We start from the raw sequence: 121,896 nt of genomic DNA on the forward strand, positions 1-121,896 counted from the left end.
TGTGTGAGGGGGGTACACACAGGTGCGTAGTGAGTCTTTGTATTGAGTTGGATCCGAGCAGGACCCTCTGAAGATTTGAGGCGTTTAATGATAGCACTGGGACCGAGATAAAGCCAGTCAAAGCGCTTTGCTGCCAGTCGTTAATTACTCCGGATCGCGCTGACCTTGACGAGACCAGGGTCACGCAGCCCATTAGGAGGAGCGACTCGCCTCCACCCAGGCGACTTTCCCATGACACCCCCATAAATCTCCCTAACAGAATCCCAGAGAGCATAAACCCAGGCTCCGCTGCACCGAAGACGCTTCTAACTGTCTGCTAAACATAACTCGGCAACTGGTGTCAGTCAGCTTGATTTCCTTTCTCTGCCCACTCTCACACAACTGCATCACAAAACTATTATGGTTTTGGTTACTTTTAAATTCAGGGAGATAATCCGACACCTTGGAATGTTTCAGGAATGAGTCCCTTTGGGGCAAATTCTTAAGCGTATGAAAGAGGAGCCGCTCCACCATTAGCCAGAGTGACATCCATCATCAAATAGCCTTAGGAGTTCAACTGGGCCTGAGGGTGCTATATGCAAAAAATCAGCGCACAATGCATGGCGATCAAATGCACCCCTGCTGTTTGATCATCTCCTTGTGACATGTGCTTATCGCTGCAGGCGTCTAGAGGCCAAAATCCAACCGTGACATCAATCAAATTATGAGCTTTTTTCTATCTTTATCTCACTCTGTAGGTATACATATATAAAGGTGTCAATCATTTTTATTGTGTTCAAGCAGATTATATCTCTGACAGTCCCGAGTGATGCCCGATTTGCTTATATGTTGGGTTACACAGCGCCTGATGGTGCAGTTGGTGCCCTTGGCCCAAATACCACACCTGCTGTCACCCCTGTCTCTCCTGATGCTAAGAGCTTTATTGTGGACAGACGCTCAGGGTCTTCTAAATGCTTAACCATTGATCTCCACTCCCAGCTCATCACTGACCAATAATAACCTAGTTAGCAAGCCCCAGAGGGACATCACACAAAGACAGGATCTCCCTCTGGGGGAGTCAAATGCTCTTTTCTTCCCTCTGCTGTTGTTGAAGCAGGTGTCTTTCATATTGCGCTTGTCATAAGAAGATATACTTACACCATTTTGTTTTTTATGTCTCTTTCTGACAGGATGGTATCTCAGCCTCTGACAGTGAGCGAATGTATGAGAGAATAATACGGGCAGTAACAGTAAATCTTACTCAGCCTTTCGCTCATTTTCCAATGATACCCAAACTTAAATAATGACCCACTGCACCTACTCTCGTACCTCACTACACCTTCCTCCCTGTCCCCTCTTTCGACCAATCAATCCCCGATCAATCACGTGCAATCGCTGTCACGGGATGAGCAAAGAGTTACGGGCTAACCAGGCTGTCAGACTGTTAATGCAGACTCAACTGGGCAGTTTGGTCAAGCTAGCACAGATCAATGCTACCTGCCTCAGCAGGCCAGTGCAGATGAGATCAGCACGCACAGCCAGGCGGCTCTGGATTAATTCACGAGCCGAGGGGGGAGAGGTGCGCTGGTATAGCAGGAGCTAATGCAACTGGGTCTGATGATAGAGCTGTGAAGGCTGGCTTGAGGTCAAAGCAAAAAGGCAGGGTGAGATTTTGACAAGTGGCAGCCGTTGTCTTTGTAGCCTCGGAGTCGTTAATCTAATTAGGAGAGGGAGCCGTACACTGTTACATCCTTCAAGCTGGAGACTTCTAACCTCATTTACACAACTCACATCTGAGGTCTTAAGAGGAATCGCTCAAACCTACAGATAGACCAGACATTTAAACTTGTTTTAATGTAATCATCTTCAGCTCCATATTTCTATTCTTGGGCTCCATTAGAGATTGTTCTCTGGCTTACGCTGAGCCTTGGTGTCAGTTCATTCAGTCTGTTTTAGAAGCTGGCACACTGAAGCAGCCATTAGAACAACATCAAACTGTAGGAGGTGTATGTTCAGATCTTAGCTGGCAGAAGCTTCCTATGTTTGATTTCAGAAGCACATAACAATAGACGATAAAAGGCATCATCACTCTAGTTTCTGTTTGAGTGGAATAATTCAAACGCACGTGTACGTACCAGGAAAAAGTCATATGCTCAGAATAAACTAAGACCGAAATGTGAAAAACCCAGACTCAACAATTCACTTCTTCTCCTGAATTATTTAATAGCTCACAAGGACTTTCGCGGTTCACAGGGATGTGCTTTTACGTAACCGTGTTTTGATAAACTGGACGGGGACAAGAGAGGGAATTGGGGGCAAGAGATAAAGGGGGCGGGTTATAAATAGGTCACTCACAAATACGCCGCGATGATGCTCCATGACAACCCAGCTGCAATGGCAGATGGATAAAATGGAAAAGTGGAGCAAAATGACAACCAAATAATGAACCGTGCCAAAGTGGAACAAGCAAGCAAAAGAGGAGGAAAGCATGCCGCCAAGTCAACGTAACTCAACCCACACTTCGATGTCTGCGATGGGTGGGCAGACGGGACATTTTTACATAAAAATGTTACAAATGTTGGCTTATAAAAGTTAACGGTGGTAATAATCCTCAATTGGCAAACCTCCTCTTACGGGTTAAGAGCGTAGTTGATTGCGATCAAACGGCGAATGAGGAGTCAACAACACAAGTGAGCTCCTTTTATTTTAAGAGGTGCAAAGTCAATGAATCCGACCACACGCGGCTCATTAAAGCACAATGGCCCAGGGTCGACTCTAGACATCTATTTATTTTTGCTGCAGGCCTTTTTCTGCACTCTGCATCTCTACCGTGTGTGTCTGTGTGTGTGTGTGTGTGTGTGTGTGTGTGTGTAGGTGGGTGTGTGTGTGTGTGTGTGGTAAGAAGGGTGGGGTATATTGTTAGAAGTGGGCAGGGCACGATTTGACTTTTTGCCCCTGTGCTCTGAGACAGGATTGCACTGCGTGGCCATAGTTGAACCTGCAGTAACAGCAGCTACACACACACACACACACACACACACTTGGCAAACCTGCAGAAAAACATAGCAGACTCTGCACTACAGTTTTTGTGGGGACATTGATGAGCTTGATGTTTTACGGCTTCCACACGGATTAATAAAGAGCCATTTGCAAACAACGATCACTATTAATTTTCCAGTTAGTTTGACATGGTATTAGTCCATGACACAGAGAACAACAACATGACCTCAGTGACATTAAGCTCATTATGTCTAGACAGAACTAAACGCCGCTGAACATCCTATTCTTCTCTGGATGAGATTAGTGTCGCATGGAGATGCGAGGAGGGGCGTGTCGGCCGTCTTTTATTTCAAAATGATGATATCTAATGTCGGAGTCATGCGTAGAGGCTGAGGGGGAAACCCTCGAAGTTCTTTCTTCATCTCTTTTCTCTCTCTTCTCTCGGGCTCCCCTCCCCCCCAGCCCACGCCGGGCAGCCCGCTGAGGCCCAGCGGGCTGCCAGGTCATACTTAACACTAACCACAGCTTCTCCACAAACCTCCTCTCTCACCATCCCCCACCCGATTCTTAAATCTGCATTACAATGAAGACGGTAGAGAGGAAAGGAGGAGGTGGGGGGTGGTTTGAGCAGCTGGCGAAGAGAAAAAAAACTGATGGTGGGCTCAGAGAGAGTGATGATCTCACAGATTGGTTGAAAAAAAAAAGCCCCACGTAGCGGTTAACCCAAAACTGAGCTAATGAGTGTATCTGTGTGCGTGTTGGGTGTCTAGCAGTTGGGGGTAGATTCATTTGCATGTGGCTGCACGCAAGTGGTTGTTGTCATATATGTTTCTTTGTGTACAGCAAACAAGTTGCACTTGTGCTGTCAGCTATTCCTGAGCAGCAGGGAAGATGTCTGTTTGATTTTGTATCAAAAACAGCCCTTTTTTATGATATGCGCGGAAGCTGTCATGTAATATAGCTTATCATGTTTTATTTATCCACTTTCAGCAGTGTGTCAGCATGTCTATGCTTGTGCTCGTGGGATTTCTGAGTGTCATAGGTCAGCTGACATTTTGCAGTTTTGACAGGAGGAGGTGTGGATTTGACTTTTCAAAAGCTTCATCGAGCTGCCTTCTGCCTGTTTTTCACTGACAGCTTTTTTGAGACACACGAGGGCCATTACGGGAATAAAAAAAACACAATAGCCCAATTTTTTAACATCTAACGCACAAGCCTAGACATCACAGGAAGTTATATGTAATGCCTACACTGCGAAAGATCACATGTAATGCTGTCAAAGCTTTAATACATAATAATTTTGCATGCCTGTCACTAGAACTTCATTCATTCTAAATTGTTTAGTGTTTAAAGTGATAAATTGCTGTTAGTAGGTGAGATCTTCTAATAAGATCTGCACTGTGACATTTATAGAGCAGGGTGTTTATTCACACTTGAGGCTGACACATTAAATGGTTGTCAGCTCAGCTGAAATGGTTTTCATGTCTGAACTTTATTTCCTATTTTCATGCTGATTACTGCTTGAAAGGGGTTTCAACTTTCCAAGAAAGCCCACGTTTAAGTTTAAGTATGTAAGTCGCTGGTACAGGGTAAATATAAATGTTGCTGAAGTCATAACAAAAGGTCAGATTGCATTAAAATAATTGCAAGAAAGCCAAAGGAGACATGAGTATGGTACTGGGTCCAACTTGGGGACTAAAACAATGATTAGATTATGTGACAAACAAGCCATAATCAGTCACAGAAGTGCTGATTATGCACATATCCACAGCATCAAATAGGGCCGCTGGCATGGATAATTTATCCAAAAGGAGTTGTTTGGAGTGTGTGACGTGATGCACTGGATTATGGCACAAATTAAAGTGATCAGTCACTCCGAGGGAAACCCACATCACAAAGGTTCACGGGGAAAAAAGCCAAAAGAAAAACAACTAAGACCCAAAGGCTGTCTCAAAAAGTCTGGAAAGGTTTTCACGACCATCCGTCCAAGCTCCTTATGGGGACTTCGTGTAGCTGACACAGGGTTAGCTGACGTATTATCTGCTACACAGTGATAAGCTACAGGTCTATGGTTAGGCTAATATAAACATATTAACACAGGGACAGTAATGCAGGATGAGGGTTAAACTGCTCTCAGCTAACATCCATGGTACGGACAAACACCATCATATGGAAAGAATAAAACAATGAAGATGGAAGAAACTATTATGTCCCTGCATTGTTTGGGTTACTTCAGATCCCAAACTTAAAGAAATCTTTTGAAAGTTTTAAACAGCATATACATGTATCGTTACAAGAATGATCACTGAGTAGAGGTGCTTTTGTCTAATCAGTTCAGAATCAGGAGTTATACAAACACAGCATTTACCAATATACTCTAAAATATGACGCTAGCATGCTCATATGTTCAAGTTTGCAGTGATAGCCCTGCTAAGATTTATTTCTTATCACAACACAGTAGCATACAAACTGACAAGTTTTAGCCCACCAAGAGATTGCAGACCTGTCCAGAGTGAACCCTGCTGCTCGCCCTATGACAGCTGGGATCGGTCCCAGCCCACCTGCATGGATGGATCCGGTTAAGTTGACTGCAAAGATTTAACGGTAAACCATCCAGGTGTTGGTGTAATATTTAGAGACCATCAAATGTCAATGACATTCAGCATCTTAATGAATAAACAGTTAACTCCGCGCTTCCTGAGCAGTTTAAGCAACTACCAATAAGCAGTGTTGGGGAGTAACGGAATACATGTACCGCCGTTACGTATTTAAAATACAAAATATGAGTAACTGTATTCCGTTACAGTTACCGTTTAAAAAGGTGGTATTTAGAATACAGTTACTTTGTTGAAATAAATGGATTACACGGCGGTACTTCCCTGTTTCATATTGTGGCGGGTCAGGACTGTTTGGGTTTTGTTTGACAGCTACGTTCTGTTCAAGCGGCAGCGTTACGGTTGCCATGGTTACAGGGTGACCCTCTCTTTCTGCGTGTTTCCTGGGTGAGAGAGCGCCTGTTGTTGTTGTGCTAAGCTAATAGGCAGAATGCTACAGGTATAGCTCTAAAGAATGTAGCCTCATGGGCAGTGTAGTCCGTGCTGCAGGGAGAATGGACTGCCATACACGTTATGTGTCTGTGAGCGAGGGAGGGAGAAAAAGGAAAAGTACGAGCTGTCATCGAGCAAAAACGGGAGCTGGAAGCATTTAAATATAATAATAACCACTGCAGCCAAGAAGAGTGCCTGACGAGCCCAGTTGTAAGTAAGCTATTAAGACTCGACTGTACACCGTGTTCGTGTTTTCCTCCAAAAACAATAAGTTCCATTGGAGCAGCCTTTCAATGCCTCTCTCTGTCTCTGCTAGCAAAGTTGACCCAGATAACAAAGTAAAGCTAGTTTTTGGCTACGAGCCCGACACGAACCCACCGTATTAGCCAGAGGTCCCTTTACTACGGTTCGGAGCCGCGGACCTTCAGTAACAGTAATAAATCACAGCAATAGTACATTCATGTAGTTGTAAACAGCATGATAATATATTAAGTAATCCAAAGTATTCAGAATACGTTACTCTCATTGAGTAACGTAACGGAATACGTTACAGAATACATTTTGGGGGCATGTATTCTGTATTCTGTAATGGAATACATTTTAAAAGTAACCTTCCCAACACTACCAATAAGAGCTCATGCTGATTGACACATGACAGGGAGGCAAAAACACCAGAGGGTAAACTTGGCAACCGGAGCCTGGATTATTCGCTAGCAACCAACTGTCAGTGACGAAGCAATGCACATGCTTCCTATGTGGACATCTCTTTGAAGTTAGCCAGCTTCAGCATAAATGTGAATATCTGCTATCTTATAAACCAAAACGTATTCTTTATGGAGAATCAATTGTACGTCCTGCTTTTGTAAATTACTTATTAATAAAAAAATTAATTACAGACTCTGAAATGATCAACCTGTTTAGGCTGATTTTCCTTTTGTCTCTGAAGCTTGGACGAGGAGAACAATCGAACCATAATGTGGGAGGGATGAAGAGGCAGAGCGGAGGAGGAAGAGCAGGTTGTGATAATGATGAATGAGATGATGGCACACTGACCTAGTAATGCAGCAGCTTCATTGCCAGTGGGGGTAAGCTGCCCTACTACTACTGTACGCCCCTGTCTGATACACACACACAGTCATTTTTCCCTCTGCCTCACTCATCAAGCCTTTCTGCTCTCCTTAACCTCTCACCCTTTCCTCTTACTTATCCTACCATCTGTTTTATCTCTCGCTCCCGTCGTACCTGCCCTGCGTGTTATGACAACAGACAGAAACAAGGCACCGTTGGTGGAATTTGCCCAGAACTGTTCAAGCCTCGAGATCAGAGACAAACACGGGGAGACAATGAACAGGAGTCAACAAAGACAGAAAGAATTTATGATGAGGAAAACCAAAATAAAGCCTGATGGGGAGGTGGGGAGGGTAGAGGTTAAAAGGGAACCACGCTTAATTTCCCTGTAGTCACAGAGAGGCTGAGAGTCTCGCCTGCTTAAATTGTGGGAGTCATCTCAGATAAGCAAACCTCGGCAAAATGATAAGGCAAACAAACAAACAGAACGCCAAGGCCTTCCCTTCTCCTGCCTTTCCACTGAACCGCGTACCTCTGTAGCATCGGCCAGAAATGTTGATAGAAGCAGCAGTTGCCATGGTAACCGACTCTGGCCCCCTGTCTGCACGCATGCAGAAATGTAGGGTGGATTGGGAAGGGGGGGGAGTTTGTCACGTCATGTCTTCCACCTTAGGCAGGGAGGTGTGTGTGTGTGTGTGTGTGTGTGTGTGTGTGTGTGTGTGTGTGTGAAGGGAAATCTACAGTAAACACATTCGCTGTTTCTTTCCCTCCATTTTCAGAGCTTGTGTTGTTCTCCAGGCTCCCCCTGCGATGTGAACGACTGTTTTATCAATGAGGCGAGTCAAACATGCAGGCCTGGCTCAGCACTGGACATCCCTCCTGCATCCCTTCCTCCTCCTCCTCCTCCGTCTCCTCTGAGAGCCACTGCCAGACCCTGCACAAGCCCCTGGCCAAGATGGCTGCCATGTGCAGCTTTGTGGTTGCCTGCTGGTGAGGGCCTTTTTGCAGTCAATAAGCCAGTTGATCGAAATAATTAGCATCACAATGGGCTTTCTTTTAAGTCGACACGCTCGTATTCATGGCGGTGAAGAGGGCTGTGCACCTGATTGTCCTTGTAATTAGGTGCTTGGCAATGCAAACGCTGTGTTTAGGAGAGACATAAAATCGCATTTACAACTATAAACAAAGCCGCTTGGACGCCACTTTTGAGCAAAATTCAGCGTTGCATTAGCATTTTCGATGCTTTAAATAATATTATTTTCTACCCTGAAAGGTGCTGTCCGATTGCATCAGTTATTTAGGTACTCGAGCTCTCAGCTGTGAGACAAACGTGAAGTAAAACCAAAGGAAAGCACACAGGAAACAGCCTGCACTCTTGTTTTTGTGATTTTGTATGCATGGATTGCTGACAAGCTGAGGAACCTTGGGAAATTACATATTCATCGTGCTGATCTGCTCAAGTAATCTGTTCAAGGTGACTGTCATAAAGATAACTTTTTCTCCTCCCAGAAGCAAAAGAAACTCCAGAGACGTGTTTCCGATGCTGCTCCCTCGCTCCAGCCCTCCTCTCGCTTTTATTTTTCTATCCCTCTCTCTTTCTAATTGTAATGCGCAGTTGGCTCGCAGGGAGCGAGGGAGACAATGGGGGCTTTTTGGTGAGAACTCATCCCATGTCAGGGCATGAAAAACGGCCAGCAGCACAAACAGGGGCATTGACCGGCTCATGGGGGGGGCAGCACGTTAAACGTGACAGAAATAAGCAGACGGACTTCTTCAGCCACATTCTCGTTTTTCTCAAGGAAATCAGGACTTGTTATCATCACAGTGTGCATCCTACAAGTGTGCGTGTGTGCTCTGCATAGTAAATAAATAGTAAGGCCTCCATGTCAGTGCCTTGGCTTGTATTTGTGCTTATTGCACTCTTAACGGCACCATTTCTCATTTTTAAATGGGTGGTTGGGGAATGCCATTGCACCTCATTACCTGTGGGAGTTGTATCTCTTTTCCGTTTGCTGAGAATGAGATGAGACGATTGATTCCACATTCAAACCTGCGAACCAATATAGAGCGACGAGCACTTTAAAAAGTGGGGAGACAGCCAGCGCAGCTCTCTTCACCCTGAAAACACTCCAACGTCACTTTTAAATTTGCCTAATAACTTATGTCCTGTTTTACCTCTGCACAAGTGGTTTCATAAGGACCCACATCCTTAAACTCTCATCATGCAACCGCAGCTATTGTTTCTTTCTTTTGTGAGTGGGTGCAGGGACCTTTACCTTTGGACAAAGGTATAGATGTAGGCTAAGCAAAGGTGCTTAAGTGCTAAGGGGGCAATGAGGCCAAGTAGGTGTAAAAGAAAGCATGAGGGAGAAAACTATTTCTTTTAAAGCTGAACCCTGGTGTTATAAGACCCGCTAACACTGAGTCTTTTCAAAGCAATAATGCTCATGTTTCGTTCCTGACTAGGAACCAAAATATTACACCTACTCTCAAGAACCTTTAGTGATTTCAGCCGTTTTGTGTGGGTCCTTCTTTCTCATTGTCAAGGCTTTCTCTGGTAATCAATTACACTCCCAGCACAGCTCTAAGATGTCACTTTGCAGTCTTTGAAAAGCCTCCCAGTCAGCACAGAGCGCCTTATAATCTTATGTCACTTTTAAAGTGCTAATCAACAGTCTGCATGTCCAGTGTACATCTACATACAAGTAGAAAGATCCCTGTATTAACGCAATATTAAACTTTTGTATATGCTTTCTTCTAATACCCAGGTCATAATGGTTTGTCATGTGATACCAAAAAGAGGAGGGCCAGAGTAATATGCAAAGTCTGCTGGGAAACGCTTCAAGGGATCAGAAAACCACCTCAAAAGCATCGGATTGAAACACAAGTTGGTTTGTGATTATATTTCTGTTTAACAAGCAACACTGAAAGCATTCAACCTCTATTAAGCTTTGTTTTGTTTTCCTGTAACAGTTTGCAATTACACAATCTTATTAGCTACAGAAATGCAGAAAAAACATTCAGATATTGGATATTGATTCTATAAATAGTGAACGAGATTACATCGTGTACTACATACAAGTAAGAGTAACGTCTCATACTTGGAAAGAAAATACTCATTAAGGGGCATGCGCCCTCTGTAAGAGAAAAGATGGTTAAATATATGTTAATTAAAATAATCATTACAATAATGGGAGTAGCTGTAACTATAGTTGTTGCTTCCACTGCTGATAAGACACTGTTATCAATCTGATGTAGGCAAGACTGCGAGGGGGTGTGAGAGCAGGAGACCCAAAGGGGCAATTAACCTGCCTTTATACCCCCGCCATCTTTAAAGTTTACAGATCAAAGTATCCCCAAAGTTTAAAGCATTCCTGCGTACTCAGAAAACCCACATGCAAAAATCAGGCCAGAGTAATATGGAAATTTGAGGTTTGTTTGGGTTTTTTCAAATTAAAGTTGACCTTTTAAGTTTGTCACCCAGTAAAACACTTTTTTTCTCCAGACAGGGACTTTTTGACCTTCACTGCTTTTGAAATAAATCTGGGCTGACCTCGCCCCGCTAAGCTGCCTGACAGGGACTTGTTTGGATATCGTTCCTGGGCCTCTTCCCAGTGTCTTTCTCATTTTTAATATTCTTATCTAAGAAATTTCTTATTGTTAATGTAATTTTCACTCCCTCTGGTTCCAAATGCTCGATGCCAGACTGAACATAATTCCCACACCTATCCTAGTGTTCCATATCAGAGCACTGAAAGGAACCACACAACCATAATTGAGCCATGAATCCACTGAAAGGTGAGAGAGAGGGGGGGTTAAAAAAATCATGTGTTTCTCTTTCTTGACTCAGTTTGGGAGAATGTATGGAGGTCGGTTAGGAGGGGTGGGGAGGTGTAGATGTTGAACCCCTCGGAGTGTGTTCCACTCTGGGAAGCTTGGCCCACAAATGGCTGGGGATCATTCTCTGGGTGGTGTATGCATGCCTTGCATACCACAGCTGTGACATGTGTGTGTGTTTGTGTGGAGGGGGGTTGTTCTAGTGGGTGAACAGGGGGAAAGAGACGGACCCACGTAGGGATGCTCTAAAAGAAGGAGGAAATCATAAATTGCACTTAATGAAGCAGGAGAAGGGGGCTCGGCGCCGTGTTTTTGTTAACGTGGGGTCACACGAGGGATAAATGATGGGAAAGGAAATTTGACAATTAGGTTTAAAAGGAAGAAGCTGGTATACAAAAGCATGTATGCAGGATATAGAAGCTTTCCACTGGCTTTCATAACTCTTAAAACACATGACCCCTGACCTCTCTGTGAAAAAAAACGCAGTGTCACTGCGGCGACCGTGGGATGCATGGTTCTAGCCAACGAGACCTCATTAATAGCCGACAGTCTGATTCACTGTCTCGCTGTCTGTGTTGGTGACAAAGCGGCCCCAGTGCCATCTCAAAGTCTCTTCTGAGTGCGCTGCATGTTATGTAACAGGTTTTCTCTTGGAAAGCCGGGCCCTGTCACTCAAATTCCAGAGGAGGCCATTAAAATTCCTCACTTCTCATTGATGTGCTGTTGTTCTGCGATCATCGAGTTCTGCAGAGGGCCTCTTTGAGAGAAAGGAAGTTGCCGGGAGGCTGAACAGCAGATTAACGTGGGACACCTCAGAGAGCTGGAAGTCCTGGGCTTGGAATAATCGAACTTTTTTAGAGGGATTCAAAATGTTTATCCACAACTGATGGCTTACTACTTCAACCATTCGGCTACTACTCTGTTTACCAGATATTCAGTATGCTAGAGCAGCGGTCTCCAACCTTTTTTGCGCCACGGACCGGTTTATGCCCGACAATATTTTCATGGACCGGCCTTTAAGGTGTCGCGGATAAATACAACAAAATAAAACTAGTACCGGTACCGAAAAAAAGAAAATTTATTCATAACACGCGTGAAAAGACCCAGGAAACAACAACAACAGCGACAATCTTTATTTATAGAGCACATTTAAAAACCAGCGGTATACCAAAGTGCTTAACATAAGAGACAGAGAAGTAACACGAGTATTATAATGCCTTAGCAAAGTATCAAATATCCTCACAGGTCAATGCCACTAATACACAGGGGTAATATAAAATGCATATCAAAATAAAACATAATAAAAGCACAAGCCATAAAAATATGTATAAGAAAAAATAGAATATGTCTAAAAGTCAGGTGCGAGCATTAACAAGCAGGAAAGGCAAGATTAAACAAATAGGTTTTTAACCGTGATTTAAAAGATTGGAAAACAGAGTTAACGATAAAAACGATAACAAAATAACGCTGAAAACTATACATTTCACACCTGAGCCTCAACTCTCGCGGCCCGGTACCAAACGACTCACGGACCGGTACTGGTCCGAGGCCCGGGGGTTGAGGACCGCTGTGCTAGTGAACACAACTGCTTCAACTCCATCTTTATATCCTTAACTGACAACATCCACTGTTAGCCATGACTTTGCTTAAACATCTGCATTTTAGCTACAAATGTAACGATTCATCACCGCTACAGATGAAAAGGAAGTTTTACTTGCTTGTGATGGAATAAAATGACTGATATACAGAGTGTTTACATGTTCGTGCTTATATATTTGCTCGTTTCTTCTTTCATCTAACTGTTAAAGCTGAATCTGTTTTTCATGTGTTTTGTCTTAAGACATATTTTATGTTCATTTTTCATCTTCAGGCACACAAACACTGATAAAAATGCTTTTAGTGTTGACTTTTATGCTACCTCTATTTTTTCTCACGGTTTATTGAATGGTTATGATTTACTGATCACGTCTTACACATTATTTATTTGAGGAGAATATAATTTTCTATCCAATGGGTGTCGTATATTAGACTTTTAATCAAAACAAGAGACACATTCACATTTAGATTTTAATTTCAAATAAAAGATAAAATGCTTTGCTGCACTTCTTTAAACTCCTTCATGTACAGCAGTGATGCTCTGCACGTACTCAGGACTTTTATTAGAAGTATATTTCCACTGCTTGTTCTTACCTTCACTTTTCTGCTCACCTGTTCGGGTCAAACCTCTAAAACTTGTCTTGTTTTCCAGAACAGGTGGATTAATTTTTCAATTTGTGCCAAATTATAAACAATTGACAAGAGAACAAAGTTTAAATGTGTTCACAATCTTCCAGACATCTGAAGCAGCTGGAAAATAAAGTCTTGCTGATGCTCCAGCTGAGTGGCAGACTGTGGCAGTGACAGCCCGGAGAAGGAGGCCCATCCCCCCGCTGCAGATTGGACAAAGCCCGGCCGCCACGCCCAGGGGAGGGGTCTCCGGTCGATTTTGAGGCGCGGTTGAAATACTCACAGCCGTCTCCCTGACATCCTTTAATTTGAGCTCAGCCTCCGTGGGGTTCACACACGCTTAAGGGGGGGTCTTCTCGTTGACAAACCTTTGTAAGGGAGAAGGAGATCCTGTCGGATTTTCACCTGTTTTTTAGGCGGAAAGCTCTCACCTATCCCAGAGCTGGATTTTTAAATCTCAAAAACTCGAGGGTTTTCTTTTTCGATTTTATTTTTTGTTCATAAAACTAAAGGAAAGAAAAAAATGGGAGCCCAGTTGTCCAAGGGTGGAGTAGCTGTTGAGGGCAAAGCCGCCGCCGACCCTGCTGCTGCTAAAGCCAACGGCCAGGTGAGTAAAGCGGGCCCGGTGCGCCCGAGCATCAGCGGGGAGCCACATGGCACCCGACGCCCCCACATGGGTGCCGCGGTGGGGGGCTGGCGGTCGCTCCTTCGCGTCAGGGTTCGTTCATAGCTGTGGGGGGAAAACACTTAAAACTGAATTTAGCCTAAAATGAGGGCATCGGGAGACCTCCGGCTGGGCAGCCGTCGAGCAGCGCGCAGTTGCCCGCCTGCCTTTGTTAATTCCGTCTGCTGTCCCACTGGGGAGATTTACGCGCACATTTCACCCGAGAGTGTCGGATTTGGGTCCCCGTGTGAGTTTTGAGCGTGTTTTCTGTCATGAGTTGGGCGGATAGTCGCTCTGGGCGTCGAACAAAAGATGCGAGGCGAGCGGCGCAAAGGATGCAAATGCGCTCTGCTGGAGGCGCATTTTGCGGAGTTGCAAACAAAGCGCGTGCAGGCGCCAGTTCTGACCCCATTTCCCCCCCGGCTGTTACCCACACACAGTCTCTCTCTCACACACACACTGTGGAGTGGGTTTCCGCGTAAACTTTGAACAATTTAAATATGTTAGAAGTTAATTGTGCGTTTCGATTACTCGTGTGTGACTGATCCGGTCAGCATACGCGTTATTACAGAGATGCCCAGATGAACTCTTGTGACCCACTTCGAGACATGTAAAAACGCCCCTGTTGCTGGTGTTGGTGAGTGCGTGGACTGATTGTGGCTTTGTCTGAGCTGAAGCTGATGTGAGCTGTCTGCGCTCCTGCGTGGAGCTGGTAGATGTAGGATGAGAGCGCAGAGCAGGTTTCACGGGGATTCCTTTGTTCCCCAACTTGCTGGTAGTGTTGATGTTTTTGATGTAGCACTACTGCCCCCGTGTGCCAGCTCAGGGTAATACAGACAGCTGTTAAATCCCCCCCCCCTCCCACCACAGTGAGAGCTGCTCTCCTGAAGAATAACATGGATTAACTGTTAATGTTAATGTGTTTACAGTGCGCTCATCTCATTATGCATAAATAATTCTTCGTTTCCACAGGCAGTGTGTTTGCGTTGACCCACCTCCAGTGTTTTAATCCATGACTCTCTCTCTCTCTCTGCAGGAGAACGGCCATGTCAAAACCAACGGCGATGTTTCAGCCAAACCCGACGGGGAAGCAGCGGCCGCGGATGGAAATGGAACCGCGGAGCCAGCCAAGGAGGGCGAGACCAGCACCGGAGACGCTATCGAGCCCGCTCCTGCGGCCGAGGGCGAGGCGGCCAAAGCGGAGGGCGAGGCTGCCAAGGAGGGCAAGAAGAAGAAGAAGTTCTCCCTGAAGAACTCCTTCAAGTTCAAGGGCATCTCGCTGAAGAAGAACAAGAAGGGCAGCGAGGAGGGCAAGGAGGAGGCCACCTCCCCTACGACCGAGGACAAGCCCGAGGAGAACGGCCACGCAGCCAAGGAAACCAAAGAGGAGACGCCGGCCACCGAGGCCAAAGAGGGCGAGGCCGCAGAGGCCGCTCCTGCACCCGAGGAAGAGGCCAAGGCCGCCGAGGAGGCCCCACCGACAGAGGCCGCACCCGCCGAGGAGGCCCCCGCCGAGGACACGACACCCGCAGCCTCCGAGGGCGAGGCCAAGGCAGAGTGACTGCACTCCAGCACGGCACCTGAACTGATTTTCCAAGATTAAAGTATATAAAAATATATATGAGAGACTCGTGCCACGCTCTTAAAGTTATAAACAAAACTACAAAAGAAGACAAAGGATATATCACGTTTGCTGATTCAACCACCAGTTCACTGCCTTTTATTAGTTCTTCGACAGACGGAAACTCACCGGGCCCTCTCATGATGAAAGCGTTGGCTGGCGTCGCCCCCTCATGGTACACACAGGGACTGGCGTGCGGCGAAGGTAATGGATTGGATGTGGAGCGAATCAGGAATACTGACTTATTTTCCCAATTCATGGAGAAGCATCCTTTTAAACAGCGTGGCAGCCCTATAACATCTTATTTTTCTTTCTCATCTTTTTTTGGGATCTAAAAATTGTCACCGTCGGCAGAGCGGGGCAGACCATCTCCTTCACTCGAAATGACTGATATATGGACACATAAACCTTTCAGATCATCTTATTAATTTTTAGAATTCTACATTCCTATGTTTTACCCCCAAATTTCAAGTATTTTGTCATGTATAGGGAGGAGAACATCAAGGAGGGGAGGTGGAAAAAGATGTCTTTGTTCGTGCATTTTGGTTCTTTTTCTGGCTAAAACCACATTCGAGCTTCTTGAGTGTTGCAGTGTTCACATTTCAGAATTTATGGCGCAGGGGTTGGGATTGTGTACAAAAAAATGTGAGCTTTTTATCTGCAAACTGTCTCTGTAAATATGTTTTGGCCAATATTTTTGGTTCTCTTTATTTTGCTATCGTTTGAAGATGTTAATGGTTTTACTGTAACTTTTAATAAGGGTAAATAAATGTTTGATCCCCTCTGTCTGTCTTCTGCCTTGTGATTCGCCAAGACTGGAAAATCTGGCTGCTTAAACCTGCAATCTGGACTGATTGCAGTACCACATATAGATGGGATACTATAAACTGGATTCAAACACATGATGGCATATTGACACCACATGAATAAATATCAGGTGTGCATGTACAGGTCATGACAGCAGTAGACACCCTGAGGAAATTAAATTATTAACAAAAGTAAAGATTTAAAGCATCAGTGTCATGCAAACATAACCTTAATGCAAGAGCTGCATGACCTCATGAGTTTGTGGTCATAAAGCATGCGGAGTCACGTGCAGCAAAGCATATATATATATCCTTACATAATTAATTAAGGACGCAACATATGGGATACGCAGGCACTAGATGCCATTTATTTAGCGACCCTTTAGTTGTAATTGGTGGTCTTTATCTCCCTCTGCTGGACAGACGGCTGTACTGCAAGTGCCTGTGCCGCCTGTTGCCTTCCGGTTAATCATGAACGTTTCGTTTACACGTTGTTGGTGTTTGACGATAAGTCGCAGCTGCAGCCTCCTTTTCCTCACAGCTTTGGTAAGCCTTTAACCACACACACACACACACACACACACACAGATTTAAACCGATCAGCTCGTCGAACATCGACGAGTCCACACAGTGGCTGCCACCCACTCATATGTCAATCAAGATTATCCTTCGCTCCTATTGGTAGTTGCTAAGTTGAGATAAGTTTAACTCAGCCCACTTTGTTACGTTTACTTTTTGGGGGTTTTTTTTGCAGAGTTTTTACAGTGAAAGCCGTATTTACTGTTAGAGTGGCGCAGAAACAAACGCAAACATCGCGTCAAACGCTTTAGCTGCTATATATATCATGTTCGCACACTGGTCCCGCTGATGTGCAGACTCGGTAATCTTCGTGCGGGGTCACGGACGAGGTGGCCGAGTGGTTAAGGCGATGGACTGCTAATCCATTGTGCTCTGCACGCGTGGGTTCGAATCCCATCCTCGTCGCATTGAATGTTTTGTAGGTAAAACCTGAAATGGGTATTATTCCGTGTGACAGTTCGACTCGGATCCTTTTTTAACAACACGTCCCGTCTTGAAGTAAAGAGACATTTTAATTTTTTAAAAGATCCGTCGCTCTTTTTGGCTTTTTTGTTAAACTGCTTTGAAAAATTGGATGAAAACCGCATTACTCTGGTCTTTTAAATTCCTTGTGCAACATGGGTGTCAAACATCAGGGTTGAGGGTCAGAACTGGCCCACCAAAGGGTCTAATTTGGCCATCTGGATGTCTTAGCAATGTGCTAAAACTATAGTGAAGTCATGTCTTTTTTTTTTTTTTTAATGCATTGCTTACCTTTCATTGGGTCTGGCAACATTAAAGATGAATAAAAACATAATAAATGTAATTAATTTATAAATCCTGACAGGTTTTTAGTTACAAAACATGTAATGTGTCTATTTTCATGTGGATGCAATGATATCAAATACTGAAAGTAAACAGTTTAAAATATGTTAAAATTTATTGTAGTTTTTAACTTCATGTGTTTCATGAAATAGAATTAAAAGTCTCACAATCATCATGAAATACCGCTGGTCACTTATTCGGGCAATTATATTGAAGCATTGCCTGACATACAAATAAAACTGTATGTAGTTCAAACAAATTTGAAGCATTATTGATATTAACTTTAACTTAAATGGTCATAAAGTGTGCATATATGCAAATAAATGTCACATTTGTTCAATTTTGAGAATGCTGCTATCTAGTGGTAACATGTTTAAACTATTATTTTTCCACATTTTGACTTTTTTTGCTCCGGTTTCAGTCAGATAAATATGACAAATTAAAATCTCTGCCTCAACTATGGTGTATTTGTGAAGTATTTGCTGTTTAAGCAACAACGCAGCAGCATTGTAGGATAATACTGCACATATACAGCTTCATTCCTGCAAAGAAAAGACAGTCTACACAAACAGTTTATAATCAGTTTTCTTTTTTATTACAAGCAGATAAATATATCACTGTAATGTCAACAACAGCCTGTTATTTATATAAAAAATAATCTTGGACCACAGCATGTCATTCCAGCTGACTCATAGTCAGAGCAGAAGTGAGTGCGAAGATTAAACGAGAGATTAAAGTAGACACGTCTCGTAAAAATCACACAAAGACTGTAGCTTAAGGTTCACACTCTCCACTAATAACCGTAATTAAAGGTAAATTTTAAAACCTGATGATGAAAGCTCATCTTAACAGGCCACACAGCAAAAACGTGTCTAAAACAGCAGATCACTTGTGTTTGCTTTCTAACCATTCCCAAACTTCAGCTCTGATAACGCTTAGTGAGAATCAGATATTTTCTTCTTTACTGTAAAACTTTGCTTCCACCACCTGACAGCTACTCCGACTGACTTCTTTCCAAAATTGGGATAAAAAAAAAAATGACTTAAGGATCATATTTCAAATTCTGTGGCTTTAACTTAACTCTTGGACTCAACTGCAGTACCTGTAGAGTCCAGCAGGGGGACCACTGACCACAATTTGGATATCGCAGCCCGGCATTTTTGCCTGAAGGTCAAAGGGCCCAAGGCACAGTTTTTACACCCATCTGTTACCATTTAGGTACCACCAGATTTGATAATAAAGAGCAAGCACAGGAAAAAAATCCATCCATCCATCTGCTGCTCCAAGCTAACCAGAGGAGCCCATCCTGTCCCTGCCCTTGTTCTAATCTCACCAGTGTGCCCCAAGATCTTATCTCATGCTCCTCACTTAGAAAGCACCTACTTGGCACTTTAGTCTAATGAGACCAGACGCCTTATCCACAATCTAATTTTTGGGGCATAGATGAGACCATAGATGATGGTGGGAGTGTAGATCGATCAGTAAATCAACAGCTTTGGTTACATTTGACATATTTTCCTGTTTAAGTATCAGAAAAGTCAGAAATAAAAACCACACCTGATGTTTTTAACTGGGGACAGACCTCCTGCCTCCATGGCTGCCCCGTGACATTACGGTGGCCTTATTAAAGCACAAGAATAGACGTGTCTATAATTAACACACATTTCATTGAATATTATTTTAATCTTTAAAATTGTATACAAAATTGTTAGATCTTTGTCAGGGTTGCAGTTTTACTGCAAAAACTGTGCATTAAATGCACCGTAGACCTCAGACCAGAACAAGCCGGGCTGTATCTTAGTGTAAAGCAGGAATCTCAAACTTATTTCACATCCTGTGACACATCTTAAGTGTCCGAAGCAGCCAAACACCCCTTTCTGTCAGTGTAAAGATGTTAAACTACACAGTGCAGGTTTAGATAGCAAGTGTTGTAATCTGCAATATTTACAATGGTGTGAGACACTTAATTAAATCGTCGTTTGCTGCAGATTCTTAAATCAATAACCTAAAATTAAATTCCATTTAATTTATCTTGTCGATACGGAATAACCTGAATGTTTGTCCTCGCATCTTTGTGACATAAACGGTGAAAAAATGCGATGTCGGACCGCTGACAGTCCTCTTCTTCAGCAGTGTTTTCCGGTCAGCAACTCTAGGTGCCATTTCTTTAACCCAGCTGACATCATGAACGTTTCATATGCAGCTGGATGAGAGGATCATAATCCACAGGAACAACCCTTTTTGATCAGTTTCAGTAGTCTTATTGAGTATTTTCTGTTCCTGTTGGCGAGCCATGATTGCAGCGTGCAGAATGCTAGAGTACTGTAGTTTTAGCATCCTTCCTCTTGCTTAGCTCCAGCTCGCTGTCGGTCAGTGTCGGATCTCTCCTGCTTCTGCACTGAGAGCGGGACGGAGTAATGGTAGTGAGCTCGTGCTGCTCAGCGAAGACGAGCCTCTCGTTCTCACGTCGGATCTTTAATATTTTCATGATGCGCTTGCTGATGAGGTAAATCATTTCGAGGATACACATGAGGATGCAAACCGCGCTGGAGATGACCATGAAGAGCATGAAGATCTTTTTTTCCGTCGGACGGCTGATAAAGCAGTCAACGGTGTTGGGGCACGGCGACAGCTGACACTTGGACAACCTGACAGAAAAGAGTACAGCAGGTTTTAACGAGTTCAGAACAACTCTGGTTCATTTTAATAACAGTAAGTTACCAGCGTTACCTGGGCAGGTCGTATCCATCATATAACCGAAACAGGATATAGAGAAAAGCTGAGTCAAATCCAGCTTTGAAGATCAAACTCAGCAGATACGTCCACCACAGGCCTCCTCTCTTCTTGCCAGGGTTGGCGTAGAGGTGCGAGCCCTGGTGCAGCTCGACGTATTTCTTGTCCTTTCCTTCACGGAGTTTCACGTGAGCCATCACCATCAGAGACGGGCAGGTGACAAAGATGAGCTGCAGCGCCCACAGGCGGATGTGGGAGATGGGGAAGATGTGGTCGTAGCAGACGTTGGTACAGCCGGGCTGCAAAACAAAGTCGGGGTCGTAACTCGCTTAAGTTGCTCGTCTCACGTCTCAGATGCAGAAAATCAGCAAGAGCAAAGGATTTTTGCATTGAAGAGAGACTTGGAGAAAAGAAAGTGGCTGTATTTTTATTTTAGAGTACAGCTAATGCAGATGTCATATGATGATAAATGCAAACAGAGGGACTGTTGTGGTGTCAGAATGAGAAGCTGATGCAGAAGGTTTTAATGCGACGCTAAAAACTGACGATGCTTTGAAACCAGTTTCTGCTTTTAGGGCATAAATATAAAACAAAAACAAAGTTAAGACAAAAGATACAAAAATAACCAGGTTAGTGAGACATGAAGTATTTTGCTTTTCTTTACTTTTTGCTTGCTTTTATTTATTTGAGAAGATATCCTATAATTCTAATATGCTGTACACAATATGCTTTTAATGTAACACCAACACTAATTCAGTCTTACAATCTAATTTGGTAAATGCATGACAAATTAAAGGAAAAGCTCAAATAAACGAGTGGCTGCAGAGGCTTTCACTTAAGTGCACAACTGAATTAACATTCGGTCGAGGTTTAAAGCATGCATTGGAAATGCTGGGTAGGTCCGTATCGATCGTGAGAGGAGAAGATCCCACCGATTAAATGGAAGACAAATAAATCGCAGCGCACAAAAGCTGCAAAACTGCTCCTGTTTTAATAGGAACAGTGAGCAAAGGAAGGTTTGCCTTTATGATGTGTGGAAAAGTCATCAATAATCGTTTTGTGGTCACGTTCGGTGGCTGTGATGCTCGTGCATTAGTGTGAACAGTAAGGATCAACAGACCTCGAGGTGAAGGTTCATAAACCCGTCCTATTGGTGGCATTTTTCGGCGCACCTGTACTCTGACAGGGAAGGATCAAATCACTACATTAGTGGCGTCCGGTGATTCTTGGAACACACGAGATGGATTAACAGTATGAAAATGATGTGAGTCATATTTATGAAGTTACATTTGTTTTGTTCACGACCGCCGTTCATGTCGACTGAAACTTTTTACGATCACTTTGTTAGTGTCTTCCTGATGTTCGGTTCGACCGTGTTGTCTCGATGTGATATCGCAGTGTTCGACTGTGTCGTGCTGCACATCACACACAGAGCAACACAGTCAAATGACATAAAGACTACATGCAAAACAGAGCGCTCACAACACGAGACCGCAGAGGTAAAGCTGCACTGACAGACCGAAGTCACTGCTGGGCAGTTTTTCATCTTTTAGTTCATATGACAAAGTTTCAGCGTTCTTCATTATATAACAATTTCAAATTTAGAATAAAAAGTTCTGTATAGAGAAGACGGAAACATTATATCAGACAGCTGCACTGAATTTATGCAGATCCCAGCCTGCCAACATATTGTGTCTAAGAGGGAATTTCGTCTTTTGCAGTTACCTTTGTTATCACTCAAATCACTTGAATGTCTCCAGAGCCAAACATATTTAATTACTTAACATTATAGGGCACCAAAAGTTAGCTGCATTCACTGAGTCATAGTGCTTTAACAGCATTATGAAAGACTTAAAAGTTCAACTTATGGGATAATATATTTACATAAAATTTTGTATCCTTTTAAAAATATGCAGGATTACAGATTTCCTGCTACCGAGAAGGTCAAATACAAGGTCAGTGTAGAGGTGAAATAGAGGCTTCATTAGATTTATGATGATGCTTAATATATTCTACATTTCATTAAACTTGGATGAAGAGCAGAGAGGCCGTCTGAAAATGAGGAAGGTTTCTTCAGTCCATTCAGGCGACGGGGTAATTAACCCTGGATGTGCTCCCGATATGCAAGGGCACGTCAGCGTATGTTTGTCCCGAAGACGAAACAGCTAAGAGCGATGCAGTCACAGCTCGATTTCTGTGACCTTAACGTCTCATATGACGGTAAGGTGGGGCCATGACTCACAGACATGTGAGATGTGTTGGCTACGTTGGTTTCAGAAACGCTTTGGCTGAACATCAGGATGCTTTGACAGGTAAGTAACTGTCAGGCACGATGTTTATGTGGGTGGGAAACAACCTTGTACGTGGAAGACTTGGTGAATCAAACCTGAGGAGGAGTGAAGCTGTTCTGAGCTAACATCTTTGTTTTCAGTTAAATTTCTTCACTGAGGCTTTATTATAATCCAAAACGACCCAATTAGACCATCCAAAGGCACTGTATGTGTGAGTCATTTGGTACCTGAATCTTTTTCTTTAATCAACCGCTGGTTGGTGATAGTTTCTGCATCATTAACCAACACAAATTCAACTTTTGAGGACATCTGACATTATTTTTCAGCCCATTTTCTTTTCATTTATCTATGCTTTGGACTGTAAAGCAGATTCTTTCAAACCAAGACCACAACCACCATCACCACCTCTGAAGTGACTCGGGCAGGTTAACTTTCCAGTTTTAAAAGCGTCTCTATATTGAGTGTAAATGTGGAAAGTCAGTGGACCAGATTTCCCTGAAGGGCTTATGAACCGGTGCTGTAACATTCTCAACAACTCTTATTTCTCCCTGTCACTGAAAAACATTGGAAGGTGGAGTTAGTGACAGCCTTACCTGTCGGGTGTTACACACAAAGTCTTTGTTTTCGTCACCCCACACCCTCTGAGCTGCCACCACGAACACCAACACCCGGAACACGAACACCATGGACAGCCAAATCCGCCCAAACGACGTGGAGTACTTATTGACTCCGCTCAGCAGATTCTCCAATCCTGACCAGTTCATCGCTGTCGCTGCTGGACTGGCTTTGGAGATAAATGCCCTGTGAAGAAAAACAAAAATACAAGTTACCTTCCCTTAGATTTAGATTGCTAGCTTGCTAGCTTGCTATCGTTAAGGATCAGCTGCAATGTGGGTCACATAAATACATGTCTGGGCTTGCATGAATTCATTCGTATCAGCCAAACAGTAGAGAGTACACATTTAGAAACACTGTAGGTTTGCACAACAGTACAACTGCTGATTCCCTTTAATGCCCAATAAATCATTATTTAGGCTTATCTTATCTGGATCCTCACTAATGAAACTGCATGCTTCAGTAACTGTAACAAAATGTAAACAGTTAAAATAAGATGAAATAAGGGCCATAAAATGAACAGCTGATGAATAAAACAAATCTACCGTTTGTTTACATTTGTCTACAAAATGTGACCACCACAATTTTATGTTAGTTTAAATTAGCTGTGACAGCTGACATCCTCTGAGATTGAAGCATTAAATCTGGACAAACGTGCCAAAAACCAGCCCCAGAAACAAGTCAGGCCCTGTGGACTTAGTTTAAAAACCCAAATTTAGAGCAGAAACAAGCACATTTAAGACCAGCTCATTTTTTTCTTTTCATAACAAATACTTTTGTTTAACGCACCCATTTACAGTGTATACAAGGCTTAAAGTTATGTATTATTGTGGGCGTGGTTCCCTTGGTTGACAGATGGGTGCCTGCACAAGTGGCTAACGCTCTTTATCTCATAATGGCGTTTGTCATATTGGTGCCTTTTGAAGCTGACAAGTCTGTGCTCCAGTTTTATTGGTTCTAGTTAGAGCTGGGCGATAGAACGATAACGATATGTATTGCGAAATAACTTTTTCTCGATAGAAAAGTTAAACTATTGCGATAGGCCTCGTCTCTCTTGGCCTCTCAAAAAAAAAAAAAACAGCCAATCCAAATTAAGTAGCACAGAGCCGAACCAATCACAGCCGCAGCGTCACGTCACGTGACTTGTTACGTGCAGCACAAGTGCCAAGGCGCGCATGTGTATTTGTTTAGGAAGCCGCCAGCCGCCGTGTCGCCCGGGTAGAGAAAAATCAACCGAGAGCGTGACCGAAGAGAAAACAGATGATGGTTCCAACGCCGGAGAGATTGTCGACCGGAAGAGCCAAAGAAGTTCCGTAGTGTGAAGGTATTTCGGCTATTTCAAGTCTGACAAAAAACAGAGTAGCGCGCACCTTAAATTGTGCCGAAAGCAAGTCTGGAAATACAATAAAGCGGTGCATGCTCAATCTCTGACTGGAAGCGCTAATTCGTCATTCGGCTTTTGTCAGACTAAAGTAACTGTTAAAACTGTTTGAAAAGCTCAGCTATACAACAAGGAGAGATCGAGAATTTCCTTTTAGTTCTCAGTTTATTTGATATTGACAAAAGTTGGTCAATTTTGTCTGTTCTTCTGTAAAACTAAGATTTATTTTTAGAATTAATATTTTGTTTCTAAGTGGAATTGACAATTTAGTCTGTTTCGTTTGTTCTATTTTGAAACTTAAACGCTTTAGCAGCTGCCTTTTGTGTAGTTTGCAATATTTGCCTTTATTTATCTGAAACTGAAGTCTCATGTTCCTTAAGTACATCTACACTGTTGAACTTATCATGGGAAATAAATATTTAAATCAAAACAAGCTGCTGATTATTTCACATTTTTCTTGTGAGCAACGGCACATTTAAATCCTACAAATATAGTTATTTGGCTTATATCGTGATATATATCGTTATCGCCAGAAATAAAAAAAAAAACATATCGTGATATGAAAAAATCTTATATCGCCCAGCTCTAGTTCTAGTATTAGAACAAGTGTGTGATTCTGAATGCATGCAGTTGACAGAAGCAGCTTGCTAATGAAGCAAGTGTTAAAGCAATATGGTCACATGTCCTTCAGCAATGTTTTTGGGCTGGTTAGAGCATCTAACCACTTGTTTACCTTACAAAATGTAAATGGAGCACTCAAAGTGATTTATATAACATGCCTCATTCACAAAAGCATTATTTTTGCTTTCTAGGTAACATTCACACACATTCAAATTCCAATCGATGCATTGGAGAGCGACTTGGGGTTTGTATCTTGCCCAAGGACGTTTTGCATGCAGACTGGAGGAGCGAGGGATCAAACCACTAACCATCCAGTAAATCTTTGACCTGCTCTACCTCCTGAAATGCAACCAACACATTTCTTTCTTGCAAAATGGATTATTACATCTTTCTTAAGGACAAAACCAAGCATCACACACAAATGTGCAGGGAAGCTTGTGAAAATCTTGAATTTTATTAGAGTTATTGTGCTAATGCTTTTTATTATAGACATTTGAGCTTCTCATATTAGAAAAAGACTCACGCTCTTCTCAGTTTGACTCTGTATGATGTCGGTGGCAGTGGATATACCCAATGCAATCAGCACAGACACACTGCTCTGGCATTAAAACCTTAAAGGCAGATGAAATGGCTTGTTTCAGATAGAGGATAAATTCAGAGGCTGCCTTAAGGCTTGGGATAAGCCGAATAAGACTTATTTTGAGCAATGACTCCTCCAAAGTTACTCTACTACGGTCCATGAATAGAAATATGAAGCTGTAAATGTGTTTCTTAAATATGTACACATATAATCTGAGCACAACATGACTGTATGTCTGTGTGATTTTAACACCTAGAGAGTCTTTTATGAACACTGTGCTCTTGGATCCTATGTGCTCACAGGTTATCTGTCAGTATCGACTGTCTGCATGTTTGCTGCTGCTGAATGACATTTATCAGTGAACACCCTAATGACATGCACCCCAGCTTATCTACGAGGCTATGGTTTCTCAACACTGTGCAGTGTGTGCAATCAAAGTGAAGTTTTCTGAACTCTCAGAGTTTCCAAAGCTTGCAAAGACAAAAACATGCTTTTGATGCCTTTTGCTACATTTCTGCTTAGATTTTTATGTGCTTCAGGCAAATGTTAAATGCAGAAATATAGAAGAAGAAGCTTAAATGGAAGGTGTGGGTGTATTCTTTCAAAGAGAAAAGGATGAACTTTCAAAGTACTGCAGTCGTTTAGACTGTTGTAGACTCCCCTCTACAACAGTGGAAGAAAGAAGGAAATAAAATCCATATGGTTTCTGTAACACGCACAGGCCTCTGTGGTTTCTGGCGCAGTAGAAGGTCAGTCAGTGTTTAGAAAAGACTTAAATATTTGGAATTTACGAAAGAGCATTGGCTCAGTTTGGAGGAGTTTTCTCTGTTAACACTTTAAACTCCAGATTAACTCCTGCTGCACAGGCTAAATAACATACTGTAGGTTTCAGCAGGGGGGCTTATTGTTCAGAGACTGTGCCTTCAATCAGCATGTGGCTTGGATAGCTGCTTTGACCCTCAGAACGAAAAAAAAGGAAAAACTGGAAAATAAAGGACAATTATGTAGAAATACAAAGATTCAGGGAATTATTATTTAATGCTTCTTTCCCTTTTAAATAACTGTCAATGTTAAATTGTCTCTATAAGGTTCATTTATAGGCTCATTTTATGTTTATGTTGGGGTCAGTATTTTTGAATTGAAGGCAGTATTCCAGGATGAATTTCCTTTTTTTTTTTTTTTTTTAAGACAAATTAAATATTGTTTTAAAAAAGAGAAAGAAACTGTTAAATCTTTGTAGAAACAGGCAAAAAGTCTTTTAAGATTCAAACTAAGCAACAAAAAGGTCGATAATACAATGCATGTGTAGATCGTATTGTCATTGGGAGTGTATGTTACGGTCGACCTCTGACAAGCAAAACGGTGACCCAACTGAGACCATGAACTCAGGTATGGCCATTATTTTGGATGCTCAACATTGCTTACAATCAAACCTTTGACAGGTAAAATGCCACTAAGACACCTTCACCAAAACTTCCAGTTCAGCCACTTTGACACCAACGGTTTACTCCTGGTGGATGGGAGTGGCATGCGTGGGAATGCAGGGAATGCAGATGTTGAGAGCAGCAAAGTGGACAGAAACAGGAAATGGTGGGAAAAACAGCACGAAAAGCACAGACAGTTCTTCAGTGGAAAGTTTCCACTTGAGCTACTTGTATGTTATTATTTCTGTGGTCTGCACAGTTAGCTGACCGATCAACCACAACATAAGAGAGCAGCCGACGTGCAGCTGTTTGTGACGCTGCCCCCTGGTGACATTAATCAGTTATAACATGTAGGTGACAATCCGCAAAGCTGTCCACAGGCTCTACGTAAGACCAACACAGCCATTATTAGCTGAACCATTGCTCTGACTTTTTGGGGGTCCAGTAGGTTTACGACATGTAGAGTAGCCGAATTTCATTCCCAGAGTGAAAACTTTTTTAACTTTTTATAAAATTCTGTTGCTTCTTTTTTCTCCAAAAGGATCATTTCACATTTAATTGTAGCTAAAATGACACAATTTATTTTACAATTGTAAAAAAAAAAAATTGTATTTAAAAATTGTACAAATATTTTTGTTATACAAAATCACTGTTATCAGTATTTTAGCTGTGCGGAAGTGAAGAAAGGTTTGAAAGCTTTTTCGGACCTGTTGTGCTGTTGGACAACAGGAGAACAGCTTTGATGGGATTTCAGCTGTAAGTTTATATGAGCACAGAGGAGGACAGAAGCAAACAGCCTGTAATGTTAGCCGCGCTCTGTGCTAAGACTAAACTTAAAGGGATTTCCCAATTTTTGCTGGACAATTATCGTTTAATAAAAGCAATCAGTAGTGGTTTCTACTAATGCCACTGTGGACGTGCTTTCCTCATAGCTTGTACAGTTCAGTTTAACAGTATTGGACAGAGAAGCAGCTGATCATTGGTGGCGTTCATTCTGACAGTTTGTCAGTGATGCAGGAAAGAACCAAAAGAAATACAAACGAGCCATCCCAGGATCCTCAGCAGTGTTTTGTACCATAGACATATATTTGGTTACAGTCATGTAAGAGACTAAAGCAAAGAGAAAACCTAAAAGACATAAAGGAGGCACTTTAATAGAAACTTTATGTATCATCGCTACATGGAAAGTTTTTACTGTAATGTGAACCCCGCTCCACCACGCCTCGGTCTTTTTGATGAACCTAGAGTTGACCACCGTTTTTTTCCCTCATATTCTAACACTTAGTCATAACAAGGAAATGTTTGTTCCATAGCTGGTTATTATTTTAAATGAGTTTCCCTATTTTTCTAGCATAAAACAACTCGTGTTCACCTTTTGCATTACTTTTAAAAAGAACAAAAACATGCTTTAGCTTGGCCCTGGGGGAAAATGACAGACTCCTGCATACAGTTTCCATGTTTACTGCTCACTCCTGACTTTAGGATACAGTAAAATTATTGAAAACCAAACAGAGAAAGGAACTTACTTGGAAGTGAAACGCCACTTAAACACCCCGTGTGCCGACACCAGCAGGCGAAGACGAAGCACTGAAGGGAAAAGCTACTTTCAGCTTTTCAGCTCCCTTTCTCTCCCCTGCTGCCTGTGTCTACTCATTCTTTCCTCAGAACGCCTGCCAAACCAGATTCAGCAGCTGCGACGTCATGAAGGACAGACACACACATGAACATCGGCTGTGTAGACTCCACTCCCTAGAAAACATGTAACCTAACACGTTATAAATAAGTAAAGCAACAGACACAAATTCTTCATTGAGAAGGAAGACAGAACATCCAGCTATGTCAAACAGAAAGCCTGGTGTTTGTGTGTGTTTGTGTGTGTGTTTGGGGGTTGAAGAGAGTAACTAGAGAAAACGCCACACCCTGACTGCGGACAGCTTGTGGAAACTAATGCAAATATCCTCAGATGGCAAACAGCTCAGCAGAATCATAGTATATCAAACAGGGTTGAGAGCAGATTGCAGCAGTTTATCTCAACCTGTTTAATGATCGTGACACACTGTAGATTAACAGAAATGTGCGCTGACAGCCTGGATCTTTGATCTGGATAAACCTTTCAAGTTTGTGTAACCATGTGCGATAGGTGGCTAATCAAAACAGTTTACAGTACAGGAAAAGCCTGTTTTTGCCCATCTCATCCTCCAGTGTGGTTTTCCATAATAAATGTTAACTTTCTGTCTGTGAAGGTTCTCAGTCATCCAGGTCATTTTAATCTTAGCTTGGAAAGAAAAGCGTCTGGACTTCTTTAAGTTTCTTGAATTGGTGGAAAGACTCTCTCACAGGGCTTCAATATGAGACTCTTCACCAATTACTCTTAGGACTGACGAAGCTTCTCGGATGAGAGGTGAAATGTCTTCAAGAAACTTAACGCTTTTCTTTCCAAGCTCCTTAAATTTCTGGTGTGACACTGGCATTTGTAATTTCATTCCTATAGCACATTGCATTACATGCAAACTCAGTGTGCTTAATAGAAGACAAAAACATAAAAACAGTTTGCATTTTCTGTCTGCCTCTGTAATCAGATTACAAGCAACAGTGCCGGGAACCCATATTCACTGCAGGTTTTCTCCATGTTGAACAAACCAAACAAAGATTTGGACTAAGGGTAAAATAAATTTTCTCAGAGTTGAACAAAAATGTGTTTTTCAGCCCTGAAATTTCCATGTGGATATCCTCTTTATTTAAGACATTGTGAGGGCTGGAAAATGCTGGAAAAGGTACGCTTCTTGAAAAAGGTGCCAAATTTTAGTCCAACCCTGTGTAGGCAAATATAGTATATTGTATTAATTATGCTGAGATTACCAGAGTGAAATCGATTCTGAGGGGCTCGAGTCGAAACCTTTTTCCAATTTGACTGATTTTATATGAAATAACCTGCATACAAAACGAATAGCAGGACGTTTAGATTTGGAAAAAAAATGGATTTTTTTTTTAAACAGAGGAAGTTAAAATACATGTTTTTCTCTAATAAGTTATTTTAAAAGTAAAAAAAAAACCTGTGTGCATGATCACATGTTTATTTATGGTTTTGTCTGAATACTGGTTTTCTGTAGGCCAGTTGATAGGTGGAAGGCTTCATGATAGCATAGGTCAGCGGTCCCCAACCTTTTTTGCGCCAGGGACCGGTTTATGCCCGACAATATTTTCATGGACCGGCCTTTAAGGTGTCGCGGATAAATACAACAAAATAAAACCAGTACCGGTACCGAAAAAAAGAAAATTTATTCATAACACACCTGAAAAGACCCAGGAAAACCGAGTTAACGATAAAAACGATAACAAAATAACGCTGAAAACCGATAAAAACCCTGAAAACTATACATTTCACACCTGAGCCTCAACTCTCGCGGCCCGGTACCAAACGACTCACGGACCGGTACCGGTCCGAGGCCCGGGGGTTGGGGACCGCTGGCATAGGTGGCATAAAATCATATAAATTTGATGTTGTTGTTGTGAAATTAAAATAATGTGATGTTTCGATGCAAAGGGGGGGTGAGGTGGCACCAATGCTTCACAGCAAGGAGGTTTGAATTCAGTCTGGGGTTTTTCAACATGCAGTCCAGCTTCCTCCCATAGTTCAAAGGCCTGTTGTTATTGGGCTATTCTGAACTGGCCATAGATGTGAATGCTTGTTTGTTTCTATGTGTTAGCCCAGTGTCAGATTGGTGATCTGTCCACGGTGTACCCTGCCTTTTGCCCCATGTCAGCTGGATGCATGGAGGCTTTTGTACATGTGCAGACATGCTAAGGCTGGGTCATTTTAGCCTATTGTCAGTGATTGTTATGCAACAATGATTTCATAATACAGATAAGAACCCTCAGAGACCTGAGACCTGCCAAATTTACCTGTTTGGCAAGTTTGGCTGCTCAACTCTGGATCATGATCATGGTAACACTCGTGTATTATAATGAACTGTATTCCAGTTAAATCCAGAAGTGAATTTAAGTCCATACATACAGTCTTAAACACTCAAGCCCTATCATTTGTCAAAGACCACATAGTACTAAATTATCTTAATAGAGCATTTTGTTCTGAGACTACTGGCTTACTTTCTAAAAGGCAGAGCCTTCAGACTTTCTAAGCTTATAATTAGGGCTGATCAGGTGAGTCTGAACCAACCCTGGGGCTGCGGGATCGGCTTCCTGATGTACTTATATGCTATTACTGCATGCCATCACTCTGTCGATTGAGTTTTGTCCTCGTTGTGTTCATAGCCTACCTGCCATTAACTTTTTCCTTCTTTTTTTCTCCTGACCACCCAATCAGTTGACGCAGATGGCTGCGCCTCCCTGAGCATGGTTCTACTGAAGGTCATTTCTTCTTAGAAAGGTCTTCCTTCCCAGCATCGCCAAATGGGGACGTTTGATTGCTCTATGATCTGGTGTTTAGCCTTACAATATAAAGCACCAATTTACCTGAACTAAGTTAAAATTTGTTATGTATTGTTTTGACACAATGTTGAGGTAGAAAGGTGTCAGTTATGATGAAACACAGTGGAATGTGAACGGAAAAGGATGGATGGATGGATGGATGGATGGATGGAGGGAGAAGCATGCCTGCATACAGTATCACTAACAGAAGAAAAGCAGGATTTGCTTCTGAACAAAAATCCACTTTTTACCTTCAGTTTTCTTGGCAAATGTGAGTCTGTTATCCAACCATAGTCCTAAGGATTTACAAAAAAATCATCTGTTTCAGTTTTATAATCCCACTGTTAAGTCATCTGACTGTTGGGGCTAGATGCCCCGCAGATATGGAGAAGGGTGATTTATGAGAACTTTTCAGCATCTATTGGAGACCATAGACATACCCTAAGGAGTCAAAATCTCTAGAAAGGGACATATGATGATGATGATGACGATGGTGAAGTACTTGCTCAGAGTGGTCATCAGATTGTTGAAATTCTCTCTGTATTATTGTAGCATCTTCCGCCACATCCCCACGCACACCCACTAAAAACAGACCTGCAATAGAAACGTATTTATTGTCAGTGAATAATAAGTCTGACCATATTGAGGTCACACACACTGATAACACAACAGCGGTAGAAATGATGATGCTGGCACAGTTTAACGTGGAGCTGGAGTCTGTTTACACACCACGAAGAGCAAAGAGGTGGAGCTGTTACTGAGACAGTGAGCTCAGGTAGAGTGAAAAAAACAGCAGCTGTTCCTGTGATCACCATTAAAACCTTTACTGGGAAAAAGCTAGTGGAGTCCTATGTCAAAGCACCTGATCAACAAACTGACACGACCAAAAGCAAACTCTGTAGCTGCTCCATCCACCGCTGCTCCGTTTGTTTTACACAGTCAAAATCTGCAGTAAGAGTCCAGAAGTTGTATTAAAATATGCAGATGAAATGTTATTCATACAGCGTGTTGAATGCTGACAGTAGCCATCCTGGTTTATATGGAAGCGATACCTGCAGTAAACAGGGGTGAGTATAAAGGGGGGCATTGGGTGTACTAGACCTTATTAATTTCAAGGCTTTTGTAAGATTTTTAACACTGTAAGTGAAATAATATCAAATATTGTGTTAATTAAAATCCATTAATATTTAAAAATATAGAAATAAGCTTTTTTTCCACAAGCCAATAAAAATATAAATGGGCTATTAAACTCTGGTCCACTGACCTGATGGTTGTTAGGTTGGACACTGAATTATTAATTATTAATATCTACACTAACATAGCATCTGTTTTCAGCAGCACTTGCTTCCTATTAAAGCCAGAAAGCCTTCCAAGAAGGCAGAGTAAAGGTGCATTTCTATGCAGTTTAGTTTGCATATATATCTTATTTTATTTGTGACTTTTGACTGTACTTGAGATTATTTATACATGAAAATGTTTTCTTTTAAAAAAATATCTAATTTAATATGACATGTACATACAATCAAAGGGGTTTAGTTGTTTTTTGTGTTTTTTTTGTCAGATGTTATTTGTAGTTAAACGTGAAAACATTGCAATTTCTAAAATGAAAAACAACGAGCAGTTCATTTTGAAAGACCTGTGTTTTTTCTCCTTTGAATGTTTATGATTGCTCATTAATAAGACAAAAATATTTCTCATTCACTCAGTGAATTGATGGAATAATCTATAGATTCATCATTTACTAAAATAATTGCTAGCTACATCCCTAGTCTTTTCCCTACAATATAAAGCGACTTAAGGTGACTGTTGATGGCCTACGACAAAATACACCAAAAAAACAAAACACCAAAACAAAAAACATTCACTTATCCTTTGGCTTTTAAACTTTTTTGTATCAGTGGGTAGATGTAGTCTGTAATATTTGATCATCCCTTTGTGGATGATAAGCATAAGAAAACATACTGAAGAATCTACATTTGGTTATGTGGGATATTAAAGCTACAATTTGTTCATCTGAGCCATGAGCTAACTCAGCACAGGAGGAAACTTAAATTAAATATGCAAAAAGAGCAAGTTGTCAAATAAAATCAAACCAGTTAGCCATTATAATGATCTGTAATTAATGGTCTGCAATGTAATTGAGTTAGTGTTTCTTATGGATAAATATCCAAACCATAACATCAGGGTAAAGGAGGACGAGAAAATGGAAACTTGTTTCTAACAATTAAATTAATTAATAAAAAAATTGCGGAGAGAGGGAAGTTGAAATTTTGAGTTCTTTCAAATTTTTGACTTACTGACTATTTCTAAATTTCAAGATACATCAGATACATCACATTTTTTCCTAATTCACAAGGTGGTCAAATTGAAAATGAGAACATTTCTTCAAACACAGCAGGTGCTGTTCAGTTTTGAGTGAGTGATTATCATTAAATTAAGCAAAACTCATATAAAACAACATAGTGTCATTGAGCTTGCGAATAATGGTCTTTCTTTTCATTTTTTTTCTTTTTTTTTAAACAGGCTAACTTAAACCGGAACATGGGTCTTCAGCGGTTTTATTTTGGAAAGATGGTGACCGGTAGTCCTCATGTCCTACGTTGCTAACTTGACGGTTTTTTTCAACATGTCTCCCTCGCAGACTCTCGTCCATTATTAGAAGCTTCTGGATATTTTGTGAAACTGCTTCGTTTTGTAAGTGCTTTTGTTCACGCTGTGCGTTTCAAATCTACGCTATAGCCGCCGCTATTGTCCGGCTAATGTTTCGTGTGTTAGCAAGGTCACTGTACTCGCTGTTATTGAAAGCCGGTGAGCGTTTTAGCCTGGAAGTGTTAGCCTGCTCTTTATTCTGCTTGTTGACCTGCTTTCTAACTGACCTGTCTTGCGGAGCATTTAATGACAGAAGGTGCTGTTGTTTAGTCCAGTAAGACAGCTTGTAAATAATATGCTGACATTTTTTCTTAATCTGCGTGTGTCATAATCGCTCTATATGTGCCTTAAAAAAACAACAAAGCCAGCTGGCTTCTCGGTAATTTAACTGTAACTGCCGAGTAGATTAATGTTAAACATGGATGCTCTCGTACAGGTATTTAAGTGATTAGCCTAGTTAAGTGTCATGCTTCCCGGTTTATTTTTCGTTTTTCGTTTTTTTAAAGTCATATTGCGTTTGGTTATTGGAATATCAACATATAAGCTAAAACGCAGCAGCTGAAGTCATCGATAAATATCGACGTGTTTTCTTCTTATTCGCTGCAGGTTAGCACTAAGCTAACGGGCCGTTAGTCAGCCAGGACCCAGAAAAACAGCAGCAGCATCATCATCAATGGTGTGTCTACATCCCGGAGCCGTCACATTTTCCTGTGTCCGCTCAATGAACCATCTCCTCAGCTCTCATCACGGTGAGTATATCACCACGCTGCAGTTCGTGTTGGACTCGGGTGACCATATTTCCAGATAAATTACATCTGGGATCAGTTTAGGGCCGGCTAGAAACATTATGTGGGCAGCTTGGAGAAGGTAAGGACGGGAGATTAGCGCATCCAGCTGGTAACCTGTTTGTCTCTGTTCATGTGCTGGTATCAATGTCAGATTGATCTCTGACAGAGGTAAACAGAATAAACAACTTGGTTAGGCTAATTAGATACATGTCTGTGTTTTAGTTTTGCGGTTTTACAGGCTGAATCATTTGTTCTCTGTAAGAGTAACACAGATGTACCATGAAATTTTGGGTCAGGCAGGAAGGTCAGACCAAGACAGCTACACCACTGAGTATTTCATATGTCAAGTGTGCAATGCAATTTAGGACCGCTCTCAAGGAGATGTGGTTTTGGTTTGCAAAGCTACACAAACCAAGAACTCTACCCCAGATTATTTGTCATCCCAAACTATTATCCAGATATCAGCTATCATGCACAGGTAGCTTTATTAGGTAGTCAATAAGCTTTATTCATGTCATTAAGCTTCTTATAACTATGTTAAGACTATCTCTGACTATAATCCTTCAGTACTCACAGTGGCAGTTCACCTATCAGTCTGCTTGATCATATGAAGGATAAATATCCTGTATTTTCTTTCCCAGCCTTCTAAATAGAAAAGGAAGCTACATTTTTTTTCCTGTACTTTTATGAGGTTGAAAGAAAACTCCCAAAAGTGCCGTAGTTCTAGACTTTTCTCTACAGGAGCACAACAAAATTCTCTAAGGTTTTCACACAAATGAATTGATATATTTGACTATATTTGGTAGTTAAATACTCAGATATACTGGAATAGAATTTGCAAAAAGTTCAAAACATAACCAAGCTGAATAGGAGATGCTACGTGAACTCAGTGGGCTCGGGGTTTATCCACCTGCTTGTAAAACACAGCACGAATGTCTTGATGCACTAAGGAAATACCAAACTGTAAAAACACTCAAGACCGACCAGATTTCACTCTAGTGTTTGCATGGTTGTGTGTTCTCCCTTTGTTCTTTTTCAGTTGCTCCTCTGTCTCGTATCTTTGCTGGGTTTTAGTAGGGATGAGTCTATGTATCACTTTATTCTTTTATGAGCCCTGTGTTTTTTGTGTTCACTTTTATAAACCATTAAATGGTTTCAGGAAGGCAAAGGGTGAAAATGTTGTGCACTCTGGTCTCATGACTTCATCTCTTCTTCATGTCTCGCTCTCAGGCTGCACATGTATGGCGTTTGCGAGGCTTGGAGGGGAGTTTTGCCAAGCCCAGCACCTGCTGCTTATTGTGGACAAGTGAAAAGGAGACGTCAGCTAGGCACACTCACTGCCATTCACGCACACAGGTGAGTGAGAAAGGCAGGCGGTGCCTTCATTTGAAACTTTGAGGATAAAGTCTAGTCCTTGATGTGTTATCTCTACAGCATCAGAAGCTTTACTTCTGCAGCCTGGCACACATGGCTCCATTTTTGTACTTTTGTTAATCGTACCATATTAAAGCTTAAAGTCTTCACTTCAGTCTTAGAGTCCACTGTGGTGAAGATCGTCATGCAAATTCTTTATACAAATGACTACTAACCATGATTTAAGGAATGCTAATTTTTTCAAACCAGCAAGTTTCTCCTGAAGGTGAAAGGGAATCAGCTGCATGCACAGCCTGAATTCATACGCAATCCCTTCCTGAACTCGAGCATGAAAAATAACTTGGCTCAATGTCAATAAAATACATAATTATCACACAGTAAAACAGTTCAGAAGGGTAAAAAAAATGTCACTCAAACAGGGGCTCAGTTAAACAGGATACAATGAATAACCTGTTTGTGTTACAATAAGGAGCTTAACTATAAATGATGAGGTGGTAAAGATTTTCTGTATCCGTGTGTGGCAGTGGAGCTGAAACGACTCTTTAAGTGTTCAGCTGCATGTCCAGTAAAATGTGAACAGGACAGTCAAGCTAACTATCCACATCTGTTTACTACAGCCACAGTCCCATCAGCTGATGTAGGAATCCAATCAGTGTGTTGTTTCAGACTGATTCAGATAACAGTCGCAAATTTCTTCAATGAGCGATACGGACGCGTTCCATCAGCTGGCAGTTCAGTATTTGCAGTAACATGTCTGGGACTGCAGAGATTAACATCTCTGTTTGTTTCAAAATGGGACGATCGTGGCTCAAGAGTTGGGAGTTCGCCTAGTAATCGGAAGGTTGCTGGTTCGAGCCCCAGCTTGGACAGTCTCGGTCGTTGTGTTCTTGGGCGAGACACTTCACCTGTTGCCTACTGGTGGTGGTCAGAGGGCCCGGTGGCACCAGTGTCCGGCAGCCTCGCCTCTGTCAGTGCGCCCCAGGGTGGCTGTGGCTACAATGTAGCTGCCATCACCAGTGTGTGAATGGGTGGATGACTGCTTGTGTAAAGCGCTTAGGGACTAGTAAAGCGCTATACAAATACAGGCCATTTACCATTTACTATCTCTGTTTGTCTCAAAAGTCCTGAAATCACAGAAAATTCACTAGTAGACACATAAAAACTTGAATTTATAGAGACTTTATATATACATATATAAGCATCTTATTTAGATGAGAATTACATTTAAAGTTTACCAGTAAATAAAAAGTCACATAAAGCTTTTTTGTTTTAAAGTGACCTAAAGTGGCCGACCCTTCCTGTCCTCACAGGTCCCTACTGCCATCCCGTTCAACCCTTATGAAGAAGAGCCACTCTGCAGTCTGTGAGCTGTCTCGGAGAGAGGGGCAAGCATTGGTTTCAGCCTGGGAGTTTCCTCTCTGCTCTTCTTCTTTCCAGCTTTTCCTCTCCTCCTCTTCTTCTTCTGCTGTGATTTGTACGAGTCTTCTCTGAATGGGCTAATAGAGTTGAAAGAAAAGGAGGAGAGATCTGATCTTTTTCAGTCTTGATTCAATCCGCCAGAGTTTAACTCTTGCCAAGCCAATTTTACTTTTACTTTATTGCCAAGGCAATTTGTTTTTCTATTTCTCGACCAAAATTTTGTATTTTCGTGAGATTGATTTGGTAACATTCACTAAAAAACACAATTGTTTTTCTTTAAGTGGGAAGATTTTGTTTGTTTGTTTGTTTGCATTTTGTTTTTTAACAGAACGTTTTTTCCTCAGACTCTGTTACTCCACTCTTTGAAGCACAGTACTTTCCAGACTTTTATTCTTTATTAATAAGCTTCTCTGGGTATAAAAATGAACCGGCCGGCTCCAGTGGAGATCTCCTATGACTGTCTGAGATTCCTCATCACGCACAATCCCACCAATGCACAACTCGGAAGGTTTATAGAGGTAACACGTGTTTAAGATCTCTGCACGCTTTCTCCTTTGGAAGACACAGAAGCAGGGTGTTGTGTTAAAATGTGTGATTTGATGTGTAGGATCTGAAAGCATTTGGAGTAAACACCTTAGTGCGAGTGTGCGCTGCCACGTACGACAAGACACCGGTGGAACAAGAAGGCATCCAGGTTCTGGTAGGTGATCCGTAGCAAACAGTACTTAGGCGGCTGTAAATAATGACAAGGGCAATTTGTGAAGAGAGAGTCACACGTTGAGTTTAATGCAGCTGCTGTCATTAAAGGATTACGCCAGCTTCCAGTACCAAAGTCAAAAAACACACAGAACCTAAATCAAACAATAGAGTGGGCTGAACAGTGAACGCCACCCACAAAGGGAGGAGTAAGAACATGATCTGCAGGGTAGTTAAAGGATTAATGAGCTAAAGAAGAAAATTAACCTTCAGGTGACTGAGTTATGCATTTCACTGTCCTGCTGTGATATTTTCCGTGCATCCGTGAATCTGTTCTCCCTCTTATCTGGTTCAGGTCATGGTTTAGTTGGAGTCTATCCCAGCAGATTACGAGTTTTTCAGTCTATTTTTCTACAGCTTTTCATGGTTTTTCACATGTACTGGTGTGAAGAGAGTTATGGAAAGGTGTGGGTTTATATATATTTTTTAATATTATAGACTTTGATTTTATTATAATGTCCCACTTCTCATCACTACATCCTGATGTTTTCTGGGGAAATGTGGCCAGACCAGTATTGGAAGATATCCTGAAGAACCTGTTCTTTGACACCTAAGCAGCCAGAGCAGACGTACAAACTGCAGATTGTGCAAAGATGGATGTAGCCGTGCTCAACAGCTTTAAAAAAAATTACAGTTTCCTAAGTTGGTATAATGTTCTGTTCAGTATGATGTAAAATGTGTGACCGAGGGAATTAAATCATCAGGAAGGTTTTTATTGAGGTGTCAGTGAGTTCAGTCTGAAGTCTTTTTTTTTTTTTAAATTCTCCAACAACTACTGCCCCCTTCTGGCCATACAACAAAGAATGCAAGTGTTAGGCTCTTCTACCTTGGCTTCACTTTTCAGACCCTGTTTATGTTAGTTTACTTTAGTCTTACATCACAGCGTTTACAGCTTTAGCTGGTTTGCAAAGCTCATTCCTAGCTGGGTCTTTAAAGCACAAGAAAATCAATATGTTATAAGACATACCTGATGATTTCAGGTATATTTGTACAATGTTTGCAGTTCAGTTACCCAAATACTTAAAGTCTTGTGCTGAACACAGTTTCAGAATGTTTTTAAAAAACATAACTAATAGCATAACATTTTGGAATATCTGTAATAAATAATGATAAACAATTTAAATAGAATATTTACACACAAATTATTTTTAAAAGAGAAAAATCATTTGTGTGTAAATTAATCAAATACAAAAAAAACCCCACTTGGTCATTTTAGTCGCTAAAGCAGCTTGGTGTTCAGCAAAGTACTCGGTTTTCACACAGCACATTATCCTCACATACACTATAGAACTATAATTATAGAAACGTCTCGTGCATTAAGGATGGGCACTAAAATAATTTCGAGGTATTTTAAAAACCTGTGAACGCTGACTGCTCTGCAGTAAAACTGAGCTCAAGTTAATGCTTTACTTTTTCAGGATTGGCCATTTGATGATGGATCCGCCCCCCCAGACCAAGTGGTCGATGATTGGCTGAGCCTTCTGCAGACAAAGTTTCGAGACGAGCCTGGCTCCTGTGTGGCTGTGCACTGTGTAGCTGGATTGGGACGGTCAGTATGAAGCTGACACGTGATTTATTCTGATGTTTAGTACACAATAATTTTATATACAGTACAATGTGTTGTGTGTGCTTTCAGCTGCGTTTACTCTTCAGGTTTTGTTTGGTTAGTGTGTCTGCTTGATCTTTCCTACTTCTAAGCCTTATTAAACAGACAGCAGCCACTGTGCTCACACTTCACTCTTAAAAGTTATTGAGTTGAATTCTTTTGGAGGCAAATGATTAAACTAGGAAAATATCACCCCCAACAAATGCAACTGAGTCACCTATTATATTCTACCACCAGTCACATACAGGGGTTAAAGTTTAACTAAGGCTTCCTCTTGTTTGTCCTCAGAGCGCCCGTGTTGGTGGCTCTGGCGCTAATTGAATGTGGGATGGAATACGAGGATGCGGTGCACCTAATAAGACAGTAAGCTTTGATTCTGCTGCTCCTCCTTTTCTTGCGTTGTATTTCGTAAACTGAGCCTAACGTCTCCTCCATTTTGCCAGGAAGCGCCGTGGAGCTTTAAATGCCAAGCAGCTGCATTACCTGGAGAACTACAAGCCTAAACTGTGTCTGCGCTCCAAAGATGCCAACGGGCAAAGCTGCTGTGTACAGTAGGACTCTTTGCAAAAAGAAAGTGGAGGTTTTAAAGTTTTTATTTCCGTTTCTTTGGTTTCAAACCTCCCCTGAACATGTAGCAAAAACCCACAAATACTTAAACAGAGATTTAAAAGCTTGTTTGTCTGTAATGTAAAAATAAAAAAACCCCAATAAGATGTGATGAGTAATGCAGCCGGCAGTGTGTTTGACAGTGTTCTATAGTCTGCAGTTTGATATTTGCTCCAAGCTAAATGCTGAATAAATAGAGGCTTGTTGGTTTATTGCACATCAATCCACACAGTGACTGAGAGTGATTTATTTATGAGTCTGTGCTCACTGATCGAATCAATGTCCTGCAACCAGAATGCCAGAAGAATTCAGTTTGAAAACACACAATATTTAAGATGAAAACATATGATGACATGTGTTCTCAGTGTGATGCAAATGTTAGATTATCTACTTTCCTTTTATGTCCCAAATCAGTCATAAGCTTCTGTAGAACAAACTTGTGTTGGCTATAAATATTTGGCGCTGACCTCCATGGAAGTGGACTAACATGTGGAAGAACAGTTGTTGAATGTATTAACAAAGGAACACGTAAAGGCTTTGGTAGATTATCCTAGTAACTGACAAGCATTGAGAACATAATTAAAATCGTCCAAATATTCACGTTTCTTCCACTGCATCATACACGTTTGTGGGCCAGTAAACAGTATGGGGTATTAATCTGCCCGCTAACACTAAAGCGTGGATAATCTGCTCGATGAAAATCTGTGATTCACTCTCGGGTCCTTTCAGATGCATTAATGTTCACTATTAGACGTTAGGGAATAAGTTAGCAACACAATCATTCAGATGATTTTAGAGCCAAAGTTCTTCACATCTCTCTGATCAATAGGATAATCTCTCAAATACTTTGTGTTCCTGTTGCAACAACCATGTAACGGCACTGTGGAGCCACAATTGCTGCCACTGCAACATTACTGGCCATAATTCTCATCGATCTCTGGCTCCACTTAGCTCTTCGGTCAGTGTTTGTAAGATGTATCTGGTCTTTGTGCCATTATTTTCTTATAGATTTTATTTTATTTGTTCCTTCCTGTACCCTGTATCTGTTTGTATCTGTTATTTATTGTTTCTTTGTGAGATGTTTGTCTGATGGATGGGGAAAAAAAATCTTAGTCTTGGAAAATTAAAGTGTTTAGTAATCTTAACTGTTGGTTTTTGTATGTTTTGATGCAAAATGAGGCAATTTTGGTAGTCCCAGTGTTATTGTGATTTAAGAAAATACATTTTTTAAATTGTCTTTGGTGTCAATTGATAAATTTGACAAATATTTAGAGTGATAGCCACATCAAGGAAACTGTAATCAGACCAAATTATCCGGGGGGATGCTGTGGTCCTGATAATTTCAGCCACACGTATTTTTTGTTTGTTTGTTTTTGGCACAAATATATTTAAGTTTAATTAAATAAACCCTTAATCAAAATGATATGCAGAAAATCTCTGCATTGTACGGGTTTAAAAATTTCATTCGTATTAATAATTTATCCTCACAAAGCTCTGGCCATCTTCTGCATCAGCTCAGCGGTTGGACTGTTACCCACGCCTGATTTCTGTGAACTCGCCATTGCACAAAGCGAGCCGGCCTCCGGCTGTGGTGGTGCTTGTCTGAGTGGAATCGCAGCGTCACGTGGACCCTGTGGATGGCTGAAGGTTGATTGGTTTTATTGACTGACCTACAAAAAGAAAAACATGCACAGGAACTGACCTTGAACTGACGAGCTGCAGCTGATTGATGATAATCCACCAACCGCGAGGGCCGATTTATTAGGTACAGTTTACTAGTAACTAGTTGGACTGGACTTTGACCTTCAGGATTCTTCATGCTCCAAATATGCTCTGTGGGACTGAGATCTGGTGACAGTGGGAGCCACTAGAGTACAGTCTAAGAACTGTACTCTAGTGGCTCTGTACTCACAGATGGTATGAACACTCAAAGTGTGCTCATAAAGTGGGACGTGGGAGGGATCCATGCTTTCATGTTGTTTGTCTTAAACAACATGAAAGCATGGATCCTACCATTTGAACACTGGAGACGTGATGGTTCTCGCGTGGGACCCTCTGCTTGCACCGGGGTGGGCGGCCTTTACCAGGGTTGACTGCCTGTCTCCTCTGGGACTACCACTCCTTGGTGTGGGCGCCCCATCTGGGACCTCCCTCCTCCTGATGGGATGAGCGCGCAGAGACGTGTGGCCTTGCGTCTTTAGTACTCTTGGGGGCTGCGAACGGCCCGGTTCTCCCGGAACCATCTCTTCCTGCCTCTGGCTCCTGGGGGACGCTATTACAGCTTCCCACCTTCATTCCCAAGTATGTTTCATAACAAAGACACACTCACACTCTGTCTCTCACACACACGCACACACTCTGCCTGTCCTAGCTTAGACATTGTCATACTGTGTACCACATATAATGTGGTACAAGAGGAGCCTATAGAGAATTTATAGATTTAATCTTGGAAAAGCAAAATATGTTTGGCTCAGATCATAATTCTGATTGCAAAAGCTGCCAGACAGGATTTAAAAAACATAAATAAAGAAAAATAATTAAGTAATTTTCTCTCAGATTTAAAAGAAAAACCACAAGCTGCACTTTGTAAACCTTCAAATGCATTTAAAGCTTTGAACATGAAGGTAATTTCTGTTTACAAGTGATCGACCACATCACAGTAATAACAGCTTTTAGTTGATAAAGGCCTACAGCGTGTCAGAGGAAGCATTTCAATAAACTTAGGGCAGTAATTTAGTCGTTTATGACTTTAAAATGAGCATCATGGCTCATTGAGGATATAAATACACACACGGGCAGACAAATTGTCCTTGGCAGCAGAGGACAGCTCTGTGATAATCTGCTGAATTTATGGCAGCTGAGCATCTCTAAGCTCAGTGTAAGCTATATAAACTCTGTGTGTGAGTCCACGGTGTCCTATATCGTCGTTTTTCCTTCTTCCCATTTATTTTAAAAGGGGATGGGAAATTTAAGACGGATCTTGGATTGAAAAAAAATATCTTCCCCAACAATTCTGCTGTTATAAAAAATAATAATTTTGCAAAACTGTAAAGTTTATTCAATATTTTAATTGATGCTGTAAAACAGTTTACCTAAATATATATATAATATATATATATATATATATATATATATATATATATATATATATATAAATATATAAATATATATATATTTATATAAATATATAAATATATATATATTTATATATAAATATATAAATATATATATATAAATATATATATAAATATATAAATATATATATATATATATATATATATAAATATATATATATATATATAAATATATATATAAATATATAAATATATATATATATATATAAATATATAAATATATATATATATATATATATATAAATATATATATATTAGTTTTATATATATAGTTAGCTCTGCAGAATGAGCTTAAAGAATCTCAGCTTTCAGACTTAGCAATTGAGACTCTTTATTCTGTATCCATGTACTCTCCTTCAAAGGACCAGGAAAACTGACTCCCGAGGTGTATAATGGACATGTTATTTCTTACGTTAATTAATTAAACAGTCTGGCTTCTATTCCAAGCGGGGCATCTGGTATTTTGATGTTGAACCGACACCAAAGTGTGATCAAAGGAGAAATGTGAAACCAGCCATCGTTGGGCTGCAGCAACAAGAGCCACCAAGTCAGCAGTTTGACTAAAAGTGGCTACATGTGCACAGAAGACGGCTCTAGTGGATGATCGCAGGATCCTTTCCATGACTGAAAAATCAATAAATAACCCTTTTCAGAGCAACCAAGCTAGAACACTCTTCAGGTGGCAGGCACCTTGTGCACACCTACTGTGAAGATGAAAGAAAACACAAGTGATTCATCAGCTGCAAGAGCAGAAAAAGAAATGGAGCCAGAAGTTCTTTTAATGGTCGAAAATCAGATTAAGATGAAATCAGAGAGAAAAAATTAAATAAAAGGCCAAAAGATCTGAAGCCTACATCACTTTCTGTCAGACAGGCATGGTTTCTGGGTCTGCATGGCAACTGAATCCTGATTGGTTCATTTTAAATCCAGGTTTCTGCCATATTTCTGCTCTCAGCTAGAAAACGTTACGCTATATGACATAGTACATATATCTGCAAATTTATTGTATAATTATTAAGTGAATAATTTTGTTTTGACTAATAAAGCAGAGACATTGAAAGAAAGAGATAAACTTTTTAAAGGCTTATTTTATGGCAGAAACCTAGAATACCAAAGCTTTAAACAAAAAATTAAATTTGACTGGTGGTTCTTTACATGCAGTTTTGATGTTCTGGTGATCACTAAAATGAAAGTTAGAAAATACTTTACAATACCTTCCCAAACAAGCGTTTCTTATAATGATGACACTGGCTTTGAGAAGTATTTTTACTTCAGTTCATTTAAAGCTCAGCTAAACCAGCTATAACATATTTTACGGTTTAATGTGAGTGCTTTTAAGTACCACAGTGCTTCATTCAGGCACTGAAAAGTCCGAGTTACCGTGAATACACCTCCACATATTCTGCGTAGTTAGGCGAGTTTGCAGGAACAAGGCAGAAGGCACTGTTTGTAGTGTGAAACTTTTTTGTTGCTCATGAGGCCGACAGAGGGCGCTCGCACTCAAAAATCAGATGAATTAACGCAAAATGATATGAAGCTTTACTTTAACGACTGTTCAGCCACCGATTCTTACTACAGGACTACTAGAAGAGGAGGAGGAAGAGGGGGAGGAGAGCAGGGGTCAGATGGGAGGGATGATCAGGACGGTGACCCAGTTCACCCCGCAAACCAAACCGGACGACCGCCCACAGCTGATCAAAGGATGCAATTAGTGAGATTTTAAGGGTGATTCCAGTTTATAAAAACATCCAGCTGCATTTCCCCCTGGAGAGAGAGAGAGAGAGAGAGAGAGGGAGAGGGAGAGGGGAAGGAAGGAAGAGGGAGGGACTGAGGAGTAGAGAGGAGCTGGAGTTTTAGGTTTCCCAAGCATCTGGATGTCTGGCAGGGAGAGACGAAAAAAGGAAAAGGGCTCGGATTTATGGAAAACTGTCCCGAAGCAAAGGTAAAAGGCAGAAAAAGCGCGCGCAGAGGGGAGAGAAGAGGAAAATAAGGAAGAGAAAGTTGTTTTTCCAGCGGGACGGGTGCAGCGAGCAGCAGGAATGTTACCGGTGAGTTTTCATTCATGAAAGGTTCCAGGAGTTTATGGATATGCAACTTCTGAACTGAAGAGTCGAGCTGAGGCAGCAGCCTGGAGCCTACAGCTTCAAACACACGTCAGACCCTTAGAAATAAGCTCATTTCACTCCTGCAATCTATGTCTGGATGAGGGTATAGTTTGTTTCAGTTCATTTATTAATTAAACATTTTTTAAACGTACTGTGTATTAATTTAAATGTGCCAAACCTCAATATAAATGCATGCTGAGCTTTAACTTGCTTGTGCAAGTGCAACTACTGATAGACAGGATAAGATAAGATAGGCTGGGATTGAATTTATTTATTCTAAAAGTTTGGAATTTCTTGTAACACAGCTGCCAAAATATTAAATACTTCCTCTAACAAAATAGTTAAAATAAGGCAGTAACAGGTCATTAAGGTATTGATACCTAATAGAAAAAAATAAATCAGATTCAGTGGGTTAAAGGCTAAATATATATATATATATATATATATATATATATATATATATAATATATAATAAATATATAGAGCTATGTAAAAAGTTTTATTTCAATGCAGCAAAGTGGCTCTGTAGTCTGACTCAATAAAACTGTAGTTTTCTAATACACGAGAAGCTCAGCGTGTAAAGTGCTGTGACAGTCCAATTTTTACCCTTGTTTTCCACTTAACTGTTTAATTTTCAAGAGCGGCACCAACTTGGAAACCAACGCACAGTTTAGGAAACGCTTTGAGCACTTCTCATGTCATCTCCAGGAATGTTAGCGGTGAATTTTCATTCAGAGACAAGGAAACAAAGAAATAACTAAACTTCTCAGCACTTCTCACATTCCTTCAACTTTAGTGAGTGCATGTCACACAACAGCCAATCATCAGCCAGAACCAACAAGACAGCTGATTGTGTGACTGTATCCTGATATTTTTCACCATGTTTTTTTTCCTAATATTTACACATTCGTTTGGAATTGTGGGAAACATTTTTACACCAGACTTCATTTAGTCTGTTTGAGCCAGATGACTGCAAAGTGACTCAGTGCAATACTTCATGTAATTTTAGATGTTCTTCCCATCTCTGAGGGGGTCTAAGGGCACATCTTTCAGCATCTTACAATGCTGTGATTGCAGCTATTTCCCAACTCTCTGTGAAAGGAACTCACGACCATTTATTAATGGTCACGACAGGATTAACAAATATGAAACTGAGATCGTGGTGCAACTGTACTGTTGCAACATCAGATGATGTTGAAGAAGTCATTGAAGACGTTTTTGACACTAAAAACTTTCCATCCAGATGAACAGAATCAAGTTTCTGTGACTTGGAGGAAAAATGGACATGACGACGAAATAAACTGTGGTTCAGTGGTTTTGTGCTGAGATTTTCCACAGTTGTCCCAAATTAACTCCTATCAGTGTCTTCCTATTGATGTCTAAGCAAAAGTCTTTTAACCATTTATAAAGCATTAACTACATCTCATTAACCCTTTATGAACAGCCTTATCACAATGTGGGTTATGCAGCAGACGCTGGAGGTTCTGTGTATGTACACACAGGAAATATCTGCAGTCGAGCGCAGAGTGCCTCAAGTGTTTTTGTACTGCCAGGTCCATTTGTGCTGGTTTTTGGTTAGGTGCCTGAAGCGGGGTCTGTGTTTAGCACCAGCTTGACACATTTTCACATTTTGTTCTAGAACATATAATCCCAGAAAAGATAAAAAAGTGCATTTTGGAACGGGTACGTGCTCTGCAGAGGGCGTGTGCTAACGAGGGCCGTAATATTAGAGTCTTCTCATCATCCTGCTCTTTGCTGGTCCACTGATAGCGTTGCACTTCTTGCATTTGCATTTATATTTGCACTTCAAACATCACGACAGTGGCGCAAGCCATTAGCCAATGAGATCCACACGTTGCTTTTGGTATCAGCTTTCAAAACACCAAGATAGTGATGGCGAAAAACAGCCATCCTGAGGCTTGAAAATGAGACTTCACAAACTTAATGGGTGATGTGACAGTAGCCACCTCCATTCACTGTCTATAAAAAGCATCATCTGCTTCATCTACTTTGCTGAAGGTCCCGACCAATGTTACGTTTCCATTCACACAGCAGAGTTAATGTATATATATGTTCGTGCTTGTGTTGATCTGCATCTTTTAGAGAAAAAGTCTCAAATTACCAACCCTGAAATCGGTGGACATTAGTATTCCTGTTTCCCTTCCGTCCTTCCTCCCTCTATTCCCGTTTCTCTTTATCTCTCTCTCTCCCACATGACACATGGCAGAAAACACTACACCTCTTTGTGTCTGCTGTCAGCTCCAGACAATACTCTGAAGATATACAGAAGTGTTTACTCTATAGAGCAAGGCAGAGAAAGAGAGGCATAGAAGCCTGCTACCTTGACTTTTGACCTCACCCTGGATTTCCAGTCCTCCACCTCGGTTCAGGCGCTTTCTCTAACCTTTGATCCAAAGTACACCATCTCCTAGCTTGTTCTGGAAACCGGCCACTGTTCACTGTATTGTTTTGACAATTAAAGCTCTTTTGCCCTCGTGTCTCCAAACAGGGGCAGCGCGCAAGACTGACACAACAAATTCAAAACAGAGCATGATATCATCTGGCAACTTCTTCTGAAATTTTGAGCAGCCGGCACATATTTTCCCGGGTACAGAGCCGGCAGCACTGCCATCAGTATCTACTTTTTCCATGAATAGAGAAGCTGCAGAAATATTACAAACGCGTACAATCTCTCATTTACTTTATTTTATGTTGAACTTCATGAAAAATTTTGCATCTTCCTCAGACTTTTTGTTCAAAGCTTTAGCACAAAAAACCTATACTCTTACCTTAAAAGACTCATTTACAGCTCCATATTTTTGCTCAAATGCTGCTACTAGAGTAGCTTTGCATGATTCAGACTCGTATATTGACATAGTAACCACTGGCGCTTTTGTTTACCTTATAATATGAAATTGAAAGGACGGAGTATAAGAAAAAGCTCAATAGCTTCCCTTTAAAAACATGTCTTCACCTAAAATGTAATGGTAAATACAGAGGGGGCGTGCCATGTTGGTGACAGAAGTTACATGTAAACGTCACGGAGCAGAGTCATTTCTATTGGTTTAGGACGTTTATGTTAGAATTTAACTCAAAGTGCTGCTGGATCTGAGTTAAGCGTCAGAGACACACCTGAAATGCTCTAGACTCCAAATATTATTTTATCTTTATTCGTGTATTTTTACCAGTAGCAAATTCAGCATTGTCCATCGCTAACGTCTGTAATACATCACGTCTGGATTGGAAAAAACAAAATTTTAAGCTTGGTGAAAATATTTGTAAATGGATCGAGTGGCTTTTTGCTTTGGAGTATTTATTTGTTTTAGTCAAATAACTGTGTTATTTTGTGAAAAGTTGTCATGCACAGACTTTGTAGAAAAAGAAAGACTAAAGAAAGTCCATGAAAGTAAATGATTTATTAATACAGCAGCAGATACAGTGTATTGCCCCCCAAGTGTGAGAATTGTTTTGCTTCTCATTGAGCTGGTAGCTCATGTTCTACTCAATGCACACAGTTCCTATAGAGACGGTACTGACTGTGGGGGTGTGGGTGAGGGGGTGTGGATAGTGAGAGTAGGGTGGCTGAAACACAAATCACCTTCAGCTGTCACTGTGGTCTACCCCCCCCCCCCCCCCCCCCCCCCCCCCCCCCCCTTCACACACACACACACACACAGGCACACTGGCAGTAGGGAGGCTGGTGTGACTCTGGGATTGTTTTTGTTTGTTGTTTTGTTATTTGTTGTTTTTGGTCCTTGCTTTTTTTATTTAGAAGCTTCATTCATTTAAGCACAACACACATTTAATAACCAGTTGATAACCATTTTTGGAAACAATGAAACCAAGCAGCAACCTCCAGAACTAAAGAACAGTCTGAGTTGAAATGCCAAAACATGCAGTTCCTGTAGTGGCCACTTGAGGCTGTCTCCAGAGTGAGTCCCCCACCCGAATTTACATATTTAACCCATATCAAGCGCATTTACAGGCGGTACCACAAACGGTTTTGGCCTTTACAGACAGGTTAATCCTATCCATGAAGGCACCTTCTTAATATCACTCCTTCACCTGGATAATTGCCTTAGAGGCGTGGCCACATTGATTGACAGGCAGCTGGAGCCGATTAGCAATTTCTTGGCTTCATCTTCACTACTTTGAATCCTAAAACTGGACTTTCTCACTATATTTATGGTGTTTGTGTCTTTAAAATCATTTTTGAATTGAATTATCTGCGTGCTTCAGTTTTAGTGAGTGAAATCCTAGCATTGTATTAGTCCTCTACCTAAGTTACCCAGACAGTTTATGAATGCTCGCGTTAGTCGATAAACTAACACTCCAGCCATTCGTCCATATCAGGTAACTTCTGGCTAAAAAAGAACAAAGGAAACCACCACGATGCTCCATGGAGCTTCTTTTATCTGGTCTGTGGTTAAAATCTCCAACTTTACAAGAAAAGTGTTTTATCTGCAGAGGTTTTAGCCTCTGCAGGTAGTTTCCTACCTGTCTAACAAGTCTACAGGTGGCTGAAGGACTTTACAACCATAAACTGCATGATAGACGGACATCACACCATCACTTCACTGTTTATGGACGTTATGGTTCTAAGAGTTGAGAGATTTGGGTGTGTTTGTTACCAGAGTCACTATGTATCCAAACAGAAATCACTTTTTTAAGCAGAAGAGTCGCCCCCTGCTGGCCTTTAAAGAGAATACAGACGTGGAAGCTACTTCCATCTTTACATCATCTGTTTCCATGGTTTCATTCACCTGGATATTGGATTTAAGGGCGTGGTGTCCTGACACAGGCAGCTGTAGCTAATTGCTGTCTGTTAGATTTCACGTTGCTAATGGAAGTCACTGAACTAGATCTCTACGTCTGTTTTGTGCTGTGGGCACCTTTTGGAGCATTTTTAACGGTTTGCTTAATTGTATTTTTGAGTTAGCTTAAAATATGTCATCAGTGTGCCCTCAGTGAGCGCTGCTCCATATCTCCTAGTTTAAGCTTTAAATCCCTCCACTTTAACAGCAGGTGTTCCTTGAAGCTGCCTCTCTGGAAGGGCCGAGCTATTTTCTATTCAGTGTGCAATACTTTCCAAATTTTCTCCCCACCCACGTTGGCTGATTTATCCTTTCATGATTCATGATTAACAAGTGAACGCACTGTCGTTTGAAATATCACAGAAATTTAATTTAAGTTGTGTGGGCTGCTGCAACCAGCTGCTCTCAGATCTTCTTCCTGATTTAATTTAAGCTCCTAGACCAGAAAGATCTAAGGTGGAGGCAACGATGTAAGAGCAGAAGCAGTCGCAGGACATGCAAAAAAAAAAAGAAAAAAAAAGTGGAAAATGCTGCAACACTTTGAAAAAAGGAACCGACTGCAAACCATTTCACTCCCCGGAGAACTTCTCTCCAGAGCAGGTATAGGAACACTACACTCCCACATCCCCAACACAGTCTGTCATCATTCAAAACAGCAATGCAACAGCAGCCCAAACATCATCCAATCATATTGGTTACATAATTCACAGGAAAACGACACACTTCCTGACACGGCCATTATGCTTGGTTATACAACTAATGCGGTGAAAGACAGACTCACAGTCTGTAAATACAAGGCCGTCTTTGTAGAAACGTTATATGTCGTAGGCATTCTGAATCATCGAGGCCTAGATTCAAATGAAATATGAACTTTCAGCTTCTTTGAAAAAGATGATCAGGAGGATTTCTTGGTTGTTGGCATGCAAAGAAGTCATGCTTCCTCACCACCAGTCGCTTGGTCATAGACTGATGGCCCCAAAGCTAAATCAGCTGCAGTGTGAGGTCTGTTTTATTGTCTCAAGTGGTGGATTCCAAGTTTGATTAAATATTCCCAAAGTGAGTTTGATCCTTTAGAGATTTTATAGGGAAGAAAGGCTGGATTTCAAGTAACTTGATTAATGGGGAGGGGGCGCATGAGGTGGAGCGATGGATTAGTGTGGAAATGCAGGCATTTACCTGGCCTGCTGTGGTGAAGAGAGAGCTGAGCTGGAAGGTGACGATTTCTTCTTAGCAGTCCACTCTTAGCAGTTTCCTCTGAGATCAGCCTTACACATAGGGTCAAAAGCATCTGGTGGGATTAGAGGCACTGCTCCATATTGAAAGGAGCTGAGGTAGCATGCACATGCCTCCTGGGTGCGTACTATCTGTGCATACACGTCTGGGAGGACACGTCTGGGTAGACCCAGAACCTATAAGATTATATATCTCATCTGTCCTGAGATAGCCTTGGGATTCCCCGAGGAGGAACTGAAAAGCATTGCTGCAACCCCAACCTGACTTTGGTTAACTGAAAGATAAGATAAGACTTTATTGATCCCACAACAGGGAAATTTTTGCATCACCTCAGCTCAGGTACAGATATCAGAAGGAAATACAAAAATACAAATAAGTACAATCAATGAAAAAAAGTAAGACGATACACTATATACAATGGTAGCATACACAGTATGTGATTATGGATATAGTTGGAAATATGGAAGACATAAACTATATAGCTTGGTATATAATAGTATATAGCTATATAGAAAGGTAACGGAGGATGGAATTCCCTTTTTTGGGTTATTATTATCCCAGTATGATGAGTTTTACTTTTACCTCATTATTTTAAACAAAGAAATTATGAGGTTTATAACTTTCTTGTTTGTTTTAAAGAAACACATTGGTACATTAGATCAATGAAGGTGAACCTGTGGCTGGATGTACGTACGTTCATAAAATTATTTAAACAAACGTACTAAAATATTCTGATATTTACACACTCACTGCAGTACTTGCAGACAGACACAGGTTAGTTTACACGGTATTAGCTCACTGACTGATTGGAGCTGTTTAGGAACTAATTGTAAGCACTTGTCCTTGTAGTGGACAGCTGGTGACAGCTGATAAACATGCCTCAGTGGTTTCTCATATGCCTTAGTGCGACGTGCAAACATGCACACTGCAGTCAGCGTACTTCCTGTAGAGCTGGAATGGACGAACGGTTGGAAAGGTGTGTGTGAGAGCCTGGCTGTCTCTGTTCTGTGCCTGTATTGTATGTTGTAGGTGGTTGTACATCACTGTCCTCTTTAGGAACTTGGACAAACATTTTGTGTATTAAATCCAGTTCCTACAAACTCATAGTAGATGTTCGTTGGTCTGAAGGCCCTGATAATACACGTGGCAGTTGCAGACTGCTATCATTTATAAGAAAACACTGCCTGCTATGTGATTAAAAGTTAATCTTTCCACTTATCTACTAATGACACGTGTGACTGATGAAACCTCTTAACGATGCTCTTCACTTTAATTCGAGTATCTCTGAATATAACTCTTAAATCAAGAAAAGTCCTTCTCACTCATCACCGTCTGGCTCAAGTGTCGCCAGGCAGCAGCTGCAAAGGATTGTGGGGCATAAATATCAGTCAGAGTCACATGATAAATAATCTGTGTTGAAGATTTCTGATTACGCGTGTGCAAGAACAGGAGGAACAGTAGATTTAGTCACAGTGCATGTTAATGTAACGTCTCTTTTCTGCTGAACTGTGTACTGATTTTCTGCCAATAGCTGCCGCAGAGACAGAGGGCATCTGTGTGTGTTTGAGCACATGCACCCAACATGTGACCTTGTGTGACAGGAAGAGAGAGCGAGGGGTGAAGCTCTTCTGCCAGTGTACCTTCTGTGTCCTATCTGTGTGTGTGTGTGTGTGTGTGAGTGCAGTCATGCTGCAGCATATCAGTGCAGCCTCTCTAATCTCTGCCCTCCAGCTTTACCACTGCTGCTGCTGCTGGACAGCTTCAATCCACACCACAGCTCAAATAATACAGATACGCTCATATTTCTGCAGATTTGTAGTTTATTAGGAGGCGGTGTGGTTTCATTGTTATATTTAGGTGTTTCTCTTAAGTTTAGGTTTTTTTAAAAATTTCACTTTGCAGTAATTGTTCAACAAACATTAAACTGACTGCCCGCTTTATTAGTTACACCTTGCTATAACCAACGTTTACCTCCTTTTTGCCTTAGAGCTGCCTTAATTCTTCATGGCATAGATTCAACAAGGTGATAGGATCACACAGCTGCTGCAGATGAATTAGCCACACATCCATGATCTATGATTCACACGTGTTCAAGATCATTTGAGCTTTGTGAAATGGCGTGTTTTCCTAGATAACCTAGCATCAGGATAACTGTGGCCATAAAGGGACTAACATGGCCAGTAACAGTACTCTGGTAAGCAGTAGGGGTGGGGAAAAAAATCGATACTGTGTAGCATGGTGATATTTTGTTTGCTAATAATGTATGGATACAGGGACAGCAGAAATCGATATTTTGTTACAAAAAGGTTTTTGTGCTCTGACTTCAGAGCATGTTGATCCTTTTTCTGAGCAAGAATCCTGACATTCCTTCACTGTCCAAATGTGTTTAACTTTTTTATGGCAGCAATAAACATGACAGTTTACTTATTTTAATTTAAGACATGTTTTATTTTAATTAAGTTTAAAACTTTTTTATTTAATGTAAAATTATATTTTGTTTTAATTTACTTTCAAATTCTTCAGTTGCTGAAGGGGCTGCATAGTTTTCATAAACTGCATAGTTCAGAATAGCTATAATTGTACCAGATGGTTGATTCAGTTAAGTTGGACTAGACTGTAATACAAACCGTTCAGTTTGTCAACAATCAAACTGAAATGAGAGAAAGACTGAGTGTGAGACTTTGATATTAGATAAAATGAATATTGATAAAGTTTACCTTGATGTACAGAATCTGAATATCGCAAAATATTTTAAAAAATTGCAATAATATCGTATCGTGCGTTAAGTATTGTGATAATATCGTATTGTGGGATGTGTGTTGATTCCCACCTCTAGTAAGCAGCGGAGTTTAAATGACGTTCAGTTGGTACCAAGGGGACCAAAGTCTGTCAAAAATATCATGCCATTGCCACACCACCAATCTGAACAGCTGATACAAAGCAGTATAGAGCCGTGCTTTCAAGTCATTTATGACAAATTTTGAAAATTATCCAAATGTTGGAGCAGAAATCAAGACGGAAACGACCAGGCAGGAGCTGCACCCTGTGTGCTCTTCTGCTTCTGCATTCAGATATACTCTCATGCATACCTTGGCTATACTAACTTATTTGAGTTACTGTTCTCTTCTTCTCAGCCTGAAGTATTCTGGTCTTTTTCTGGCATTAACAAGGCATTTTCAACCAGACAACTGCCGCTCACTGATAGTTTCTCTTTTTCAGACCATTCTCACCCTAGAGAGGGTTGTGCAGGAAAATCCAGGCAGATCAGCAGTTTCTGAAATCCTCAGATCAGCACGTCTGGCACCCCTAAACGTGACACACTTAAAGTTAAATCACCTTTCTTCCCCATTCTGATGCTCTGTTTGACCATCAGCAGGTCGTCTACATCCCTAAATGCACTGGGCTGTTGCCACGTGATAGTTTTTTTGACACGTGAGTCACAATTGACAAAACTTGGAAGAGCTATTAGCTATTTGCTTGGAAGGGCTAATAGCAGAGTGTTAGGAGAGAGGGTTAACTCACAGAGTTGAGCTTTTTGTTCTTTTATAACCAGTTAGCTGAAAAGTACAGTGAGTGATAGACTTTATGCTTCCCTAATACACAATAATTTACTCATTAGACATAAGAATTACTGCAATTATAGCAATTAAGTCAAATTAAAAGCTCATAAATGAGCAATTTATAACGTGGAACAAAGTCACACAGTGACCTCATCCTTTCCTCATCTTCTGATTTGCTCTGCTTCTGTGTGCGTGATTTAAAAAACAAAAGGTTTGATCACATTGTCCTAAATAGAAAACATGTCATTCATAGTGCAACACCTGAGATTATGAAATACAGCCGTAGTTTTAATTAATGTAAAACAAAACTATCTGTGATGCAGCTGTACCAAATACCATCGTCTCGATGTCTCGAGTCCTCCCTGCTCGTACTTTGCTCCCCTCCTGCACCTGCATCCACGATGAGAGGGACAAGAATCAGGGATGGTCTTTGTTGTCTGTGTTCCTTCATGGCTCCATCATCTATGTTCCTGTGCTTCCTGTCCTCTGCATCTAGCTACTTGATTTGTTTTTTGTTTTAACATCATCTTTATATGACTGTGGTTAACAGATGTTCTTTAAAATAAAGCTCTGTTTTGTTTCCGTCAGGTTTAGTTGTATTTAAACCAACTGCAGCCTTTCACAGCAGCTGAAAGTTGCTTTACTTTTATCGTGAAGAAATAAACTTTTACCTAAAACTGATTGGAGACAAGCGTCCGAGTTTTACAGTCAAACCTTTGACTCAGCCGACAAAAAAATAGAGCCGCCCCCGTCATGCCAGATGTATGATGAACATATAACAATATCAGCTCACGGTCTACTCCCACCAACAGACACGGACAGAGTCTGGCCTTTCCTTTCTTATAGCTCATCCTCCTCACCCCCTCTCCTTATATCTACTGAAAGCCGACTCCCTTCCCTCCTCCCTCACTGACACCCTCTCTCACATTTGTATTTCCTGCTCCACGTACATTTCAAACACTCTCACCTACAGACACACTACCTTCTCTGTCTGACACCATCAATTATATATCTCGCTCTCAAACGCACACATGCACGCACACACACACGTGTACACACGCCGGTGTGTGTGCTTCTGCTCTGTGATTTTCCAATGAGGCGTTTTTGGGGGCTGGTTTTGGAGCGGCTGGTGTTTCTGTCTGAAAACTTCAAACTGAGTAATTGCAGGAAACAGAAGAAGAAGAAGAAGCAGCTTCAAACCAGGAAAAGCAAACAGTGGGTGAGTGAGAGAAGAGCTCTACTTTGCTTCTTCATATATGTTCTTCTCAGTCTAACATGATGAAGTTAGTTGTGTGAGTTTTATTTAGTTTTTGCTAGAAAAGGTCTGGACGCAGTTTTCTGTACTTGAGTTTTGGGCCCTGATAGAGGCTAACGTGTTGTTTTAAAATGACTAATAAAAGGAGCATTGATTGTTTCCTGCAGACGCTAACTGTTTGTCACCCTGGCTCACTCTTCCTCTATCTGACTTTCTGTTTTTTCCTTCTCTAATGCTGAAAATAGCCCGAGTCACTCCATTCAGCCCCACAGGCATTTCAGGAACTACAGCTCAATCTGCCTCTGTGTGTCTCAGTCACTGATAGCCAGGAAGGAACTGTCATTACTGTGAGGTCATTATGTTCACATTATCAGTGAGCACTAGTACAAGTGATTTTACTGACCATAACATGCCGTCTATGTCACGGTGCTTTCGAGTTTCAGATTCTTGATGAACATTTTTTTAGTTTGGGTTTATGTTTTTATTCTAACGGTGAGTTCTGTTACTAAAGCTTTTATTCCTGATCTTTACATTGTAGGGATGCACCGATACCGATACTGGTATCGGGTATCGGGGCCGATACTGTAAAATGTGTGCGTACTCATACTCGTAAAAGTTAACCGATACCATGAACCGATACCAACTTATTTCATTAATCAGAGGGTGGCTTGTCATTTCTGTTGTAGTTTTTTAGATTGGCCACTAGGGGGCCAATTATTATTTTATTTATTATTTATTTAATAATAATTATTTTGTTTGTTTGTTTACAATATGGACACTCTGCAATAATTTAAAAGTTTAATTTATTCGCAAACCTAATTTGTATTTATTTTATTCCAAACAGAAGTGTTTATTTATTATTCTGAAAGCTTGAGACAGTGCCAATAGTTCAGTGATATTTTGTAAAATTACAATGTGGAGACGCTGCAATAATTTAGCAGAAGTGCTTATTTTTCACTTGAAATTTTTTTGTGGTCATTTTTATTAAGATTTTATTTTTTATCGACAGGGAATATAATAAAACCTGTCTTCCAATTAATTGTATTTGTGTGTGTGTGTGGTAGAAGTATCGTTTTTTGTACTCAGTATCGGCAAGTACTCAGATCCAAGTATCGGTATCGTATCGGTTTGAAAAAATTGGTATCGTTGCATCCCTACTACATTGTGGTTTTCCTAGTAAGTTCTGGTCCCCGTGAACTTTATTATTATTCAAAGGTTGACTGTCAGTTGTTTTGGTTTCAGGCTGACTCTGCTTTAAATGCTTGCTGACATTAGGAAAGTCACTAAAGGTCTGTTAACTTTAGAGGTCTGCATGTGCACAAAGTGTAGAGTTAAAGTTAGGACATAAATGTGCTGCTGCAAAATAGAAAATTGGAATTTCCGGTTTGTGATCTTTTGCTTTGTGTCACTGATACACATTTACCTGTAACTTCATTGGGTAAATCACCTTGCTTGTACTGAGTTGGACCGGCTCCTTCTTTTTCTTCCAAGCTCTCTGTGGCATAGATTCAACAAGGGACCAGAAAAATTCCACAAAGATTTAACTCCATGTTAACAAGATTGACAGACAGACAGATAGATGGTGCATCATCCTGCTGAAGCTCTGTGGTCATGCAGGGGTGGACATGGTCAGCAACAGGTGCTCAAATTGTGCTTGTAGCCATGCTACCAAATGGTGAATCTACAATCCAATACAGCGCTACTATTATAACATAGCTGTAGGTATAATATATGGTACCTGGGATTTTCCACCAATTTTTAGAAATGAAGAAGCCTCTTACATGGGAGGTGAAGTGATATCATAAAACGTAGATATTTCTTAACAAAGTGGCTCACAAAATCTTCTTTTCATGCTTCAGTTTGACACCATAATAAGGTTTTCAGTTCCAGGTAAACTGTAAAAGAAGACTGTAGTTTGGACGGGGATGCAGGAGTTATGTGAGGACTATGTTGGACAGAGCTGGGACAGAATTTGGAGGTAAAAAGCTTTCTATGGTACGCGTCAGCTCGTGTTTTTATGCAGCGTTCATAATAACCCAGAAGAAGCTTTTGGAAAGTTTAATGCAGGACGACATCAGCGAAGTGCAAAACAGTGTTTGTTTTCTCCTCAGACATCGTGTCCAAGCCTTTAGGTTCAATGCAGCTGGTTAACGTGGCAGCCTGTAGGGGATCTGCTCAGCTTTACCTTCATGCGACTGAACTGCTTCAGCAAATAAACCGATTTAATTATTTAAAGGAGGAATTTGAGATCTCCTTTAATTGTTATGGTTTGAAATAATTTTGATACAAAATGCAAATCATACAACTTACTTACTTAGACCAGCCTGATCTGGTTGTTTAACAGAAAATACAGTTTCATTTAAACCTTTAAATTATGCTTGAGTGAATCGTGTATTGCAGGATGCTAGCACCATAGATGATAGAGGTGGGAATCACCAAACATCCCACGATACGATATTATCACGATACTTAACGCACGATACAATATTATTGCAATTTTTTAAAATATTTTGCGATATTCAGATTCTGTACATAAAGGTAAACTTTATCAATATTCATTTTCTCTAATATCAAAGTCTCACACTCAGTCTTTCTCTCATTTCAGTTTTATTGTTGACAAACTGAACGGTTTGTATTACAGTCTAGTCCAACTTAACTGAATCAACCATCTGGTACAATTATAGCTATTCTGAACTATGCAGTTTATGAAAACTATGCAGCCCCTTCAGCAACTGAAGAATTTGAAAGTAAATTAAAAACAAAATATAATTTTACATTAAATAAAAAAGTTTTAAACCTAATTAAAATAAAACATGTCTTAAATTAAAATAAGTAAACTGTCATGTTTATTGCTGCCATAAAAAAAGTTAAACACATTTGGACAGTGAAGGAATGTCAGGATTCTTGCTCAGAAAAAGGATCAACATGCTCTGAAGTCAGAGCACAAAAACCTTTTTTGTAACAAAATATCGATTTCTGCTGTCCCTGTATCGATACATTATTAGCAAACAAAATATCACGATACTACACAGTATCGATTTTTCCCCCCACCCCTAATAGATGAGCTGGAGGAAGCTCACCTACAGTGAAGCTACAGTATTTTACTGTTTTTACATTAAGGCTTTGGTTTTTATTCTTTGCTGTAGCCTTGGTTCCCTCAGTGTTTTCCTCTCTGTTCCTCACTCTGTCTTTTGTCTTTGTATTTTGGTTTCTTTGCATCGCTTCTCAAGAAAGTCTGAGTTCAGATGAGCAACAGTGAGGTTTTAGTTCCAGAAAGGCTCATCAATCAATTCATCTTCTCTTTGTCTTTTATCAAAGCATCTGTTATGTTCCTGTCTGTGTTTGCTGCTTTGTTCCTGTTTGGTTTTTCTGCATATTCAGTGTTCTTTTGATTCTGGTTCTGGTTGGACTTTTGTATTTCATTTGAGACTTTTGATCAGCCACAATAATTTTTTTATAATGTTTGTGTTATATCACTCGACACGGTCCCTCATTTGACTTTCCTTCGTACATCAAGACTGTAGATGTGTGATAATTGAAACAATTTCTCAAGACACACTTAAAATATTTAGATCTGAAAGATATAACTGTTAATATGAGACGCCTGATTAATTACCAATAAATGACATTAAAACCAAAGGTCATGCTGGGAAATAAATGATCCCTCACAGGCCAAAGTTTCAGGAGAAACAGATTGTCTCACACCACGAATTTCCCAGTTTCACAATTAAAAACATTACAGGGCCACGTGTGAATAAATAAGTGATCACACTCAGTCACTCGAAGGTCAAAAGACAAGAAAATTTGCTGCATTTAGAAAAGAAATGAGGTGAAAACAAGAAGAGCTGAAAGTTGCCTGTGTTTTGTCTCCTTAGACTGCTCAGGGTCACTAAAACGAGTTTTTCTGATAAAATCAAAATGAAGTGAAGTATTATTTTTGGGCACTTTTGTCTCTGGTGTCACAGTAACCTGCATTTGCATCTTTGTCAGATATCTAAACCTTTGCAGACTGTGTTTCAAACACAGCATTTATTATTAGTGAAATTCACCAACAGCATTTTTGCACTGCATTCGTCTTTGTCTGCTTTGTGTAGTCTTTTTTTATTAAATCACTGAAAGCAGAAAAGCACACTGGATGATTTGATGTTCTTTTATTGCAGCCGGCACCCCGTGAGTGTAACAAATGCTGTTTCTGACCACGTGAAAAACACAACAGCGCTTCTGAGGCCACGATTAGCCTACTTTGAACGATTTGTGGACGAGTAAAACCCCTGGTGTGTTTGCAGGGTTTACTCGTGTGTGTATGTGTGTTTGTCTAATCCAAGCTTTAGAGCCCGTGTCCCCGCTCTGTCCGTCTGCATGCAGCCAGAGATTACTTGACATGATCTGGGACAGGTATATAGAATACTGAGGATTAGTGTACAGAGTACACTGTAGTGTGCATACTGTAGTATCTGCACAGGAAGAGTGTGTGTTTGTGTGTGTGCGTGAGAGAAAAAGAAAAAGCAACACTGAGATTAAAAAGTGTATCTGTATCTGTGAGCGCTGTGGTGTGTCGACGCACTCCTATCCCAGATTACCCTAAATTTATCTTTCGACTGCCGGCTGACTATCTGGCGTGACATCACCAGTGACATCACTGATGACAACACAGGATGTCCTTTTCTGATTGACATTTTAATCTTTGAGCTGCAGAATTTACAGGATTTGATAACAAAATTATTGAGTGGGGATCAGTACTCCGCAGATCACCTTTAAAATCATAAAGTGCTTTTTCCGTTTATGTTAACAGAAATAAACGGACACTAAAATGAGAGTGAGCCCACGGTTCTCAGCTGGAACAAAGTGGAGTGCCCACCCTGGTTGGAGTTCAAGGTGGGGAGGAAGTGGCAGATTGGTGCAGCAGTAGTAAAGATGATCTTGCCCTCACCTATCCACAAGTTTTAGGTAGTGACCAGAAGAATGAGATCATGGATACAAGCAGCAGAAATGAGCTTTTTCCAGGGAAAGTCTGGGTTCTCCTTTAGAGATAGGGTGACGTGCTCAATCATTCTGGAGGGGCTCGGAGTAGAGCTGCTATTCCACATTAAAAAGAGCCCGTTGAGGTCATTCATCTGACCCGATGTCTCCTAAGCGAGGTGTTTCAGGCAGGTCCCAATTGGTGGAGACCCACAGGCAAAGATGGAGGAGATACCTCTTTTTTTCCAGTTTGGATTCGGGAGACAGACACTATCTCTACTTTTAAGATTAGGCTTAAAACTTTCCTTTTTGCTAAAGCATATAGTTAGGGCTGGACCAGGTGACCCTGAATCCTCCCTTAGTTATGCTGCAGTAGATGTAGGCTGCCGGGGGATTCCCATGATGCATTGAGTTTTTCCTTTCCAGTCACCTTTCTCACTCACTATGTATTAACAGACCTCTCTGTGTTGAATCATATCTGTTATTAATCTCTGTCTCTCTTCCACAGCATGTCTTTATCCTGTCTTCCTTCTTTCACCCCAACCAATCACAGCAGATGGCCCCGCCCCTCCCTGAGCCTGGTTCTGATGGAAGTTTCTTCCTGTTAAAAGGGAGTTTTTCCTTCCCACTGTCGCCAAAGTGCTGCTCATAGGGGGTCATATGATTGTTGGGCTTTTCTCTGTATCTATGAAGCGCCTTGAGGCGACTTTTGTTGTGATTTGGTGCTATATAAATAAAATTGAATTGAATTGAATTGAATTGAATTGAATTGACTGCTGCCCCAGCGACACAGACCCGGATAAGCAGGATGGATGGATGGATGGATTAGGCTGGGTTTGCCATTGTCATAGAGAGAATTGGCCGTGTGTGTTACTCTGTATACAACCAGTTATGTGTCACAACTAATAGAGTAGGACAAGATTCGAAAACAAATTAAAGAGTCAGTCTTTACTGGGCCAAAAAGTAAAGAGGACGTCCATAAAAATCAGACAAGCAAACCCAACAAAGAGTACTCAGAGGCAACAACCAGAAAACAGAATTATAACACTAAAAAAAACTTCACATGGAGTACAAAGAGAATCTGGCACTGAAAGAGGGGAAGGCACACATTAAACTCACATTAAAAATGAAAGAAAAGAAACGCCAAAATAAAAGAAGAAAAAGACAACAAAGAAAAAGTAACTCAGGATTCAAAGTCAGACCTCACAGTATTGATATTGTGAGGTTATTAAGCTGAGATCAGTGTTGTGATGACATGGATGAAGGACTATATCATGCTTTTGTTGGACAAAATCGGCCGCTGCTCCTTGGTCACCTTCATATCGCCCAACATTAACATGTGTTGTTTTTTTTTAATACATTACTTTTGTATTAAACCTATTTTTCACTTGAATATCACAGCTGACTCACCTGTTGTCTGCACATAATGAAACCCAGCTGCAGAGGTGGTCTTGACTTCATACTGGGATTTTTAGCTTTGAATGTAATCATCGCTACCAGCCACAATAACTCCTTCAAAATAAGAGTTTAAATATGGCTGATAAGTTGGTGATCTGATTCCAGCCAGTGAGTCACAGGAAACAATCTTACTGAGTTTGGGGGTCCATATAAAATAATATCTAAGTGATATTAACCTGATTTTTCTTTGATTGCAGGTGATCCTGACAGTTTACCTCAATGACACCCAGCAGATGCTAACCGAGGTCCCTGTCACTCCAGCGACCAGAGTAATCGATGTGGTGGAGTACTGCAAAGAGGCCGGTGAGGGGGAGTGTCACCTAGCTGAAGTATGGAACGGGCATGGTGAGTCCATTCATCGGTTGATAATGCTTATTGATTAGTATCACTTAAGAAAAGCAGCACATGCTGCAAATGCAAGACATTAACTTCATGAAAGCTTTAAAGTGGAGCCGCCGAATGCATTATTCAGCAGCTGCAGACTCACACACAGAGCTGAAAAGTGGCATCATTTGATCAGTGTCAGTCGCCCTTTTAGGTGCTTAAATTCAGACTATCTTCTGTCACATCTCTGGTCCGGTGGTGGATGCTCATATTAAAACCAAACTTTTAAATAAGGAGGTCAGTGTAAGTACAAATAACCCCAGTAAGCTGTAAGCTCAGTTCTGCTCTGTTTAAGTCAGGTTCTGCTCTCGCCTCAGTGATGTCAAAGAGAGGGGATATCCCTAATATATCCCTAAAACAACCCGCTATTCATATTTTCTGTTAACTTATAATCATAATCCATCCGTCCATCTTCCGCTTATCCGGGGCCGGGTCGCAGGGGCAGCAGCCTAAGCAGAGAAGCCCAGACCTCCCTCTCCCCGGCCACCTCCAGCTTGTCCAAGTGAACACCAAAGCATTCCCAGGCCACCCAAGAGATATAATCTCTCCAGCATGCCCTGGGTCTGCCCCGGGCCTCCTCCCAGTGGGACATGCCCTTGAACACCTCACCCTGGAGGCGCCCAGGCTTATAATCATAATCAGTAAGAAATCTTGACCAAAGTTAGAAATCAGCCAAGACAAGACAGGATATTACATCTAGAAAATTAGCTGAACAGGACTGGACTATTCTCGCTGTGCATCTCTTTATGCATACACTCGTTAATCATAAAAAGTCCAGCTCATATAATTACTACTGGCAGTCTGTCTTTGGAGCATCGGAGCACTTGCATGATTATAATCTTGCATTAAGAGACAGGATAACCGACACGGCGTAACTCAGATCTGGGTCACTTGCTGTGCAGCTAATTATAAACCGAGTCAGACCTACAGTATGTTGCGGCTTCAGCTCGTGAAATCAAGAGCGCTGCGTGCTCCAAGTTTACTATATGAATAGACCAGCCCATCTCATTCACACCGAGGGCGTCCATTAAAGCGTGGCCCACATTCATTCAGTCATAGCTGTCGACGCGGTGATGCCCGCGCAGTAACGGCGGTGCGTTTGTGCGGCTTTGTGATGTGACTGAGCGGCCAGACAGGATATAAACGGCTCTAATACTACACCATGTCTTCGCGAGTGTCTGTGTGAAGCAGCACATAATAGATGGCGGCATAAATTGTGTGCCGAGTGTTGGTGCGTGACAACAGGCTGTGCCTCGAGGGCACAGCTGGCTTACTTCACTGTGAAAATATTGATTCTCTGGGTTTTTTTTCTGGCTTCATTTTTCCACACTAACATTTGCAAAAAAGGGTAAAAATAAATCCTTAAAGCCCTGCTCCACTCAGAAAGAGGTTTGGGGTTTTGTGCGTTTCATTGTCACTGTGCAGACAATGGTGATGGGTTGCTGTCTTGCATATGCTGCATATATGTTCCAAACCTTTCAATCCTACATGCGTGGCTTGATGCACAGCCAACAACAATACAGCTGCAATTTTGAATTCTTATTAATTATTCCAAAGATTATTCATTCTCTTATAAGGAGCTTTTGCACATCGTCTTGATGCATTCTCAATCATCCAGGAAAATAAATCTCCAAAAGTTGATTCTGTTCATCTGGACGTAGCGTTTGCACAGTTTGCACAGTTTGCACAGTTTGTAAAAAAGACATATTTTACAGTATCTATGTGTGGAGGATACGTTTATAGACAATTTTGGCCGTACACAACGTGCACAGGTAATTTTTGGAAACTAGTCAGTGAAATTATACATGTCGACCTGATAAAATTATAAAATTGTAAATTCTGAATGATCTCTTTCTAGCTCTATAACACAATAGTGTGACGTTATGTAATTAGTGGGATCTTTGTCAAATGTTTTCTCACCCTTCGTCTGTTCTCAGAGCGAGTTCTCCCTCAGGAGTTGTTATTGTTGGATCTCCTTCAGCAGTGGGGAGCCAGGAGGCCCGAGGTCAGCTTCTACCTCAGACACTGCCCTTCCTGGACACAAGGTACAGCAAAACAAATACACATACACACTGAATTTATTAAAGCTCTCAGTAAAAACTACGCTTATATCCAGCTGTTGGTGTTAAACCAAAAAAAAAAAAAGGATTTGGGGGTATAATTGAAGAGAACGTGGGAAAAACACGGTATAAGTCGTGTGCATGAAGTTTAGAGGTGAGTTCAGGGTCTCGGTCAGTAATTAGCCAGATAAGATGATTAGAGTTACATAATGGCAGGGGTGTGACGGCGAGGGGGCAGACAAATGCTGCTGAAACGCCAGGCGATATTCTGCCAAAACAACTCTTTGATGTGCTGGCAGCCATAAAGAAGAAGTTTGTGAAACCAGGCGGGCGAAATGACCCGATTTTCCCTCGTAAAGTTCTTCATCAACAAATGAGCGATTGTGTAACGTTTGTTGAGAGTTACCGGCCGAAGCATTCATCAGCAGGCGTGTACGGGCGTCACTGTCGCGCTGGTGTGTTTTTGTGCCGACGGGACAACCTCACCACCTGCTGGTTCCCGTCTTGCCCCTCAGTCATTAAAAAGCTCAATTATCATTCATTACAATCTCATTATTATCGTCTGTTAGCGAGCTGTGAAGTCTTTTCAGAAAAACGAATTAATCACCACCGAGTTTTTTTTCATCTTGGCTCAGCCCGTTAAAGCTTTCTCGTGTCTGTTGAGATTTTTTCATTATGGGGTCTGGATCTCAGATTTTATCCAGTCGCAGTTCATGTGCCAGCAGATCTGTGGTAACATAAAAAGAACAGCAGCTCGTTTGCTCTGCTGCTGTGGAGCGCTTCTCTCTCCCTGTGGTCCGCCTGCTTCTTTAGTACAGATGTGGTTTTGCGCTGTGAGCGCACGTAGCTACAGAAAGACTAACATCATCTGTGCTTGTAAGGGATGGATTTGTTGGTGCAGCCCCCTGCGGCAGCCAAACTGTCCCACACTTCTGCTGCCAGCTTGTGTTTGGCTCTGCACCTAATACAATAAAACAGCTTCTTAAATGAGCCAATAGCTCTCCAGGGACTGGAGCATCACATTACCCTAATGCATTACCTGCTCCTAGGCTAATTTAGCTTCATCTGCCCTCAGTGCCTTATTGAAGGTGCCTGTGGTGAGTTTGCACTTCCTGTGCAAGGATATCACTTTCCATCATCAAGACTTCTGTAATTAATCCACATTACCTAAAGATTATGGATCCTTCCATGGAGAGCAAACTGGTCTTATTTGAGTGGAACAGAGGTAACTTAATAGAAGCAATATGGCCCACACCACAGACTGTATATGAGTGATGGATGTAACCAATGTGTGCTTGGTTACATCCATGGTCCAAACAAATATGTTTGAAAGAAGGATATAGGCTAACGTTTGCAAGATGCATGCACAGGCTGTGAGTATCACAGAAACACGACAAGAATTTCACTGAGCAGTTTGTTAGTTCAGAAAACCAAATTATTTTTAGATATCTGTATTAAACTCCACCACTTGGTGCAGTCATTCATTCCCAACCCAGAGAAGCAACCCTCCTCACCTCAAAGGGAGCCATAGCTCATCATCAGACTAGGATACCTCCTGGATCCCTCTGAGGTGAGGTGCATGTCTGCTGAGTGGGAAATCCTGACACTTCTGGAGTGATTACATCAAAAGGAAGGTCTGAGCATTTCTTCCCAGACTGCTTCCCCGCGATAAGAGTCAGAATATGGATGGACTGATGGATCGATGTCCCACGGTGAAAACCAGAGTGTAGAGTACACAGTATATTTAGTTATTGATCTGCTTGATGTGAACTTTCTCTCTGCTGGTGCTTAAATACAATTTTAACTACTTTATTGAATGGGGAGTGCAGCTGTGGCTGCTTTATTGGCTGGAGGGGAAAGTTGGAGCTGCCTGGGATTAGCCCAGATTGAACCTGTCTCATCTTAGTAGATCTAAGATGAATCCTGCAATTAATAGATTCGACTTAGAGACTTTAGACTTAGAGCTTTTTATTGTCATTGTGCAGTTTCTTGCACAGCGAAATTGGGTAGCTGAACCACAAAGGTGCTAAAGTAAGAAGAAGAGAAACCAATATACAATGAATGCGGAAAATAAATAAATAATTAAATAAATAGAATAAAATAAAAAACAGTGTATATGTATACATATGTGAGTGGAACTATATACATGGTGTATGTGTAGGAAACATTGAAACAGACTGGGACCAAAATAATAGCACATGAGCCAAAAATATTGCACAGAACATGGAAAGACTGAGATATTGCACATAGATGATCAACAGCAGTGTCAGGGTGGATGTGTTGGGGAAGTCTTTACACACTCTTAGTTTGCATTAAGAGTTCTGACAGTTCTGACAGCCCACGGGAATTAAAAACAGATAAATACAGAGCTACATAATTACATGTAATTAAGTTATTTTAATGTATTAGGGAATTAATGAAATAGTATGAAGTAAGAGATCCAAAAATGTTGAATGATCAACATTAACATGAGTATAGATTTTTCCAATTTTGAGATGAAGAGGAGCACGTCATCAGCATACAAAAAATATCTTGTAGGGCACAGAATCTGTTTGAAGTGCTGTTGTACTATTATGGTTTCTTATGGCCAAAATTGACCAAATTTATAAAGCCCTGTCCAAGTCCAAACTCTTCTAAGACCTCAAATGAATAAGGAAACTCTACCAGATCAAAAGCCTTCTCTGCATCCAAGGACATAATAAGCTCCTGTATCTTATTCACTATAGAAAACTGGATAATTGTAAGTAATTTTCTCATGTTTGTAAGAGGTGCTCTGTTTTTAACTAAACCAGTCTGGTCTGATTTAACTAAGAGAGGGAGATAGTTCTCGAATCTTTTAACCAGGATTTGGGGGAAAGTTTTGCCGTCAACATTGCTTAAGCTAGTTGGGCGATAAGAGCCTCACTCGTCAGGGGGTTTATCTTTTTTTGGATCTCAGGCTAAATCAAGAGCGATGCCAGTTGGTTTTATAGTAAAACTTCACATCCATCTGTTTCCCCTTTTTTCTGGACTGACTCTGAAGTGACACCTTCTTGAAGCACAATTTGACCAGAGTGCAAAATGAAAAAAAAAGGAAGGACCTTACAAGATGGATGAATCGGACAGCTCCATGGATGGGTAGAATAACTCTTATAAAGATGAATATCCTGCCAAGATTACTTTATTCTGTTCACTTGTTACCACTATATATTTCTAAGATAGCAAAAGAGACTGAAAAAGACTTTTCTGAATTTATTTGGCAAGGGAGAAGACTGTGCAGCTCTCTGCAGAGGTTTATCCTTCCCTAACATTAGACATTATAATTGGGCGTGTCATGGCAGGCTCATCCATGAGTGGCTTTACTGTTATCTTAAACTCCTTTTGAGAAATGGGGATGTAATGCCTTTGATTTAGTAGGAGAGCTTACACGTAGAAAATAAAAGACAATCCAATTCTTCCAAACACAATGATAAGCTGGCGAGATATAAACAGATATAAATTGGTAGGAAGGATTTAGTTAACCACATTACCTCCTCCTCTCTGCCGTGAATTTGCTTGTATTTGGATCCTGGCGCAGAAAAGGTGTCAAACTAACAGCAGACCTGTTTGACGACAATAACAAACTTATGACCTTTGCCCAGTTTCAAAATACCTTTGGCCTTCCTCAGAAAGATTTTTATGCATATCTTCAAATTTGTCACTATGTGACGTCGCAAGATTCCTGCTCACTTCCAGGCTCCACAGAAAAATTATTGTGAAGTTTACTTTAAATAAAGGTTTTATTTATTTTACAACATCCTGCAGAAATAATATAATCACAATGCTGGGAATGTTCTCAGGATGATTTACAGAAAGCCTATGGTGAGGAGAAATGATCCCATTCCTTATTTCTAAGTAATAAATAAAGGAATTCAATATAAGATAATACATAGAAAATATGGTGTCCTGTGGTAAATCAAATACATTCCAACAGGTCACCCCCTAGGAATGTGTACTCACTGTTTTTGGGAATGCCCTTATATTTCCAAGTTTTGGAAATATGTAGTTAAAAAATAAGTGAAGTTGTAAAAAGTAAAGTTTGTAAAGATCCTGGGCAATTTTTATTGGGGCTGCCCAGTGATCTATGTGCTGACATTCAACTGAAGATATTAATATGTCATAATAATTAATTATGACATATAAGGACAGATAAGTGGATCCCGTTTTTCTTTTTGAGTGCAAAAAAAGGATTTTCTCTCTTTTTTTTACTATATTGTTATCGTTCTTTTTGTGAACACCAATTATGTCGTCAGTATTTGCTGTAAATATTCTCTATTTTGAAAATAAAGTGTTAAAATAATAATAATGATTAGTATGCGGTGTAATTAAGGCCGAGGCTCTGTTTCTGTGTGTGTCAGTCACATGTCTGCCAGGTCACAGGGCTCAGCGCACCCAGGTCACAGTTTTAATATGCTGTTTCAATATCTCTGCACACATTTCTTTTCATTGTTCATTTATATGCAGGAGGTCAGCAGCCTTTGGAGCAGAGCTGGACCACAGCAGCAACGGCAGAAAGTGCTAATGACAAGGTTGGTGCACGCACGCACACACACACACGCACACACACACACACACACACACACACACACACACACACACGAGGAACACGACAGGCCACGTTCTGCATCTCCAATTGGCTCAACCTCAACATCCAGGCTTTCATTGTCTCCTGAGATTTTCATTCTGTACAGTTACAGCATGTTTATACACACAGTGCTGTTTGTATATGTAACTACAAAAAAAATATATCATGCAGTTATTTAAGCATGACATATCAGCTCAGAGGTTTTATTTCTAAAACTGCAGGATTCATACTGATGTGCATGCACCAAAAGAATATTCTGATTTATTAAACTGGGATTGTTTCTGTTCCTCTGAAGCTCCACGTTAGGTTCAGGTTTGTAAAATTTCATCAAAACACCTCTGTTATAAAATTTGAAGATGAGGACTCGGTGAAGAGCTGCAGCACACAAACAAACACCCACAGCTTTGAGACCATCCATGTCAGTTATAACTTCCCTGATTCCAGATAACACACGGCCTCCTCAGGCCACAGCTTTGGGCTGTCTGTGGTTTAACCTGCAGCCAGTTTGGCACAGCGCCGTCATGGCCTGTGGGTTTTGTCATTGTGAGGTTCAGGTTATTTCTCCTGGTTTAGCTTCTGTTTAAGGTTTTGTGTTTTGCTTGGATTTTGCGTTCTTCGTGTTATTAATCCTCCCGCATCTTCTTCGTCGTCATCATTAGTCTCTCGTGTTTTGTATTTAGTTTTCTTTTGTATGTGATTAGTTTTAGCTGTGCCCCATTTCCCACCTGTTTCCTCTTCCATTGATTGCATGTCTGTGTGTTTGTATATAGCCTCAGTTTCCTGTTGTTTTTGTGTGTGTTAGTGCCCTGTGTGTGCTCTTTCCAAGAGTTTGGACTGTTATTTTTGTTGACTTAATTGAAGGTTAGTTTTCATTTACTTTGTTTTGTCTGTGAGTCCTGCATTTGGATTCTGCTTACTGCTAAAAACTGTGGCAAGAGCAACGACTGGAAAAGGAGGGAAATCGTACTAGCACAGAGGTGACAAACATGTAGCCCCGGGGTCAAAAGGTCACCTGGATGTCTTTGCAAGAATGGAAAATGCAGTTTTTTAATAAGCTGCACTACTGCTCCTGGTGATGTCATGTCAGCAGTCTTTTGCATACATAGAAATATCTGGAAAGTCAATTCTAGATCTCGAAAATGGTTAGAACTCAAAAATTCAAAATCAACATGTTTTTGCTTTTGTAGATTCGCTGTGATTTGCAAATGTAATAATAAATGTTGCTGAAACTGCACTTAAAAGATAACTCGGGCTGTTTTTGTAAAAGGATGATGAAATGATGAAAGCATGAAAAGACACGTTGGTTATCATGCAGCAGTTTTACAGGTCCGACCAACTTGAGATCAGATTGCACTGAATGTGACCCATAAACTAAAGTATATATCTGGCAATCTAAAAGGGTTAACCAAGCTTGTTTGTACCGCACATATTGGTGTTTCATGCATGGACAGAGATGGGCAGTAACGCATTACGCGTTACTGTAATCCGATTACTTTTTTCAAGTAACGAGTATATAAGGGATTACTATTGCAAAAACGGTAATTAGTTTACCGTTACTTTCCTGTAGGAACGCTGCGTTACTGCGTTACTAAAACCGTGATTTTTTGCGAGAATGTCTCATGACAGTGACGTAAGCGAGTGTGACGTTCGTGACAACAGCTGTGTGCAGATCAACAATGGATAATATATCGAGTGCAGGAGAGAGTATGAGCGTGCAGCGTTTAAAGCGTGGAAGTACTGACCTTACTTTGAGTTTGATTCCATAAAAAGTGACAAAAACATTAGTGTCCGTTGTGCGTGGGAAGAAAACTTCTTTTTACAGCGAAAAAAAACCCCTAAACTTCCGAGCAAGCACCGAGTAGCTACGACGTAATGCACACCTGCACCAGGGTAAACCTCTGCCTACCCCACTCCTGCTTTACAGGTGAAAATAGAGCAACAGGACCGCTAGTCTTTGATTTTATTTATTTTCTGCTGTGTTTTACTTGCATCTATTTGAAAGACTGAATGTAAACACACAAAAAATATTTTATTTTATGTGCTGGAATGTGCAGAAAATAGGTTTAAATGTTAAACAAATTTCTTCCAGTCAGAGAATGTTTCATATAATTTTTGCTTGATGCATAAAGTTAAAAGATTAAAACTAATAAAACAAGTTTTAAAAAGAGACTTTTCCATTTGATTACATTTTGTATGATGAATTATGCAGAAAAAGTAGAATTGGGCTGAAAGATCTATCACTTTATTACCTATTCAGGTTGTAAATCGTGTTTTAAAAAAGTAACTAAGTAACTAAGTAACTAAGTAATTAATTACTTTTGAAAATAAGTAATCAGTAAAGTAACGGGATTACTTTTTTGGGCAAGTAATCAGTAATTAGTTACTGATTACTTTTTTCAAGTAACTTGACCAACACTGTGCATGGACCAATAGAGATACACTAAGTGTTTATTGGTTAGCTTTACAGGTGGATTTGGTTAGTCATGCCCTCTGTTTGCAGAAATGTTCCTATAATTTATTTTGATAGCTTTTGGGTTTGACTTTCAAAATAAATGCAAGAAACAATCCCAGTCAGCGAAGGATAAAAGACATCTGGCTCTTTAAACTTTCCTTAATAGCATTTAATTTGAGGAATACAAAATAAACCCCGTAGTCGCAGCGAAGTAATTGTATGAGTGTGTCTTTGTGAGCCAGTATTCCCACACGTACAGCACAATGCATGTGCACGTTCGCGTGTATGTATTTGTCTGTGTGTGTAGTGCAGCGGATTAGCCGGGGGATTAGTGACAGTGGTGATTGAACTGTTCTACCAGGAACAACCACGCGAGCACACAAACACAGCACATGCACTATACACACACACTGTAATTGCTGTTTATAAATTCACAAAGAGAAAAAAAGGGTAATTAGTCTTTTGTCACCAGCCTGAGTCAGTCCTTCAGCTAACCATGTTTTGCTTTGCCAGCGTGCCTTATCCTGTTATCTTGAGGTCATGCAGTAAAAAGAGCAGCTGACCTCATGTTTGGTGCTTTTAATTTGTCACTAACAGCTATTTTGAACCATGCAAACCATTGTGTTTCAGCACATACTGCACATTTGCTTTGTATATCTGGGTTAGGCCTCGGCTAGCCAGTCATAGACTGTTTTTGTGCGTATTGGTGTTGGTCAGTCTGCTGGATGGTCAGCCTCTGTGTGTGTGTGTGGGTCAGTCAGTGAAGGTAGGATTAGCTTGGTCCCATGACATAACCAGGCTAAGAGGATTGCTAGTGAGCCAAACAGCTCCTCCTCCCTCTTCTCGTCTTCCTTTCACCTCACACACTCCTTCACACTCTTAAGGTCTCTGTGTTTCTTCGTCTTCATCCTCGAACATTTGCTTTAAAGCAAAAAGATCTGAGGCACAACAAGACAGAGGGGGTGAGTTTTGGTCCATTTCTTTTTATATGGGTGTGTGTGTGTGTGTTTGAAGCTACGTTGATGCGATTTCCACTTCTTTTGACCTTTTCACTTTAGATGAAACAGTAGAATAACTCCACCAAACAGAAGCCAGTCTGAAGGTGACTTTGAGTGAGTGAATAATTGTGTATAAGCTTGTTTTCTCCTCCTTAAACTTCTGAGAGATATTCTCTGACTCTGGTTGCTCTCACACACATTGGCTGGATGCTTTACGAGCAGTTTGTCTATGTGTCAGGGTGGAGCGTTTGGCCGTGTGTCTCACTGTGTGTCAGTGAATCACTGTGGTTTACATCTTGTGAAAACAGGGTGTGGCTTCTTCTTGTTTGACTGTGTTATTTTGTCTCTGTGTGAGTGTGTGTGTGTGTCAGCCTTACTTTGGGATTTGGAAGCGTGTCTCCGAGTTGGGGTGTAGCTGTTGGCGCTGTGTAATCATATCCAAAAGCGCTCACTCACTTACGCACACAAACGCACACCAGATGCTGTTTCTTGCCACAGGATGATGTAAAGATGACAGCGATGTGTGAAAGAGATCGGCGTGTAGTAGTTTTTAGAATTGTTATTCACTAATTACAGTGATTCATCTCTTTAATTTTTGACTACAACAATCCAGGATAAGTGAGTATTCCCTGTTTTCTTTAAAAAGTAGAGCAGACTTTGTCATTCTCCGACAAAAAAGGACAAACACATGAGCTCCAAGAGCAGCCTAGTAAAGTCAGTCGAGTAAAGACTAATTTATATTTGATGGTTATATTTTATCGATTGTAGTGACATTTTTTACCTGTATTTGTGGTTCCTGGATGAGGATTTTAGTTGTGATATTTTCATCTACGCCACAAGGTTTTCAGTCTATCCATCATTACGTGTGTGCACAGCTGCAGAGAAAATCATGTAGAGTTTTATTTATGCCTCAAACTGCTCAGATTTTTTTACCACAGACTTTACCACAACAGATGTTTGATTTGGCACAGATTTATTGTTATATTTTTTAGCGCCATTCTGACGCAGCATTTTCATTTATCTGAATTTGGGACCCGCAATAGAAGATGACTGGCTTGTGAGGCTGGGTTTGTGTCTCCTTCTGGTCTCAAACTGGTAATCTTTTGTGTGTAAGGCATATATATTAGGCCCCAATCACAGGAGTCTAGAGACCAGCCAGTGACGCCTTGACAATCACCAGTCATGAGGGATAAATATGTTTTCCCCAACTGGATTTTGGCGCTGGACTTTGCTATCAGTCATTAAGTGAAATTGGTTGCAAAAAGGTTTGTAGTACAGCAATGAAAACCTCTTTGCAGTTGTTTTGGCCACTAGCAGTTTGACCTGGTTGCCCACAGTTTGAAACAAAAAAACACGACTCGTCAAGCAGTAGTGAAACTGAGAAAGCTGTGATGTACCTTTTGAACTGTGTTGATTGTAGCAGAAAGCCACACCTTTCTCTGGAGCTCGGAGAGTAAATGGCGAGCGTTTGCAGACAGGTCATCGTGTGGATCAATGTGGATTATGGATCAATTTCACCTGGCCAGCAACCTCCTGTAGCCACTCACTGGTTACCGAATTTCACAGTTTTCCCCAGTAATCTTTGGTGGTCTGAAGCCTTAACTACTGCAACACGGAGCCACAAGTCAAAAAACATTGATAGACATTTACTTGTAAACTGAAAGTTTTTGAAGTATTAACTCTGTTTGCTGGTAGCATATAATCAGCTATTAGCAGTGTTGGGAAGGTTACTTTTAAAATGTATTCCATTACAGAATACAGAATACATGCCCCCAAAATGTATTCTGTAACGTATTCCATTACGTTACTCAATGAGAGTAACGTATTCTGGATACTTTGGATTACTTAATATATTATCATGCTGTTTACAACTACATGAATGTACTATTGCTGTGATTTATTACTGTTACTGAAGGTCCGTGGCTCCGAACCGTAGTAAAGGGACCTCTGGCTAATATGGTGGGTTCTGTGTCGGCTCGTAGCCGAAAACTAGCTTTACTTTGTTGTCTGGGTCACTTTGCTAGCGAGAGACAGAGAGAGGCGTTGAAAGGCTGCTCCAACAGAACTTACTGTTTTTGGAGGAAAACACGAACACGGTGTACAGTCGAGTCTTAATAGCTTACTTACAACTGGGCTCGTCAGGCTCTCTTCTTGGCTGCAGTGGTTATTATTATATTTACATGCTTCCAGCTCCCGTTTTTTCCTTTTCCTCGTACTTTTCCTTTTTCTCCCTCCCTCGCTCACAGACACATAACGTGTATGGCAGTCCATTCTCACTGCAGCACGGACTACACTGCCCATGATGCTACATTCTTTAGAGCTATACCTGTAGCATTCTACCTGTTAGCTTAGCACAACAACAACAAAAAGTCGCTCTCTCACCCAGGAAACACGCAGAGCGAGAGCGTCACCCTGTAACCATGGCAACCGTAACGCTGCCGCCTGGAACAACAGAACGTAGCTGTCAAACAAAACCCAAACAGTCCTGACCTGCCACAATATGAAACAGGGAAGTACCGCCGTGTAATCCATTTATTTCAACAAAGTAACTGTATTCTAAATACCACCTTTTTAAACGGTAACTGTAACGGAATACAGTTACTCATATTTTGTATTTTAAATATGTAACGGCGGTACATGTATTCCGTTACTCCCCAACACTGGCTATTAGCATACACCAACCTGGTCAGGACCCAGCTAGTTTCTAACAATATTAGGGAAAGGAGGGCATGGCTGTCTAATGACCAGTCCAGATGGGGCTGGTTGGGAAATGTGTCATATTTTTATGCTCGCATCTCAGGGAAAAAACAAATCAAGAGGATTTGGCATGGCTCTGAGTGGTGCATTTTGTTAGCATATACTGTCCTGCTGTAGTACTGATGCATAATAAATTACAGATGAAATTAAATTTTCATGCTGACATTAACTGCATCAGCCTGTGCCCTCAAACTGTGCCGCTCTTTGAAGGACTGACACGTACTCTAAATTAGAGATGGTCGCTGTGTTGTTTCACTTTATTCTGTTTAGGAAAAACATGTTAGCATATAGTTTCTCATCTGACTGACACAGTGCTAGTTGCTCAATAAATGAGTAGCTGTTACTACTTAATGCTGGTGTCTTGCAGGCCTTTCCTTTTGCAGCACACCCTCTTACAAACCTCGCCCCTGACCTCAGAGTAACCACGAGGGCCGTCACACACTTTAAGTTAAGGCACAGAATTCAGTTTGCTGATCCTGCTCTGTGTAACTCAACCCCATCCAGCTGCATGTGGGAGCGCTGCTGTGGGATATATTAAGCAGTCAGGTGTGTCTGAGCGCTCTTGACCAAACACACATCAGGGGATGTGTTGATTTAAATTAATATGAAGCCTTTCAAAGTCCAGGGTCAGGGGCGTCTGCGGACTCGAATTGCCTCCTGTGACGCAAGTCCAGGTGCTGCTGTGCCGAAGCTTCCTATACTCTTAAATTAAATGCTGTTAACTGCTTTGCCCAAGGACACAGTCGGGTCACATGATGGACAAGTTCAAAGATGAGCTCTTTCAGTTATAGGATGTTTGCAGCCACCAGGCCACCGTGCTGTGTGGATGTTGGTTACTGAAGCTCTTCTGATAACAGAGCTTTCCCCTTTGGTCCGGCCTGGGGCTTCAGGAATGTCTGAAGGCTGTTATTGTAGATTTAGAGAAATATTTTTACTGGAGGTGCACAGCAGATAGGCAGGGGATGGGTTTTATTACTGGAGGGACCTATGATCAGAACAATGTGTGTGTTTGTATGCATAACTTTGAGCACTGTTGAGAAAGGCAGTGTGCACACACTAAGAAGGTCAAATATCTCCATGTGCTTCAGATTATAGGCACGATTGCACCATGAGAAAGTAGTTTACAGCTGAAAAACACACACTGCTCAGGTTGCCAGGGTTGTCTGACACCAAATATTACTATCCAAGCCTCAAAGCCACCCCCTGCTGTCATCAAAGTAGCCCAATTTTGTTTGCCCTAAACTAGGCCTTCCCCACCAGTTAGAGCCAACAAAACTGACAACCGAGCAAAGCAGGTGAGCGCCCACATGGTTGAGATCAAAACCCAGATCACACACTCTACTGCCATCCAGGCATGTAGATGTTTAATCATTCCTTCAAGAAGGAAACGTGGCACAGCATAAAAAGCACGTCAGAAACTTCAGTCACCTTCAGATCACTGTTTTCCACCTGGACCATGAGTGAGAAAGCAGCTCCTCTGTCTATCAGGAGTCCACGGCACAAATTGCTCTTTTCCAGTCTAGAACCGCTTCCACATGTTCTCGCCAAAAACAAAGAAAATCAGGACAGATAAGTGGATCCAAACTTCTATTAGTAAATATTTTGTTCTCGTTATTCTGTAAATGTGGGCTGTTTCTGAAAAGACACCAAGACAGAACTGGCTCTGCACTGGCACAGCAAAGTGTTGGTGGAAAAGGGTTTTGACGGCCAAAATGTGGATCCTGGAGCCAAACAGAGCACCAGAACACCTCCATCTAAAAGCAAAGTCCAAATATGGATCTTTGAACATCCTCCTGTTGCATCTATAACACTGTATCCACAAAAATATTGAAGCTCTTTATTGAAATCTTTGTGATATGCATTGTTAAATGAGTGATGCAAACCTGAAACGGACTATTCGCCTGCTGTAAAACATTTAGAACAACAATACAACGATGCAGGCCGCAACAAGAAAACACTTTAAATGTAATTGATGTTTAGTTACAGAAGTAACTAAGTTAAAAGCTCAGGTATCTCCCTTAAACTTACCCAACTTAGAAGAATGCCCTGTGATCCTCTTCTTAAAGTGGCTGCAGACTGAACTCATTGATGGTGTTTCCATTGCAGCCTGCAGATACTAGCGTCAAGATTTCCATTTCCTTAAAAACCCAAGTAATTTTGCCAACCTTCCCGGAGTCACTCATAGAAAAGAGGTCACGTTTCAGTCAAGTTTGGAAAAACATTGTAAGAATTAAATTATTGGGAGATCTGAGCTTCAACTATTAAACTGTTAAAAGTAACATTTTTGCTATTTCTTCTTGGATATGTGCAAAATTGTCGTATCTAAAATGATTTTAGTGATTTTAACATATCTGTTGGCTGTGATTTCCATTAAAAGCAGGAGGTTGTGAGATTTTTGATGTCTTTGATGTTGTTTCACGAGCCTGAAAGAATAAAACTTAAATGTTCAAGCATACTGCATCTGTATAAAGCACTAAGCAACTGTTGCAGGGAAAATGATACAAAGTTTCCATCCGTTATAAAGAAATAACACTCACATCCTAAAGTACAACATGTTAAAATCAGTGTTGCTGGTTATAAATAGTTGACATAGCTCAATATACTCAATATACTAGACACACAGCACAGTCACGCCCATGGAGGGCTGCACCCAGAGCAGGAGGAATAACTAATGTGTGTTTGTCTGTGTGAAAGATGAAAATGTGTGATGCAGCATCTGAGTCACATGTCACTCTGTGTGTGTGAGTGAAAATATGACGCAGCAGCAGTCAGCTGTTAACTGTATAGTGTGTGCGCCATGCATACCACCACAGCCATTGATCATCTTCACCTTTTTTACACCGCACATCTGGAGCAGGAGGCAGAGGTTGATGAGAGCAGCTACTGCCCCGTCAGGCTGTGGTGCAGTGATTTTCCTTCTGAGAGAAAGTAGGAGAAAGAAAAAGGGAGGTGTGAGAGGAGAGAGAGGGAAAGAGAGTGAGAGAGGATGTCGCTGCAGCAAAAAGCCAGCTGCAGAGAAATGACAAGGACTGAGAGAAAGAGAGATGAAAGAATACAGATATGGAGAAAGACGGGGCTTAATAAGCTGAGAGAAAAGTGATGGAGGAGTGGAGACGGCTAGATGATGAGACTGGAAACTGAGAGCAATAACAGAAAAAGAGGGTGATACTGAAAGAAAACAGAAAACGAGGGAGGCGATGAGTTCCTTCTCTCGTTTCGCACCTATTTGTGTTTTTTCATGTTTACTGTGGCAGTTGAAAGCGGTGTCACATCGGTGGGATTTGCGCTCTGTAAAAACGTCACATGAGAACACACTAATAATCGAGAGTTTTTATGAGAGAGAGAGAGAGAGAGAAAGGAGGAGAAGGGAGGGTGTGTGGGCCGAGCGAGTGAGGGAGAGGGAGTGTCGTAAATCTCAGCACATCACCAGGCGGACGAGAGGGAAAGTTGTGATAAGGATCGCTCTCATTTCCTCCTCTTTAAGCGGTTCTCGTGCGAGCCTCCGGCAACGCTTTTCCATCAGAAACCATTAAGGTCCGGCGTGTCTCTGAGACGCTTGTGAGGATGGAGTGGAATGAGGTAGATTTGGTGCAGGAATTTACTGTTGAAGGACAATGCAGCAAAATTAAAGTGCGCTCCTGCAGGATCACATGGGACAGCCTGCAGGTAAATACAGCACAGCGGGATGCTGGTAGGAACTGCATGTTAACGTCAGCGGGGGGCTCGCAGCAGCACAGTCTGCAGGATGTGTTAGAGTGTTTAACAGCATGAGCGGCATGACACTGTGGTTAAGTGTCAGGTGAATTTTTAACTTTCCTGTAGCTGGAGTGCATGTTCCCATTTGAATCAGTGGAAAGCTAGAAGCTGAAGCATTTAGAGGACTTCAGTGGCAGGAAATCCCAGGAAAACTGTCTCACACACTGCTTTGACTGACAAGCCATCCTCAGGCTCAGTCCTGCAGACGGAGATTTTTAAACTGAGGAAGTCAGCAAAACTGCTCAGCGTGTTTACAGAGCAATACGTATCATGTTTGCTTTTCTGAAACCAGCTGCAGTCGAATCTTCAGAGCAGATGCTTCCAAAATGTATTTGTGATGGCTCCAAAAATGTGAAAAGTGCTGATGCATTGCAGGGTTCTAGTTTAGTACATCTTCAAATAACACACGTGTACTCCTGTGCAAACACTCGTGATACAAAAGCAATAGAAAGAAAACAATTACTTCTCTTGCTTAAAGGTGAAATAGGAGCAGGCTCGGCTGTGATGGAGAGCAGAGGCAGAAAAATGACAAAATAATTGAATGAATAATGTGAAAAATGGAACAAAAATCATACACGGCAGGAGAAATTTTACTAAAACATATTCAAATGAACAGCTCTAAAAGGTTCTCAGTGCTGGCAGTAGTAGGGTTGTTATGCATGGAGCATGAGGAAGAATGCTGGCAGCTCATCCAGGTGACTGTACGGGCATTAAGCTGTCCATCATCATGCATGACTTTGAAACTGACTGCTGGTCACTAGTGGGCATTTTAGGCTCTGGTTGCCTTGGTAAGCCACTAATGTATTTACCATGAGGTCATATATCAATCAGTGGCATCCTGCACTCTGTGGAAGTTGAGAGAATTTATCTCAGGTCCTGCCCACATTATGTCACTAGGTGCCTGAAATCTATATATGGTCTCTGGACGGCTTTATATCAGAGTACAAATGAAGTGTATACTCACTTTAGGTGATCAGAGCTGTGCCTGAGCATGTTTGACCCCCAAAGTCAGACCATCCATCCGTTCTGCCCTGTCTGACTTTAACAGGTGGGTCCGAGAGGACATGTTGTGCATGTTGTAACTATGTAGAACTTCAGCATTTCTGAAGTTTAACTGAAAATCGCCATGTTAACAAATTCATAAATCGATAAGGCCGATGTGAAACGACACCAATTAAAGCATAAATACATAAACTCGCGAACCTCACGATGCTCTGCAAAAGCGCTTTTCTTCATGATAAAAATGCAGAGCGTGCACTAAAAGAAGAACTGAGAGGAGAGAGAGAAAGGAGCGGTGGACAGAAAAGACTGAAGAAAGCTGTTGCGCAGTTTCAGTTTAGTCTGCGTGGAGGGGAGGCTATCAGGCTCAGGCACGGCACAAGACAAGTGTGCCTAGTCTGACTGCATCCTTCATCAACCACGTATGGTTACTGCATGTAAGCATAAAAACTCCTTTTTGCTGCTTGTCTGAAGCCCCACCCTGTGGTTCCATCTATGCATTATATGCATTTTAAAGAGATATCAGACTGAAAGGGTTAAAAAAATATAAAAATCTTAAAGTGTCTTATGCTGATTGGCTCTGATATCACTCTTGAGATATGAGAAAACAATGCAATTATTGTTGCACATCAAAGTGAGGAACCACAGGGTCCCAAAAGTCAGCAATTGGCTAATATGTGGCGACGCTGCCTGGAAAACCTTGTGTATTGTGCATAATGTCACTGTCTAACACATGATGTATTACAGTGGAATACACTATGTGTGCATTATGTGTCCACGGTCTATAGCGCAGTGTGGCTGTCAGGGCTATTAATCACCAATACTGATATTTAGCAGCACTAGTGCTGCCAGAGTTAGAGCTTCCAGTAGTTAAATTGATGATGATTTTAATTTGTTTCACTGATTTCACAACTTGTGTCATAACCCAAGGGCGCTGTTCAGGCTAATGGAGTTATTCATCAGCGCCTCCCTTAGTCACGGCGCATCTAAGTCTCCACTTAGACATCAATATTTTTTCACACATTTAACAAAATTTGCAGTGGCCTCCGTCCTCTTCGACCCTAATTTAACGTCTGGAAACTATTTCTGTCTTATCACTGGAAAAAAAATCATTTTTACTTGAACTACTCAACCCTTACTCCAAGTCCCATTAAATGCCAGTAACAACAGACTCTTCTGTCTCCAGTTTCTGTGTCCGATAATCGGAGCAGTCCCCAAATTCCGGCCACTGAAGTACTGCCAATAATCATATTCAAGTCAAACAGACTTGATGTAGCTCTCACAGAGAAGACTGTAGATTATTTAGATAAAAAGACTGATTTGGGATTTTTTTTTCCTTGAGCGCCATTAAAAAATCCATCCATGGTTTCAAGCAGACATCTGGCAAAAACCTGCAATGATCAGAACTCAGAACTCACATAAGTAACAATGATTTTAGTGCACTGAACATAGATGAACTGACCCTTTAAAACTGTGTATCCATAGACTGAGTATAAAGAAGGAAGTAGCCACTGTAATGTCAGCCAATAACATTGTAATCGCTGGTTTCTGAAGCATTTTGGCCATTATCATTTCAGCTTTTTGAAACCAGATGACACAAGTGAAAACACACGACAAAGAAACAGAAGGACATTCCATACTCAAGGTCTCAGGGTCACTAATAAGGACCATAATTTATAAAATGAACATCATGTTTTATTACATTGGACTTGAAACTAGTGATTGAGCCCATAAACTCAACAGAAAAGAGTTTACTAAAGTAATCACGAGTCAGTTGCCAAGAATTTTATCCAATCTGTCTTGTTCTTGAGCGACCGCCCCCTGCTGGCCTTTACAAGAGATTCCCATTTAAGGCCCATCTGCACTGGTTTTACTGTTTAGACCTCTATTACTAATACTCTGATACTCACTGTTTGTGAGCATATCATTTATACTAATAACCATCACAGATTTTGCCATACTCGTTTATATTACTTATAATGTTGTCCCACCACAATCTGTTAGCTCTGGTATTCCTCAGGGTTTCATCTCAGGTCTCGACTGATTCCTTTTAGATGATCAAACTGCTCTAATAGATATCTGTGCCGTATAAATAATCTATGATACTAATCATATAGTGTTTCCTCAGCTGACCAAGGAAATAAATACTTCTTGGTGATGTGATGCAATAAACTAAGCATAACTTAAAAACAAGAAGCTTATAAAGGCAGTACCATAAAATCAGCTGCAGTTAAAACTAATTGTTTATAATATGTTTCACGCACGATCTGATATCCTCGTGTTGGTGTTGTTCCCAGATCATCATACTAAAGGTTGTTCCAGGATCAACATTGCAAGTGACCAATCAGAATGTTGTGATGTCATACTTTTGCGACTTCGGGAAAAACCGGCGTAAAACAAAAAACTGTACTTAAGCTGCGAGAAACCGCCTTTGTCCGCCGATCAACGGACCCTGACCCTGACCCTAACCCTTTAATAAACGCTAAGCAGAATTGATATTGTCCTTGCAACATTGGAATTTCATAAATGCACAAATGGGTTGGTGCGCAAAAGAATAACGTCACAATAATGTGATTGGTCACTTGCAATGTTGAACCTGGAACAACATTTTCATGATGATCTGGGAACAACACCAATACGACGATATCAGATCATCCATGTTTGCACAGTCTTTTAAAAAAATTATTCACAACACACATTCTCGCCCGGTGATGTTTGCAGACGGCTCATCTGTTAGGGGTTCAAAATTGGAAACAACAGTCACACGACGAGTCTTAAAAATGGAAGATGTTGATGGGAGCAATATTTCAATAGATATCAGTGTACAGAGTCTTCATCTTTAATGCTCATGCATTCATTTGCCCATAAGACAGTTTCTGTTTTTGGAGAACATCATCTGAGTCATAGTATTTTATTTTATTCTATTGTATTTTATTGCATTCCAGTGTTTTCTAATTTCTGCTACATAACTTTGCACTTTTGCTGTAACAAAACAAATTTCCCACCTGTGGGACTAATAAAGGTCATCTTATCTTATCTTATCTTATCTTATCTCATCTTATCTCATCTCATCTTATCTCATCTTATCTCATCTCATCTCATCTCATCTTATCTCATCTCTCTCATCTCATCTCATCTCATCTCATCTTATCTCATCTCTCTCATCTCATCTCATCTCATCTCATCTCATCTCATCTCATCTCATCTCATCTCATCTTATCTTATCTTATCTTATTTTGACATTTGGAAAAGCTTCAGATTTGAGATTAACTTTGCATAAGAATACAGTTGCAGCACACTAGGCGGAGTTTGTTCAGCCCAAATGGGAGTGATGGATGATATTCATACGTCAATATTACTCTGGATGGGAGGTTAAACTAAACGAAGCTGTAAGCCTGTCTGAGGTTTAATAGTATGATCGCATTTTTAATCCCAGGTTGAAACTCCATTTTCTCTGTCCTAGGATGGCTTAAGTTGATGAAGTGTATTATGTCATAATCAGTCATTCACACGCTGATAGTAGAATACCTCCAGAGGCCAGGCCTTTCTGGTGTTGTAGGAGTCAAACTGTCAAACAATAATTATTAAATATTATGATACTGTACTGTTGAAAACTATTGTAATCGTGGAGCCGTGTTCTGATAACCTGCCTATTAAAGGACAGATGTAGTCATATCCAGCTTGTCTGACTTCACTGTGAACTGAATGAATATAATATAACACCCCAGGTGCAGTGTGTGTCTGTGTGTTCATAAGTAAATGTGCACAATAGTAGGATGTAGCTGGGTTGAAACCTTCCGCTGTTGTCTGCTAAAGGCATTCCTCCCCGTTTCCCCCCCTCACACGTACACACAAACACACATCAGTCTCTAGAAAGCACTCTCCCAGAGATGTTGATATCTGTAAGGAAATGCTGTGAGGGAAAGGGGAAGATTCTGGCAATTTTTTTTCTTCTTAACCCTAAACTATAATTCTGTCGCTCTTCCAGAGCCACCAGCTGCCTGCCTAATAACATTCAGTGAAGCTGCTCGGTGACCTAAAGTGTGAGGTGATATATGTGTGCAGCTGTGCTTTATCTCCTGTCACTGTTTGGGCTTTCATCTCGACAGCAACAGTGAGACGTGTAATGGATGGAAACTGTGGGAAAACACTGTCTCTATGTACATAATATATTAATGTATAACCCCTGTGTGCCGGTGTAGGTTCCCCGTGTGGAGCTGACCCTCTCTGAGCTCCAAGAAATGGCCACAAGACAACAACAACAAATAGAGGCCCAGCAACAGATGTTGCTCGCCAAGGTAAAACACTCACTCATACTGTACACGCACACACAGCTGCTGGATGGATCGCCTGTCAGTTAATGTAAGGTTAGCTACATTAGAGTCTGTCTGAAAAGGTCGGCTTTGAGGCCCCTGGAGCCTCAGATGAATGTGTGTGCGCATCACATCGCATGCATCTTTTTTTTGTGTGTGTGTGTGATTGAGTTCAGGGTTTGAGGAACGACGTGGGAGATTGGCTCTGGAGGAGAGGTGTCGTTTTCAGACGTAGGCTGGGGAGAATTGAGTTAAGAGTTTTTCCGAGGCTGCAGTTTCTTACATGCACCACACAGGAGATAGTCTGGTTCAGAAATACTCAGCGAGGTTTACCTGAGGGAGCTGCCTGGGTGGAGCGTGCATGACATGACAGCTGCTCTCCAGACTATTACCAGCGCTCTTCTCACATCAGCACAAATCGATGAAAACTCGCACAGTTGAAGGTCACAGTAAGTTTGTGCTGGGGAGTTTGCACGTTAACCCCTTAAGCCCAAGGTGACATGGGTCAAAATATTGCTACGCCCAGATTAAGGTATTTCGTTGTTGTGTTTTTTCAAGTACATATATACCCAGTCAGTTGTAGATGTGCACATGTTGTTGATGTTGAAGGGAGACGGTTCGAGCAGATCTGAGAGACTGGACAGTGTGGGTCTTTATAGTGCGTCTGTTTTGTCATGAAAGAGTTTCTGTTTTAGAAGAACATAATTTGGGTCGTTTGAACATTTGGAAAGCCTTCACATGGGAGCTGAACTTAAAAATAGGAACGCAACTACAGCACCACAGGCTCAGTTTGTTCTAGCTCATTTCAGAGTTGGAACTGTAAAAGCAAGTTTTGTTTTTCCTTGCAGCCGGCTTTGTTGCAGAAGACTGAGCTGTCAAGTTGACAACATTGTGATTAAACTACATGATACTTTTCTTGTAATGGAGAATTTGTAGCTAGGCTGACCATAAAAAAGAAGTTAGACTTGTAGAAATGTTGTTTGGTGGACCTGAGATTTTGGTCCATATTGATGTGCAACACGTTCTCACTCCCAAAGCGTAACGTTTTACGCTAGGTGACAAATCGTCAACATATTACGTTTTCGGCTACCCACCACGTTCCTAAATGACGACCTCGGAAAAATGAGGAAATGTGAGAACCGTATGGACTCAATCTACACATGTTCGCTCTTTTTCTTCAAATCACTTAGAAACAGGCTATTTAACATCATTAAAGTCCTGGTTAAGATCAGGGAAAAGGTTATGGTTAGGGCTAGGGATAAGGTTAGGTTTAGGGCTGGAATACAGGGCTGGAACGTCTATCACCGCGGGAGCGTCATTGCACTGGATTTCGGCCATAACCCGCCGCGTACCATAAGAACGCCGAAGGTCTCCTTTTGCGTTCCTCAGGAACGCCCCGGGACGTGACAAAACGTTGGCATGTTACGCCTCGGGAGTGAGAACGGGCTCTGATGTGATAGCCTCACACAGTCGCTGCAGATTTATCGGCTGAACAACCATGACGCAAATCCCCATTCCACTTCATCCCAAGCATGCTGTAGTGGACTAAAAGTGAACTCATTGTCATGTAAAATAAACTAATAGGAGATTAATTGGAGTGTGAGATAAGTACACTGTGGTCACAGAGGTATGGACATGGTCAGCAACAATGCTCAAGTAGGCTGTGCTATTTAAACAATACTCGGTTGGTGCTACCGGGCCAAATGTGTGCCAGGAAAATATCTCCTGCACTATTAAACCACCAACACAAGCATGAAGCATCGATACAAGGCAGCATAGACCCATGCTTTCATGTTCTTCTCTCCCCCCCTCTGGGCGACGCCTCTGCTGCATTTCCTGCAGGACTGAGAGGAGGAGAGCCACCTTTGTCCCCAAAGCCACTCTGCTTTTTAACACCAGCAGATAAGACCATTTCCCACACCAGAAACTTAAACTACTCTACACTCTTTTCATACTACTGACACTTTATTTACTTTTAGTCACTTACAGTTATTTATTCACCTTTCAGTCACTTTAATTTAAAAACTGTGTCATTTTAAAACTGTATATTCTGTGTATTTATTGTCTCACTCTTATCGCTTGTTCTTATTGTCCTTCTCGTCAACGTTATGCTGCTCTGTTGTAAGTTAATTGCCCCTTGGGGATAAACAAATACTGCCTGGATTCAGAACAGAGGTCTTTACCAAAGAAAGGGGTAAAGACGCTTCTTTTTTGATGTGGTGTGAACTCGACTTTTTCTCACTTTTGACTCTTTTGGCTGATGTTTAGAAAGCTTCAGGGCTGCAGCACATGTGAGAATATATCTGGAGACACAGATCATGGTCATTCAGCCCCATCCCCAGATTCAGGAAGTGGCCCTCTGAGTTAGCAGGAAATTAGTTCAGCAGGGACCTACAGCTGCTGGGAAGTTTACCCAGTATTGTACTCCAGGAAGGAGTCAGGAAAGTGAGCCAAACGGCATTCATTTGGTAAAGTTTTCGATAAAATGCATCAACCACAAACTTTTATTTGGCCATTTTGAGTTTTTCAAGACTGCTGTGGAAGTGATTTTTTTTGCCTGTCAGTTTAATGCTGATATCCAGCTTTTTTTTTTTAAAGCAGCAGTTTAACTGCTTCTGTAATTTGACAGCTATTAAGTGTTTCCTTCCAGCTTGCTCAAGCATTTCCTTGCTGGATGAAAAAAATTCCCAGGCGCTGATGTAGAAACATTTTCTGTCTTCTCAACATTAATATAGCGAAACGTAGATTGATGACTTCCTGGAAAATAAAAAGTCGAAAACATAAAAACTTTTATTCCTGCACTACGTCTGTAAGTAAACACCCTCCTGTTATGTAATGTGTTAGCAGGGCGGCTTCCTGCCAACATGCCCTTTTTTCCTCCCCTTTGTGTGTGTATGTGGCAGAGAGACACACACAAACGCATGCACACACACACAGGTCAGCCGTACTATGTACCTGCAAAATACAGAGTGAGTGGTGTAAACTGCTTCACTCAGCATCACACATCACAGCCTTTCTCTGTCTCCTCACTGTAGTTTATTGTGTGTGTCAGATACATAGATACACACAAGCTTAAATGAAAATCAATAGCAGCTGATGGTCTTCGGAGTTGGATGTGATGATCGGGTGAAATAAACTGCATGCATGGCAGTTATTATAGTATTATGCTGTTGACTAAGGATGTGCACGGCCAGATGATTAAGTGTTCCTGCCCTCACTATTCAGCACTGAAAACACTTCTCATTTAAATTAATAATTTATATTTTATGAATGCATAAGACCAGCTGACTGTTAGGTCTAACACATGGGCATCCAACATGTGGGCCACGGACCAGTACCTGCACACCAAATGGCCCAGTTTATCCCACTAGATTTCTTTGCAGTTTGTGGAAACTGTACTTAAGTCGTTAAGTACTCCAATTCACTGTTGCTCCTGGTAAAGTGATGCCAGCCTTTAATTAATTCCTCATTAATGAGGAATCTGACATTCTGTTCTTTGGTAAAATATTAGACGAGTGGGGTAACTGGTGTCTCCAAGTTTGACTTACAGTTTCAGCTTTATTAAGATCTTAAGGCTCAAGTAAAAGTTGAGGTTGAGATCGATGACGGCTGTGTGAAGCTGCAGATGTGATGGTCCAGAAAATGCATGTTTTATGTAGAGTAAAGATAAACACTTAAACACTGCAATAAGCTGCTGGTGCTAGTGCTGCTGATATATATAATCTGGTAGAGCAGGGCGATATGACCAAAAATATTTATCACGATATACATTTAAAAATTTGCGATAATGATATAACTGACGATATAATTGACACTAGACAAAATACTTTACAACTCCACAACTTTATTAGTGCAAAAAACCCCATCAATGTATTTTCACTTAAACAAGCAGCTGTTTTTTTATGTGCATTAAAGCTATATAAAAATGTAGAAGTGCAAATTCCTCACTGACAGTTTAACCAAAAGGCATTTCCAGTGGAAACTGGCCGACATGTCCTCAGCATAACCATGTGTAATATCCACAAAACTTAAAAAGAGGTTATACACACACAATACGGTAATATTATGTTGAAGCACAGTACGTTTCACTCCGCGAGGCTCCGCCTACGATGCCGTAATGATCTGACAATCCATCAAGTTGTGCGGCTTTGTAGCTTAGCAAAGTCGTACTGAAACATCTGACAGATTTTCGAGCGCCGTGTACATAAAATCGTTTCGAGGTCAGTAAACACAACCAGAATTCATACATAAGGCACACGGGATTATAAGGGGCACTGTCGATTTTCAGAAAAATCAAAGGATTGATTTTAAGTGTGCCGTATTTTCCAAACAACACGGTAATAACGACAGCCCGCTAGCATGCGCTAATAAAATAGTTCTTTGTTGTGTATCTAACGGACGAAAGCTAAACCAGTTCTACACCACTGAAGTTGCAGCATTTTTACAAACCAATTCTGGTTCATCTGTTTCATTCAACAATCCGCTTTCGCTCTTCTCATTCTGCGTTGCAGCCTTGTGCGTATGTAAACATAGGCACTGCGCATGCGCGTTTTACCCACATTCTATCGCGATATTTCATTTTCCTATCGTTGCCCAAAATTACACTGGTATTACCGTGAACGGTATGATATAGCCAGCGTTGGGAAGGTTACTTTTAAAATGTATTCCATTACAGAATTCAGAATACATGCCCCAAAATGTATTCTGTAACGTATTCTGTTACGTTACTCAATGAGAGTAACGTATTCTGAATACTTTGGATTACTTAATATATTATCATGCTGTTTACAACTACGTGAATGTACTATTGCTGTGATTTATTACTGTTACTGAAGGTCCGCGGCGCCAAACCGTAGTAAAGGGACCTCTGGCTAATACGGTGGGTTCTGTGTCGGGCTCGTAGCCGAAAACTAGCTTTACTTTGTTGTCTGGGTCAACTTTGCTTGCGACAGACAGAGAGAGGCGTTGAAAGGCTGCTCCAACAGAACTTATTGTTTTTGGAGGAAAACACGAACACGGTGTACAGTCGAGTCTTAATAGCTTACTTACAACTGGGCTCGTCAGGCTCTCTTCTTGGCTGCAGTGGTTATTATTATATTTACATGCTTCCAGCTCCCGTTTCTGCTCGATGACAGCTCGTACTTTTCCTTTTTCTCCCTCCCTCGCTCACAGACACATAACGTGTATGGCAGTCCATTCTCCCTGCAGCACGGACTACACTGCCTATGATGCTACATTCTTTAGAGCTATACTGGTAGCATTCTGCTTATTAGCTTAGCACAACAACAACAAAAAGGCCTCTCTCACCCAGGAAACACGCAGAGAGAGAGAGAGCGTCACCCTGTAACCATAGCAACCGTAACGCTGCCGCCTGGAACAACAGAACGTAGCTGTCAAACAAAACCCAAACAGTCCTGACTCGCCACAATATGAAACAGGGAAGTACCGCCGTGTAATCCATTTATTTCAACAAAGTAACTGTATTCTAAATACCACCTTTTTAAACGGTAACTGTAACCGAATACAGTTACTCGTATTTTGTATTTTAAATACGTAACGGCGGTACATGTATTCCGTTACTCCCCAACACTGGATATAGCCCAGCCCTATAATCGGGTATTATGTGTGTACAACAGGGTGCATGGTATGAAAACACTCATCTATTTCAGCAGCATTTGAAATAAGATTTTATTTATGAAAAATAAGATTAACATGCAGGTGTGCAAAATGAGAGGGAACGATGTGAAAACACATGCATGTGTTCTCAAAGCACCAAAAACCAGGAAATATTATCTTTCCATTAATCTTCTTAACCACTCAACCAATTCAGGGGTGCAGCGGGGGGGTGGGGCCTATTTCATCTGTCACAGGGCGAAACGCTGGGCACTCCCTGGAAAGGTCACAGAGGAAATCAAATTCACGAGCACCGTGAAATAATTCTATTATCGGTGCATAAACATAAATGTGATTTGTTTTTCACTGAGAACTCATGAAATTTTTCAATGACAGCTTGACAAATAATGAGCCAGACAGCAAACTGGCCAATCAGTCGACAGCACCGGCCTGAATTCATTAGAGACCCAAAATATTTGTGTCAGAGGCTCTTTTAAAACCATTTGAAACATAGTTTTCATTTATATAGTCATTTAGTTGGATTTAACAGGCAGTGCTGAAAACGTAACTGAATAACACCAACACGTTTATCAAATTTGAATTCTGCTGATTGAAGCGCTGCAACAAATCCCACGGTTGCTCCTCTGTTTGTGTAGGATCCTCCTCAGTCAGTGAGCTGATTTATAAAACAGGCTTTCAGGATATCAAAGTGAAAAAGGGCTCAACCTCGCTGAGTTTAGTTGGTATACCAGATAATCTTATTTTTATAACATAAAAATAGCACTTTTTAGTTTTTTTCTGGCTGGGTTTGCAAAACATGATTTAGTTTCTTTAAAACTGAAAATGCCATGCCACTTTTCAAATGAAATAAATGAAAGTCTGGACTCTACTTTCACTGTACTTTTGTTTCCTGCAGGAACAGAGACTGAGGTATCTTCAGCAAGGAGGCAGATCCAACCAGGGACAGTCACAGGTGCGATCCACACCTCTGTTAGTCTCCTTTGAGTCTATACAGCACAAGGACACCCTATTTAAAGTTAAACTCCATGCTTTACTCACAATTGTGTGAGCAATATATTCATCAAACTAATAAAGTTTAAAATACAATAATCTGCATACTGCTTCCTTTATGTGGTTTGTCTGTCGGAGGGCTGATTACTGCTGTCTGCAAGTCTTTTCCAAGTAAAGCAAATACCTGCGCTTTCATTGGATAACCTTCAGAATTCATTTCATTTCATTTCTTCAAATTAAACACATTGTAGCCATTTATTCCTGAAACTGAGACGGCACATAATCAACTAAAACGTGTATTTTTCTGCATCTTGGGTCACAGTTTAGTTAAATTACAGAGCAGGTATCCTTTCAGTATACATAAATGACTGGAACTGCCACCACCTGAGTGTATGGGGAGTTTTTAACCACTTTAAACACTGACTTCTCTTTTTCAGTCTGAAGCTGAGAAGCTGCAGCGGCTCAAAGAGCGAGTGGAGACTCAGGAAGCGAAGCTGAAGAAGATCCGAGCCATGAGAGGCCAAGTCGACTACAGCAAGCTGATCAACGGAAACCTCTGTAAGCCTAAACACCGTAACACTGTAGAGTTGGTGACTGTGGATTACAGGCCCTGAAGTGAACGACTGCATATTAAAAGACCGAGAATTTAACCTCATAAAGCCTTCATGCTGCAGCGTGAGGGATTTTTTTGACCATTTACTCAGTCACTTACAGTGTGCTCGGTGTTTATATGTATTTCTGTAGAATCTGAGCACTAAAATATTAATAACTACAGCGATGTAATTTCAATCTGACTTCCTGCTCTCTGTGTGCAGCTGCAGAGATTGACCATGTGAGCAGCCTGTTTCAGGAGAAGCAGGCGGAGCTGCAGACTGCGGTGATCAGAGTCGACCAGGTACGAAAATCTATTTGGTTTCTATAAACTCTGAAGCAGATTTGATTTGATAAGATATATGTGCATATATATGTATTTAATTTTGGTCTAACAGTTGACTCAGCAGCTGGAGGATTTGAGGAGAGGACGCCTGCAGCTACACTCTGGTGCACCAGGTCAGGGGGCACCCACGGGACCCCAGGGTGCAGGCACTGGTCATAAAGGATCGCCTCTTTCAGGCCCTGCAGCTCTGGAGCTGAGGAAACTTTACCAGGAGCTGCAGGTAAACTATACCCCGAGCAAACACTTGGCCTTTGCCAAGCAGTCTTTACGGCTAATTGAAAAGATGTGCAGTAAATGTTTATGTCTCAATCTGGTTGGAAAAAGAAAGGACACCTGTTCTTCCTCATTATCTACCAACACCTCCGCTGCACCACCAAACCATCTAAGCATGTGGGAACAATATGTTTTTGAAGCTCATGCAAACAAGCAATGCCATAAACACTGTAAATGCCATGAGGTTATACTAGTTTGTAGGGGTGGGGGAAAAATCGATACCGTGTAGCATCGTGATATTTTGTTTGCTAATAATGTATCGATACAGGGACAGCAGAAATCGATATTTTGTTACAAAAAAGGTTTTTGTGCTCTGACTTCAGAGCATGTTGATCCTTTTTCTGAGCAAGAATCCTGACATTCCTTCACTGTCCAAATGTGTTTAACTTTTTTATGGCAGCAATAAACATGACAGTTTACTTATTTTAATTTAAGACATGTTTTATTTTAATTAAGTTCAAAACTTTTTTATTTAATGTAAAATTATATTTTGTTTTAATTTACTTTCAAATTCTTCAGTTGCTGAAGGGGCTGCATAGTTTTCATAAACTGCATAGTTCAGAATAGCTATAACTGTACCAGATGGTTGATTCAGTTAAGTTGGACTAGACTGTAATACAAACCGTTCAGTTTGTCAACAATAAAACTGAAATGAGAGAAAGACTGAGTGTGAGACTTTGATATTAGAGAAAATGAATATTGATAAAGTTTACCTTTATGTACAGAATCTGAATATCGCAAAATATTTTTAAAAAATTGCAATAATATCGTATCGTGGGATGTGTGGTGATTCCCACCTCTACTAGTTTGGTACCTACAGTGGATGTCATGTGGCTGTCTGATCACAGCTATTTTAAAACCAATCAAAAACATAATAAAGATGTTGCAGAAAAAAAGATGTTTAATGCGACCTTCTCCTGCCTGCTTTTGGTGTCAAAAATCATAAATGTGAGTAAAACTTTTTTTTTCAGGCTCGTAACCGGCACAATCTGGAGCAGAGCAGCAAGTTGGCCCAGAATAAGGAGCTGCTGAACAAGAGGAACGCCCAGGTGACCGTGATGGATCAACGCATCGGTGACCTGAGAGAACGCCTGCATAAGAAGAGAGCAGAGGTGCAGTGTGCAAAAAAAAAGAAGTCTGGTCTGTTTTCTTTATCGTGTTATATGAGTCTCATTCTGGGTGTCTGTGTGTGTCCACTTCAGTTAAGTCGTATGAATGGAGGCACTCTGTCCTCCCCTCAAAGCTCTTCCCACCCCGGTGCTGGAGTTTCGGGTCGAGTGGCAGCTGTCTGCCCCTACATCCAGGTTCCATCCGAGGGGAGACAAGAGCCAGGGTACCCGCTCCCAGCTGACCCACCGCCCAAACCCACCCCTCTCAGCCACATTCGCTCCCTCTCAGGTTGGTGGATGTTTTGTGTTTTTCCCCATTTTAAGTCTCTGTGCTTTACCAGACTTGGTTTGTCTTTATCGCTGTCTGACCTCTAACTTCTTCTTCTTCCATTTCTTTCTCCTGTCCTGTTTTTTCCCTCGTCCCCTTCTCTGTCGGTGTCGGTGTTCTCTCCACTGTTCAATGATTTAATGTGGTGGTTCTGTGATTGCTGTTTTGTAATGTGTTGTGGTGCTGGTGTGGCTCTCGCTGTTGTTTTCGTCATTCCGATGGTGGTGATGTTTACGTCTGTGCTGTTGTTTGGTGGGTGTTGCTGTCTCGTGGTTGGTGTTGTCTGTGGTGGTGGGTGTGGCCTTACAGAGGAAGAGAGGAGTGCCATCAGGAAGCCTCCCGGCCAATGGAAAGAGTCAGATTTAGACATCGTCCTGTCAGAGCCCACTGAGCGGTGGGAGGGGCCTCTGTCCCCTCAGGGGGGCGACAGTAACAGTGAGTCCAGGAGAAACCACTAAACAAACTTACTCACCGCTGGGTTTATTGGTGATCGCACGATACTAGCAGCACCTTCAGCCTTAACTCCTCATTTTTACACAAAAAACAAGTTGCTCAGTTGCCAAACGTCATCTTACACAAATCCACGTGTAAAGTATCAAAACAGGGTATGGGATGGTAGTGAAAATTAGAAGTTTATAGGTTATAATATTATTTCAACATAGCACCACATGTTTATGTGAAAAAGAAGGGGATGACCACTCGAAAGATTCACTTAATAGATTTTTTGAGCGGACGTTTAAACATTCGGTTATCTAGAAACTACTTTTTTAGGATGAATATTTGGTGGTATGGCTCCGTAAATATGGCCTCTAAGGAGGTCAGGGTGCAGCTCTTGAGAGTAAGTGGAGACACGCAGCTTGAGTTAACATAGAAAGTTAATGTCAGACGTGTGACAGCAGATTTGGAGCCTTGTAGAAAACACAGTTTTGCAGGTAGGGGACTGAGATTTTGTGTACAGCTCCTCATACACAAGGCACATAACATTCGTGAAATTGGTTCAAATCAGGTCAGAGGTTTCAAATTAAAGCTTGAATATGTGGGAAATAAATCTAGGTATGACACTATTTTATATTTTATATATATATGTATATATATATATATATATTTTTTTTTTTTTTTTTTTTTTTTTTTTTTTATTCATTTATTTATTTATTTTTTTTAGAAAGATCCAGTGATGGTGCTCATTCAGAGCAAGAAGTTATTTTTCTGTCCAAGAATAAGTGTGTGTGTGTGAAAAACATGTTCGTGAGCAGTTATTATAGACTTTATTCCTGCTAATTAGTGCAAGTTAATTAGGAGGTTAGTCCAGCAGACTGCATAGCGATCACTGTCATTTTCAGATAATGGATTTTAAAAAGATTCCAGTATGTTCCAAAATGCCTCAGATGTAGTTGAGCGGTTCAGTTTAAGGAATTGAGTTTACTAAAAGTTGACCTCCGTTATTGTCATGAAGGGGAAATTTAATACAGAGAGCTTAAAATTTCTGTGTATGTGCTTCTAAATGTGTTCATATCTGCTGTAAACTTGAACGTTTTAACACGGGAGTTTATAGGGACTGACTCACTTTTGGAGCCAGCTGCAAAGACCCAAAATAGAAAAGGGCATTCACAGCACACATTTTCTTAATCTGACTCCCAGAGTGGATGCATTCAAACCGAGCACGCTCGTGTTTAAACCGCTATGCAGACCAGATGGTAAAGAGACAAAACATAATTGAATCAGCTGCTCAAAGGACCCTAAATTGTAAAGGTCGAGTGTACAAGGGTGCAGACATGCCATCTGATAGCCAACAGCTGCTCAGGGTTAAGAAGCACAGCTTCAGAAAATAAACCAAAGTCTGGTTTTAGACTTGGTTTATTTATAACGACATCTCTTCCTACACAGTGTGGAAAAACACAATTTAAACTGCTGATATCTATTTTTTTCACCTACACTGAAGTAAAATAAAGAGTCTTCAACCAGCTTTGTTTTAACACCCATTGTGTTCTTCAATCCCAAAGCAAATGCCACAGTTCTATTAATGTCGCTGCTTATGTAATGCGGAAAATTCGTAGTTGTAAATCAAATCAACAGTCTACAGGGGCCATTGCACATGAATGAGAGAAAGCCTGAATTGTAGCTATCTATAGTACGCGTGATGAGTGTGTGAGGGAGTCGGATAACAAGAGGTTTTAGGTGAGAGGGTGATGTCATCGAGGAGATTAAGCCCAGAAAAAAAAGCGAAGCAAGGAATCATTTATTTGTTTAAAATATCGTAAACAAAACTGGCTCATATTTGCTAGAAAGTGCTGAAACGATGGATATTTATTACACTACTTTTTATAATAATTTTATATTTGGATCTAAAGCTTTCTGTTGTGCATCCTGATGGTTGGGTGAAAGATGTCGGATCTGTTTCTGATGAACTTCTCGTTACGTGAGGCCATTTGTAAGCAGTTCTTGTAGTGTGACTGTATATGAAAGGTGGCTGTTGAGTCTGGCTCTGAAAAGTTTTAAAACTGCATTTTTATTCATGGCCATCAGGGCGCGACTCCTCCAGCTGTAAATAGAAGTCAGATTATATAAAAGTCTGTGAGAAAATGATCATGATCCTCTCTTATTTATGACCTCAATAATTGTGTTTAAAAAATCGATTTTCTCCGATTCAAATCGATTTTAGTTTGGAAAAATGCAATATCGATTCATTCAATCCTGAATTGATTTTTGAATATAAATGTATTTTGCGAGAAATGCCAGCATCTCATGTTAAAGCTCACAAAACTACAACCAGCAGAACTATTAACCCTTTAAAGCCGGTCAGAGCAGGCACGCTCTGTTTTGTGTAACTATTTTAAAATCCCGGAAGCACTGCAACCACGTGAGCTAGCGCAATAATTTTTTTTGCATATGAAACCAGAGGAGTTGTACTTACATCTTATGCCATCAGCTTGTCCTCGGTCACAGTTTCCTTCCACATATAGCTTTGCAAAAACTGCATAAAAAGCACTTGCAGCAACAAAAACATAATATTCCAGAAACACGTTTTACCGGGCCTCATGAGCCTATACTGGTGTTTTTAAAAGTTATCTTGACTTTATGACTTTCTGTGTCATTTCTGGGATGCTTAGGACTCATATTGCACTGCTGGAAATAGTTTATTTTGATGCATATGCTGCTTTTTTGCAAATTTGCACTATAATATTTATTTTTGTTTTTCCTGCAGTATATAAAAATTGGTGTATTTCAAAAATAAAACTATGAAGACACTCAAAATAAACTATTTTGTGCAACTTTTATGTATTTACAGTTTTGAGGGATAAGCCTCTTAAATTTCTCTAACTAGAAATATATGTTAAAAAAACAAAAACGATTTTCAATTTTTTTTGTAGTTTATTGCACTTTTTTGCAATTTATGTAATTACTATGCACTTAATGCAGACATATTATTAAAATTTGGGCTATAATGGTTGTATTGATGTATATCAACTTGAAATGCTCCCAAAAATGGCTCCACAGCATGTAAAAATATAATATAAGCTCTGGTGGACTTGGTTCTATGGTAGGTCTTAAAGGGTTAAAGAGCAGGTAAACGGATTCCGCAAAAAGATGTAAACACAAAGTGTGGATCGTTCACCTGATGGCACGTCCACGGACACGCTGTCGGGGCTCAAAGCTGACATCTCACAGATTCCGAAACTGCAGGTTTGGTCTCTCTCCAACCAAAATTCACTGAACCAGCAGCAAAAGAAGATCAAAATTACGCTTCATGTATAAAAAACATTGTCTTGAATTCTCTCTTACTTTTTCAGTTTCGTCTGTTTTTAATACGAAATGATTTTATCTTGTAAAACATGTTCGCATTTAAAGAAAAATAGATTATAAATCAGGTTATGCTTTAGCATGTGTGCCTGTTGATTGCATTACTGTATGAGCGTGCAGTTTTTCAGCCAAATCTTTATTTAAACAGGAAGTGAAATCTCTCTTGCAACATCATATTTCACAGACAGAATATCAAACTCAAACGCTTAAAAATGGTGAACTAAAGAGACTTGAGTGGTGAGGCTGAAACACTTTACTGCATGACCCGTTTGGCGTTTGCACCAGGACGCACCGTGACTGTGCCGTAAACTGTCTTTCCTCTATAACACTGAGTGACTGCTTCTAATCTGGGCTCTCAGGGGCAGGCGGCCAAGTTTCCACCTCTCACAGAACTGACTGCTTGTTTCCTGTCGTGACTGTTTTCTTCCTGAGGTCAGCAGGTTAAAGCAGTCAACAGGTTTCGCAGCACAACTTACTGTACAGACTGCGTGGCTCCTGGGTTGAAGAGTTAATCAGTATTAGTCTGGTATGACTGTGACGTGACCGGGCGAAAGGGTTAGGTAACAGTTTGGAAATGGCTGCTGGAGTTTAACATTATGTGGAATTTTATTTAGCACCACTTATTTAGCCATTTTAGCGCCACGGCTTTGATGGTGCATCTCCATCAGTCAGTTCTTCTCCACTTCTGCAATACCTCGGAAGATCACCTGACTTCTTCACAAAGCTATTTCCTGTTAAATGTCTTCAAGGGTGTGGCCAAGTTGCCATGAAATTCCAAAGCATTGAGTTAGGCTGTTGACCTTAGCTGTCACAGACAACAGTGGCTGAAGATTTACTACTGTGAGTCTGCACTGAGCTGAGCCAGTTCATTATGTAACGACACCTCTGCAGAGACAGTTAAACTTCACATTGTAGAGTTTTGTTCTGTTTTAAACCTTCATTGTAGCGGCTTCCTGTTTTTTAGAGGTTTTATTCTTCTAGTAAAAATAGTTTAACTGCAGCCACGAGACATTTTCTGTGACTGCTATTGTCAGTCACTGTGCGTTATTACAACTTACATTATATTGGCTACAAATTTTAAGTATTGATGAGTTACATTTACTTAGTATTGTTATTTTAGATGTCCTTTTCAACCATTCATTCTTAATTTTCTCACTTTTTCTTGCTAAGAACCCTTTTTTTAAATTTAATTGTAAATTGTAACTCTTGAAAAGTGAAAGGTGTGAGCGCCTGGAGTACGCCTGGTTGGGAATCAGTGCATTGTCCGCTTGGATTTATGTTGCCGAGTAAACTACAGACATGCTCTGTGTATGCTATTTTAGCAGCATTACAATATACATGTATATGCAACATATTCACATTATAGCACTCCCTTTAACCGATCATTTTTTTAGTTACTTAACCCTCATAGTATCTTTTTTCATCTTTCTTTTCCATTTGGATTTATTTGCTTCTTTCTCACTTTAATTTCCTTTCCTGTTTTGATCCCTTCCTCGGCTCCCTGACTCTCTGCCGCTTTCTCCCTTCAGCCAATGAAGCACCGTGGCCCACCATCACTAAGAGCGTAACAGACTGGAGGACCAACAGTCCAGAACAGGTACTGGTGTAATTCTCAGTTATAGTAGCTATTCTCATGAATTCTGTGATCATAATAAATAATGTTATAGAGGTATCAAGGCTCGCTTGAGGCTTCTGCTTAGCAGAGAAGTGATGGTGTGAACTTTTCAACTCAAAATGTCTAAGGATGTTTAATGTCGAAATTCTGCAACTAAAACCAAACAAAGGACCCGCTTAAGGTTAAAGCAACCATCAGTTCATTCAGGTCTGAGATGATCGGGCACTGCTGAGGACGCTGCTCTGTGTGGGAGATACGATTTTTATTTATTTATTTATTTATTTTTATTTGAATTTTATTTTATTTTATTTGTATTCTTTCACTTATTGTTGCATGTGTGTTGTTGCTGCCTGTGTTTGAGTCATTTCTGTAGCTGTGAGACACCTGCTGCTGCCTATCTTGGCCAGGTCTCCCTTGAAAAAGAGGTCTTTAATCTCAATGGGATTTTCCTGGTTAAATAAAGGTTAATAAATAAATAAATAAGGAGGAAAATCTCCATGGAAAGCAGTCATGAATGTCTTTGTGCAAAAAGAAAAAAAATAGGTTAGACTTCATATCTGTGTCTCGCTCCCACCAGCTTCCCTCTGGTTATGGTACGTACCCCAGTGCCACCCACCAGGCAGCTGCACATCACTGCGCCACGAGCTCCCTGCCTCGTTCTGCCCCTGGTACACTGGGTTGGCCTCGATCCGGTGCCGCCTCATCCCCCCATTCATCATCGCCCTCTTCACAGCAAATACAGCACCGTATTTCTGTCCCTCCTAACTCAAGCCAAGGTAATAAAAAGTTTTATTTATTAAAATAAAAGCTTATCATCTTCTTTCAGTCCTGTTGATTGTATAACTTTTTCTGTTTCTGCACTTAGGTTCTGCCACCACCTCCCAGCCCTCCCCACTGTCCCCACAAACAGAGCGGACAGATCCCCCTCCGGCGGTGGCCGTACGTCCCTACGTCCCGGACCATCCCTCCAGGCCACAGTCCCCCAGGAAGGGCCCTGCTACTATGAACAGCAGCTCCATCTACAGCATGTACCTACAGCAGCCTCAGGCCAAAAACTACGGATCTCTGAGCAACAGGGCTGCTGTCAAAGCAGGTGATTAAACAGCAATTACCTGTTTAGACAGTTTGACAGCTTCTGCAGGTGAAAACAAACCATAACCCATCCTTTTTCCTGTCTCTCCACAGTCTACGGTAAACCCATCCTCCCCTCCTCCTCCACTTCTCCATCCCCTGTCTTTTTCCTCCAGGGGGGAGGAGGAGGAGTAAAAATATCAGGGGAGGAAGCTACAGATAAAGATGGAGGAAAAGGAGAAGGAGGAGAGAGCGGCGAAGGCCAAATTCAACCTCCACCCAGTGTGGACAACATCCCTCGTCCCCTCAGTCCCACTAAGCTCACCCCAGTTGGTAGGTGCAACCAATCACCAATAAATGTTATCTCCTGTATGTGTTTAATACCAGAAAACACATTTCGTGTTAAAATAAGAAGAGTGATAAAGATGCTGAACGCTGGACCTCGACAGGAGGAAACGAGAAACACCAGAGAAAAGATTCACAGATGTAATGAAAGAGGACATGCAGAGGGTTGGTGTGACAGATGATAGCCAGGGATAGGATGGAGGCAGGTGATGGAGCAGCACTTAATGCACTGTCACATTTTAGGCCAAACTTTGTAGATATAAACCTGCTTGTGCTGAAAAAAGTATATTTGTCTGCACGCTGAAAAAGATGAAAAAGCTCATTTCAAGCAATCTAGAAATGCAAAAGATGTATAAATTTACGCTCTTTGAACTATAAAAATGTGTTTGTTTATTTTCTGTTTGGGTGTTAAATGCATGTCTACACACTTTATAGTTTATTACAGTAACCCAGTCACTTAGTCACACCGGCTGCAGAAATATTACTCACATAGTTTCATAAATTTCCCGTGTCTTCACTGGTCTCTTTGAGTGATACTCTTCTTATTAGCTTTTTTATTCTTACTAAAGCAGATTCCAGCCTCCTTCATCATTTAACCACAAATTTTATGTCAGGTGTTCAGTCAAGCATTGATTTCCTGGAAGCAGCCCTAGAATTAAGTCAGAGGACCTTCCTTAGAAAGCGCTAAATCAGCTTCCAAATCTCCTGAAACACACCCAAACTAGGGATGCGACGATACCAATTTTTTCAAACCGATACGATACCGATACTTGGATCTGAGTACTTGCCGATACTGAGTACAAAAACCGATACTTCTACCACACACACACACACAAATACAATGAATTGGAAGACAGGTTTTATTTTATTCTCTGTCGATAAAAAATAAAATCGTAATAAAAATGACCACAAAAAAATTTCAAGTGAAAAATAAGCACTTCTGTTAAATTATTGCAGAGTCTCCACATTGTAATTTTACAAAATATCACTGAACTGTTGGCACTGTCTCGAGCTTTCAGAATAATAAATAAACACTTCTGTTTGGAATAAAATAAATACAAATTAAGTTTGAGAATAAAATAAACTTTTAAATTATTGCAGAGTGTCCAATTTCATATCGCGGCTTGAGTATGCTGAGAAGACGGTTCAATTCTATGTTTTCCACGACCGGCATTGGCTGGTCATCCAGAGAAATAAAATGAGTCAGACCCTCTGTTATTGTAACTGCCCGTGGATTTTCTCTTGACATTTTTCATCGCTTTTCCAAAACCTGAGTTAAAGTTGACTGTTCCGGTCCACACTGCTGACATTTTGTTTAGCCTAGCTACAGCAGACTCCAGTTTCTCTTTTTTATTTGGAGTCGCCAATCTGACTCGTCTAACCCTGTGCCTGTTTAGCGCAGGATGTCCCCCTAGTGGCCAATCTAAAAAACTACAACAGAAATGACCAGCCACCCTCTGATTAATGAAATAAGTTGGTATCGGTTCATGGTATCGGTTAACTTTTACAAGTATGAGTACACACACATTTTACAGTATCGGCCCCGATACCCGATACCAGTATCGGTATCGGTGCATCCCTAACCCAAACCTTTAATCACGTGAGCCAAATAAAATATATTGAATTCTTTCTTTTTCCAATGATACATTTAGATCTTTTTGTGCTTAACTTTTTCCCTTGATAACAAAAATAAGATGCGAGAACATGTTAAAAAAAGACATTTAAAAAATCGATCTCTCTTGGCCCGCTTGGATTGTAGCCCACACCTTGGAAATCATTAAAAGGAAATACTAAAAACAGGACTAGATTTTTAAATCCCAGAATATCACATTTAGATCTTTTTATACTGTAAGTCTTAAAGAAAGTTCTCATTAAGTTATGGTAGTGTGCTTATCAGTCACAGATCACGCTATCCTGAAGAGCTTTTGGGATACAATCTCAGAAACAGCAGCAGAAAAAAATACATTTTGCCAAGAACAAACGACAAAAGAAGAAAGTAGCTTTAACGCTTTGTCCCCCACAGCCCACTCTCAGCTCCGATACCAGAGTGATGCAGACCTGGAGGTTCTCCGCCGCCGCTTCAGCAACGCGCCGCGGCCCCTCAAGAAACGGAGCTCGATCACTGAACCTGAAGGCCCTCAGGGCCCAAACATCCAAAAACTGCTCTACCAGAGGTTGGTGCGACCACATGTTTAACTGCAGGACAAACAAAAAACTTTCAGGAATTTAAGACAGAAACAGAATCAAAATGGAAAAATGTAATTTGTTTTTGCCGGGTTTTTTTGCAGGTTCAACACATTAGCAGGAGGCATGGAGGGAAGCTCAGGTAAGACAGCGACATATGATGGTCAGGTGACATCTGTGTGCCTAAATATATATAGTTTTAAGTTCCTTCTTTAATTCTAGGCAACACTTTCTACCAACCGGACTGCCTTTTGGGAGACATGGACAACATTCATTCAGCTAATGGAAACGTAGAACGTGGAGATAAACAGGTCGCTGCAGCAGCCGTGGAGAGCGAAGCCCAAAACCTGAATTTGGATTCCCGCCGTTCGTCTCCTCCTGCAGTTACGACAGAATTATCCAAAGAGACAACAGCGGCGTCAGAGACCGGCAACGGCGTCTCACCATCGACCCAATCAAGCCCGATTCCTGTACCCGAGAGAGCAGAGGACCAAAATAATAACAACCAGAGAGGCTCTAGTCCTGCTCAAAACTCAGTTGGCCACGTCTCTCCTTCACCATCTCCTCCTGCCCCGCCCACTCTGCCTAAGGTATGTATAAAACAACACGAAGCATACACATTAAACCTGGGCATCTGTCACACAACAACAACATTTCCTGTTCCTCTTATGCTGTTTGCTGCAGGTGAAGCGAACCAACCTGAAGAAGCCGTCGTCAGAGCGAACGGGTCACGGCCTGAGAGTCAAGTTTAACCCTCTGGCTCTTCTCCTGGATGCGTCACTGGAGGGAGAGTTTGACCTGGTGCAGAGAATCATATATGAGGTAAATCAGAACATTTTAGATTACTGTGTTGCTTTGCAAAGGTAAAATTAAGTTGAATATAGTTTATTTCTATAACTACATCAGCCATCGTTCCAAATGATTCCTAAACGCTGAAGCTAAAACAAGAAAACTGACTCACAGACATTTGAAAGCACTGTTTTAGTTTCCATGTCCCTATTGCCAGTCTTGGCAGCCGGGGGTCAGTCCGCCAGGGCCTCCGCTCCTGGCCGCCACCCGGCACACAATGCACCCGACCCCTATGGCGCCTCCTGCGGGTGGTGGGCCTGCGGGAGGATGGGCCCATGTCTCCTCTTCAGGCTGTGCCCGGCCGGGCCCCATGGACTAAGGCCCGGCCACCAGACGCTCGCCCTCGGGCACCCTCCCCGGGCCTGGCTCCAGGGCGGGGCCCCGGTAACCCTATCCCGGGCAGGGTAAACTGTTCCCTCGATGTTCTCTTCATAAGGGTCTTCTGAATCGCTCTTTGTCTGGTCCCTCACCCAGGACCAATTTGCCATGGGAGACCCTACCAGGGGGCAAAAGCCCCCAGACAACATAGCCCCTGGGATCCCTGGGACACACAAACCCCTCCACCACGATAAGGTAGCGATTCATGGAGAGGGGCATGAGATTATATCTCTCGGCTGGCCTGGGAACGCCTTGGTGTTCCCCTGGATAAGCTGGAGGAGGTGGCTGAAGAGAGGGAGGTCTGAGCCTCTCTGCTTAGGCTGCTGCCCCCGCGACCCGGCCTCGGATAAAGCGGATGAAGATGGATGTTTTAGTTTCATCACTCATCAAAGTGACCTCAGTTTGGCCGTCGGTTTGGATGACGCTCTCACCTGGATGATTGAGCAGGCATCAAGACAGGTCTTTGAGGACATTTTTCATGTGGTCGGTGATTAAAAAGCAGAAGCACACCGACTGTGATCAGGTTGGAGCACTGATGAGGCAACAATGGATCGCTATCATTTAGGATTTGGGCCAGAAGTCGATATCCAGCATCCCACTGAGCCCAGAAGAAGAAGAAACTTATTGTAGTGAAGACACTGAAATGTGTCAGAATGAGTGACGAGGCTTGAGATATGAAGTTACAGTAAAGAGACAGCAGGGGTTATCATCAAGAGAGATATGATCTGCATCTGGAGAATGACCTAAACCACAAAAATCTTGTGTCGTACAACAGTAAACTTAAAAAAATAACGAGTGCATTTGAACTCAGAAACTGTCCTGATGATATTTTCTTTAGTCCTGTTGAACAAATAGTCTCTGATAGGTAGCAGCTGGAAAACTATGGAAAGTTGGCCTTTTTAGAAGACAAGGGAAACTTCTGCAGAGCCTTCAGATTTTGAGATAACTTTTAAGCAGAGCTGAAAATCATCACACAATGTGGTTACACTTGTAAAGGTTACTTTTTTGTGTTGCATTAAAAAAAACATTGGGTTATGCAACAGTGTAATATTTTTACGTGCCAGTAATTACACCCACATGCAGACTGCCTCAACAAATTTGCCATTTACCAGGCAGTTTAAAAGCATTTTCAGTAGCTTCCTGACAATACTTCCCTTTAATCTGTGCCAGTAGAGAGGAGGTCTCAGCAGGGAGCTGTGCGAGCTCTAGTCGGGGATGCACTCTGTAGCAGCAGAGAAAACAGAGCCTCACATCTTTCGATGGAAACCCTGCCATCACTCACGGGAGAAGAGAGTCCTTACTGACTTCTTAGGCTTCAAACTGAAGTTAATGTTCTCAGATCCACAAAAAGCTCAGTTTGATATTATTACACTCTGAGACTCAACAGTTCTCAACCTGCTCAAAACATGTTGTTTCCTGACTTTTGCACTGAGGTCATTCTCAGCTTCTCCAGGCTGATATCACCATTGTGGAGGTGAGCAGCTAATAACTTATTCTCTCCAAGTCTAATATTTCTTTTTATTTCAGGTGGAAAACCCCAGTATGCCCAACGACGAAGGCATAACACCTCTTCATAACGCCGTCTGCGCTGGTCATCACCATATTGTGAAGTTCCTGCTGGACTTTGGAGTGAACGTGAACGCGGCCGACAGTGACGGATGGTCAGTGCCTTCGTTCGGTCTGTGCGTCGTGCAGTAATACAGAGACCAATAACAGAGCAGCGGCTGCACGAAGGACTTGAGGGAGTTTGAGTAATGAGCGCGCTTTGCAGTGGCGATGCTGGAGCTCGGCTCAGAGGCAGCAGTGACAGAGATAATTGACTCCAGTTTCATTTTGACTCAGCTGCCTTAGCAGCATTGAAGGAGGAGATTACAATATGCAATTTGTGTCTGTATCCACAAGTTGCTTGATTTAATTACCGATGCATTTGATTCTTTCGTGGTTAGTTTAATAAGTTTAATAAAGAGAAAGTCCAGACCTCCAAAAAATAATGAGAAACAGTTCCTGTTTCTCTTTATTCTTTATACTTTATTCTTCAAGTTGCTCCGTTCTTTGCCGCTTAACTACTTCCACAATTTTTGTGCAATTTTCACCATTCAAATTTCACAAGATTCTGCTATTTCTGCTCATTCCTGCTATATCTTTTTGTACTTTTAACTATTATACTTTTTAAAATATTAAGCTTTTTATACAATATTTTTGCCCATTGAAATGAATGGAACACATTATCAATGTGGTCACTTGTTTCTGCTCGCCGGCCTGAGCTGTGTTTTAGCTCAGTGAGATGAGCAGCCGTTCTCAGACTGGGAGGCCCAGGTTCAAATCCCGCTTATGGCAACATTTCTTTCAGTTAACAATTAAACTTTTTTAACTCTTTTCAGCAAAAACCTCTTATCAGCATAATTTTCAGCAGCTTCTGCTCATTTCAGCAGAATTGTCAGTCTCTCCATCTCTTTTCTTGTGAGAATGAGTTTGGCTCAGTGAGACGACCAGCCGCCTTTAGACCAGGAGGGCCAGGTTCGAATCCTGCTCAGGGCAACAATTTTTTTTCTCCACTTTTCAGCAAAATTTTCTCCGTCTTTACCCCTTTCAGTAGAATTTTTGGCTTTTCACCACTTTTCAGCAAAAAGTTCTGCTTCTTCACCTGTTTTCAGCAGAATTTTCAGTTTCTTCACCGACATACAATTTTTGCAACTTTTAATCTTTTTCAGCTATTTTCAGCAGACAGCTTCAGCGTTACAGCATCCACACAGCATTTTCGCAGGAAATGCAAATTTTTCTAGTTTAAACTGTAGTTGTTTTAAAGTGCATTACAGGAACATCTTTTTTTTTCTTTCTTTGATTGGAAGTGAATGAACTTTGGTAAAAAGAGAAATGTTCATGCTGAATCCTTTTCTTTATTTCCTCTCACATGAAATGTGCACAGTGCTGTGAACAAATCTAGCCCACGATTCAGTAGCTTGCAGAACCACCTTTAGCAGCTAAACTAAGTAACTTGGAGAAATCGTTTTCTGTAGGATTTCATCACTCTCTCACATCAGTGTGGAGGAATTTTGACCCAATCTTTTTTTTTTGGAGGTCTGGACATTGAATGGGCCATTGCAGCTGTTGTAGATTTCCTGCTGTGCTTAGGATCATCGTGCCCCTGCATGACCTAGTTTCAGTCAAGCTTCAGCTGTCACATTTGTCTCTAGAATACTTTGGTATACAGAGAAGTGACTCAATCCTACAAGGTGCCCAAATCATCATCCCTCCACCACTGTGCTTGAGAGCTGGTACGAGGAGTTTGTGCTGATATGCTGGTGTCTGGTTCTGTTTTTATAAAGGTGCTAACGCTTACCCTTCTAATTCCTATGCAAACAAATGGTAATGGTGTACTTCATTTTTCATAGGACTGCATATACTGACCGAATTGCGATGCTCATATTAAATATAGGCAAAGTTTCAGATTTCAGATACTGCTCTAAATGCTTGGTATATGCAGTTTTTTCTACTTTTAGCTTAATATTGTATCAAAAGAGGGGATATCCCTAATAATAAGGGGAATTCATGAGCCCAATGCTGGCTTATAAAGCTGGATCAGACCCACCTATGGGTGAATCTATTTGTGAAGGAAGCTAACAGCAAAGGGTGCTATGCTAACAGTTTTTTTTTTGCTGTTAAGTCACAAACTCTGCCAGTCATACAAAATTTGATCAAGCGAGTTAAGGCGACTAAAAAGCTCAGCTGACTCTGCTTTAGATCTACACAAGATCTTTATTGCAATTACAGTAACATAATATTTCATCAAATTTACTTTTTTTCTTCCTTGCGAGGTCCCATTTAATGTTGTTGTCGTCACAGGACCCCGCTGCACTGTGCAGCTTCATGTAACAGCGTCCACCTCTGCAAGATGTTGGTGGAGTCAGGGGCGGCCATTTTTGCCACAACGATCAGCGACGTGGAAACAGCCGCGGACAAATGTGAAGAAATGGAAGAGGGCTACACCCAGTGTTCCCAGTTCCTTTACGGTAGGAAGATACCGACGCACTCACCTGCGTGCGCGATTACCGTCGTCGCACAGGTAAACGCCTAAAGTCATCGTTGTGTCTCTCACAGGTGTGCAGGAAAAGTTGGGTGTGATGAACAAAGGTTTAGTCTACGCCCTGTGGGACTACACAGCCCAGCAGTCTGATGAGCTCTCCTTCAGCGAAGGTGACGCTATCACTGTGGTGCGTCGCCATGACGACACCGAGACAGAGTGGTGGTGGGCGCGCCTGAATGACCGCGAGGGATACGTGCCCAGAAATCTGCTGGGGGTGAGAGAACCGAAACCAAAACAGCGACTCTGGTGAAATTATTACAGTGAGAAAGTCTGACATTAGTATAAGAACAGGTACAACTCAAGGACAAAAAGAGAGAGAAAGACTTCAAAGGAGGCGATGATACTGTGAGTTTTATCTCCTCAGGCAGAGTAGAGTGATGATATAAACACGATCGCCTTACTTTCACAGTGCCAGGAGGACCCAGCGGAGGATCTAAGCCTGTAAACATATTCATACGGTGCCAACAGTTGTGCCATGTAGCAGCAAATCATAAAATCAACTCTAAGACACACAGAAAGCCAGTGGAGAGAAGCCAGATTAGGAGTTATGTGAAAGTAGGAAGTGGAGATGCTGCTCTGTGGGAGGCAAGAGAGAAACGTTTCATGTGCACCACAAAGAGCAGAGTTGCAGTAAATTGGTCAAGAGAAAACAAAAGTGTGGACGACTTGTTCCAAGTCAGATTTTTAGAACAACGGTTTAAGTTTGACAAGGATTTTCTTTCAAAGAATAGTCCAGTTTTATTCGAAGGTTAGGGCTGACTGAAATTCTGCTCTGACGTTTCAAGCAGCTGGTTTCATGTTAGCATGTAAGACGTCAATTTTGAGCTATTTAACTGCAGAAAAGTTTGCCCCGTCCAACTGTTGGCGTCACATAGCTGGTGTAAAAGAGCAGCAAGAGTATGTCAAGTACCTGCCTGTCCTATGTTCTGTTCAGTTTATACCACACAGAAAACATGCAAATGCAGGAAGACCTTCTTCCCACACGATGCCCCTCAGTCTGCTGGCCTTCAGATGTTCAGGCACCTTGAGAACATGTCGACATGATGTTGTGACCTCACCTACATCCTCGCTTGCTCTTTCTAGCTCTCTGTGTCTGTCTTGTTTTCTCTGCAGCTGTATCCAAGGATCAAACCCAGACAACGCTCACTGGCATAAAGCCCAGATCAGGAGCCTCATGCTCGCAGAGGGGGCATGCATGCAGGAAAGAAGGAGAAGAAGAAGGAGCAGAAGGAGCAGAATGAGGGGAGGACAAAGATGGAGCCACTTTCTTCTATTTGTGTGGATGCAACAGAGCCAAATCGTGATAGATGCAGTGTGCATTTTCACCGAGATGTTGCAGAGCTGGCGTAAATTCATAACTCAAAGTGTTCAGCTGCATGAGAAATGCTGAATGAAAAAAAGAGTATTAAAAAAGCAATTTAAGCTTTTTTAAAGCTCCACACAGCTTAAAATATGAAACAATGAGCTTGGAGTCATAAAGCTCTGTCTGATATTCTCCAAATATCCTTTAAATGTCGCTTTATTTTTGTACTGTGTTAATTTAAAGAAAAACAAAACACCCAGATGGATGTTTATAATGCCAGCCTCATCAGCGACATAGCAAAGGAATGCGCTCTGTCTCAGCTACAGTGGAAACACCTTCACGCTGCACGGCGTGAAGATTTGTAAATGCAGTAAATTTACAGGCTGAAAGTACGTGTGAGATGTGAAATGTGAAAGTGGAGCTGGAAAGAGGAAAGTGAGGGGAGGGTAAGCAACGTTAACGGGAGTCAGGTTTCGGCAGAAAATGAATCAGAGGAAAAGAGTTGGAAGTGCAACCGCAAGACTGTGACACGTGGAAGCTGGGATCTGCATCCACCCACGCACGGTGAAGCAAAAAGGTTTGAAGTCAAGTCAGAATAATGGGCTGTTTCTGAGTTCGTAATCTGACATTCAAGCATTTGTCAACTGTTATGGGATGAATGCACGCTCTCACATGTACATGTGTTCAACTGCCAAAATGGTTGTTGAGGGTAAAGGAGGAAAAAGAAGGAAAAGAGGAAGGAAAACAAGAAAGAGGAGAAAAGGGTGTGAAAGTGAAGGATGGGTGATACTTTTATTTAGAGGAGATTAAAAAAAATGCTGCTAGTTGTTGCATATTTTTCTTCAGACTAAAGATACCGACCCTCATGTGAAAACTGACGATTAACCCATTAACTAAAAGCTACTCTGTCAATCTGCTGTTAAATATGTTACATTAAAGCTCCTGTGGCTGCTCAGAAAGGTGGCTTCAAGGAAAGCCCAGCCTTATTCTGGCCTGGGAAAGATAACCTGTGTCAGTGTTAAAATGGGGCTAAATTAGCCGTGAGTGGAGGAAGAACTGCTTCTGCTTCTGGCCCTGATTTATATTGCTTTATTTAAAACAAAACATTGCTTTCTATTATTATTTTTCTCATTACTAGCACACACTGCTCCTGTTTCTTTTCATGTGTCAGTGCTGTGCTGCTCACTGCTGCCACCTAGTGTACAGGAAAGGTTTGCCACAAAATAAAGCGCCGTTTTGTTCAGCAGCAGCTGTGTAAAATATGAAGCAATAAGATGAGTGATGTTTGGTGTGAGAGTGAGATATTGTTCTGAGAAGTGCTTACCATCACTGTGTGTATATGCAAACTGTAAGTATACAGCTACTGTACAATATTAATAAAGAAATTATAATCCCTACAGAGAAAAACAGCAATGACTCAGCTCGTTTTTTTAATTCAAACAATGCACAGCTGGAACAGTTACAGGCAGACACACGTGAGCTTACATAAATACAAGCCTCAAATAATAAACCGTGGACTTTAGATGGGAATTAAAGTTCAAAGGTCATTCAGGAGAGCCAGCATCGACAGAAAACTCTTCACTCGTAAGTTGTTTCCAGATTAAAATCCTAAATTCAATCACTGTGGCGTTTGTTATGTAATTTAACTCTAATGCAGGAACTGAACTACAGAAAACTGTCAGCTTTATTTTGTAATTTCAAAATAAAAACACTTGACAAACCAATCTGTGGGGAAATTTCAAAATCAGTTGAGTTAGCTGGGCAGTTTTCCAGTTTAGTTCTTATTGTTAAACTGTTCACTTCAGTTCGTTTTATTAGTTGGAGTTTAGATTGTATTCACTGTGAAATGGATGTTGTTTGATGAGTTCAGAACTGTACAAAATTACAAAACACTACTAACACTCATACTCATGTAAAAACCCAGTTTACATGCCTACCAAAGCTGGCTCAGAGTTGGTGTGCTGACATAATTGGCGAAACTGACGAATTGTTAAGACATTTTTTAGATAGTTATGTTATTTAGTTTTGTTATCTTGTAATTTTATTTGCCTAAAATGCTTTTTTTTACACTTAGTTTAAGTTTATTTTAGGCAAATGTAATATAATAATAATAATAATAATAATAATAATAATAATAATAATAATAATAATCGTATTTCCAGTAGTAAATTCACTTTAAGTTTCTACAGTCATTGGTTTTAATCAAAAACTTATTTTGAAGCAGTGACCGGAAGTCGTCTTGTTACTATTGGATGCTTTTCCGGTACATTGTGCTACATTCGTATGTAGCGTAGCATCTGGTGAAACTGTAATACATTTTCCAAAAGTAAACAGTTGATTAATTTTTGTTGCGGGGCTCATTCACGAAGACATTTTAACCGAACGTAAGTCAGAGGTTTATATAATGGTTTGTATTTGACATCCCAAATTACAACGTAGCATTTCGGACGCTTTATGTTATTATTGCTTTGTTGTGTTAATAAAGTTCCGATGGCAGACAGGTTTTGCTGCCACAGAGGTATTTCTCCCAAATATTTATATCCACAATTACACATTTTTTTTCTTTCCCAAAGTGAACTGTATGTCAGACCTATTCTCTTAGCAACAAAAAGCTATTATCTGTTTTTCTTTTTTAAATACTTCTGTTTGGTTTTGACCCTTACCGGTTTTTAAATTTGTATTATTTTATTTATTTATTAGTTATGAAATAGATGGGTTCTGGGAATACGGTGAGATGGAGGCAGGTGATGGCGACCCCTAAAGAGAGTTGCTGAAGATTAAAGTGAAGAATATAAATACCTGATTTTCCACTTTGGACGTTTTATTTTATTACTGAAAGCAACACTGCCCATGCTTGGTACATAATTCAAATGGTGATAGTAGTCAATATTAAAAACGAACCCATTTACAGTGTATTTACACAGGCAATAGACCGGGCACTTCAAGAGAAATACTAAAGAATCCACACATGTGTTTTTATTTGCTCTGGCACGTTTGGTATCAGTGGAAAATGTGAGATTAGGTTTCGAAGGAAGCCAATTTATCAGGAAAGAAGCAGAAACTGAAGGTGGCAACAACAATGGAAGGAAGGAAGTGAAGGATGGTGGTTTTACAGATTTCGGTGGAAAGTGGGAGAAATGATTTGTGCAGTAAGAAAGAGAAGAGATGAGATTAGAAAAATCAAAGTTACAATATTCACAGTAGGTGAATACAGTACAGAGAGAAGGGGGTGTGATATTCTCATGGTTACTAATAAAATATGATGCACAGTTGAATTTAAATCAGATCAGAAGATTAAAGTGAAATTACATGTGAAAGACAGTCTGCCAATGAAAAATGACTCAAGAGTTCAGTGTCTTAAATGAACACAAATTGTGCAGAGGCAGCTTCTTTGTTTCTTCTCTTTCTTCAGCACTGCAATCTGAGAGCTGGTGATAGTTATGCTCTGACTACCAATAAACCTAACAGAAGACGAAAATGTGTATAAAAGATGCACAACTTTTCCACTGTACCACCCACTTGCACTCTGTGGAGTTTTTACTGCTTCTCTTGCATTGGCATCTAGGTGCACCATGGCAGAGGTTTTCCACCTGAAGACACCGCTGCTGGAGAGCATCAACATGTCCAAGAGGGTGGGAACCACTGTCTATCTAAAAATGGAGAATGCACAGCCCTCTGGTTCCTTCAAGATCCGCGGCATCGGGCACCTCTGCCAGCAGGTGGGAATCTTTACAGCGCCCCTCACGCGTGCTCCCTTCCTTCAGATCCACAGTGTCAGACAGTGACTGTTTAATGTGTCGTTGCAGCTCGCCAGACACTCCAAAGGAGTAGTCTGCTCTTCAGGTGACTCTGTCCTGTTAAACATCATATTCTCATTACAATGCAGTGTCATTAGTCTGTTTCTTTAGTATCGAAGGTGGTGTTTTTTCAGGTGGTAATGCAGGTATGGCTGCAGCATATGCAGCCCAAAAAATGGGCGTGCCAGCCACCATCATAGTTCCCTCCTCCACTCCTCCATTGGTGGTCCAGAGACTCCATGATCAGGGTGCTACTGTCAGAATTGTAGGCAAGGTGAAGCTCACTGATATGATGGTTTAAAATCCAGAATTTAGATTTATTTTATTTTTTTTAAAGAAGACTAAGACTCTTATCTTTGCAGGTTTGGGATGATGCCAACACGGAGGCTCTCAAACTGGCAGAAACTGAAGGGCTTACTTATGTTCCTCCATTCGATCACCCCTTGCTATGGTAGAAAACCTCCTCATTAAAGCACAGAGCACTTTAAAACGACTCACTTTCCAACTGTACCTGTGTCCACACACTCACCCATACAGGGAAGGCCACGCCAGTATGATTGCAGAGGTCACTGCCTCTCTGGGTCCCAGTGTGAAGCCCGGAGCTGTGGTGGTGTCTGTGGGCGGAGGGGGCCTCCTGTGTGGGGTCATCCAGGGCCTCAAGGATGTGGGCTGGACAGACGTGCCCATCATCGCGATGGAAACAGTGGGGGCACACTGTTTCAATGCTGCAATTAAAGCGGGGAAGTTGGTCACTTTAGATGACATCACCAGGTTTGACTTTAAAGGAGTTTAAACGTTTTTTGCAGTCAAGTGTTTCGAACGTCCCCTCATCCATCAAACCTACTGCCTCTCCACAGCGAGGCTAAATGTCTCGGAGCAAAGACGGCCTGTAAACAAGCCTTCGACTACAGCCAGAGCAGCGAGCTGACAATCATCTCTGAGCTGGTGACCGACCAGCAGGCTCTGCACGCTATCCAAACATTCCTGGGTGAGTGTTTTTTCCTCTGAATTTGCCTTTAAGCTTGGTGATGACTGTCAGTTAATGAATCTTTAATTGGTTTTCTTCATATTGCATCACATTTATTCTCACCAAATGCTATTAAGTCAGTATCCAAATCAGCATGGTAGACTTTTGTCCCAATACCTCCAGTTTCCACGGTTACTTTGATAATAAGGAGTATAAAGAAGGGTTTTTGCAGAAAATTAGAATAAGATTTTACTCTGTAAAAGACTTCCTGTACATAAATGCTTTCATAACCAGTTTTGCTTCCCTGTACACTGCCTTTCTTCACTTCGAGCTGCTGGACAAGCATGTCTTTATGCCCCAGAATGAATGAAATTAACTGCAAACCATACAGGCCTGTGGAAGCCATTCTCTGCCCTCTTATGGGCAGAGAAAGTCTAATGATTAATGATAGAGCTTCAGCCAGTAATTTATTAGCACATTTATTCAAGCACTATACTTGTTGTGACTTATTATTAACTTATACTAAACAACATCAGTTGTAGTTAATTTATCTAACACAACAAAACATATACTAATCTTATATAGCACAACACTTTGTGAAATATTAGACTAGGGCTGCTTTGCACTATCAACTTAAATATGTAACTAAAGAACACAGATCTGTGCAGCAGTACTTTAAATTCTTCCCTCGCACATTAATCTTCTCATATTTATCTGGCAGCCTCCAGAGCAGCCTGTCCTCTGTGGTTTGCAGTAAAATGCTGCCTAAATTTCCCTCGTAAAATGATGCAGTGTCACAAAAGCCCCTAATCATGCTAATTTATCATTTTATAACAGAACAAACACTTCTCCATTGAGACTTTAGAAACATTTTGCTGTCGGTTTATTTGAAGTCAGGAGCTCTGCCCAGCCAGCCACTCAGAGGACAGTTTAGGCTTTAAAGGGTAGCAACACTTTCTGTTCTTCCTGGAGATCCTGAGGTATTCCCAGACCAGATGAGATGAATCGTCTCTCTAGCTGTTTCTGGGTCTACTCCAGGATCTCGTCCCAGTTGGGTGTGACTGGAAACCTGCAAAGAGAGAAACTAGGGAGGCATCCTAACCAGAGGCCAGAGCCACCTTCACTGGCTTCTTCGTAAATGTGAATTGTACAAAGCGGGTCAACTTTAAGTTGGTTTTTGGATGATTCACGCATACAAAGAATTCAGGTGAAGGGTCTGAATGCCTCTACCTTCAGTAACTATGGCAACAATGTTCACACCATGACAAAATGTTTTCATCAGTAACTTTTAAGCCTGCTGCTTTGTGGCTTTGCTGAATAGTGGAAAATGTTTGAAAAATTATGCACAACTAAGTGGAAATTGCACCGGAGTTAATGTGATGGCATGCCGGTTGCAGATGAGGAACGCGTGCTGGTGGAGATGGCGTGTGGAGCAGCGCTGGCAGCTGTCTACAGCGGTGTCATAGTCAGATTACAAAATGAAGGTAAGTCCTCACCTTCCTTCTGTTTTCTTCATACTGAAGCAGCTGATGAGTACTTCAGTCCATCAGGCTGAGACCGTTGAGACCTCCTCAGTTCAGAGAAACGACTACATCAGTTACTGCTTCTCCTCATTTTAGGTCGTCTGCCAGCTCTCATGGGCCCTCTGCTGATGATTGTGTGCGGTGGCTCCACCATCAACATGAAGCAACTGACCAACCTGAAGCACAAACTGCAGAGTTAAACTTTTGTATGCGTGCAGGTGTGTGTGTGTGGGCAGGGTGTGTATAACGAGGAAAAAACTTCAGTGAGTGGAAGGAAAAATAAAGAAATGTGCAGTTTTACTGTAAATTTAAAAGCAAAAGTCTCTTTTTATATAATTTAAAGGAAAGTTTATAATATTTTAGTGTGATTATATGTTAAGTAACTGAGCTAAATCTATAAATTAAGTGTTTTAATTTAAATGGCATTTTGAATAATTATTGCTTAGCATGCAGTTACACAGTTTTGTCACATGGTGGTGTCACAGCTCTCTAATCAAAAGTGCCTCACAGTTAGAAACACTTCAGACAAGTATTAGCATCTTTTTTTCCATTTTGTTTGTCAGAAAGCCCGCAGTAAGTCTCAGTGAAGTGTGACACTGTGTTTACCCACATGTGTGTTGACAACAAAATGAGTATTGGTTGGTGACTCTCGTAGCAAGAAACGGCACTGATGGTATCTCTGCTCTGATCCCTGTGGTGTTCGGCATGAAAGGAGAGAGCATCAAATGTGGGCAGTTTTGACTACATGCAATGAAAAAATCTGTATAAAACCCAAAGCAAAGCGACGAGATAAAAATAAAGTGTTTGCCATGCGTAACTGAATTCGTGGGTCATTCATTGAAATATCCATCACTGCCTTGTCCCCCCAGAATCAGCTGATAAGGACACTACACTGCACTGAGGTGTCACAGTGTAGTAAAGTGCTATGTTAAACAGAAGTGCCAAAATAGCAGTAAATTGCAAAGAGAGGCCTGGAAATTTTTCATATTATGAATTAGGGATGCAACGATACCAATTTTTTCAAACCGATACGATACCGATACTTGGATCTGAGTACTTGCCGATACAGAGTACAAAAACCGATACTTCTACCACACACAGACTGCTTGTCTTTACCTCTTCAGAAAGTTTTGGCACCATTATCGCAATTTCATATCGCAGCTCCAGTATGCTGAGAAGACGGTGCAATCCTCTGTTTTCCACAACCGGCATTGGCTGGTCATCCAGAGCGATAAAATGAGTCAGAGTCTCTGTTATTTAAACTGCCCGTGGATTTTCTCTTGGCATTTTTCTTCGCTTTTCCAAAACCTGAGTTTAAGTTGGCTGTTCCGGTCCACACTGCTGACATTTTGTTTAGCCTAGCTAGAGCAGCCTCCAGTTTCTCTTTTTTATCTGGAGCCGCCAGTCTCACTCGCCTAACCCTGTGCCTGTTTAGCGCGGGATGTCCCCCTAGTGGCCAATCTAAAAAACTACAACAGAAATGACAAGCCACCCTCTGATTAATGAAATAAGTTAGTATCAGTTAACTTTTACGAGTATGAGTACACACACATTTTACAGTATCGGCCCCAATACCCGATACCAGTATCGGTATCGGTGCATCCCTATTATGAATAAATACTAGTCGTGTGCAATGCTGCATATTTTGGTATCGATCCAATAATGTGCCGACTTGGTATCGATACAATCGATATTTGGATCGATCTGCCCACCACTAATAAATACCCATCCATCCATATTCTTCTGCTTATCCAGGTCAAGGTAGTGGTTGAGGTGGAGCTTGTGATAGGGTGAGGGTAGGGGACACCTCAGAGAGGTCACCCGTCTTTCGCAGGCCTCACAACTCGCACTGTAAGGCCACAGTCAGTTGGTGCATTCAAACCCTCACGTGCTGTGAGGTGGTGGTGCTAACCACCAAACCAGCTTGCTGCTCAGCTTCGTTGCTTCCTCTGATGTGCATTTTGGGATACTCTGCTGATTTTTCATCTTACTGCACATGAAAAATCTGCTGGTCAGATTGTTTTTGCTATCGGATTGGTTTAACTCTTACCTCTAACCCTGACAGCTGGGATCAGGTCCAGCCTGTCACAATACTGAAGTAGACACGCAGTAAAATAAGATATTAGGTATTTTAAAGGGCAGGATTTACTATATTTTACATTTTTGAATTTAAGGTGGGGTTGCAGGGTGGTTAAACCCATGCAAACCCCCCCCCCCCCCCCCCCCCCCCCCTTATTTCCTAGGCTGTTGCTTTGATTTGCTTTAAGTCAAAACAACAGACTTTTGCTTCTGGATTGTTTCATGTCACATTAAAATTAGCAGTCAGGTCACTTTGTGTTGTGTGTAGGCGGCTATTACTATGGAAACAGCTCCTCGCTGCTCTGTGCAGAGTTCATTTTAACAACTTGTAGATAGCGTTTGCCTTCTCAGCTCTCAGACAGTTGCATAAGATATCAGGTTCTTCACAAAGAGCACTGGCAGATAATGGACTTGATGCGAACACTTGCATAATCCAGAGTATTTCTCTGCATTGTCTGTTCAGAAGCAGCCCGAGCGACAAAAGATTGAATTTTAAAATAAGAACAGCTCCACGTGTAATCTCGTGGAGGTGAAAATGGGAGTTTTTTGTGATGATAAAATGATATTTATGATAAAGGTGCATGTTGCAGCGTGTGTTCTGGTTCAATCTGCATTTCAAACAGCCTTTGAGGCATTTGTTATAGTTTTATAATGAAAATATTAGATGGTTTCCTTTGCTGAATAACCGGCAATATTAATAAAGACTTATGCAATTTGAATAGCTGCATACACAGAAGAAAAGCCTGGGAAAATAAAAAGGCTGTGGCATTGTATTAATGAAAGGTCTGTATGCTACAGGCCAGCAAAACTGCTCCTTTTACAGAGATGATCATGCTTGATGACAATCAGTTAATCAAGTGAATTTGGTGACCAGCACCTGCCTGCTGCTTATCTTATTAATTCCCTTAGAAGAAGTAAGCATGCACTTCATTTTTAAAGCATGACTGAATAACAGTTCTAATAGTAAAACACCACAATGTCCACAGTGTAAAAGAACACAAACAAACGTTGGTGCTCTGGAGGGGAGGGGGGCGGGGTGTATCTGTTTTCTGAAAATTGACTGGCAAAAACTGCATTTTGGGTAACCATTCAAACATTGAACATTCAAATCAAATCAAATCAAATCACTTTTATTGTCACATCACATGTGCAGGTACACTGGTACAGTACATGCGAGTGAAATTCTTGTGTGCGAGCTTCACAAGCAGCAGAGTTGTGCGAAAATACAATAACATAAAACAAGCAAAATATAAGAATGGCTAAATCTGAGACTAATAAACATATGTACAATATATAATAGTATATGCATCGCTGGATGTGTATACTAAATATGTTTTTCTACGTGTGTGTGTGTGTGTGTGTGTGTGTGTGTATACATATTTTACAAATTAAATAGAGTAAGCAATAAAATAAAATATATAAAAATATACAGAGGTTGGCAGTTGGACATGTGCAAAACAGTGGCGTTAATGTACAGTCTGGAGTGCATAACGTTGAAGTTCCAGTAGTGGAGGTGAGGTGTCTATGAAGTGTTCAGCACTCTGATGGCCTGGTGGAAAAAGCTGTCTCTCAGTCTGCTGCATTCAAAGGTCATATCATCCTGTGGGTTAGATGGCTGCTCAAAACAAGCTGGAGCTGGAGCTCGGTCCCAGATCGCAGCTCTCACGCATGGATAAAGACCCTCAAAGCAGGGTGGGTGCAGGACCAAATGTGCTCATTGCCCTTTTCATTTGGTGCATTACTCAAAATTGTGCAACACATCAAAAAACTAATCAGCACAGTGTTTTTATTATTGAATATGAAATAGTGAAAACCGTCTTCCTGTTATGCTCCTCTGATCAACACTCTGCTCGGTTTTTAAGGACATCTGTTGCTGAAAATTTTAAAGAGGTTGAAATCTGCCATCACGTCGTCCCTATCGGATCTAATTCAGTAACAAAGGAGCAAATGTAAAAGCAGGTTATCTCAGGATTAGCTCAGACAACATTAATGTATGTGCTTTTCATTCAGCTGCAGTCTCTGGTTGAAAGCAGAAACCAGTTTATTCCAGCAGTAACCCTGAGCAGTCTGGTTAGACTAGGTAAATCCCAGGAGCGCAGTCGACACTTCGCACTTCAAGGTCACACATGATTGTGTTGTAAACGCTGCTCACTGTGACACAACGGCCTCACAGTCCATTCAGACGACCGGGAGAAACCGGTACGTGTCGCCTCACCTGCTCACCTGCTCTGTTAACGGCTGAACAATTTTCCGCTCTGTTTCCACATGATTAAAGATTCTTGGTCTGCATCATCCATCTACCTGACCTGGAGCTGTGCTCCCATCTCTGGCGGATGTGATCTGGGAAGCGGACTGACAGAGGAGCTAATGGTCGCAGCAGCCCATTTCTATGACAACAGAAAGCTTTGATGAGCCCAGCAGAGGGCATTTGAACAGAGCTGGGGCTATAAATAGAACAAGTAAACAAGTACGAGCAGAGGAGGTGGCGAGAGCGGTGCATGTCTGTTTATGTGTTATGCACATCTCTACATATGTACATGTAATTTGCACATATTTATTTATGCGATTAATCCATTTATCCTGTCCATGAATCCCCTCCATTTTTCCCCTGTCAAACTCTTGGAAAAAAATTGTTTGATGTTAGGTTTTATCCCACCTTATGAACACAGTTTCCCACATGTGAACAAAGTGAGTGTAGAAGTATTCTTACAGTATATACTCACCTCAGCAAAGGATGCAGTTAGAGGTGACTTCACAATTTCTCACCGGGATGAAGCTGTTTTGTAGCATTCAGATAAATGAAATAATAAAAATAAAAGAGACAAAATAGATTTCTAATTGCAGCTGAATACACAAAGAAAGGAAGCTTGACATTTTGTCTACTAATTAA

General features: G+C 41.2%; 5 protein-coding genes and 1 non-coding gene across 13 annotated transcripts; 5 read left to right on the top strand and 1 right to left on the bottom strand.

Annotated features, from left to right (window-relative positions):
* The first annotated feature begins 13,437 nt into the window (after window positions 1-13,437).
* marcksl1a (MARCKS-like 1a) lies at window positions 13,438-16,226 on the top strand. Its single transcript, XM_006807477.3, has 2 exons — window positions 13,438-13,764; window positions 14,858-16,226. Exons 1-2 carry the CDS (start codon window positions 13,681-13,683, stop codon window positions 15,380-15,382), a joined length of 609 nt encoding a protein of 202 aa, XP_006807540.1. The 5' UTR covers window positions 13,438-13,680; the 3' UTR covers window positions 15,383-16,226.
* Window positions 16,227-17,150: 924 nt separating this feature from the next.
* On the top strand, window positions 17,151-17,232 carry trnas-gcu (transfer RNA serine (anticodon GCU)). Its single transcript has one exon. It is a non-coding gene; the product is annotated as a tRNA-Ser (tRNA).
* Window positions 17,233-19,800: 2,568 nt separating this feature from the next.
* Window positions 19,801-28,917, bottom strand: LOC102791942 (gap junction beta-7 protein-like). The gene is made up of 4 exons (XM_006807491.3): window positions 28,803-28,917; window positions 23,249-23,456; window positions 20,362-20,663; window positions 19,801-20,279 (listed from the first exon to the last, which is right to left on the bottom strand). Exons 2-4 carry the CDS (start codon window positions 23,417-23,419, stop codon window positions 19,946-19,948), a joined length of 807 nt encoding a protein of 268 aa, XP_006807554.2. The 5' UTR covers window positions 23,420-23,456; window positions 28,803-28,917; the 3' UTR covers window positions 19,801-19,945.
* Window positions 28,918-34,252: 5,335 nt separating this feature from the next.
* LOC102777254 (protein tyrosine phosphatase type IVA 2-like) lies at window positions 34,253-42,047 on the top strand. Of its 3 annotated transcripts, none has more exons than XM_087832736.1 (8): window positions 34,253-34,398; window positions 34,960-35,102; window positions 36,372-36,497; window positions 37,826-38,452; window positions 38,542-38,634; window positions 40,109-40,239; window positions 40,585-40,659; window positions 40,740-42,047. In XM_087832736.1, the coding sequence occupies exons 4-8, from the start codon at window positions 38,357-38,359 to the stop codon at window positions 40,849-40,851; spliced, it is 507 nt and encodes a 168-aa protein (XP_087688862.1). In that variant the 5' UTR covers window positions 34,253-34,398; window positions 34,960-35,102; window positions 36,372-36,497; window positions 37,826-38,356; the 3' UTR covers window positions 40,852-42,047. The 3 variants fall into 3 exon arrangements, with proteins under 3 accessions (XP_087688862.1, XP_087688863.1, XP_087688864.1); XM_087832737.1 differs by lacking the exon at window positions 34,253-34,398 and adding an exon at window positions 34,513-34,609; XM_087832738.1 differs by lacking the exons at window positions 34,253-34,398; window positions 34,960-35,102; window positions 36,372-36,497 and having other exon boundaries at window positions 37,973-37,989; window positions 38,279-38,452.
* A 3,819-nt stretch (window positions 42,048-45,866) lies between these two features.
* Window positions 45,867-112,047, top strand: LOC102791661 (apoptosis-stimulating of p53 protein 1-like). 5 transcript variants are annotated; one of them, XM_087832783.1, is made up of 24 exons: window positions 45,867-46,084; window positions 63,618-63,765; window positions 65,742-65,849; window positions 70,347-70,411; window positions 85,632-85,727; window positions 92,272-92,328; window positions 92,804-92,924; window positions 93,182-93,261; window positions 93,356-93,523; window positions 94,548-94,688; window positions 94,779-94,974; window positions 95,323-95,448; window positions 100,341-100,408; window positions 101,004-101,202; window positions 101,292-101,519; window positions 101,612-101,830; window positions 103,866-104,016; window positions 104,131-104,168; window positions 104,249-104,616; window positions 104,711-104,848; window positions 106,781-106,914; window positions 109,097-109,263; window positions 109,352-109,551; window positions 110,451-112,047. In XM_087832783.1, the coding sequence occupies exons 1-24, from the start codon at window positions 46,076-46,078 to the stop codon at window positions 110,490-110,492; spliced, it is 3,267 nt and encodes a 1,088-aa protein (XP_087688909.1). In that variant the 5' UTR covers window positions 45,867-46,075; the 3' UTR covers window positions 110,493-112,047. The 5 variants fall into 5 exon arrangements, with proteins under 5 accessions (XP_087688909.1, XP_087688906.1, XP_087688907.1 ...); XM_087832780.1 differs by lacking the exon at window positions 45,867-46,084 and adding an exon at window positions 56,658-56,967; XM_087832781.1 differs by lacking the exon at window positions 45,867-46,084 and adding an exon at window positions 56,658-56,967 and having other exon boundaries at window positions 92,272-92,319; window positions 92,801-92,924.
* A 128-nt stretch (window positions 112,048-112,175) lies between these two features.
* sdsl (serine dehydratase-like) lies at window positions 112,176-117,743 on the top strand. Of its 2 annotated transcripts, none has more exons than XM_087832814.1 (9): window positions 112,176-112,224; window positions 114,206-114,359; window positions 114,447-114,483; window positions 114,572-114,711; window positions 114,800-114,888; window positions 114,975-115,208; window positions 115,295-115,425; window positions 116,802-116,888; window positions 117,024-117,743. In XM_087832814.1, the coding sequence occupies exons 2-9, from the start codon at window positions 114,213-114,215 to the stop codon at window positions 117,125-117,127; spliced, it is 969 nt and encodes a 322-aa protein (XP_087688940.1). In that variant the 5' UTR covers window positions 112,176-112,224; window positions 114,206-114,212; the 3' UTR covers window positions 117,128-117,743. The 2 variants fall into 2 exon arrangements, with proteins under 2 accessions (XP_087688940.1, XP_006807539.2); XM_006807476.3 differs by lacking the exon at window positions 112,176-112,224 and adding an exon at window positions 112,905-113,024.
* Window positions 117,744-121,896: the final 4,153 nt, after the last annotated feature.

The sequence above is a fragment of the Neolamprologus brichardi genome, chromosome 19 (assembly GCF_056152115.1).
Source record: "Neolamprologus brichardi isolate AB-2024 chromosome 19, ASM5615211v1, whole genome shotgun sequence".
In the NCBI taxonomy this organism is placed as follows: domain Eukaryota; kingdom Metazoa; phylum Chordata; class Actinopteri; order Cichliformes; family Cichlidae; genus Neolamprologus; species Neolamprologus brichardi.

Bases quoted from the DNA above. Each gene is read 5' to 3' on its own strand.
- LOC102777254 (XM_087832736.1), top strand. From the start codon at position 38,357: ATGAACCGGCCGGCTCCAGTGGAGATCTCCTATGACTGTCTGAGATTC. The intron at 38,453-38,541 runs GTAACACGTGTT...TTTGATGTGTAG, and splicing joins AACTCGGAAGGTTTATAGAG to GATCTGAAAGCATTTGGAGT. The intron at 40,240-40,584 runs GTCAGTATGAAG...GTTTGTCCTCAG, and splicing joins TGTGTAGCTGGATTGGGACG to AGCGCCCGTGTTGGTGGCTC.
- sdsl (XM_087832814.1), top strand. From the start codon at position 114,213: ATGGCAGAGGTTTTCCACCTGAAGACACCGCTGCTGGAGAGCATCAAC. The intron at 114,889-114,974 runs GTAGAAAACCTC...TCACCCATACAG, and splicing joins TTCGATCACCCCTTGCTATG to GGAAGGCCACGCCAGTATGA. The intron at 115,426-116,801 runs GTGAGTGTTTTT...TGCCGGTTGCAG, and splicing joins CGCTATCCAAACATTCCTGG to ATGAGGAACGCGTGCTGGTG.
- marcksl1a (XM_006807477.3), top strand. From the start codon at position 13,681: ATGGGAGCCCAGTTGTCCAAGGGTGGAGTAGCTGTTGAGGGCAAAGCC. The intron at 13,765-14,857 runs GTGAGTAAAGCG...CTCTCTCTGCAG, and splicing joins CTGCTAAAGCCAACGGCCAG to GAGAACGGCCATGTCAAAAC.
- LOC102791942 (XM_006807491.3), bottom strand. From the start codon at position 23,419: ATGAACTGGTCAGGATTGGAGAATCTGCTGAGCGGAGTCAATAAGTAC. The intron at 20,664-23,248 runs GTAAGGCTGTCA...TTTGTTTTGCAG, and splicing joins TTGTGTGTAACACCCGACAG to CCCGGCTGTACCAACGTCTG. The intron at 20,280-20,361 runs GTAACGCTGGTA...CTTTTCTGTCAG, and splicing joins GATGGATACGACCTGCCCAG to GTTGTCCAAGTGTCAGCTGT.
- LOC102791661 (XM_087832780.1), top strand. From the start codon at position 56,842: ATGAGGCGTTTTTGGGGGCTGGTTTTGGAGCGGCTGGTGTTTCTGTCT. The intron at 93,262-93,355 runs GTACGAAAATCT...TTGGTCTAACAG, and splicing joins CGGTGATCAGAGTCGACCAG to TTGACTCAGCAGCTGGAGGA. The intron at 94,689-94,778 runs GTGCAGTGTGCA...TGTCCACTTCAG, and splicing joins TGCATAAGAAGAGAGCAGAG to TTAAGTCGTATGAATGGAGG.